This window comes from Solea senegalensis, linkage group LG11 (genome assembly GCF_019176455.1).
Source record: "Solea senegalensis isolate Sse05_10M linkage group LG11, IFAPA_SoseM_1, whole genome shotgun sequence".
Taxonomy (NCBI): domain Eukaryota; kingdom Metazoa; phylum Chordata; class Actinopteri; order Pleuronectiformes; family Soleidae; genus Solea; species Solea senegalensis.
In genome coordinates, this window is record NC_058031.1 from 10,157,383 (window position 1) to 10,301,561 (window position 144,179).

The 144,179-nt window shown below is 41.0% G+C and overlaps 10 protein-coding genes across 14 annotated transcripts; all 10 read right to left on the reverse strand.

Moving 5' to 3' along the window:
• Window positions 1-17,432: 17,432 nt before the first annotated feature.
• hoxc1a (homeobox C1a) lies at window positions 17,433-29,619 on the reverse strand. Of its 2 annotated transcripts, XM_044038504.1 has the most exons (6): window positions 29,549-29,615; window positions 27,521-27,815; window positions 27,194-27,282; window positions 24,857-24,974; window positions 21,716-22,490; window positions 17,433-18,187 (listed from the first exon to the last, which is right to left on the reverse strand). In XM_044038504.1, exons 5-6 carry the CDS (start codon window positions 22,332-22,334, stop codon window positions 17,760-17,762), a joined length of 1,047 nt encoding a protein of 348 aa, XP_043894439.1. In that variant the 5' UTR covers window positions 22,335-22,490; window positions 24,857-24,974; window positions 27,194-27,282; window positions 27,521-27,815; window positions 29,549-29,615; the 3' UTR covers window positions 17,433-17,759. The 2 variants fall into 2 exon arrangements, with proteins under 2 accessions (XP_043894439.1, XP_043894440.1); XM_044038505.1 differs by lacking the exon at window positions 27,521-27,815 and having other exon boundaries at window positions 29,549-29,619.
• A 2,958-nt stretch (window positions 29,620-32,577) lies between these two features.
• Window positions 32,578-87,702, reverse strand: LOC122777343 (homeobox protein Hox-C4a). 3 transcript variants are annotated; one of them, XM_044038506.1, is made up of 5 exons: window positions 86,663-87,702; window positions 51,632-51,677; window positions 35,512-35,651; window positions 35,016-35,188; window positions 32,578-33,694 (listed from the first exon to the last, which is right to left on the reverse strand). In XM_044038506.1, exons 1-5 carry the CDS (start codon window positions 86,698-86,700, stop codon window positions 33,150-33,152), a joined length of 942 nt encoding a protein of 313 aa, XP_043894441.1. In that variant the 5' UTR covers window positions 86,701-87,702; the 3' UTR covers window positions 32,578-33,149. The 3 variants fall into 3 exon arrangements, with proteins under 3 accessions (XP_043894441.1, XP_043894443.1, XP_043894444.1); XM_044038508.1 differs by lacking the exon at window positions 51,632-51,677 and adding an exon at window positions 66,758-67,038; XM_044038509.1 differs by lacking the exons at window positions 51,632-51,677; window positions 86,663-87,702 and adding exons at window positions 45,559-45,913; window positions 46,427-49,723 and having other exon boundaries at window positions 33,464-33,694.
• On the reverse strand, window positions 55,463-58,862 carry hoxc5a (homeobox C5a). The gene is made up of 2 exons (XM_044038514.1): window positions 57,977-58,862; window positions 55,463-56,669 (listed from the first exon to the last, which is right to left on the reverse strand). The coding sequence occupies exons 1-2, from the start codon at window positions 58,452-58,454 to the stop codon at window positions 56,461-56,463; spliced, it is 687 nt and encodes a 228-aa protein (XP_043894449.1). The 5' UTR covers window positions 58,455-58,862; the 3' UTR covers window positions 55,463-56,460.
• hoxc6a (homeobox C6a) lies at window positions 59,382-62,025 on the reverse strand. Of its 2 annotated transcripts, none has more exons than XM_044038513.1 (2): window positions 60,977-62,025; window positions 59,382-60,563 (listed from the first exon to the last, which is right to left on the reverse strand). In XM_044038513.1, the coding sequence occupies exons 1-2, from the start codon at window positions 61,371-61,373 to the stop codon at window positions 60,250-60,252; spliced, it is 711 nt and encodes a 236-aa protein (XP_043894448.1). In that variant the 5' UTR covers window positions 61,374-62,025; the 3' UTR covers window positions 59,382-60,249. The 2 variants fall into 2 exon arrangements, with proteins under 2 accessions (XP_043894448.1, XP_043894447.1); XM_044038512.1 differs by having other exon boundaries at window positions 59,382-60,566.
• On the reverse strand, window positions 71,376-74,223 carry hoxc8a (homeobox C8a). The gene is made up of 2 exons (XM_044038511.1): window positions 73,470-74,223; window positions 71,376-72,124 (listed from the first exon to the last, which is right to left on the reverse strand). Exons 1-2 carry the CDS (start codon window positions 73,903-73,905, stop codon window positions 71,808-71,810), a joined length of 753 nt encoding a protein of 250 aa, XP_043894446.1. The 5' UTR covers window positions 73,906-74,223; the 3' UTR covers window positions 71,376-71,807.
• On the reverse strand, window positions 77,908-80,533 carry hoxc9a (homeobox C9a). Its single transcript, XM_044038510.1, has 2 exons — window positions 79,441-80,533; window positions 77,908-78,395 (listed from the first exon to the last, which is right to left on the reverse strand). Exons 1-2 carry the CDS (start codon window positions 79,982-79,984, stop codon window positions 78,151-78,153), a joined length of 789 nt encoding a protein of 262 aa, XP_043894445.1. The 5' UTR covers window positions 79,985-80,533; the 3' UTR covers window positions 77,908-78,150.
• A 3-nt stretch (window positions 87,703-87,705) lies between the features above and the next one.
• Window positions 87,706-90,610, reverse strand: hoxc10a (homeobox C10a). Its single transcript, XM_044038503.1, has 2 exons — window positions 89,887-90,610; window positions 87,706-88,011 (listed from the first exon to the last, which is right to left on the reverse strand). The coding sequence occupies exons 1-2, from the start codon at window positions 90,593-90,595 to the stop codon at window positions 87,749-87,751; spliced, it is 972 nt and encodes a 323-aa protein (XP_043894438.1). The 5' UTR covers window positions 90,596-90,610; the 3' UTR covers window positions 87,706-87,748.
• Window positions 90,611-97,963: 7,353 nt separating this feature from the next.
• On the reverse strand, window positions 97,964-101,566 carry hoxc11a (homeobox C11a). Its single transcript, XM_044037399.1, has 2 exons — window positions 100,406-101,566; window positions 97,964-98,994 (listed from the first exon to the last, which is right to left on the reverse strand). The coding sequence occupies exons 1-2, from the start codon at window positions 101,151-101,153 to the stop codon at window positions 98,762-98,764; spliced, it is 981 nt and encodes a 326-aa protein (XP_043893334.1). The 5' UTR covers window positions 101,154-101,566; the 3' UTR covers window positions 97,964-98,761.
• An 8,959-nt stretch (window positions 101,567-110,525) lies between these two features.
• Window positions 110,526-114,539, reverse strand: hoxc12a (homeobox C12a). The gene is made up of 2 exons (XM_044037415.1): window positions 113,853-114,539; window positions 110,526-112,749 (listed from the first exon to the last, which is right to left on the reverse strand). The coding sequence occupies exons 1-2, from the start codon at window positions 114,439-114,441 to the stop codon at window positions 112,511-112,513; spliced, it is 828 nt and encodes a 275-aa protein (XP_043893350.1). The 5' UTR covers window positions 114,442-114,539; the 3' UTR covers window positions 110,526-112,510.
• A 6,906-nt stretch (window positions 114,540-121,445) lies between these two features.
• On the reverse strand, window positions 121,446-125,355 carry hoxc13a (homeobox C13a). The gene is made up of 2 exons (XM_044038825.1): window positions 124,549-125,355; window positions 121,446-122,507 (listed from the first exon to the last, which is right to left on the reverse strand). The coding sequence occupies exons 1-2, from the start codon at window positions 125,210-125,212 to the stop codon at window positions 122,251-122,253; spliced, it is 921 nt and encodes a 306-aa protein (XP_043894760.1). The 5' UTR covers window positions 125,213-125,355; the 3' UTR covers window positions 121,446-122,250.
• Between the last annotated feature and the right edge of the window lie 18,824 nt (window positions 125,356-144,179).

The following is a 144,179-nucleotide window of genomic DNA, read 5'->3' on the forward strand; positions in this document are numbered from 1 at the left end:
TGCAGGGTTCTGCAAAATGTATGAGGCCAAGAATGTGTTTATAGTTACTGTATTTAAATATGGGCTGACATTCAAGTTTCAACTTCTGTGCATTATTTTTTAATCTTAGTGTGTATATATGTATATATTTGATAGAATTGGCAGAATTTTTCAGACACACACACACACACACACCACCAACAGTGTCTTTACCCTCCACGTCTCAAACGCCCCGTTGCTGTACCTTGTTCTTTGTTCCTTAATTTATACGCATGCAAGTGTTATGTGTTATATTATATATAAAATGTGAAACAAGATTTTTCAACAGGAGCCGCATTCCACCTCCATTTTAAAATTGCCGGGCAAAACAGCAGCCATTTTCTAAAATGCAGAATTGCCACCGACACCCCCGTCTCTTAATAATAATCAAATTTAGTCTCATCTTTTGATTTTCTCATCTCTCCTCCCCATCTGTGTGGTGTAACTCCTCTCTTTCTCATTCTCTCCCTCATCATCCCTCACTGTCGCTCGGCAGCTCTGAGCCATTGACCTCCGACCCCCAGGCAGGTTCACCAGCGGGTCAGGAGCCTGGCGGGGGGAGACAGGGAGAGGGGATGGGTGGGAGGTCTGTTATTGGGGGATGCCAGCTTCCTCCTTTGGCCATGGATACAGCCTTCACTACTGCTGCCATAGCAACTGGACGAGACGGCAGAGAGCAGACTGCGGAGAGAGAGCTGCTGGGATGGAGCTCTCTCTTCTGTGATCTGGCTGTAACCTCCACTGGTACACACACACACACACGTATCCACACACACACACACACACTGTGCCATACGTGCTTGCAAAATCTAATCAAATTTCTTATTTGCACTGCCAGGCTGTGCTGGAAAAGATTTTTTCAAGTTACAAGATTGATGGCCATTCCATGTTGGCTGCAATTAATTGCTGCATAATTAGACTTACAAGTTATTTATTGAAGCAATTTGGAGAATACAAGAGCCTGGGGATGTATAAAAACCATTTGATCACGAGCCGCGTAAACTTTAAAGATGTCCTTTTACAAGCATCATAGAAATTAGCAACACAGGCTCACCCTAAAATGTTTCCCATGTTGATAAAATGATAAATAATAATAAATTTGGACTGAGTGATGTGGTGGAACTCTCATGAGGTCAAATTAAGGTGAGGACAGGCAGTGGAGATAATAAAAATAATGTGGTGGAGGTGGTGGAGGGAGCGATAGTGTTCAGTGCATGCAGGTGTGTGAAGCTCTGAAGCAGCTTGTTTAACTCTGAGAGCCTCGGGGGTTAGGACCCAGTCCAGGTGGTGTCCCACTACAAACAGAGTTGTTAAAAAAACACCGTTCCCACTTGCTATTAATAATCTCTTATTTGGCACAGTACCCATTCATTTTCACCTTTTACTTCCTGTCTGTTTTTGCTGCCTTTTTTGTTCTCATCCTTGTTGTATCACATATTCCACTCTATTAATTTTTTCCATTTTCCCTCCATTAACTTTAATTCCCTTTACTTTTCCGTGACTTTTACTCTCAGCGCACTCTTCTCTCTCTCTCTCTTGTCTTGCCTCACTCTGCCTTTCATTGCTCAAACAAATATGATGGATGGGGCCATTGGTGTCTCCCTCAAGAATGAGCTGTGATCTGAGAGGCTTTGAACTTTGACAGCTTTAATGATGTATCTTGATGAATCGGTGTACAGTGATTTTCACTTCGTGTGACACACTGTTTTTGCTATTGAGTGCATTCTTGTGCGGGGCTGTGAATAAAACTGCTATTGCAGCACACGTGTGTGTTTGTTTTTTTGGCTCATTTCTCTTGACTTGCATTCCTCCGCCTTTCATGTTTGGTGACAATGTCAGTGCACTTGAGGCAGTGAGCTTATCTCAAGTGTTTCAAGAGGCTCCTCTCATCAGTTCTCATTGTAATAACGGGCCAAACTACTTTTAGTGGAACGTGCTGAATGCACTTACACACAGACAACACAATAGCTCACCCATCTCTGCATCGGAAATCTTTGGACACTTGTTTATGATCTCGGTCACACACACACACACACACACACACGTGCTGCTTCTGCATTCTCAGTGTGGTCACACACATAATGCATTCCCCAGCCGCTTACCCTAACCTTAACCATGACAAATAAATGCCGAACCATAACCTATAAATTTATAATTCTAACCCAACCTCTTAAACCACGTCTAAATCCTCCTGCACATCTGGAGCATGAGAATGAATAAACATCAAAAAGCATAAAATGGAGACAAAAATTAAATGCATTTGAATGTTTTCCAAATGCATTACGTAGGCTTCCTCCTGCAGAGATGATCCCATATCATTAAAGGGTTTAGCTGTGTTGTGGAGCCATGGCCTTGCTTGTTAAATATTCTTGGAATTGACCCAGTGGCTCATTTCCAGAACACAAAATGTGAGTGAGCCTGAGAACCCAGGTTTATTCTGGTCAGTAAGCTGTTCCCCGCATTCACCAATAGGTGGAGCTATGTACATAAAACAGGCGATGATGTGGCTCTGGTCAAGTGCCCTCAAGCAGCAGGAAGAGCTAATCAAATTGCCAGTGTGTCTGTGTCAATTACAGAGGGTCAACTTCATAAGAGGAATACAGAGGAATAGGCCCAAATCACATTTGCACCTGTATTCTCCCAGCAGTGCCTGGACCAGAAGCAAAGAATAGAAACAGAGAGCCGGCAGAAGCCTGTTAGTATGGCAGTCAGACACTCACGTTGATAATGATATGGAAATAATGGGTTTCATAAGCACACACACTTATGAGATATTAGACCTTTTTTTTTTTGAATTCTATAGATAAAGGTTCAGTGCGGCTGCTTTGAGTGATGAGCTTTGCCATTTGTAGATGTTGGTGAGATGAATGAGTAAGGCTGATACTCTTACAGTGCCGAGCCACTATCTTATCGCTTCCTTTTATCGGACTGATAAAGTAAATGACTTTGCTATAGGTGTGCAACTCTTCAAATTCATTATGAGCCTGCTCAGCCTGGCGACTATCGACATGGCTGGGAGTGTGTGATGAATGCCGCATGCTCTGTTCATGGGTGTGTGTGTGTGTGTGTGTGTGTGTGTGTGTGTTGTCCACGGTCATGACATTCTCCAGTGGGAGATGATGTAGACAATGTAGATGATTTTGGGAGTGTGAAGTGGAAAGTGGAATACAGACAGACCGGTGACTGGAGAATCTCCGAGCCTCATCCTCACAACAAACGAAAATGCAGATTTCCAAGGTTGTTTGGTTTAATGTAAATCTCGGTGAAGCTGGAATCTTAAACCCAGTCATTTACATGTTTTTAATCAAGAAACTTAGAGGGGAAACATGTATGAAGGAGCAACAGGAAATATTTTTACAACATCTCACGAGACAGACCATCACTTATACTTTACAGTTAGTGGAAGTAAAGACTGGTTGGAGGCCTTTACCGTTCTCTACCGGCTGTTAACAGTCCCCCGTGAGTATGTTATACAAGTGGCAAATGAATGGAAAGTGTGGTCACTTTTTGGCTTAAAACAAATGCACAAAACACTCGTGTCCTCCACTTTAAGGCCGCGCACACTCACCTCAGTGTTGTGTTCAAAGGTAGTTAGATCAGCAAAACAAATTAGTCAATGAAGGAGGTTTGAAATAGTCCCAGGAGGAGCATCCATCTTTGTGGTGAGTGGCAGCTCTGTCAATGAGCGCCTGGACAGTAATGCACTGGTATTTGGAGGGCAGTCAGTGTGTGTGTGTGTGTGTAGACAATATCCAGCATCCTGTTGTTATGTTGTTATTGAGAATGCTGTTAAGTATGGCGGAATGGGACTGCCTTGTCTCCTGTATTAACATTATATGGAGCCTGGTTGCATTCCTCTCTCCACTTTGCTCTGCATGTGGTAGAGATGGTATCTTTGTCTCTGTCTGCACTCTGCTCATAACCGCCCATAATCCCCACTGAGCCGACCAGGCGGTATTGTAGAATCTACAGTAATAATGACGACTAATGGTAGAAATATCCATCTGTTTGACCACTAAATCAGAAATTTCGCTGAGGTGGGCGATGCATGTAATGCCCTCCAAATTTTCTGATTCATAAACGACAAAGCTTTAAGTGCGTGTCCATGTGGAATCCCCTTTGAAATGAATAAATACAGCAAGTCCCACAGTTTACCTCACACATCTTGCAGTTGATGCTGATGCTGTAAAGTAATGCAACTTTTAAGCCCTAATAGCAGAGGAAGATACTATCCGGCTTCATCACTGACAGTTAAGAGGTGATAATGACAATAGAAATAAGACATTTCTTAAGTCAGCATGCGGTCACATAGTTGCGTCCCTGGCAATTACTTTGTCACTACTGATTAATTATTTGGTCTATAAAGTCTTGTGAAAAGGGTCCAGGCTACCAGTTCTGGACATTTTTTTGGGATATTTAAATGTGATTCTTTATATTTCAGGTGCGCTTACTTGTGACTGCATATTACGACTGATTATTATATATATAATTTCACGATGAGCTCTTCCTTAAGCTAGTGAAATTCTGCTTTCATTTTCATTCACTGTGAATGCAAAGTCAATTAATAAAATATATACAATAACTAAATAAATAAATAAGTAGCATAGAGGCAATTCAATTCATGATACATGATCATTACTTTTGATAGATTGATAAATCCCTGCTGTGTTACTTCTCAAGGGCCAACAATCCTGGATTCAGGCAAAACCTGTGTTTGTAAAAAAAAACATCCCATAATGGATGCATGGGAGACTTTTGTAAAACTCTGCAGGAAAGTCTCTCTTGCTGATTACTGTCTTGGCCAGCACTCAGACAGCAGAAGCCCCATGCCTGCAGCAGAGTGTGCCCTGCAGAGTGGATGTCCTAGCCAGTCTCCTGCATTAGTGATGCCCCTCTGGCCTGCGGCTCCACTCAGGGAGGAGGAGGAGGAGACATACGTGGCCGTAGCCTCTGCGCGACTGTCTGCAGGCTGCAGCCACATGGTCGCACTGTAGACACTGATGCTTCCCAATAAGTGAGTGATCAGGAGACATTAGTGTACAGGCAGACACATAAATGGTACCAATATGAGATCAATTAGACAGAGGGGAAGGTCGTTAAAGCCCTGTGTGGTCAGTGGTCAAAGTGCAATGCTTGTATGTGTCGTGTCAGCTATCAACTTTCTCTGCCTGTTTGTTTGTTTGTGTGTGTCTCTGTCATTTTGTCCATGTGAACAACTAATAAATCTTGGCTGTTTGAGAGTATACATACTTGAACTACAAAGGAACAGTCAAGCAACATCTCCTTAGGGTGAGTGTAAACTCAGCAGGGTCAAACCTGCTTATATACCACGTAGTGTTTGAGTCCCAGGGGCTGTGATGCTGGGTTGTGAGTAATCGGGCTGTGTCTGTGCATGCGTTGCCATTGATTTTGTCTCGGCTCCTAGCTCTCCCAATTACCTCCTACTCCAGGCTGCCAGTCCCTTTGCTGTCAGGGGGGAGGCTGGAGACTGGGGCCTCTGCTAGCTGTTTGTTTACACTGCTAATTGCTCCTGTTGTTTCCTTTCATTAGCCCAGGCTGAGCTATTGGGTTGCCTCACACAACTAAGTGCTCTTAGCCTTCTGGTCCCCTAGCCTATAGTAAATATTGGCGATGTATACAGCACCTCCTAACATATGGCTGCAGACTGGAAATGATAGGCTCTGTTGGTGCAGTGGAGTGGTTTATACAGAGCCCCATGGAGCACTGTGCAGCTCTGGTTGTGTCTGAGTTACAGTGTGGTCTAAGTGGAGTAACACACAGAGTTGTCTTGAAGAGGAAGGGAAACCTTGCTCAGCTGCACTCCGTTTGATCCTTGAATAATTTCATCTGAGTGTACTTGAAGTTCCACTACAGTAAATTATGTTAACTCTATATGTGTGGGTAAAGGGCATTCATTTATACCTATGCCCTACGTGTGTAATGTGCATGTGCGCCTGACTGCATAATAGTGCGCTGCTTCCATGTTTGTGTGGCCTGTGTGAATTATGAATCAAAGGGTTGCATGGCAGAGTGAGTCCCTGTGTCTGCAGTGCCCCCTCCCCACTCATACGCTCCCTTTTACACACACACACACACACACACACTGCAAACTCTCATGCAGAAGCCCTCAGCATCTCCGCACACACAGCCGTGGCTGCTTAATGACTGCCATCCCTCTCTGTGCCATGTTATTAATTAGCTCAATGATCCTTGCCGATGGGACCTGCACCACGGATTAGAGCCCTCAGCACCCACACCCCTGGCTGCTGCTGCTGCTGCTGTCTGGCCAGAATAGGTGAAACAAGGCTTTTTGGGGGGTGCGGTTTAAAAAGGAAAAGTACATATTTGCCAGTAAATATGGAATACTTTTGCTAACTCCTTTTTAATGTGCACATGCGTGCCCCACAGGGCCTTGATATTCATCCCTCTGTAATTGCACTTCTGTGTTTGTGTGTGAGCAGAAGTGGTCACAAGACCTGGGACTATAGATTGTACAAGATGGGATAAATCATATGACAGGAAGAAGGGTGGTACTTGGCCCAGCGCAGTGTGCACCATGTTCAAATCCCCACAGGAGCACATCTCCCAGCACCACTTCACTCAGCTGCATCTCAAGATTCATAGACTGGACACGGGTGCCGGCTCCCGGTGCCACTGATTTTCTCCATGTTATGGGGACCACACACACTGTAATCTATCTAAAAACAGTGGACTCCATTTTACTCGTCAGTCTTCCTGCCATGTGTAATTGCAGAGGTGTTTTTCCACCGTGTGCTCCCCAAAAATCCAACTGTTCATCAAGGGCTTACTCACTGTGGCATGCAAATCTGCATTAATATTTTTGTCAGGAGAGAAGAAAAAAAAAAGAGGAAAGAGGTAAGGGAGGAGAGAAGAGGGGAAACGGCCACTCCAGATGCCTCTAAATTGCGCAGAGCAAATGAACATAAATGTCACTGTCAAGCTGAAATGAAGAAAAAATGTGTCACAGCAGTTAACTGTGCCAGAGTCAGAGGACAACAGGACATGTTTTGCATATGAAGAGGTGAATGCTCAACCCAAAGAGACAGAGGGACAGGCTGCACCTGTAACAAATGACTGTGACCACCCTCCCTCCACACACCTTTCCCTCCAGAACAAAAGTATAGATTTGACAGACTTGCTTCCGAGTTGAAAGAATGAATACTCCGGGGGTCATGTGCTCGTTACGACATTGCAGAGCTGGAAATATACAACTTGGCTTAATGGACCAGACTCCTCTGAGTCCACAGTCACATATTTGGATCATCAGTGGAGCAACATTAACACTTCCTCTGCTCTGCGTGTCTGTGAGCAGTTAAGTCACTGAGGGGTCTGGGCATGTGTGAGGATAGATATGCAGGGCATGCAGTCGCTCCAAGGTGACAGTGAGGTGTGTTGTGATTATTGACTGTGTGACCTCTCACTGACCCCAGCTGTGAGCGAGTAAAGGGCAGGGAGTTAGTGTGTGCCGCACCGCCTGTCATGCCCGTCAATACACTGATGAATGGAGCTGGCGGTTATTAAAGCAGAATTAGAGCGGGGAGGGGGGAGCGGGATAAATGATGGCGCAAATGGTTGTGCAGTGGAGACTGTGGAGCCGGATGGCACAGCATCAGTGTCATCAGTCTTTATTACCCTCCAGGGAACAGAGGGGGAGAGACAGGGAGCGGTCAGCGCCACGCACCCCTCCATCCTCCACCAACACCTTGGTTGCACCTCCTCATCCACCTGCTGGCCACACATTCAACTAATCCTGACACATACGTACCTGCATGCTGACTCACAGTTTATCTTCATTCATTCCCCCAAACACACTGCACGTCAGTGTTGTCTATTCCATGCATACCAACAGATGGGGACACATACATGTGGGCATACACGCACAAACCCAAACACTCCCCCTGTTTCATTTTTACCCACCATAGGCTTTCTCTCCAGGCTTCTCTGCTTTGCCCATTCCCCTCTCTCCTGTTATCCCTCCTCCATTTTCTCTCTCACCGAGGGAGTGAAGGACCCATACCACAATCAATCATGGTGAAGTCACAGAGCACAGCGGCACACTCAGGGCACTGTGCAGATAAGCTTGAGAAGAGAGGAGGAGAGAAGAGAAGAGAGGAGAAGGTGGAGAAACTGGGGGCTGCACTTGGATGTTGGAAGGGCAGGGAGGGTTTGCTTTGGGTGAACAGTCAAAGAGTGGGCAAACTCTCCACCAAAGCAGGTCTGGAATGGATGGGTGAGCCATTGATGAAGCCCCCATGAGGCACAGCCCCATCACCAGAGAGCTGTGCCTGCATACAGATGTGAACATGCCATTGATATTCTCCCCATGTACTGCTGCCCTTGCTCCGCTTCGCTTCTTTTTTCCTAATTAGAGGTTTATTTATTGATACCCCAGTTAATGTCTCTCCTAATTTTGCAATAGTTCTGTCTCCATTACTCGGGAGATTCATTTGCCGCAATGTTCAGAGCGGTGACTCCACTGGTTTGTGGGAACCTCCTCACTCACCTGCCCCTTAAATCTGGCCCCTGCCCCAACACACTCTTGGATCCACCTCCCCTTTTGGTACAGCACCTGCCAAGGATGAAGTCTGTGGCATGAGGTTTCTAGGTAATCATAATAGGTCATTAAATGGTTGCTCACTCTGCCGCCATTTTTTTTTTACCAAATTCTTCACCCAATTTTTCATTTTAGGTGAAATATGAGTTGGTGGATTTGAGTTTCAGTTTCACTACAAAGGTTTCTGTGGCTTTTGTTTAAGTTTATTTAACAGCCATTATTTTCTATCAAAGTAACAATATTCTACACGAATTGTACAAAATCCACAAATCACAAGAACCTACACAGACATTGCAAAAACACATTTAGTGTTTTTGGACTGAAGCAAATATTGATAAATGAAGTCCAGCATGAGCAGTGCATGACAGTGATGCTTTTGTACAGATGATGGGAATATTCCTTTTAAGTGCATTACTCAACATTGGATGAAATAAGTTTATTGTATTACTTACCCAGAGTCAGACAAACTCATCTGTAATGATCCCATCTCTTTGTATTCTGTTGACAAATAGCTGTTTTGCTGCTGCTAATGCTCTAGCATATTAAGAGGGGAGCTACGCTAAAAGCAACTAGCATCTCTAGTAAGCAGAGCGGGTAGCTCTTCCCACAACTTCAAGGTTGGGTGGCCACTCATTAATCTGTATTACTCTGCCGTACTTGTTGTGCATAAATTATGATTTAATTAATTTTTTTTTTCTGGATAGTGATTCTTAACATGGTCTTGCTGTGTTTGTTTTTTTGGCTCCTTTGTGAATTGGTCATTAAAGAGAATTCCATGATAAATTAAAGAAACTAGAGCATACCAGAATACATTCATTACCAAAGTAAAAATACATAATAGGATATATTTTGTTTTGTTCTTGTGAGAAACTTTTTTTCCGTCAATATGTTAATTTAATTTGTGGATTTGGTGAATGGCTCGACATGGGTCCACATTTTTTATGTGAATGCCACTGGAATTTAGAAAATTAAAGGTCAAAACTGTATTCTATTTTTATTTATCTGCATTAACAAGTAACATTGAAAGAGGAAAGTTCTTTAAATTCTATTTCAGACCTCCTTGTAGCTTCACCTTGCACGACAACTTTGAATTCTTCTGTCACAGACAATCTTATTTATATATTTATTCGGTGACAATGAAAGGTAAAAATCTAAGATGAACAAAAGTCTGCCAGGTGACAAATCAATATTCAGAGGATGTCACAATTTCACCATCCTAAAGGTTTTCTGCTCCCCTCTGTAAATTGCCAAATCTTTCGTCTGGGCTGAGCCGAGCCTGACAAAATGTGTGCAGATTAACGCTCATATCACAACCCATCCAGTGACTGTTCCCCACCAAGTATGTCAATATGAGCCGATTGGATCATCCCTCTTATTTTGAACCCAGTCGGTGTCGTCCTGCCCATCTCTTCCAGCTGCTGCTCCAAGCCCAGGTGCTGCAGCACATACTAACTCATGGATCACAATCAGCCCCCTCGTTCAACACCGCAACATCCCTGTCAGTCTCTTCTGTCTCCCCAGGGCTCAGTCTGATCCCATTTCAGCCATCACACCGACTACAGCTGCCCCTGGCGCCGCACTGGAATTGGATGGTCTGATGACTAGTGCCAATGGTCGATAACTGTCCCTTCAATGTGAACAAAACAATGAAACTCACATCCCTGGGTATAATTCTGTGGCAGCGGCGCATGGTTGTTGTTGCAAATGTATCAATAGATTAAGAAAAGATAGGAAATGAGAACAAGATATAAAAGCAGTTCATTGGGGAATCTCTTTATCATAATGCACTAATGCCCTTCAGATAGGGAGGATGAGCTTTTGTGCAGCAGACATCAACACCAATGGGTTAACTAATGATGGCGTCTGTGTGAGTGTGGGTGTGTGTGAGAGCGAGAGAGACAGTGTGTATGTGCATATATACCTTTGTGCGTTAGAGTCTGTGTTGTGTGTAAATGTGTGTATGTGCCTTTCACAGGTGATCAGTCAAGGCTATCCACTCAGCCCTTCTCTTGCAGCCCCCTCATTACAACCCACTATCTCCTCTAAACACCTGCAGCCCCACAGCCCACCTTCAGCTTCTGGGCCCACACGCTGCCTTTTTTGTCCCAGTGTGGAAAGAGCCTGCCCATCACATCAATCTACTGCATTGTTTATGTTTATGTACAGGAGAGAGGCTAAAAAAGGCCCCTCTTACTGTGGGCTTTATTGACTAAGCATTAAGCGGACATTATCAGGCGATAGCCTAGTTATTTATGAGCTGGTGATAAAGGCTGCAGGACTGAGTTATGTGAGAACCAGGAGCAGGATGAAAGCTGCTCATACAGTAGCACTGATACCCGACACTTGCCTCTCTCCGTCTGGGTAGAGCGGCACGGCAAACGCGCCAACCAGAGTTGAAACACTCAAGGATTTATGAGCAGTGAATTTATGCTCCCCCATAGGTCAAACAAGGGACTGTTTATCTAGGTTTCATTGTCACTGTTCTCGTGGCACTGCGCTGCAGGTACTGAAATTTTCATATTTGCCTTAGGAGTGTAGCCAAAGAAGGGGGGGTGGGGGGGCGGGATTACTTCCACTGACCTTCTGAACTTAGTTCAGAATTTTCAGAGCAACTCTGCACATGTGGTTTTGAGATGTTGACATAAATTATTCATGACTGAACAGGCCCCTCCTCAACCGTGCGGTTAAATTCTTGTACAGTATTTCAGAGGTATGTTGCGCAAGAGGTCGACGGCAGCCTCTGACCTTGTGTCCCGGTGTTTCCTGATTGACACAATGGAGCTAAAGACATTTATAAGACACGTATATGCAGCATGTGCTCCTGGGAGCCTCTCCGTTCTGCGTGCACACTGATGCTAAGACACTTATTTCCTTATTCATTGTTTTATAGCTGATGCTGATGTCACATTTTAAACATACGTTCATGCTCACCTCTGTATACTGTACATTGCACCATCTAATCCAGCCAAAGCCATCTTTCTCCTCAATAAACCAGGTCAACAAACAAAAAGCAATTATGTTGGGCAGCTGCCGCCTGGGAGTGGGTAATTACAGTGCAGTGTGGACAGCTTCATTCTAAACAGGTACTAAAAGCATCATTAATCATCCTCCCTCTGACACCTCACCCTGGTCATGTGACACAGGCTGCTGATGAGCTGGGGAGGGGGATCCGCCTTAGGGTGGAAGGAGCAAGACCTGATTGGCTCCTTCCAGAAGTCCTTTTAAAGGTCAGCCAGTAAGCAGAGATGACCTGCCAATGACCTTGTATCACTTGACCCCTGAGGGCCTACTGGGTCACTCTCTCATATCAGTTGGAGAGCAGGCTGTGGAGAGGCAGGAGGAAAGACGAATGACATTGGCAGAGGGAAGAGGAGGAGAAGAAAGGTGCAAGTTAGAGGGAAGAGCACACAGAAGGTTTTAGTGGAGAAGCGTTGGGAGGGGTGAAGATGAAATATAAAACAGTAGGCGTGAGGTTTGATTGAGCACCTGCTCTCTCTCATTTTGCATAAAATGGCTGATAAAAAGGTGTTTTTTTTTAACAGCAAGGCCAGTCCTGATGGTCGCTCATCCCTACCCTCTTTCCCCCCTCCCCTCTCTCTCTCTCCCTCACCCGTCTCCACTCTCCCTTTCTTCATGTTCATTGTCAAGCTGTCCTCGTGTTGGCTCAAAGGGTTATCATATGAATCTAATTCAAGAACATCTGTATGAGGAGCAAAAACATCTGTGTTTGTTGTGCTATTGCTGTTAGTCATTAGTGTCGACAACTAAGTGGAAAGTATTTGCAAAAAAGCTGAACACAGCCTTCAGTATTACACACAGAGTTACTTTCCAGTGCCGCCACTGCAGATATCAAATTTTTTGGGCCGTGAACACGAGAATCAATCGTTCCTGGGATGAAATACAGTCAAGATGGCGCCCGACAGAGACTTGATTGAGAAAAGTTCATGAACTGTTCACTCACTGAGCAGACTGACACGGATGGCTGACTGACAGATGAAACGCACAGACGAATCTGAAAGACAGAGCGCCAACGTCCTAAAAACGATACCCATCCCTTTCTCCTCTGCCCCCCACCTCAGCCCCACCCTTTCAACCCAGCTCCTCTTCTCTCTCCATATGTCTTTGAATCTGTCACTATGGCAACCTCACCCCAGGGGCAGAGGAGGGGGGGGGGATCTGCCTCCGTTCAGACAAACAAGCATCAGAAGGTTCATTTATGAAGGTTTGTTTAGGGATTGTACGACACTGATGAGAGGTCAAAATGTGCATTACTGCACACGTGTTCGGACATTAGAGTGTGTGTTTGAGTCTATTTACAAAAGACTGCGAGCGACATCTTGACAACCACACGTGGTTAAAGATGAACTGTAAACACCTTCAAAGGAAGGACTAACATGTCTTCATTTATGTCTGTGGAACATTATCACTATTATTTTGACCCTATCAATTATTAGATTAACTCTTCACGTCACAGTTTAGTACCGAGTAGTAGTAAATGTGTGTGGGACGTAAGGAAGGGTGCATTTTGTAAGCAATATGATATTAATATAATGTTATCTCCACATTAAGTCATTGTTATCATTACAAAGCTGGAAATGGAGAATGAAGTTGGTATGGTATTAAAATACCTCCCCATTGGTGAGTTACTACCATCCTATTACCATATTGTTACCCTACTATAGTACCATAAGTGTAACCATAATTACTAATTTAATGACTTTTAGGCCACTGGTAAATTTCCATTGATATTTTTAAAAGTACCATTATCACAAAATGTAGAGCGCACTGGCAGCAGCACAGGACCGGTGACATTAAATCAGTAAATTATATTTATGACATCATTAGCATAGCTGGTCCTAGGTTAAAACTGATGCCTCAGATGCTGTATCAGCATATTGTAAAGGCTCATTGCGTTGTTTTTTTTCTCCCCTTTTCCTTTCACTTTGTGCTTGTCTGCAACTTTTGAAAGGGCAACCCAAACTAGTGAGTGGAGGGAGCGGCACAGGGGAGGTCAGGGACAATCAGATATGGAGTGGGGCCACCTTGGTTGATTGTACTGATGCTGCATGATGCCAGGGTAGGTGATACGGACGGAGCTATCCTTGCACCACTCTCTCTGACACACTGCACCAGATGTCTCCAGAAACGGGTAGTTTTCCAATGCAACAGATTCACAACCTTGACACACTTTCACCTCTGCATGCACCCCTTTTCTCGCGTTTCCCTTTGCAGCCAGAAGTGCTGAGTGCTGCTGTTTGTTTTGTACACACAAATTCGCTGAGGCTGTAAGCTGTCCCCAAACATCTGCTCCCTGGAGTGGAGCAGGAGAGGAAAGGCAAGGACTGGATTGGTGTGCACGTTGTTCACTGCAGCTCTGTCAGAATGTGTTATGTACGAGTGTGTGTGCCCGTGAATGTGTGTGTACATGCGTGAACAATTATTCAAATAGGTGCTTTGTATCTTTCTTATAGCACTTAATTTGTAGCACATACAGGAACAAAACAAATATTTGTGTAATTGTACTCACAACCGATACACACACACTCACTCGCTCCAGTGCACACAGGTGCACACTTTTCTTGAAATGACCACAATTGTTTGATAGTCAAATTGTGTGAATGAGAGTGAATAGTGGAGGAGCAAGAACAACTAAAAAAATGGGAGAGAAAATTCAAATGAATAACAACAACAACTGAGCTTCATATATTAGACACAGCTTATGTTAAGTATCAATTGATTTCATTCCCCTGAGCTCTGGAAAGGATATTACATGCATATTATGCATAAAGTTAATTTTAGGGCAACTAGGCATTCATTACAAGGAGCTCAAAAGGAACCCACTTGAATGTGTTCATTTGAAAAGATATTCTGTAAGCTGCATGTTAAACCGTTGCTCATGCCACACACACACACACACACACCACTCCTCATGAGAAATAACAGAAACTGTCAATAGACCAATTCACTGTAAACTGATACAACACTTGTTTCACTTTAATATCTCAGTTGAGGTGTTTTTTAACAAAAATTATAAACTTTCTTTTATAATGATTGAATGGATTCATTATAACTGAAATGTATATAATCAATAATCAATATAAACAAATGCATGCCTTTAAAGGAGGTAACGATACAAAATAACCCTCAACATGTTCAGTTTTGAGATGACTCCATTGTGCAATAGATCTGAAATATTGTCATTATTTCTCACATTTACCATGTGTTTTGTGGTGCATGAGCACTGCACAGCTGTCACTCTCATCAGCCCATAGTGTGTCTTCAGGAGGGATTTACAGAAGAGCACAGATTCATCAGAGTGGAGTCACACTCAAACGCTCTCAAACTAAATGTCAGGTCTGAACAAACAATATGGTTTCATCAATTGAGAGGCAAATGCAGAAGCTGCCACAGAGTGAAATTAAAGTCATAGTTCACTAAAAACAAAAAATATAAATTCAACTTTAGTTTCACCCTCATCCCATGCATAAAATGCACACTTAAACACTCCCATCCATTCTTGTTCTGTGTCCATGACTGAATCTATTGTTTTGTAGAAACTGTGATTAAGTCATTTTGGATTTATAAAAAAAAAAAAAGAAAAAAAAAGTGCACACCTGCTGCAAGCATCCGCTGAGCTCACTACAACCTGTAACTCCAAGTATACCTTGTGGCAAGGGAACATATTTGCACGAGATGATAAAAGAGTTTCTAACAAGGTCAACTGAACACACTTCTCAGCAGGAAATCTGGACATGAGAGATTATTTTTGTATTCACAAGGTTTTGGATAATTTGTTTGTTACATTGATTGTTTGCTTTGTTTAATCGTCGTCGTGTGTGCACATTATTTGCATTGAAACACAGCCACGTTTGATTGTCACACTTTGTTCAGCATATACCAATTTGTTCTGTTTTGCTTAGAGAAGGCAGCCTTAATGGTGTGTGTGTCTCTCTGTGTGTGTGTGAGTGTGTGCTGTAGTTAAATGTAAATTTAAAATAAACGAGGTTCAACACATTATTCAAGCTTGCATGTGAAATCACTCTCATATAAAACTTTTAAATGTTTGTACTGTCAGACGCTGCAATGTTATATTTCTGTTAATATTAACGATTTAAAAAAAAAACATTATAAAAGATATTGTTTGGGATGGATTAATGTCTGAAGTTCTAAATAAATATCCAAGCAGATATGTATGAAAGATGTAAGGGGGCATATAATGAATAGTTCTATTTTTTGTTTACACTGACTCAGGCATGGAATCATATTAAGTGTTAAGTAACTTTAATATTTCAACTTTTTCTATTAAAAATAGCTCTGAAGTTTATGTCTAAAAAAAAAACAAAAAAAACAATTGGGTGAAAGGAGTTTATAAAGTGAGCCAGTGGCATGTTTTTCGCTTATTAAAATAAGAGATGGGGCAAAAATTGGGTTAGCTCGAACAAAAAAATTCATTATATAGCCTGGTATGGAATTATAATATGAGCAATTATCATATGGCCTGGTCGCTCTCCTATTCAGCTCGATGAAATATTATTTTGTGGACACACCACCGAGAACAAAAGCGCTTGTTGAAAGAAAAGAAAAGACAAAAAATAATACTAAAATAAAACAAGGAAAGCTCAGAGTTCGAGGTCACCCACATGAATGGTGCGTCTATCTGCTTGTGAGCCGCTGACCGGGTCATCGTTGTCCTGAGGCAAGACACGGGTCAAGAGGTGAGGGGTGAACTCTGGTGTAAGTGCATATATTAGCTTGGCCTTGCAACTCCTCCATATTTTATCTACGCTCACGTTCCATAAAGGATATGCTGCACGTTCTAAATGATACATTGTGATTGTATTTATAAATTATATATATATACTTTCTTTTTTTATTTTCTAAGCTATAACCACCCACGTGCTTAAAGTTAAACGCCTTGTTATCATTAATATCCCCTTTGGCATCAGCAGCCTTCACATCCCGTGCAAACACCGCTAATTGAAAGCTAAATAAAAATATTCCCACACATGAAATGAATGTGTCTGATGGAGCGTGTCTTGATATTAAAAGAGACATTAACATGATAGAAGCACCGTGTGATGGCGGGAACAGAGCAGTGTTTAAGGGCCGAGCTTTATAATCATTTACTTTCTATGAGATGAGATGGGAATCTGGAAGGAATATTTAGCTGCTCCAACTGCAGGGGCCGCACTTTTTTATTGGTTGCTGTGCAAAAACAGCGCAGGCAGCGTTTTATTGTCTGCTCTCCCGCATGAGTGTTCAAGCTAAATTATCTTTTTTTTTTTTTTCCTGACGCACATACAGGAGTAATAAAAGACGCAACAACTCCCGATTGTGATATTCCTCCATTCCATTTACGCGCAGTTACAGATTCGCGCAAATGCTCCCAGATTTGTGCCTCAAATAGATGGATCACCACGGATCAATAGTCTTAATACGAGCGGCCAATAAATCCATGAGTCAATTATGGCATTTTAGTCCTTCCTTATAGACTGAGGATAATGAAAACCTCAATATAGGAGGGAATAAGTTGCACACAGCGTCAGAGCAGCGTTTGAGCTCCTCCACACTGGCCTGATAATCATCTGCTAACATACCAGGTAATAAATGTGCATTGTGTCAAACAAATTAATAAATAAAAATAAATTTAAAAAAACAGGAAAAGACATTTCCAGAAGTTAACTAAGGAGATTTAGTGGAATATCTGTTTTTAACACGTGCAATAATCTTCATATGTCGACAAAATAAATATATATATATGTGTATACCATAAACAAAACATGTTTGTTTTTTAAACAAATCAAAGAGACACACCATGTCCTGTTAAATAAATATATTCACGGTCTGTTCCTGTATAATTGTACAAAATAAATAAACACTGCATCGCTTCACAATCAATATAAAGTTTGTATGTCGTCGTTTACATTGTGTAGAAGATGGGATCGCGAAATGTAATGACTTGAATTTTAATATTCAAATCAGAGCGCCAGTCTGAGGCCGGCGAGGATGACTGATTGTTTTGACCCGTTGTTGCATGAAGAAGTTTCGCCATTGCTCGCTTCTTGTAATAATCATCCATCGTGGTGTAAGCAAATAGAGGTGAAGCCTCAGTGAAACCGATGCAAACGCGGATGAAAAAGGTGCAGGCTGATGCTGCTCCAGCGGCTCAGGAGTTCAGGGGCAGGTGTTTCGGTGAGGTCGGTCCCAGGGAGGAGAGGCAGGTGTCCGGGGTGTCTGAGTGCAGAGCCGCGGGCCCCGACTCTGAGAAAAAGCCGTGCCTCTGTAATTTCTTCTGCTTCATGCGTCTGTTCTGAAACCACACTTTCACCTGCGTCTCGCTGAGCTGCAGGGCGCAGGAGACCTCCACCCGCCTGGCCCGCGTCAGGTACTTGTTGAAGTGGAACTCCTTCTCCAGCTCGGTCAGCTGCCTGGTGCTGAAGCTGGTCCTCGGGGTCCCGGTCACCGTGCTGGGATGACCCAACGCGCAGACTGTGCTGCTGCTGCTGCTGCTGCTGCCGCTGCTTCTTACTCCAGCCTTCATAGCTTCGACACCCGAGCCAACAACACTGAACCCGCAGGTCATGTGGACTCCTGCTGCAACACAGGACATGGAAACAGTGAGGTTAAAAAGAAGCACAAGCCCCATCCAAATAAAATGACTTACATCCATCCAATAGTTACTGAAATGAAAACAGCATTATGTTATAATAAAGTCTGGTCACTTATGACTTTCTTGTGAACATTTGTGACTTCTGTATAAATTAAACTCCTCACTGTAGATGCAGCTGATTGCATATATAGGTCATTTGATGATATAATAAAAATGTAATAAACGTCACAGGTTTGGCAGCATGGATACGATGGATGGATGAAATACGAATATTTAAACTCATTCATATATATGTATATATATATATATATATATATATATATATATATATATATATATATATATATATATATATATATATATATATATATATATATATATATATATATATATATATCAAACCTTTAAAATATGAATTTATATAAAAGTTATATATATAATAGTTACATATATATATATACATATATATAACTTATTGGTATATAACAAATGCAGTCAACTTTTTCTGTTTCTGCAACATCTACTTCAATTTCAGCACCAGCCTAAAGGCACATTGCAAAATGTTTTTTTTTGGTGCAATAAAACAGGTGCATATGCAGGGAAGACATGGACTTATAGGACAAGAACATCTGTGTAACAACAACAACACAAACTATAAAGCCAGAAAAACAAAAACACCTCACACATCACATCACTGCAGGGACGTTGTACCCATGCATGATAAGGTCTGAGACACAGGAGAGAAAAAAAACAGTCGGTGCTGTATTTTACAGATATGTGTGATAGTATAGTCAGGGAAATATTTAGCCATTTAAAACAACTTTGCAGCTTTACAGTCCATTAACTGTATTCATCAGAATCGTTAATAATTTCCCTTTAAGCCCTTCATTGCCAGTGACAGTTTAACAGTTTACAAATCCTTTCAAACACTGTATCAATGACAAATGCCTCCCTTTTTTCCCTCTGAGGTTGCAGGGTTACACATTAAAGTATCATCTGTGCTACTTATGTGCAATGAATGACAGGAACCGCAGCTACAGCTTGATTTTTCATCGCTGACATTGTGAGTGGTCGCCAGTGTGTCTTTGCCTCTGAGAAAATGTGCCGCTGCTACAGCATAATGGAGTCAGTGTGCCAGGTGTAGTCCAATGTGTCCTACCACAACTCATAGAGAGGAAGGTTAACAGGCCTCTAGCCACTTGGAAAAGCACAGCAGATGGAAAGGTCAGTTATAGGATAAATGTCGACATCTGTGTTTTAAGAAAATGAATGTCAAGGTAACCAAGGCTGGGAATTAGAGGGCAGAGAATATGAAGAACCAATGCAAGGGGGAAGCTGTGTGTAATTAAGAACTTCAGCTTTCAGGAGTGCAAATCACATGCACATTCTGATTAATGGCTCTAAAGATAATAGAATTGATGCCAGCCAGAAGGCATAAAAGAATCAAACTAAATATTTGAGGAATGACTTGCACGTTTAAAAATAGCCAGCCAGCACAGGGAATCGAGGGGCCTTCCAAGCCAAGGAGAGGGAAGAAGAAAGGGGATAGATCAATACACATTGCCTCAGTCATCTGGGCATCCAGCCCACAGTAATTCAGGTGCTGTCAAAGCATAATTGAAGAATGACGCACTGGGAATATACACAGTGAGCCAGGAGATCAGGTTACAGCAGGTCTGTGAAGACCTTTCAACATGGAAGAATACGCGAGACTTTGTATTGTGCCAAAACCGATACAGCCTCCAGAAGAAAGCGTACTTTCACTAATGACTCTTCTCTGAGTTACACTGTAGTGCTAATGAGTTACTCCTACAGATGATCCCCCTTCGGAGAGATACAGAGAGAGGTTACAAAGATACTCAGAGTTCTGCGAGGAGACATCTCTGCATGTGCATGTGTGTGTGTGTGGAGGGGGGGAGAGGGGTGTGTGTGTGAGCAAATGGCTTCCTCAAGTGCACGGGTTCGGATCAGATGGGAGGCTAATGTGTTTTATGAATAAAACGACTCAAGACCAGACGAAGGTTGTTGTTGTTGTTGTTTTCACCTTTTGCCTCCCTCACTGGGGCATCATCAGGGAAAGTTTACCAACTCATCTGCATTCTGAGCAGGCATTAAGCCATAAGCTGGGAAAAAGTTATTTTTGTTGCATCCGAGAGTCACTGATCTGATGTTATTTTCTGATTTTCTCACAATGGCATCGTCGGGAAAATGTTTATGGAGGTGTAATGTGTTACAGTTTGTCAAGTGCACATTAAATCCCCTTCTAGTCTGGGTGTGTGTGTGCAGTTTTAGGGTTTGTTGCGTCACACACAGCAATGCAGTCAAATTACAGGTGTTGGTGTGACCTTTTGTTTGCAATGCAATGCAATAACATCATTTTCCATAGGAATTTGAATTTAGCAGTCGTGTGGCGTGTTGTGAATCTCCGGCCTTTTACCACAGTCTGTGATAATGGTCAACATGCATCTGTGGTCACTAAACATTTGGGCCAGCAACAGCCACCTTTACAGCAAACACAGATGCTCTGTGGGGAAAACCAACAAACAAACAAACCAACAAGCAAAAAGACCAGACCTCTGTACTTGCAAATCTTAAATCTTAAAACTTATGAGACGCCAGCGTGTCCAGTCACCCCTCTGACACTATTGATCAAATGGAGGATCCATATAACTCATATAAAATTGGAAATTGATAGGCATTTCTCACATTAGTGGGCTATTGGTATCTTTTATAATATCATCTGGGATGTGTATCCTTCTGTGGGCTCTCTGCCCAGGACTCATCAGTCAGGGAAATGATGATCTGTGACAGCAATTATGTTAAAAAGGTGGACACATGTAAAGGTGCTGCAAACTGAAATCAATACACAAGGGCTTTCATTACAAACAGACAACTAATCAATAGTCAGGGAGCTCTCCAGCCTCACAAGAGTAAGTTTTACTCAACTTCCTGTGAGTCTCGACAGGCAGTGGTCTGCTGCATTATTCAAAAGCTAATGGTAAGTAAGGGCAGGGGTAAATAATTGATCATTTTCTGGGTTTACACGCTGAGGCTGAACGGGCCTTTTACTGTACCTCACCCTGCTTCTGAGCACGGACTCTGACTGTAACAGGAGGTGGAGCAAAGATGTTAAACAACCTGAGAGATTTACATTAACATTGAACAGTTGTGTATTCAAATCTGGCGCCGTGTAAACAGCTAGAGATGCGTCTGCTCTGCTGTAAAAAGAAAATGGACTTTATGTATTTGTATTTTTTTAAATATTCAGCTTATTTGACAGAGGAAACTGTGCACCATGACGCGCAGCACACGTCAGCATTCTCGCTCTCTCTCTCTCTCTTGCAGCTTTGGGTGAAAACTTCGACCTAACTTTGGCAACTATGAAAAGAAGTTACTCACTCCTTTCTTTCATCAAACGTTAATAATTTAGACCATCAAATGCACATCTCGAGTTAAACGTTTCAGTCTCCCTTCACAAACAAACAACAACAAACAAACAAAAAAAAACTTACCCGCCCTGTGCAGACTCCTCTTTATTCTCATCCACTCAAAAGTTTCATCCGTATCAGCCATGATGTTAGAGTCTGATCTGAGCGAACTTCGGACGGCGACGTCAGTGTTGAGGCCACTGTAAGAGTGGATTTGAATAGTTTGGTCTGAAAGTGACATAAAATCGCCAGGTCCCGTCTCGCCGTCCTTTGACTCACAGTGTCCGCGTCTTGGAGAGTTCTGCCCCTGCGCCCTGCACCGCCAGGGGACACGGGACGAGTGGGGGCAGGCCGGTGTGGAGGAGCCCCCGAGAGTCTCAAACACAAACACTGGAGGAGGAGTAGGAGGAGGAGGAGGAGGAGGAGGAGGAGAAGGAGGCAGAGGGGGGCTGACAGAGGAGGTGCACAGAGTTAAACTGTTGTTGAGAGTTAAGTAGTGAGGATGCGGAGAATTAAATCTTGAAGCCACTTCCAGTTTTCTCCCCTCATCACGGCTGCAGAGTTCAGGATGAGTCCTGGCGCACAGGTCCCGCTTTATGACCTCTTTTGCTCGGCAGCAGCCGGTGAACAGTGGGCTTCTTCTCTCCCCTTCGGCCGTTAACTCTTGATAGGAAGTCATTATCACCTCTCCCTGCATACTCATTGGACGCGGGTGCACTTCATGCCCGGCCTCTCATGCATTCACAAACGCATGGTCAGGCGGCTGGACGACCGTGGGGACCTTCCTCAGAGGAGAAACAGCAGGTCCCTGATTGATGGAGATGACGTGCCCTGCTGATGTTGGCCAATAGCTGGACATCTGTGTCATCAGGGAGCACAGCGCTGATTAAAGCGAGCAGGCAAATGCGAGACTGTCTTCACAGGTCATCATTTTAATGGTGTCCGAATGAGTGAAGCATCGTGTTAGGCCTCAACAAAAACACAGGCAGAACTGGGCGACAGAGCCAAGAGCATGATCACGTTATTGGTCGATAATGATCTCGATTTACTATAAGATAGATAAAGATTAAGTTTTGTTCTTGGAAGATTTAACATTTTTTTTAATAAGAAGGAAAAAAAAATATTTTTATTTAAGTTTTGTGAGCAACATACAATACAAAATAACGAATACAAGACTGAAAAGTCGTCACAAAAGGGGGGGGAAGACAAAAGAGAAATTAACACCTTGTTAGGAAAATTATTATTATTATTATTATTATAATAATAATAATAATAATAATATGTATTATATGTATATATATATATATGACGTCATACTTGTGTCCTCACTTCTGAATGTTCTCACTTCTGCACAGTTTGTGATTAAGTCTCATAAATTGCAGTTCTAACCAAAACCTTAATTATATTATTGCCCCTAAAAACATCATCACAATCATCATCATCATCATCATTATAGTGAGAGTTTCTATTTGTTTCTCACTTGTTCATGTAGGCCATGACGTCAAAATACACAAGGAAGTATATATTTTAGGTCATATAAAATAATATTTTTTATCTAAAAAAAAAAAAGACCCCCAGCAGTTTGGCCTACACTGATGTAGCTAATGGATTATGCAAATATGAGGAGGCTTCTTGAAAAACCCAAAGCCCTCTTCAGCAGAGGCCATAGGTCATGAGAAAGGCACACTTAATGGGGTCAGAGGTCGTGACAGCAAGTATTTAGAAGTTCAGCGGCAGCAGATTTGTAATTAGTCTCGAACAAATACAAAAAAATGGTTCGGCGAGCATGAGATCAAGAAGTTGTAAGTGACAGAGAAGATGTGATTCTCGTTCAGTAACGTTCCAAAAATCACTTTTCAGGATTGTGCTCCTCTCAACAATTTTTTTTGTTCACTCAGGACTTGATCAAGTGGCCTAATTTTCATAAATGACGCTAAATGATGTCATTTAAACTTGCAGGAGTGACAAAATAAACACATGTGCACGGGACACAAAATGCAAACAACTTAATTTGCCTGCCCGACAAACCAGAGGCAGTGCAGAGGTGAACCTGTCACTGGGTTAAACACCTGCTCACATTTTAAATTACAGATAAAGAGCTAAATGATGCTGATGAGCCAAACACATTCAGTGATTTTTTTATTCTCCATCTGTATTAAAAATGATGGTATTTTACATTTACATAGAAATCCACGTTTGAAGTTGTGGAATATTGAAGACACGTGAAACGTCAAAACATCAAAATCTTGATTTTTGTTTTGTTTTTTGTCACGTGACTGTCTCTCACGGGATTATAAACTATCACTGAAGCATCCACTTAATCAACTTTAAGCAACGATGTTACATTCAATTGTGTACGTCTTAAATTTAAGCCTTACATGGTTACATTTTCCCGAAATCTATAATATAATTTAATTTAATATAATATAATTTAATAAACGTATACAATTATTGTTATTCACAAATGAACATTTCATTAATAAACTCAATTTATTTAATTTATTGCACGTTTCTGCTCTTATCCTTTTTTTTATTTTATTTTTAAATAACGTTCGCCGCGTCTTTTAAGTCTGCAGTAATTACAATATAATTCAGCGTAATGAACAACTTCTAACTGCATTCATACAACACAGAAATATGGTCCCAGCTGTGTGAGTTAATGGGATTCTACAGGCAGCGATGTGCTGAATGACTGAGTGCAATATATCCCTTCTCTCCGTGCATTTGCATGGCGCACTGATCCATCTTCATGTCAGCTCGGAGGTTACTCAGGGTTCACGCGCTAGCTTGTTTCTCTCCTCCACACTCAATAAATAAATCTCTGCAGCTTTCTGTTTACCGCCTGAATATAAATTTGTTTGCAGTCGATCGAAGACCTGTGCGGAGGTATTAGAAATTGTATTTCTGTAATGGCTTTCAACAGAGTGTGGGCGAGAGAGAGAGAGAGAGGAGGGAGGAGGAGGAGGAAGAGGAAGAGGAAGAAGAAAAGGAGGAGGGAAAAAAAACAGGTGTGAGCAATCTCTGCTTTCTCGTATGCAAACGAATTAGGAAAAAAAATGAAACAGCCTCAGCCCATTATAGCTCTCGGACGCATTCAAATCACATTTAAAACCAAGTAACCTTTTTATCTTGTAGGACAAGAACGGTAATCCTTGTTTGTTCCTTGAAGTGCCATATGTTTGATTAGCATATGTGAGGTGTTGTTCCACATCACTGCACACGCACCTTTATGCAGCAGAAGTTATATGATCACATTTAGCACACAAACAAAAAAGAAAGAAGGTGATGTTCAGCTGAGGCTCCGCTTCTCTGGACAGCTTGCATCACCGAGAACACATTTCACCTGAAATAACAAAGAGAAATAAATCTGAATTCAGGTGATATATAGATGTCACAAGTAACAATTTAAATCGTAGGCTTGAAATGCTTTTCTCAGCCCCCCCAAAACTCCACCCTTAAACATATCCTCTTTAATGTGTGCAGGCATTTCCATCATGTTCACTATTGTGTCTATTGTTCTGACTGGAGGTGAAGCAAACATGGCAGCACTCATGGTGGCGGCTGTGTCAGGAGGCAGGAGGAGGGAGAGGATATTGACTGATGCTAATTTGTTTTGCGTCCATGCTTGGATGTGTGTCAATGGGAAGTGGAGGCCCAGGGATCAGCTCGGCCGCAGCTCAGATTACCTCCATGGTTTGAATTGAACCCTCATCCTGCTGCTGCTGATGCTGTTACTGACATGATGCTGCGGCCACTGTTGACACCAGACCCCTGTCTGGCCCTCCAACACTGTCAGGCTTCATTATGTGTCATCTCTTGACCCAAACAGGACTGGGAATTAACCAGCGCTGACAGACGACTGTCACCGCCAGTCAGAGAGGTCACTGCCTTTAATGCAGCTCTGAGAGGGGAGGGTGACAGCCATGTATGCTGTGTTTATGGAGCTCAAGCTCATCAATGTGGCATCAGGACAGAGCTGTAAAATAGCTGAGGAACACAATAAAAGTAAAAGAAGAAATGGGGACAGAGCAGAGCTACAGAAGAAGAAGAAGAAGCAGAAACAGATATTCAAGTGTGGCACATTGACCAGTTGAAAGATGGCTATCTGTATGATTGATGGAGCATGTCAGTGTTTTTCAAATATTGACGTTTTTTTTTGAAAAATAGTGATGTTAGAAGTAAGATCTACCTGGGTGTATACCCAGCCCACACACAATCCAGGGAAATCCCACTTGACAACAAAAGATCCATCTACTCACTGTGTGAAAGTCTAATGATTGGTCTTACTTTTATTGTTGAATGGTATGAAATCTGTCACAGTGCATGATCCATAATCATCAATCCAACGCTACTACTGTGCAAATGGCCGAGGACATTACAGGCGACTGCCTTCCGCACAGTCTCAACACTGTGACAATGAAGCAATGCCTCGCTAATATGAGGACTTTTCAACAATGGCCTGTAGTATGTACTGCAGCGCTTTCACAGCTTCACTGAGCCAAGAGGCTTCGAGTCGGCAGAATCCCAAACATCATGACAACAAGCCATCAGTCATCTTCCCCCCAAGCTGCTGTGCACACTTGTGTGTTTCCGGAGTTCTTACTGTGGGAAATGAGCAGGGTTAAACATGAAACAGGAGGAAATGTTCATCACTGCAGCACACTCTCTAATATTCTCCCACATACAGCACTTTTCGCTGCAGGGAAAGAGAGGGAGTGTTTTTTTTTTTTTTCTTTCTGCTTAAACATCCCCTGCTTGTTCACAGTGGAGATCAGTAATCTACTGTGCATGTTAATCATGGTTAATAGCAAAACACTGCTAGGAAAATGAAACCATATTAATAAAGGACTAGTTTTCCTTTGAGGTGCAGAAAGTATTATTTTTTGGAGCTGTTAAAGAAGGAAAATCCTCCTGAATTTAGACCTGTTGGATGTTAACAACACATTTACAATATCAGTAAACATTTCAAAATATTCTTTTTACTGAGAAGATAAATCACTTTATTTTTCATTGCCTTGACTAACACACACACACACACACACACACACACACACACACACATTTGAATTCTGTGTCAGCTTGTTCCTGCTTTAATGTTATACATGATATTCAAAGCTATTTTTATTGTGGCACCATTCGATCAAATCACAGTATGCAAGACGTTATGTTTATACGAGTTTTAACTTAAAATGGAGTTACCTGCCTTAGGGCGTCTGAACATGAGTGTGCAACGAGCAAACGACTGTTGAATACCAACAGAAAAGTGACACTGGTGCAATATGAGTTGTTTTTTTTTCTTAGTTATTAATTCAGGTTTATTGAGGTTCAGGGAGGATTACAAACAATAACAGAAAAGGGCATGTCTGGAATCAAATGTCACAGTTCCAACTCTTTCTTGGAAAATTTCTTTAATTCCTTGTGGTTTGGGGACCTGCTGCTGCATGTGCTAAGATAAAATCACATTGTTTAATTAAAACAATAACAAAAAGGTGATCTTGAATATTATTACACACAGAAGAGACAATATTATATACTATGTTGCACACAGAGATGCACACTTACATGTTTGTGTGATTTATTGCACGGCAGTTGTCTTCGACTGTCCTAACATGAGGGTGTCCAATAAACCGGTGATTTCCATGCAGCTTTTTCTATGACAGAACAAACGAAAAGACAGTGTGCATTGATTAGACTGTGTAATAAAGCCATTGGGTGTTAAATAATTCCAGGGTAATCGATGACGGTCAACATGTGACATTTAGCAGGGTTACTCTTGTGATTACAAGTTCATTCATTTCAGCTCCTCAGAGAGAAGCAGCAAACTGTACACACACATACACACACGCACACACACACAGTGCAGCTAAGGCACCTTCATCACCAACACACCTTTTTATTATCACCGATCATCCTTAACTGGGAAACATTTAAAATGCCATCGATCTTGATAATGCTGTGCACTTATGTGACAGTAACAGTTGTATGAGATTCCGGAAGTCAAATATCCAAAATTGATGAGTCCAAGCAGTTGAGTTATAATCCATCTATCTGAGCGATGCCCGGGCTTGGTTCCACGTGAAGGAGCAGACAAATAAATAAAACCCATAAAAGGTGACACAGGAAATTGATACTTAACAATCACAGCGAGCAACAAGCACCCAGACAGACTGGTGGGCAGCAGTTACTACAGTGGAGGGAAAAGAGTTGGAAGGTCAATAGGTCGTAAAAAGAGTATAAACCTCCTAAAGACTGGACATAAATGTTTGGCTTTTTACCCAACAAATAGAACAAAGTATTGCATGCATTGGTAAATCAATACATTTACAAAAGTCAGCCAGCATAGTAACACATTTCAAGGTGGTTGAACCTAAATTTGAACTAAAAATATGGGTATATGATAGGTACAGATTAAACACAGAGGGTTAAGTTGTTTAACATGATCAGTTGCTGTTTAAAACGTGTTAAAGCTGGTCAAGATTTGTTTTTAGATACTACTTTGATGTTTTCCCCCCATTCATTAAGTTTGCCAGCTGCCTTTAACATCACACAAAATCAAATAATTTGTCTAAAATAACTTCACTTGTAACACTTAGTTTCCTCTGTTTATCAGACAGATAATTTGTCAGCACTGGACCACACTTTTAGTATGATTACAACTTAATGGTGGTAACTTTATGTTATTTGAAGGGACACCCCTCCTATTTTTTTCCCCCCTTCAAAACGTGCCGACATGAGTAAAATAAATGTCGACCACCTCAAAACAAATCACAATTGGTCAAGACATCAGATAATTAATGAAAATGTAACAACTTGTGTGTAATGATCAAGAATTGTGATGATAAATGATGTTACAGATGAGAATTTATTGATGGTGATGTCACATACTACAGTGTGAAGTTGCTCATAATTTACTGATGAGGCTTGAGAGGCTTGAACACGGCCATGTGGGCCTCATCAAAACAGACAGTATCAGCTCCCAAACATCTTTGATTTAAAGCACTGTTATTGTCAGTGACCCGAACAGGCCGGGGTCAGACGATTTCTATCATAGTCCTGTTTTTTTCTCTGAAACTCTGAGGTGAGGAGCAGCTCCAACATGTCCAGCCAACTTCTTCACAGTGCTATAAGTTGTCCTTTAAAGAGTCCACTTACAGGAATCACTATATGACTTTTAAATCATTAGGAAAAACAAAACGTTACATTTAAGTGCTTTAAAGAAATACAAAGAAAACATCAAATGTTTCTAACAGCGGTTACAGAAATTTGCAAGTTAGAGTTTATGCACAGAAATAGTTTTATTGCAGCAAATCCCAGAGTCATTTGATGCCATGCTGAAACACAATCTTTGTTACGTTCTCTACACAGTGCAACGTTTTTTTCTTAATCACGACTAAATGAGAAGGACATCTCTCATCTTGTGTTTTGGTGAAGCTGTCTTTACCAAAATGGGAGCGCAATAAATATTAAAATTGTAAATAAAGACATGACAAGGATTATGTACTGTTGTGCTTTGTTTATCGCACGTGGTACCCCCCAGTACCGGGGGCAAAAAAACTCACTGCAACGCACATTAATCAAAGGCACATTTTACCTCTGATCAATATCAACATGCTGCATACCCACATAAAGCTCAGAAACTCAGCTAAAAGCTAAAAACAGTCCTATGTTCACCAAACACAGACTAAAGGCCAAGTAATCAAACCAACACAAGCCGAAAACAACATAACAGCATAAACATTTAAAAGCGGCACCAGAGAATCAGCATCCTCATGTTGAAAAAAACATGTCTGCCCGACTTCTCACATTACAATGGTACCATTTATATCACTCTACGACAAAAACTCACGGGTCCAGTCACAAAATAAGAGCAAAACAACAACTCACTTTCAAGAAATACAACCAGAAATGTTGTCTTACCTGTGTTGTTGAGCAAAACAAGCGGTTTTCACCGGAACAAAACCGCTTCTAACTGGTAACTAGACTTCCCAGCATGCTCTGGGGCTTCTTCCTGGTCTGATTGGTCATTCCAGACGGCCATTAGCTTGTTTTGATTGGAGAAGCGCGAATGTCCGTCAAACTATGTCAGACGTATTTGCGCAGCCTGATTGTGCTGGCTTTGATGATTAAAACGAGCTGTCAATCACCCAGATTGGCCAATCACAGCCGGAGCTATGGCCCTGAACCCGCTGAGGCTGAGACGTCTCTGACGCTCCAGAGAAAGATGACCCAAATATATTGATTTTTAATCATTTTTTAATTTTTTAATTCAAAACAAGTTTTTATTAGACCCATAGTGACATTAAAATAAAATTATATGGGGTTAATCATTTTTTATTTTTTTAATTCAAAACAAGTTTTTATTAGACCAATAGTGACATGTAAGTAAAATGAAATGGGTTTAATTATTTTTTTTTACCAATAGTAATCTGAAATGGCATTGATAGTGTTTTAGATAGTCGCCTATAGGCATCTCTTCACTAAAACCTCTGTAACATCAGACTTTGCACAGCTAATGTCCACATGTTGTTACACAACTTCCATGAGGTTTTAAGCTCCTAATGCGCACTTTTAAAGGTGATATTTATTTTAAAATGCAATATTTCTTTGGGCGAGGGTCCCATCTGTGCTTTTACTTTGGCCCAGTGGTATCTACAGTGAAACTTACACTTCTGGTGGCATCTCACAAATGTTATCTTTATTGTGAGACCAAGATAATTCACATAGAGCTTGTAATTGCAGAGATATACTCTATTTAGTTGGGGCATGCCATTTTCGAACAGGGATACCAAAAACAGGGTTAGGGGGGATAAAGATAAAGAACAAACAAATCCTGTGCAACAGTGTGTAATCTGTGGAGGGACACAACCAACAAACAGCCATATAATCTAGTGTAAAAAATACATTTGTTGTCATTATTAGCATGTATATCCTCTCATAGTGGTCCCCATATAATGTAGAGATTGACCAATAAATAACGTAAGACTGCAGCAGATTATTGTGAAGTAACAAGATGAGGTCCAGGGTCTGTGTTTGTTCAGTGCAGGGGGAAAGTGTTACGAGAGGAACTTACAGCACGTCTTTGTTAAGCACACAGCAGTTCTGTCTTCATGGCAGCTTAAGAAAAGTCTTCATGCACGGAGCATTTTTCAATTCTATCCACAAAACCAGTTTCACAACAGCTGCAAATGGGACAGTTAAACATCAGTCACTGTAAAGGACACAACGCAAAAATGCTGAAATTAATGATGGACCGTAACCAAAGCTAGTTTCATGGCAGCTCGGCTGCTGTCATTTATCACTTCAAAGATCCACTTAATACATGGCTCAGTTCTGATCAAAGCACCGAATTAAACTCAAAAACATGTCAGGATTTTTGGGCTTTGCAGATCATGCCCCAGACGAACAGGAAAAAGGAAATGGTGACCGAAGATGCTAAAGAGAAGCAGCCCAGTGTGTGAACAAGTGACTAACGTAATGTTGAAATGGAAGCAGACATCTCATCCTTTCAGTGGGGCCCCAAGGAGGGTGGTTTGTGTGTGTCTGTGTGTGTGGGGGGGGTTCCTTGACCCCTGGGGATACCCCTTGACCCCTTCAACAGAATTACTGCACTCCAGTGTGTGGATCCTCTTGGCTTTTAGTCTCTGGAGGGAGAATGTGGCAAGAAACCAGAGGTAAAGGTCTCATTGAGTCTCGGCACCATTAACACCATAAATCACCCGGCATATGCAAGAATCTCAGGAATCCAACCCTGTCTGGATCTTCTTCCTCAATCTGCCTGCTCTCTTTCTCTGAGCAAACAGATCTGTTGGAGAGAACTTTTCCTTGCTCTCTCTCATTTTGTCTCTCTTGTCCTTTACTACACTTTTTTTTTAAAATGCCCCTGCTGTCAACAGCTCCTTTATGCAGGTGTGGTATAGACCTGGTTCTACTCTATACAACATTCCCTCACACGTCTAACTCCAGTGACACTCAAAGAGACCTGCTGCGAATGGTGTCAAATATTTACCAAATGACAGCTGATCCAGAGACTCATTAGGCAATGAATGAGGAGCGGGAAGTCATTCTATCCGAGATCACATGGAGATGAGCTTGTTCAGTACCTCTCTCGTTTCCAAACAGTCAGTGACAACTCAGTTACAGCGAGGCTACTGATACAAACATATCAGCCCGTCCAAAACTTTAAGAACATTGACACGGTGGCTCATTAAGTGTAAAAGGTTTGCTCCTTCACCATGAGAGTTGCTGTCTATCTCAGTGTGGAAAACTGTTGAGACCCAAGAGAACCTGTGACCCACTTCTGTCAACTAAATGCATAATGCCCCATGTGGGCAATTTAGCTCTGTGATTCACAAATTTGAAATCCAAAAATGCCAGGAAAGGGGAAAAAAAGGATAACAACATTTCCATGATGTGATGTGCATGTGATAACATCACACACACTCTTTGTTATCCTTTAAGATAACATGCTGTCATTGGTGAGGGAACCTCGTCGGTCTGTTGTTGCCTATTGGCTGCAAGTCGTGCTTTTAAACTACACAACTAACATGCCCCCTGAGAGGGAGGCCAGCCCCGACTTGCAGCCCTACAATTTGGCTATTGAAAAGGCAGGGGTTGGGAAGGAGGAGGCAGGAGATCTTGTCATGGTGCCCACTGGGTTCAGAGCTTGTGGTTGGAGTACTGGAAAGACTGCCTTGTCTCTGTGATTAATGGTGGCGAACTTGGAGGCAGGAGCGAGGGAGCGGCTTATGTGGCAACACTGTGCAACTTGAATGCACAATACTGTAGAGTTTTCAATGAATCTAAAGCATGACTTAATGTAATTACACAATCTTTCTCGTTTCTTCCATTTGGGACCTCATCCAAGGATTTCTTAATAATGAAGTATTGCTGGGGAAAGAAATAGATGCTGTTATCAGGGCTGAACAGGGTAAACATTGCACAAGAACTACCGTTTTTCCCAAATGCATTTATTAAGCATGTACAGTATGTGACACCTTAATTAATCAAAAACAGTATCAAAAACTTGCCACATCATTTAATGGCTTTAACAAAAATAGAAAATCATTCAATATGAACATTATTTTGTCCATTTCACAGTTAAAATGTGTTTTTACACAAATGACCTGCTATTTACAGTACATAAATAATACAAAGAGGCCTAATGTGACGATAACAAAGTATGACAACCATTTAGCCACTATCTGCTTACAGAGGGAATTAAGAACTCATCCATAGTCCTGCATGCATTAAACATGAAAAACACAACACAATTGTAGCTTCCCCAAAAAAACAGTATTTTTAATTGATGTACATGCAATGTGAGCAGCAAAGGCTGAAGCAGTCACTTTGCCATTTGACATGTTCTTAGAGTGTAATTTAAATACTTCATGAAGGGAGTGTAGAGTGGATTTTAGTGCTGCAATGTGAACCAGACATCCTTCAGTCATTCATCACTAAGTGAGAGTGGATGTAACATTGAGACTGTGATGAGCACTAAAGGGACAGACATCATGGGGCCCTAGGGCCAGTTAGAAATGCCAGCATTAGGAAAACTGTTTATGGCCATACAGGAGGACTGTGACCCAGTAGTAACAGACGAATATATACAACTGAGTTGGGTCAGGTCTGCAGGGTGAGTAGACTGACCACTGCTGCTGTGACTAAAAACAGAGGAGGACATAGGAGAACAATCCATGAAGTGCAGATCTGATGAGGAGGAGGTTCTGGCAACACATCCACCTGCAGGGAACCTCGGGTGATCTGTGCACGAGCTGGAGCTGGAGGAGTGGCAGGGGGACTGCTGTGACACATCTAATACCTGTCCATACTTGTGCTCCTTCTTGTACCTCATCCTGCGGTTCTGAAACCAGATCTTGACCTGGCGGTCAGTGAGCTGCAGCCCGGCGGCCATCTCCAGCCTCCGAGGGCGACGCAGGTAAGGGCTGAAGTGGAACTCCTTCTCCAGCTCCAGCAGCTGGCTGCTGGTGAAAGCTGTTCTCTCTCTCCTCGCCCCTTTGCCATGTCGACCGCCTGGCACACCACCACCACCACCACCACCGCTCACTAATGTGAAAGAAAGCACATATGGAAAAGAGAGCGTGATAAGAGCAGGTGCCATATATCTGACAAGACTGTCCCGAGACATATAACTTCCACATCACCAAGGACTCAGAGGCCCATGTTAATCCTCAGCAAATCAACTTGAGACCAAGGAGGGCCCGGAGCTCTTCCCGCGTATTCACTCATGCTTGAGACACTATACAAGACTGGCTGTCTACAGTGTCATGTGTTCAGGGAAAGTTACCTCCCGAAGAAATAGTCTGGGGGAAACATCTGACGCCACTACGGCTTCCTGACAGGCCACATTAATCACAGCTACACACGGAAGCAGACCTGTCAAATCCCCATCTCAGTCACTTAAAGGGTACCTTGGGACTACCACTGAAAATAACCACCATTAGAGATTCCATTTGACATGTATATCAGCAAGAACAGGCCCCTGTTCATATCAATGTAACGCACAGGGGTTAATGGCTACTTAATAAGGCCTAGAGTGACCTCAGAGAGCAAACGGCACTACTTAACAACACTCCTGCAGACTGCAAGACTCATGGCTCCCTTGTTACCCGCGTGTTTGTAGCATCTAGCGATGTTTACATATTATTTATATGTTAATGTGAATGATAAGACGCAAGATTAGCAAACAACGCAAAAGAAAGAATTTAGATCTTTGTATGTTTAAGATTATTTCCCATTCCTGCCAGTGTTTCATCTCCAGAACACACTTAACTTACTCACTTTGTACATACCGTACAGAATACTTGATAAACTGCTTTCATAAAATGACTGAAACCACAGAATATGAAGTGCTCTTTGCTGACTGAGATGTATACAATCAGAAGAAAATGCTCAAACGCTTTTGAGCAGCTTTCTAACTGAAGCAGCTCTGTTCCTACTTTGCCTGAAAGGGTGAAAAAACAAACAACTGTGAGTATGACACAGGCATGAGATGAACTGTGCTGCAACATTTACCTATATATATATACAGTATACACACAAATACATATATATACTGTATATATACATACATATACACTCCAGGATCATTTAACCACCCTTCACATTCAGTGCAGAGGACACTTACACGTATAATGAGTCAATAATGTGTGATGCTGTTGCTGAGTGTGGAGTGGTTATTATTCAGTGTTGTCATGCATCAAAAAGTTTGACTTAGACCATACATGCTGCATGCACAATATATTCCATAAACTCACAGAATGTGGATTTTATGGATTCACCCCCATCAGTCAACAATGTTTTGCACACCCGGTTTATAGCTTTATGAAGTAAAAGATTAGTCCGTAATAAATAAAGCCAGAGTTACCAGATTGTTCAGAGTCAGTTGTCCGTGAATTCATCCAGGGAAAAATAACTCCAGAGTGGCAGATGGTGAGTAGACTGCAGCTCCTGCTCTTGATGTCCAGCTTACCCTTGGCATGGCAGTGAACCAGAGGCTCCAGTGGCCTCTCAAACTGTTCATCTGGGCTCAACCTGGAACTGACATGAGCAGAGGAGGTCATGTTTTGCTGATTAAATTCTGCATCTTGGCCTCCTCCATTGTATCCCGGACATAGGTTTGGCACTTGTCCAGAGCTCATAGCAAAACTGTTGCCATGCAGCTGCAGTGGGAGGGCAGACTGTTGGGGGTCCATGGACCCAGCTCATCAAAGTGTCTCAAATAAAACTGCAGAAATCCCTCAATGGCAGTAAAGGCAGGATTTGTGTCTGTCTAATAACCGATCACAATTAACCTGACTGTATAAAGCCATAGAGGGAAGAGCACTTGGAGGAACCATGTGGAATATTTGAATCATATTTACCAGAAGGGTGCCAGTGTCACGTGTGGCCGTCCTCCAATGACTGAGCTCTGGAGTTGCAAAGTAATCCACTGGCGAGCACGAAGAAGCTTCCTCGGTGTTTCTTCAGACAACATTTCAAAGAGCAGTCTGCCTTTCTGTGCCTGTGGGGATTGACAAAAAAAATCACATAACGGAATATGAATAGATGCCAACACCTGTGTAATCAATGAGAAGGAAGGAGAAGTGTTTATAGTGCGGAGACAGAGAGGGGAGAGGGGAGATGGCAGGGAGGAGGAGGAGAGGGGGGACAGACAAACAGAGATTACATGTGAGGTGAGGAACGTCTCATCGGAAACGTTGATTTCTGGTAATATTGTAAATCTTTTGCCAGGACGCGTTTATTATACGGAGCTGCTGCTGTTCGCGTCTGCACACCCTCTCCTTTTTTTGTTAGTAGTTTTTAGTTTGTTTTTTATTTAATGAGGAGGCGACGCTGGGAGCTGCAGTCTGCTTTACTGCGTCTCTGAGCTGGAATCAAACACAGCGGATCATTACAACAAATCGACCGCAGTTCATTATTTGGCTCGAGCTTTCCAGATGTAAAATGCCAAATATATGTTGGGTATTTTTTTTTTTTTTACCCGGTTAAATACAATTTGCAAATATAAAAAGTTGTTCGTGTATTCGTGTTGTGCCATAACACGTCGCCTGCTTTAAAAACAACCGATTATTTTTGAACAACGTGCAAATGATTTAACAGCTCGTTTAAACATAATTATAATAACAATAATAATGATGATGATTAAAAAAAAAAAAAATCGGCGGGCTTTTCCTTTAAATAGCAGCATATGCGTATAACTGTCGGAGTGGAAGTGCAGCTTTAATAGGATTCACTGGGAGTGGTCAAACAAAGGCTTTGACAGTCATTGCCACACAAAGACAAAGGAGGCAATCATTAGAGATTTTTTTCCTATCAGACGATTCAACGAATTTGCATTAATCAGGCATCACTGTACAGTATCAAGTGTCATTGAGAGTGTGGCTGTGTGGAGGTAATACTCTGCACAACCCTGCCCACGTTTCATGGTAAAACATCGGCTGCATGGACAAAGAGGAGGGGGACATGTTCAGTGCAGCTTCCCTGTGTGCGCATGTTTGCGGGTTGCACACGAAACATTGCTGGATATATAGATATGAACAAAATAAATTATTGCAACTTCATTTTAAATGATCACAATACAAAGCTGAATCCATTGTGGCCTTTATAGCTGAGCTTCACGGAGAAAACATTAATATAGTGGTATAATGGTGTAGATGATGAACGGAAAGATTGAAGCCTTGACATTTTCTAAATCATTCAACCAAAAGCATCTTCCATTATGAAAACGACTGCGTGGATGCTGTGGTGTTTGCATATCTCGTGCCTGTTTCCATCAGTTGAACCAGGCTTTAGATTTAAGTTCTTTCTCGTGTTTCACTACAACAAAGCTGTCGAGAAAACCCTCTTTAAATGTCTCTCAGAGGTGATGGATTATGCACTCAGGGTTGCAAGAGCTTGGAAGGAGAAGAGCCTTCCCCCTTTTTTCCGTTTCACCCCTGCTGCTGCTGCTGCTGCTGCTGCTGCTGCTGCTGCTGACACCAGAACTGAGCTTTCACCTGAACCTCGCAGCCACGTCCTATGATTTTCCTCTAACGCAGGCTTCATATATTATTTTACGTTCGAACAGTTCATTGATATAAAATGCACATAATACAGTTACATTTATAAGATGGCTTTTTGGTAATTAGTTTTATTGTAATTCTCTTGATTAAAATTTTAATTTTAATCAGAGAATGAACACGAGGTAATGACTGAAGCCAGCTCCAGCCTGTCCATTAAACTGACTCTACATCTCCAGTCACTAGAGACGCACAGAATGTGCGGAGTGAAATAAATAGGAATTGAATCATAATGACGTGAGCCTGCGCCCATCCTTCTTGTTATTATTGTTATAAACAGGTGAATTGGGCGGCAAGCATCAGGCTGCAGTGAAATGGCTGAAAGTAATTAAATTCGTTTTGTTTTCCTTACCTCACACCCTTGAACACACTCTCTGAATTGGAGATAGAATCTATGATATACTGGCTCAGCAAGACCATAATTTAGCTCCTCCGCGCCTCCACCACAATTCTCCGTGAACTCTGGTTGAACCGCCTCAGTGGCAATAAATCATTTTTCTCTCTTGCACAAAAGCGCGCCGGTCGCTCTGGGTGTCAACCCTTTTACAATTCCTCCTTACCTTCTGCGCTCTCTCGCCTGCTGACACAAACAACCAAGGAAATTGTCGATAAACTTTTATTTTTCCTACCAATAATCTCACCGGCAGGGGGAAAAACAAAGGGGGAAGGGGCAATATTTGCACCCAGGTTGAGAAACCGTGCAACACGAATTCTCTTCATATTTTTTTTTATACTATCCCCCCCCCAAAAAAAAATATATAAACTATCTCCTCTCACAGAGCTCAGTGAAAGCACGGATCAGTTAATGTATTTCCAAAGGACAGAGCAGAGCAGATAAGAGGAGACTGAGGCAGAGCTGGAGAGGAGACGTTAATGGGCAGAGGATGCTGTCGGTTAAAACGGTGCATACAAATGGCGCTGTCTTGGCAGAGCAAGGGGAAGATTTATGGGCCCGGTGCCCTATATTGCTGTAAACAATGCAGAGTGAAATGAAAGGACTGGAGTTTGCAGACTGCTCTTCATAAGTGAGGAAAAGACACACATTGTCAATCCCCACCCCCCCAAAAAAAAAAAAAACAGAAAAAAAAAACAAGCCCTGACTTTTGCATAAGCATGTGCATTAATTTGGGCCTGTTGTTTCCCCCACAGTCCACAGTAAATCCTGACCCGTCAGTGGAGAAGAGAGTGCTCACGAGAATAAATCCTGCACCCTAGAGCCAATGAAGTGCAGCCAGAAAATCCAAAATCTGGTACATTTTATGTTCCACCCCCCTTTCTATTCAGGAGAAATATAATTTAATGGAATAATTAAGTGCTGCAGCAGAACATTCATGTTCTGTGAAAAGTGTTATAGCCTACAGGGTGTGAGAACTTGTACACCAGCTCTTCAACATCTAATTTAGCATGTTCCTCCGTTGTTAAGATTTGAAATAAAAACGTTAATGATGTAAACGGCTGTAATTTAAAGCCTTGTCAGTGAATTTGAGGATGGTTTCAGTTGTATATGTTACATGTTTGACAGCCTGTTAACACTTTTGGGGCTTTTTTGGATTTTGATATCTTTAAAATGTATTAAAGATGTTTTTTTAAATTCCATCCAACTTCGTTACACATTATGAATATGCAGTGACTGGAAACATATTACATTCTATTATTCTATCAGTGTATGACAGTCAGTCAGCTGTATTTAAATGTAACCTAACAGCTCAGACCCTGATGCTGCAGCTGCAGCAGCTGCTGCTCTCACGTTTATGGCGAAATGCAACTGGTGTCCAGCAGATCCATGCGAGGATCATTTTCAGAGAGCAAATCAAATGAAAGGAGCATTTTCACTTAACCTACACATAATTGTCTGTCTATAGTCTCGGCGACGCATATTCAGATCATTTTGGCTAATGAAAAGTGAATAACATCATCATAACTCAGTCCAGTGACTGGGCCCCCGGTGACACCTTGAATGCAGGCAAATGAGAGTAATTTCGAAGGTCCTCAACGATGCAGCAAATAGACTCGTGAAATGTTCCTCACGCAAGGCCATGCGACGACTTTTACTGGCCATCATTCCCTGCGTCATGTGATGCTGAAGACCATGGTGGGACATGAGAGTGTTGATTTATTTTATACATCCACACTGTCATCTTGTTTTTTTTTTTTTTTTAATTTGCAGCAGTGACAGTTTATCTTTTTAAGCAGTGCCGGCCCAAACCTTTCTGGGGCCGTAACTAGAGTTTGATTTGGGGCCCCCCTTTCCCATGAGTAGCTTGTGCTACTGACTATTATTGATACAAGGTAAAACCATACATTAAATTGATTATAGTTGTGCAATTTACATCAATTTACATCAAACCAGTGCCAGACTAGTAGTAAAATACTATATATTTATATTTATATAGTATTAATTTGCACTTTTGTATTCAAAATGAAACACTGCTGATGTGTGGTTTTACTCAACTTGAATACCAACTTTGACCCCCTAACAGACGATTCAGAATCACCACATTTAAACAGAATAAATTGAAAAATTAAATTATCCTGCTACTGAACCAGAATCAGTGAAGGGTTAAACAATATCAAACCATTATTATGCACACTATCACTGTCCAGACTGTTGTGTGTGTGTGTGTGTGTGTGTACTTTATGACTCACCTGTATCTGTATGTTTTGTATTTCTATTTTGTAACAGAGCGTCTTATGAACTGCAAAATGAATTACAGTGAAAACTGATAACAACGTTGCTTGAGCTGCAACTAGTGATTATTTTCATGATCGATTAACCTGTCGATTATTTTCATGATTAATCGAGTAACTGCTTGGTCCATAAAATTTCAGAAAACATTAAGAAATGTAATTTTTATCTTTTAGTGTTTCTTAGACCTGGGAATTACAATGTTCTACAATGTCATGTTTTGTCCATAAACCAAAATAATTGAGTTTTAATGATTAATTTGTTATATGGAGCAAAGAAAAATATTCACAATGAAGAAGCTGAAACAATCAGAAATCTTGTTGTAATCATGGAAAACGCTTCAAACCGATTAATTGATTATCAAAATAGTTGACGATTAATTTCTTAATAGATTAATAATCGATTCATCAAGTAATTGTTTCAGCTCTAAGAGTTGCATTGTATCGCAATTAAACAGGTAAACCAGTTTAAATGGCTTTGGTTTTTAAAACTTAACACAGATGTGCAAATGTGCAACTACAAAATGAAACCAAATTACTTCAGATAAACAATGTTTTACATAGTAAATAGTGATTAGATGATTATTGAAGATGTCATGTAAGGGTCCATTCTGAAAGACATTTATATGTATTTTTTCTTCTAATAAAAATGCATCAGAGTTGTGATTTAAAAGTAGGCCTATTAAACATGAAGTATGTGTAAGTAAGGATAAGTTGTGCCACTGAAACATTATTTTATTAATAATCATGGGGGGGGTGCCCTTTTTGTTTGTTTTTTTTACTTTTTTACAGTTTAAATATCTGTGCACGCCACTGTGTCTGATAGAGTTTAAAAATCTAGTTTTATGTAAATCACTTCACAGCTAACACACACACACACACACAGAAGAGACATGGTGCATCTGCTCCCTTGAATGAACGGGAGAGAAAGATTTACGGATTTATGACACACCCACTGCTGGTCAATGCGAGAGAGTCACTCTGTCCCTGGAAAATAGCAGCGTGACCCCCGTTTCAACTCGCAGCCTTTATGCAGCTGCCATGACTGCCGTTTAAACACACTGCACCATAACAATACACCGGGCCCGGACCTTCCATTACAAACTTAAGTGGCTGAAGGAGACACTCACCTGAGACGAGTGAGGGGAAAGGAAAAAAAATAAAACAACCTTGCACTTTATCCGGTGTAAAGACAATAAACGCAGGTCATAAAGCACGCGGCACCATCAAAACAGCTGATCATTTGTGTTTCAAACATCGCCACGACTGTTTGTGTAAAGTTTGTACATCTGAGAGAGAGTGAGGAACACAGAGAGAGAGGGGGAGAGAGAGAGAGAGACTCCTCGCCTGAGGTGCTCGTAAATCACCGGCAGCCTGCAGCGGTGCAATGTGAGCTGAAAATCATGTGTGATTCAACAGTGTCAAGTCAGAGAAGAAACCAGTTAGAGCTGAGTAAGTGCTGAGGAATTTAAACACTCAACCTCACACGCATTAAACACGCGACATTCCTGCAAACCGGTGGCGTTCATGTCAACAACACAGTCTGACTCTCAGAGCTGCTGCTGCTGCTGCTGCTGATCATCCAGCTCCGAGCAAAACGCTGCTCCAAGACATGGGCGAACATTAAAATCATCAATAACTTATTTATTTAACACAGTGAAGCCAGTGTTGACGGATGATGTGTGTGTTTGTTTTTTCATTCATGTTGATCTTCTGTCAGGTAAGTTAAAGTTTATAGATTTAATGATTGATTCGCCGGTTTAGATGATGTGAGAGCAGGAAGTTTACAAAGTTTGTTTTTGCGCTTAAAAGCCACACAGTTAAATAGCACATGTTTTTTAAACCACACATTTTGTCTAGTCCCATAATAAATCCATCAGTGTTGTGTTCTCACGTCAACGAAAAGTCAAGAAAGGAAATCTGTGTAAATTACGCGTCATGTATTTCCACTGTACACAAATCCTCAATTACAAGTGTCAAAAAGCAACAAAAGGGACATTCCCCTCAATGATCACAGTGTAATCCGAGCTACACCTGAAACCGCGGACACACGAGGAGGAGGAGGAGGAGAATGAATTATTACATACACATGACAGACACTAGGATTAGTTGTTTGGCTTTCAGTGCCAGCAGTTTATGTTGGAGGACATGATGTCTAATATTTCTCCATCAATGCTGAATATTCCTGCCCCAGGCCACAGAAGGAAGAGCAGACTTGTTGCATCAAAAGTAAGACTATCATTATAAATCCGAGGTTGTTTTGCAACATGAACACCGAGTCTGAAGATTTTCCAAAACATACAAAACAACAGTGATGGATCAGCGAGGCAGTATCTCAGGGGCTGTCAACATTCTGTGTTTTTGTCATGATCACAGGTTAAATCTCAATTTATCTGGTGAATTTCTATACTGGTTAATTCCTGTCTCCTCCTGGGGAAAATTAGCATCCTGGATAAAAATAAATAACGTGGTGTTGGAGTCTCTGCAGAAAGTTTTCAAGGTTTGTGCGACCACAAGCTTGAAGGTCCCTGTCCATAAACTAATCACTGCAGTGACCAGCTGCCCCAGTACTGTCAGCCACACCTGGATAGAATTGGCAGCTCAGTTTTGAATGCAAGTGCTGACCCGAGACTAGTTGCTCTCTTAAGTCACTCAGGAGTCACAGAACTATTTTTACTACCTCCTGGGTTTTTTCGGAGTTTTGTTTTCTTTCCTCCCTGTAAAAATGCGTCTGCCAATATTTCTAGTTTCCCTAGACAGACTCGGAAAATCAGATTCATACTCGTCATTCACTGAGAATATTGCAACCATGTGTATAACTTCTGCTCTGTTAAAGCATTCCCTCCACACATCTTTGCCATCTCGGTTTAAAAAGGAAATTGTCGACATATTTGATTTCTTTTTATTCTTGAGTCTTGTATTATCTGTGCAGCAGTTCACCACTGGCCTGCGTCTATGTGACAACACAGTCAGCCCATCAAAACGAACAACAACAAAATATCCACCAAGCAAACCGCGACCATGAAGGAGCAGCGAGTGCGCACAACATACAGAGCATGTGGTGGGTCACAGGGTTGGAGAGGTCGGCTATCCAGACTGAAATGAGCCTAATGGGACAGAAAATGTGTCCTCGAGGTGAACTCGGCCTTCTCCCACTTCGCCCCCAAACTTCAATAAAGTACCTTTTCAGCCTCGCGACATGGAGGCGACAGGGCCGAGAAAAAGGGGAGCTGGAGGGATGCTGCGACTGTGGCGAGAACATTAATTTCTCTAATCTGTCCAGCAACATAAAGGCTTCTGGATTCATTTTTCAGCGCCGTCTCTCCGCCATTCTACTGCGTTTTCCCAAAGGCCACGTCCAAAAAAGAGCAGATTTTTACCCACTGAGGTCCGCTTAAAATGGCTCTTTTCTTTAATAGTCCAGTTCCACTTTCACGGTAAAGTAAGACAGTGGGTATGAAGGATGCGGCATTTCTGAGTAATATTTGGTTGGATCAAAACAGACTGTTGTTGTGGCTGTAGCTGTTTTTGCAGAACATCACACAAAGCTCTGTGCTGGAAAGATTGATGATGGAGAATACCTCTTCCTTTTGTGCCCCTTTGCCCCCCACTACGTTAGGCATTTTATAAGGCCCTATTCATGTCACAATTTCAATAATCTATCAAATTCGTGCGCGTCTTTGGGTTTCAGTCATGTTTAAACTGAAATCCTGCCACAAAGCTCCATCCCAACAAAAAGAAAAAAGAAAAAAAGAAAGAAAATACAATGCATCTGCTTGACAAAATAAAACCCTCATCACATTTCATCCTTAGCCAGTGAGTTGTTGTGACTCCTGCAGGAGTAAACAGTGTAAACAGTCCTGTTATGTTGTTGATCCTCGTGCCAGATGAAAAACACACGATGACGTTGCAGGGAGACGCGTTTTAGCGCTGTCTTAAAAAAAAAAAAGAAAAAGAAAACTGTAGATATGTGCATTCTCGCGAGCTGCTGCACACTCTGGAGGCAAATGCTCACAGGAGGGGGAGAGAAGGGGAGAGAAGAAGGGGAGTCATGTAAATGTGGCAAAAATGTTTACACAAGCAAAAGTCAAAGAGTGAAGACAGAAGAAAACATGAGCATCGCTTCTCACAGACAGGGAGGGTAAAACTCCACAGCCTGGCAGACTAACAAAGGTCAGCTGCAGTTTACATCCTCACCTGTGCTGGGGCTTTTTTTTTTAACGAAGACCACATGACGCTTTAGATTGAATCTATGCGCAATTCACGACTTTATTTTATTTATTTATTTATTTATTTTTTAAATGTTTACATTTGAAAACTCAGTCGCATGGCGCACTGGATTATAGAAAAAAAGCAGGGAAACTACTTATATATAGAGAGAGATATATAGAGAGAGGTTACAAAATGAGTCAGAATATTCACAACAACCTAGAATCAACCTAACACATTGCAAATGTCCTCTAAATTAACCGCATGCAGCTTTGTTTTCAAGTCGAAGGAAGCAGAGGGCTTCAGTCGTGGCAGAGTCAGTGCAGTGTGGCTTTGGACTGGACTGGACTGAAGTGGAGTGGACTGGAGTGGGCCTCAGTGGCTCGTCTGGAGCTTTAATTGAATGCCCTTCAGACTGATGAGGTTGCACATAATGTACAGCGCAAACTATTCCATTTTCAAATTTTAGAAACAACTTCAGTCCATTATGAGTGAGGCTTTCAGTCTGACTCTCTCTCTCACACACACACACACACACACACACACTCTCTCTCTCACATACACACACACACACACACACACGCTCTCTCTCACACACACACAGCCTGTACACATTGCTAATTCAAAAAATGCAAAATCGAGCTGCATGGTTGATAAACACAGTTTGAAAAACACAGTGATCCCTGTTTCCCCTCGTGAAATGTCCAAATATCCTCAGATCTGTTTCCAGGAAAAAAAAAAATCTCCCCTTCATGTCCAAACAATAATAATAATAATTATAAATCCTCATTTTGCCCTAAAATGAAGCTCGGTCAAACGTATATAAAACTAGTAGACACTCACTGTTTTATTGACCAATATGATTAGCACAAGAACACTAAACTCCGTTTATTGCATTTCACAATAATCTGCTTGTTAACGGTCTAAACACAACATCAACACCACGAAACTAAACTGTAAACCAAAAATCCTGTTTCTGAAATACACGAGGTAATTCACACATTGTTATCATCCTAAACATACAAGTTCAAGATCAATGGTGTGTTCCAGCTTTTTTATATACCAAAAATAACTATTATTATATTGATTTCCTTCCAGTGTTGCTTGAAATAAATAGATTGTGCATTTCACCTTGGGCAGCAGGGCAAAAAAGAATGGCCCACAATATCATTTTTGATAAAATGTATATTTTTTTTCTACTTTTTTTTCCTTCATTCAAAACATTTTTTTAATAAAAAACATCATTTTAATTGAGCTTTAAATAAATTAAACCCTGTGTCACGTAAAAATAATTCATCGGTATTCGCAGTAATCCATGCTATATAACATGCATTTTATATAACTTTGGACTTAAAGGAAACCGCACAAGATAGCTACGAAAACAAAATATATAATTGTTCTATAAATAACCAGTTCTTTTTTCTAGCCACAATAGTGGTTGTTGGTTTTTATAACCTGGTAATATCCTCGCCATGCTGTGCTCCGGAGAGTTCGTCGGGGGCCCCAGTGGTGGTGGCCGAGGAAGCGGCAACAGCGCCGGCTGCTGTGCCTGTGTTGGACCCGGAGGAGGAGGAGGTGGATCTCACTTTGGTGTTCGGCAGCCTGTGGTCCTTTTTCCATTTCATCCTGCGGTTCTGAAACCAGATTTTAATCTGTCGCTCGGAGAGAACCAGGGTGTGTGCAATCTCGATGCGCCTCCGCCGAGTCAAATACCGGTTATAGTGGAATTCCTTCTCCAATTCTAAGACCTGCTGCCGGGTGTATGCTGTCCTAGACCGCTTGGGCTCCGTCCCATTGTAACCAGAGTTCACTGGAAAGAGGGAGAAGTGGAGAGAAAGGGAGACAGAGAAGGGAGGAAAGGAGGGGTAAACAACAAGAATGGCCTCAACTGAGATATGGCTGGAAAGATTTATTGGATATGAATGTTTGTCTGTTTGAGGAATTTTAATGGGAAGTTTAAGACATCGCTGCTGTAATGAGAGGACACTCACATCCAACTATGGGGCTAAATTATTAATGAAAGATTACAAAACTCAATTTTTTTGTCTTATTCCTTTCTCCCCCTCTCTCTCCCTCTCTATCGCGCAATACATAACAGCAGAAGCCACATGGTGATACGGCTGCCCTGAGTATACCTCGGCTATAAAATTTATGGTGGGTGTAATTACCAATGCCGAGTCGTAAATCCGCCTCAATTGTGCCATTTCAAAGGCTTCCCTGCTATCGGAGCAGGGGCTGGCAACGAGAGGGGAGTCAGAGGGACTGATAAAGGGAGGGAAAGGGAGAGAGGAGTGCAGGGAACATAAACACACAAGTTGCCTACCAGTGCTGACGTGAATTTTCTTCATCCACGGGTAGACCACGGGCTGTTTGGAGGAGGCTGTGCTGTTTGGATGCTCCGGGGTGGCTTGGTTGCAGGCGGAGGCTGCGGCCGGTGGGGTGGCGGGGGACATGGACAACTGTGGGGTTTCACATGAAGCAGGCTGCCCTTTCCCTGTCAGCAGGTGCGCAGAGTGGGATATTCCATGTCCCCGTGGCGTGTCAGGTTCGGGGATGCTTGCACAGTTATACTGGCGCTCTTGGTAGCTCGCCCGCGGAGGATATAACTCCTGGTGGTGATGCTGGTAGCCAGGGTCCCTTGCGCGGCTGTAATATTCTGGACTGTGCTCGGGGATGTAGTTATTTTGCGAATATTCCTCGCATGGAGGAAATTTCGGATCAATGTAGTTAGACTCCATCAAATACGAGCTCATGATCATTAATTTCTGGAGTGGAAAATAATTTTTCTAGCTTTGTCGTTTTTCTGCTCCATAAAGCCCTCCTACTTGCGAGCAGCCCTGTAAAGTTACTTTTACCACGTGACTCAATGGCCCAATAGCAGAGGAAGAGGTAGTTCCCGGATAAGGAACCAGAGGTATTTAGCATACCTACAGTCGCCATTGTGGGTACCAACCTCTCTCTCTCTCCCTTTCCCTCTCCCTCTCTCTCCCTTTCCTCTCTCTCTCTCGCTCGCTCTCTCTCACACCCCCTCTCTCTGGTTGTGTTACCAAAGCAATTGATCTTGGGGACAAAACTAGTAGCTAGTTGCTGACCAAGGAAAAAATAAAAACAGGCAAGATGTGCTAGTCTCAATTATTCAAAGGGGACAATAGGTGATTCGCCAAGGATAAGGTACAACAATAGCAAACCAATCATTTTGTTAGCTGCACGCTTTATATAAAGGTTATCTACTAATTAATGAAGGTGCAGTCTTTACCAGCAGCAGTGCCTCGGCTGTGGAACACATTACGCTTCATTCATACACTTAACAATGAGAGCTGCATCACTTCTGCAAGTTTCTGTCCCTAACAGGATTGCAGCTCTGTTATTTAATAGGTTTTACTGTGTTACTAAATAGGACTGGAGTTGTGAGAGGCTCTGGAGGTGTGGTTGATTTCTGAAAATAGGCCTGATCATTTATTACGTCCACGAGAGGTGATCAGGAAGAGTCAGACTGCAAAAAATAAAAACTGGAAATTTAATTATGAGACCTTTGATTTGTTTAGTTGTTCTATATTCTTTCAGCAAAGGGGTCTACATGTATATATACATATATATATATATATATGCACATATATATATTGTTTAAAAGGTTAACTGACAAGGGCACAAATAAAAGCTCAAGTTAAAGTGAATGTTTATTTATTTTAAAAGCTGTTTTGAATGTCACATATGCATAAAAAAGACATTTGTACATGTTTGAAAAACATGTGTAAAAGATGGAATGATATTGATTTGTACACATCTTAAACTAAAATGCCACTTATTCTAAAAGATGCACAGCAAAGACAATGAACAGATAAGGACTCAAATAAACATGATGGTCTTCATCTGTAAGTGTCAGTGTGAACATGTATGTGTACATAAATGTATAACATATAATAACATAATAACATATTATTGACACTCTTTGTCATTCAAAGACCTGCTCTGGCTTCTTGATTTTCTAAAATAATAAACATTTGATAACAAAAATGATGGTCATCATAAATGGTAAAAAGGAAACCATGAATTGAACTTCTCTAATTCAGAGAGATGCAACTAAATCACATGAAAACCCTCCTACATGTGCTCGGTAATATATGAGCTCTGTGACGTTGCCAACCAAAACAGTGGAGAACTCACAGAGAGACAACACAGAGCAGCTGATGTCACACACCAAACAAGAAGAGCTCCTGCCAACAGACCAGGCTAACACCGAGCCACCGACGTGACATCAAGCCACAGCCACAGAACAGCACCACCACTGTGGTGTCACTAATCTGACAACCGGGCAGAGCCGCACCATCATGGTGTCACATAGCAGAGAGCAGCAGCACATTATCATCTGCTGACTGAACTGCAGTGGGCCAGGACTGTGTCACTGTGAAGTTACAGGGCTGGTTTCTGTGTTGCATTTTGAAGCAGCTGTCCACCCTCAACACTGAGTTACACAGTCCTGCCAAAGAAGACTCCATGTCTATGCTTGTGCATAGAGAGAAATAATGAAATAAATAAACTCAGTCAAACCAAACCAGTGTTTGTATTTTTCTAACACAATCAAAGCTTTTCAGACTAAACATTGGGGTCCAGACTGTTTACAGTTGTCAAAATCCTCATATTTTACTTGGAAGACGTGCTTTTGTGCTTTTGTGCTTTGTTACAGCCCAAACAAAAGCACATGAAAAATGAAAGTAGTGAAGAAACTTATCACAATCTGCCTGTGGACTGTCACAACAGATAAGAGAGACACCTCTAAAGGGCATCTATGATCAAACTCATACAGATGTGCAGAAATAAACTCATTTGTGTAAATGACGTTTAGAAAACATGAGCAAAACTACAGGCACTTTAGAGCGAAAAAAAAAATCAGAAGCCTCCAAATATTATATGCTGATCCTGACTATTGTTTGTAAAGTATTAATGTATTCATTTGGCATGTGCTCTATGTTCTTCATTCCTAGCTTTGGTCAAAGAGAGAGAAGTTAACTCTGTAGCAGCGAAACAGAAACATTAAGACTTCATATCACTCATCTTTCATAGAAACATAAAGTCCTTATGCAGTTGTAGGATTGTAAAGATCCGTATTAACTTAAGAACAGTCACAATAATCGTCCAGCAGTAGCAGCAGCAGCAGCCGCACATTGCAAGTTAGGGGGTGTGTCTATTTTCACAGTGACAATTACATAATATGGGTTTTAAAAACAGGTGAATAGCATAGTTTCTGGCACTGCTGTTTGTACAGAATGCGCGCCGACATTTCTATTACCTCTAGCGAGGATGTTAGAGGCGTTTTATAGAGCAATAAAACCCGTAAATCAGTCACTTTTAAACGACCCCTGGTTCCTAACGTGTTTTACAGGGTCTGACACAGAAGAAGCCGCAGACTGCACACATGGGTTTCCTCTCTGTGGCCTACGCCGACTCAGTCTGTGGCTGCATGTATTCTGTGACAATGTAATTGCACGGGTGGTTGTCTGCATACTATATTACCGATGTTTGTGTGTGTGTGTGTGTAGCAGGGGGAAATGCAGAGAGAGCGAGAGAGACGTGTGCAGGGGGGAGCAGGAACAAAAGGATCGTGGTTGTCGTGGTATTTCAGTTGCCCATGTATTCCTGTAGATACGTATTTGCGATTGTTGTTACTGCACACAAATTCGGTTCTACAGGGTACATATAGACAACTAACTTGGTTTAGGTCACAAGCTGCAGACGTTTTCCAGGCCAGGATCAGAGCAAGTGGATCAGCATGTGCATGTGGGACGAGTGGCATGAAAACCAACCCCAAAAAAGAGGCTGAAATAGATGAACAAAACGTGCGTATAAAAGGTGTCAGGATTTCTCTCATTCACAAATAAATTCTGCTCTGATCTTATTGTGATTATACACATTACGTGATGCATTGTTTAGTATTTATTTCCAACAAATATATAGACACCCCCCCCTCCTCTTTCCCCCAAAACACACACACAAGTCGTGTGCAGAGAACAAGAGGGTCTCTTTTCTCAACATTCACCCTCTGCCTTTGAGGTGGCTTCTATATGAATATTCGGTCACAAACACGGTGCATACAAAGGGACGGCGTGACAGCGCAGATGAAAAATAAGTTTCTATTGTTCCTCGCCATTTCTTCTGCTCGCCATTACCATACTGACCGCTCGGTAACCTTTCTTCCTGCCACTCTGGAAGCTAATGAGAAAAGCCTCGGATGAAAAATGAAATATCAGACATGTGACCTGTTCCGGGGGTTATTAAAAACAGCAAACATGCTCAGATTGTGAATCAATGGCATTGATTACAGTGGAGAGGTGCACGCGGGACTTCAGACACTGTCAGAATATATCTCAATCCACATATTTCTCCTCGTTGCACTCCAATAGATTTTTTTTGCCTTCTTTTTTTTTTCAAAATCGAAGAACAAAGCATCCTAACACAAGGAGCAGTGAACTAACAGGAGCACGGTGCTAAAACAAAACCCACCACGGCCTGTCATATACACATATGCTCATCTGAATATATGATGTTTGTTGTGCACCCAGTCAGTGTGCACGAGCTGCTCATACTCCCTCTCGCCCCACGCGCTCTGGCGGACGCATTTTAATATTAGTTAGACAGCGTGACCCGCGTTTCACCCCTCGCGTTTGACTGGTTCCAATAGTTCACTGCCACGGATTATTGATGGAGAGACAGCAATGAATTCTTTCTCCCCACAAATGGCTTTCAGATCTTGCACCTAGTTCAATAACTAGTTATAATGCAGAAGTAGAAAAAATGAGGCCCTCAGGCAGACTAATTTGATGTTTCATTTGTTCATTTGAGAAATAGGTAAAGCTCTCTCACCCCCTCCTCCTCCTTCTTCCCCCCCTGCAAAATAACAGCGGTACAAGCGTGTTCACACATGTACATATATGTAAGCAAAATAAATCTGTACCAAACTATGCAGGCGCGGTTGTTCTGTCCACGCGTGGCTGTTTTTAATTTGGTGGACCAGCAGCACCTGACAGTGCAGCAATATTCCTGTCCCTGATGAAAATGGTTACGATGCGCTTTTAATCAAACCCTTAACCTGATAGCCTTAATACGTTCGCCCTCCCCAGGTGCAATAACGTTAGGCCGGATCGTCCAGTTAAAATAAAAAAGTTTTAATGAAGTGCGCACAGACTGGAGACTAGTTAGATGTGAATACCCTCTAAAAAAAGCAGCCAGGGAGCAGAGATGGTTGTAGAAAGTGCAGATGCCCCCACAGAAACCATTGGTCGGGTTTGCAGTTCATTACAGCGATTGTGGTTCATTAGAGTCGAGCTGCAACTTTTCTTGCCCTTAACTAGACAACTGTACAAAGACAGTAGTCTGCTTTGATTTTTTTAAACAAATTAACAGATGTAATATTGTGACTCTCACTTGAACACTGTCAACCATGTCAACATCTGTATGGTTGGTGTGAGCCTAAATCCAAACAACAATGTGGACTCATAATCTCCTGTCTGGACGTGTGGAGGTGGACACTTACTGATAAATCCAGCCCAGATCCAACCCAGTGTGACACGATGAACTGTCTGGAAAAAAAAAAAGAAGAAACATAAATTAAATCGGGAATGACCCAAAAACATACAGGTATTTTAATTGTATATTATTGTTTTTGGCAAATGAGGAATTTCAGATCTTAATAAATAGAGCCAAATTCTGGATTATATGTGTTTTTACGTCCATTTAATTATCCACAAAATTATTAATTAATTATTAATATTTGCGAAGTCATGTGAATCAGAATTATTTTCTTAAAATGGAAAATACATGGTCTGAGCGTTTATGTACTATGAAATAATAATGCAATAATACAATTAACGAAATGAAAACATAAGCACAAAGAAAATGGATAATAATCAAAGGGTCGTTCACACACTGTATATTATGCAAAGAAACCCTATTTTTGTCATGTTTTCAGCAGGTAATCTTTCAAAGAAAACGGTGTTGCTGTGTTAAAAATGTCCCTTCACTGTGTCCCTCTGTCTGTCTCTGATCTCTGCTGTCTCCTATAATTGAAGGGACACTGTTCATGAAAAACAAAGTGGACACATGCAGATCTGGGACCGAGGACGGGTCATTTTCAGACAATAAAGCAGCATTGACAAGTATTTCGAGTATTTCCTTGGGCAAATGTTCCAAGAATAGAAATCCCTGGACTTCGATTGAAATATGGTGACCGCTGAATTAAAAAAAAAATGTCACGACTTTGTCTTCACATTGTAAATAAATTCTGGCCGCGTTTGAAAACGACGTAATGGCATTTTATGGTTCTTATTTGGGCTCAGACAAAGGGAAGTCTGCGCTCACCCGGAAATGACCTCGGCGGGTTGAATGATGACGGTGTCAGCGCCACAGGTCAAAGAAAGGGATGCACGAGCACAGAACGTGGCAGTGAAAACGGATGTTTAGACTCTTTCACTCTTTCTGCAGCGACATTAGATTGTTTGAACATCACCTTTTTTTATTCATCTTTATTTCAAAGATATTAGATTCAAAGTTTCTCCAAAAAGATCCAGTGGCAAAATAAATAATTTGGACTATAATTAACATGCCATATCACACGTTGTTTTTTTTACAATAAAAGCACTATTACATATTTTTGCATGGTTTCATTTTCTGTTGCGGCCTATCAGAAGGATTCCCTTCATCTGGCAACATTTAAACAGTGGAATAGCTCACATATTATGCAAAATAAATCAAAAATAGGTCGTGGAAAGAAAAGACCTCGAATTGAGACATGGCTTGGACACGTTGCCCCCCCACAGTCCACACATGGGATTGTGTTACACAGTGCCCCCTATTGAAAGTGCATCACTGATCATTTTACACACCCGAAATCACAACCTATGCACACACAGTAATCTGTAAATAATCTGTGTAATCCCGACGAAATGTTAAAAATGCACACAGGCTCGTGCACCACAGAGTGAGTGACATCACACAGTGACACAGAAATGCAGTTAGTGCTCGTCACCGAGTCTGCAGTCTGGAAATGTCACAATCTGGACAAGAAATGAATTAAAATAAATAAAACAACGTTTCCATTCCAGTCATTCTTTAATTCCTGTATTATAAACCATGCTGCTGCATCACTGTCAGTGTCAGCTGAGCCAAACTCACACAATATCAACATCATATCAAAACCAGCCATGTGTAGTTCCACACAATGATGAAGAAGACCGGGTATTTTTCTCCTAAACTGAGCTGAATTTGAAGACAAATGGGCAAATAAACGATGTGATGATCCCATTGTCTCATTAGCCTCTCAACTGATTTTGCTCCTGCAACGTGGAATAACAAGCAAAACGCACGCTGCAAGGGAAGTGTTCATGGAAACCAAAAAACTATACTAAACACTGCAAGTAATTATATTATAGTATTTATACAATATTAATTAACAGTCGCTTATTAAGGTTTCAATTTGGACAATGTCCCAGTTAAAGTGGATCATAAGACATGCATGTATGTCTTAGTCTGGAGGACATGACCTTTAAATAACATGAGGAGAGCAAACACGATCTTGTGTTAATTAAAGAAAATTAATGAGGTGAAGCATTTTTATTAGGATTATTTGTATTTTACTGATATTTCTATACAAACATTTGACTCTTTAACAGCGTTTAACGTTTCCATTCTATATTTAACTGTTTCCAAATAAATCCACAGGTCACTAAATTACACAAACAACCCTTTTAAAATGAATGAATGAAAACTTTCTCTTTCACATACAAGTGTGTGGACAAGTAAAATAGAGTGAGTACATGAGTGAGTAGAGACAGTGGAGAGAGAGAGAGGGTGTGGTATATGAAGTCCGACTTTGTAAAATTTCCCTCACGTCATTTTTTATTTTTTTTATCAAATATAAATATTTTTCGCTCACTAACATGGACGCACAACACAGTGTCAAGATAAAACGTCAACGTTTAGACCGAGAATCGTGCATCTTTAAATGTAATATAATTGGATTAAAACGTGGTGTAAACATGAGGATAGTGATGCGTAAAAACAAGTCTCATCACAACAACCTGTGACCACTTTTTCTCACACCACCTCGTTTCCGGTGCATGGGCTTAACACGCAGCATCAAGTGTATTAAACCTAACATTTTATCGTTTTTTGTTGTTTTTTTTCCAAAAACACAACTGATAAACAATCAGTAAAACACGCACATTTAAAAAACAACGTTTTGCCATTAATTTCGCAGTTACACCCGTTTGAAAATCATGCATTGAACGTCACAGTGATATAAATGTAAACAACAATATTAAACGCTGAAATAAGCGCACAGTCGCGGGCCTGTATGCAAAGTTATAAAGGCAACTTACTGCAGCAGCTCTCAGTCCCTCGCAACAGCCGACTACACAGTCCGGAGAAAGGTACTGCATCCTCACTGCCACAAAGCCCTTTCTTCCTCAGATAAGGGGAAGCCAGCAGCTGCGATTCCGGACAGTTAAGATTATATATGATGTGTATATATCGAAGGTTTGTCAGCTCTTCCAGGCCATAAAACCCACTTAAATGACACCACGTGCTTCCCATGCACCATTCACAGGCCCTGCTTGGGGCAATTGGCATATGTAACCTTGTAAACTTTAAAATACCCTAAAAGAAAGACATAGAAAAGGGGGATTCAATACATTGTCCACGTATATGTTAGGCCTAACAGGGCGCAGAGAAAGTGGACGCAGCGATGACCGGTTCTCATAACCGTCAAGGAAGTTGAATAGGAAGCTATTAGTATGAGAGGTGAGTTGATTTTTCTTTTTTCTTGAAGCAGTTGCTGTAGAGAGAGAGAAATTGCCTCACAACCTTGGGCTAGACTGCGTCACACGACTGCTTCTATAGTGAAAGCTGCCACTGCTGGTGCTGAGCACAGATTCACAGCAACTGCTACGGTTTTATGTCCATTATACGAGCAGACGGTGTTGTTTTAACTACAGTGTAATGATGCCAGGATTTAAGAGCAGGGCGACGTCATAAAGTGGCCATATGGCCTCAACAATGGTGGCGCGTAATATCAGAGTGCGGCCACAGGAAACCAGAGTTTTGCATCCATGTTGTGTTGTGTGCGAGTGTTGTCACCGGCTACAATATGTATGTGAGTGTGTGTGTGTGTGAGTGTGTGTCTTCCTTCCCTGACAAAACAGGAAGCGTAGTCTGGATGTGGTGCTGTGGTGGAAAAGGGGCAATAAAGTTTTATGGGGGGCCTTAAACTTCAGAGCGCGTTTGTCAGTCAGTGCACTTCTGTGGATTCCCGAGACAAATTTAAAGACACGAAACAGAAGCAAAGCGTATTAATAAGAAAAAAACTGTACCAATTCGTAGCAGTTTAATTCAGCAGACAGAATTATTTTAAAGACACAAAAATGTGTGTAATTCTAGCATTAACCTTTACAATCAGGGGAGAAAAATAATAACAGAAATGTGCTTTTGTTTGACAATAGGAAAACATTTTTTCCCACGTTTTAATGATGATAGTTTATTGGTTACAATCAACAAACGAGCACCTATATGAGTTGTTCTCGGCCTTGGGTAAACCAGACACCTGACGTTTACAAAGGAGGAGAGAAATCGCTTCATTGCACATCACAAATATCATCACATACAGTCGCTGAATTATTACAGAACGATTTCAAAAATTCACAGAGAGATGACAGACAACATGGAGAAGAAACGAAAACCACACATCCAACCAAGGGTTGCACTTCAACATGTTAGAGAGAAAATATTAGGGTTAATGAAGTAGCTTTTACTGGCGAGGACTTATGGGAAACATCTCCTTTAATCATTACGATTTCTCCCAGAGCAGTCAGTATTAATTTTGCCTTCATTTCAGGTTTTTGATTAGTTTTTTAATCATATGATGGGGATGTACAGTTGGAAATGATGCATGCATCCCCCAGCCTGCACCTCTCGTGTCCTAAGTGAAATAAACCATGGGTTATTAGTATATAGTTGTGCAGCCACTGCAGACCAGAGCCTTGCAGCGTGAAGGACCATGCAGCAGCAGCAGCAGCAGCAGCAGCAACTTCTCTCAACCTCATGTCCACTTCGTGCAGTCAAGTGAGGTTATCATCGCATGGGCACCAAATTAATTTAGAAATGTAAACCGATTGATCAAAGTGAGTGATATTCAATACATTAGGTCCCAAACTGCAGCAAGTGACACATAATTGGTGATAAAGCACACAGGGCGGTGTCATGATGTCATTGCTCCTAGCAGTTCATCCGGAGGTCAGGCGGCACTCCAGCACTGTGCAGTGTGGCGCTGAAAACGTGCAGCATGCACCCCCGTTTACTCCAACACTTCCTCTACTCCTTCACTTTGATCTTTGAGTCCTTCTTCCACTTCATTCGCCTGTTCTGGAACCAGATTTTGATCTGCCTCTCGTTTAGACACAGGGTGTGGGCGATCTCTATGCGCCTGCGGCGGCTCAGGTAGCGGTTGAAGTGAAACTCTTTCTCCAGCTCCAGAGTCTGGTAGCGGGTGTAACTGGTCCTGGACCGCTTACCCTCCGATTCTGAAGTGGTATTAAAATAAGTTAGCGTTCACCAGCATTAGAGTTGTGGAAAAAAATATATATAATAACAGTATGTTAAAGATATTACTATTATTAATATATATATGTATGTATATATATATATATATATATATATATATATATATATACCCTATACATATATATATATAGGGCTTGATTGAACATAAAAACACGCATTACAAGCAGAAAAATGATAATTTATGCTCCCGTTCACCCTCGTTTAAAAGATCAAATATCTTTATATAACCTAATTTAACCTGATATTACTTACTGTGGATTCGTGTAATAAAAATTTATGTGCGGCTGATAAGGATGGTTAACTAGATCCAATAAATATGCTCGGTTTTAAAGGAGGGGGGGGGCAGGCATCATTCCACATTAAAACATATAAAACAGAAACCGTATCTCGTTGTAATATGTAAAACGAGACGAACTCTAATAGTGTGTTGGCCTCATTGCCAACACTGCGGCCTGTACGGCTGCACAGGAGTTTAATGACATGGGAGGAAAAACAGATGAAGTGGGATTAGAAAATGGAAAGTGATGTTTTCCAGATAATATTTCTCCTATTTATAGACTGGCTGCTGAACATGCAGGCGCGCTGAGGAAAGCAACAGGCCTTTGCTGTTTGACTCTAATATTTTTCAACATTCCTGCTGTTTGCTCCGGGATGTTTGCATGTGGAGAAACACAGAAACAGGAGGAGTGTGGAATCTTCTTTTTTTCTTTTTTTTTCTTTTTTTTTTTGTCTGTGCTCACTGTCCATCTGCAGCCTAAATAATCAAGCAGCAGAAAAGCATGAGAAGGAGCAGCCCTATTCAGATCTTTGGAGGTGAAAAGTTCACGATTGGGTCAGGGCATTGGTGTTTCCCAGAGTTCAATTGAAGGCTAAAGCGTCTCTCACACACACACAGAAAGAGAGAAAGACTGTGTGATGATGTAAAACACACAGCTTCACTAAAAACTATAAACAAAGCGAGGTAGAATACAAAACTAACACACGGAGCTTGAATTTGTAATATTATTTCACATCACATTTTTGTTCTCTTATCCAATTATACAACCATAAATCACCGCGCAGATCACCTCTTCACCGTAACAGAGCAGGTTTACGAGCAATGGATGCCTTTGTCATAAAATTTATGACCGCGAGTTTTTATTATTTCCTGCGTTTGGCCTATAAAACTCAAGAGGGAAAGTGGAGCGGGCGAAAAGAAGTGTCGCAGCGCTAAGAGTGAATCAGAGAAAGCATCTTAGTCGCACTTTAGGAAATAGGCAAACTTTACCGTGGCTCATGTGCAGTTTTGTCATCCATGGATAAATCTGTGGTCTCGCCTCACTGTCCTGACGCTGGTTCGCGTTTGCGTTTCGTTTCACCGTTTGCGTGTTCTCCGCGTTCCTGTCGCCCTCCTGGCTCATGGTGCCGCCGGATTTCGCGCTCCTCTCCGGGTCTATGTCCGCCCCGCGCCCCAGCAGCGCGCTGCCGCTGTAGCTGAGCCCGCTTGCGTCCATGGACGAGCTACTGGAGACCATAGTTATCTGTGGTCCTGACGGCAGAGGAGTATCCGCACTGCCACGCAGGCTAGTTTTCATCCCCTCCTGTTCAACAGAGGTCGTGGGGACGGGACAAGTGAATATCCCGTTCACATTCACATCCTCAAAGCGGCTGGACGCGCGCCCAGATAGATCGAAATTAAACATACTGTTAGGAGAAGTTGTCTCGCTTGTTTGCCTGAAATTGGAGCTGTCAACATACGAGCTCATGTTGAACCAAGCCAGCGATACTTTTTTTTTAAACAAGACAGGGCTGCGGGGTGTGCTGTGTTGCGGTTATTTCCTTGTTTTTGTTGATCATTGCTCTTCTTTAGAGCCGCTTTTGCAAAATTCGGAGCTGCCTGCCTTAAAAAAATAATCCACGATTTATAGGTGGAGTAGGCTTTGCTATCTTTTTTTTATTCTTGATCCGACGTGTGCGCTGCCCAAATATGGTGTATTTGTATGGGATCACGTGCACATGTTGGCCAGTCATAAATTGGCTTTGATACTCAATGGGGATATTGATGAATAGGAGAAACGTGTCCGGTAAACTTTGAGCTGGTGGTTGCTCAGGACCAGGCAGGGATCCTTAGCGCAAAAAGGGCAGGACAGTAAGACAAGAGCGTCATCTGGTGTCTGGTATGGGGCAGGACGGTCAGCACCGGCCAGAACTCTCTGCCCCCAACGCACCCCGAGTCCGCCGCCAGTACCATTTATTAATATTATTAATAATAAATAATAAAATAATAATTATTAATATATAAATACATATTATTTGTGTATTTTAATGTGCTGACGCAGCACAGCACAAAAACATACTTCGCACGTCAGTCGCGTAAACTCATATTGGAACATCGTAGTTACGATACTGTCCTAATATCAAAGCGGTTTTGTATAATAGCTCATATCAGTGTTTCTACTGTCAATCAAGACGTCTAATAATTAATGCTTTATAGACAAGAATGTGTTTAAAAACTACGTCTCCCTCCTGTTTGTTTCCCTTTCGTCTCCTCGTATAATTAAATTGTGCAATCAGACCACACACTGAGTTTGGTGCTTATTTTCATCGGCCTTCATTTATACTGTCTGTGTATCAAAGTGCAGGAGGAGTTACTGTAGTTCTGTCGCCAACAAAACACGGAAACAAGCACAAAATGAAAGTTTTACAAATGTTTTTATTCCATGATACACAATTATGACAAAACATGAACGTTGTAACTCCCAAACCGGAGTGTACAAATCTCTATCTCACATTGAAATCCACATACTGAGTCAAATGATCCAAAGTGTATGTAACGCAGGGTCTATTAAGCGGATTAAATGCACAGACGTCCTCACAGGATTTACATAATATACTGGTAACTGGATTATATACAGGCATTTCAGTTGTGTGTGTGTGTGTAGATATTTTAACAGTTCGTGCAACTTTCACTTTGATGCAGAACACTTTTCAAGTACTACACTGTACTGTGGACAAATGAAGTGTCCGCTCGCTCCTTTCTTTCTTTCTTTCTTTCTTTGTTTCTTTCTTGCTTCCTTTCTTTCTTTCTTTCTTTCCGTGGAATGTTCATGTACAACACTGAGTTCAGACTTAAGTCGTGTTCAACATTGTATTTTGTAAGGTGATCAAATAGTTCACAGTGATTGATGGGGTGTGGGGGGCATAAATACACGTATTTTCAAGGGTGTGGAAGGGAAATAACACACAAATTAATACTTAGGTTTTTCATCATCACCATCCACATCGTCGTCATTATTATTATTATTATTATAATTACAATACAAGTGTGACGTTGCAATAAAAAAATCGGAGCTCCAAATGTCACTGGGGCCAAACTGTGGCTGAAATGGTTTGATTTCTAAGGCTCAAACACTCCATCGCAAGATGTGAGTGCGAGAGCGGCGGGGAAGCCATCATGCAGTGAAGCTGCTCTCAAGTCCATGTATGGTTTTTTTTAGGTAGTTATGTTGGGTTTTAATGGTCATTAAGGTGTTTTTTCTCTCCACTTCTTTTCCTTTCAAACTACTCTTTCTTCTTCTCCTCATCGTCATCCTTCGCTTCCTCTGTTGCGCCATTGCGTTCCTCCTCTGGCGTCCCTCCTGTCTGTTCACTTCCAGTCACCGTGGAGGTCAGGTTGCTCTCCTTCTTCCATTTCATGCGTCGGTTCTGGAACCAGATTTTGATCTGGCGCTCTGTTAAACAAAGCGCATTGGCGATTTCGATGCGTCTGCGCCGGGTCAAGTAGCGGTTGAAGTGAAACTCCTTCTCCAGCTCAAGTGTTTGGTAGCGAGAGTAAATCTGACGTCCTCTGCGTCTGTCTGTCCCGTACCCGACTCCTGCTGAGATGCAAAGTAAAGTCACTTGTTTATTTTTTCCACACACTTTTGGACATTTTTGGACATCAAAACCTTCTGTCTGAGATTCGACCTGAGCGTTAAGTTTCGTCTCGTCACAGTATTCTAAACCCACTTTAGCTGTAAAACGTATCCTCTCTCAAAGGGCATCTTTACTTGATTATCTAAAAATAAGCGATGCATCATGTTGTATCCTCTCAGTCTCACGCTACTGATTATTGCTACTATATCATTCTTAAAATGAAAGCTGTTTGTTTGCACATGCAAAGGCCCATCTACAAGTCGGGGGAATACAGTAATGTTTTATGGGCTCATAAAAAGTAACTTACTCTCTTGGTAAGACATATCGTAAAACTGACCCATTCGCTTAATTTATTTGTCGTAGTAAAACTCACCGCTGTGTGAGTTCATTCGCGTCATCCACGGGTAGATCGGGACGTTGCCTTTCTGCTCCTGCGCTCCTGCTCTTCCTTGATCCAAACTGTACTCTTGAGCAATGTGGCTTTGTGTACTGAGTCCCATGTTTGTTTGCCTGCAGCTGGGCAGCACGTCCTTGTCCTGGAGGAACACGTTTGATCCATACTCGTACTGAGCCCGACCCGAGCCAAAGACGACATTGTCTTGAGGAGAGTAGAAAGGTGTATATATCCGATTCTGGGTCACAGCGGCACCGTACGACGAAAAATGTCTGACTGTGTCATAGGTGGTGGAGTTCAGGGGAACGTTAGGCAAAACATCTTGACCACCGGATAAATGGCAGGAGAGCGACGGGTTTGCGAAATAAGAATTCATACCTTGCGTGTAACCCTCTCTCCAACTCTCCCCACTTCTTTATCGGTCTCTTTACAATCTCCTCCTGAGTAAATCTCCTTCCCGTCTCTGTCAATGCAACCACACCTTTCTCCCAGCTCTCCTTCTTTTTTCCTTGACTTTCTGCCTCTCCGCGTGGACGTGGGCTACTTTGAGGATTCAATATTATTAATTTCCAATCTCCGCTTAAGACGCACAAACCCGAGTGTTATAGCCGAGGCTTGGCTCGGTGAGAGACAATATGACAACGTCAGCTGACCATTCTCCACCAATTGAGAGGCAGGAGTTGAGGAGAAACTGTAGCTTTTAGCTCAGAGCTTGAACATTACTGCTAAATGCCGATAAACACAGCGTAGATTTGGAGTGACACACTGTGCAGCTTGGCTATTTGAGACATTTTGGATTCGAAGTTTGAGAGATGAGGTGTTTATGCAGGAAGTATATGATGCAGACCGTGGCCAACGTCATTCAGTGCAGTAATCACAGTCAAAGGAAGGCAGATAAATACACACCAACTCGTGTCTTAAAGGGCCATTTGGGGATTTCATTTACTTACTGAGCTATAACACCAAACATCATCTGTGATATTGAGTTTTTTTTTTGTTTTTTGTTTTTTTTACTTTGTGTGTGTGTGTGTGTATGTGTGTGTGTGTGTGTGTGTGTGTGTGTGTGTGTGTGTGTGTGTGTGTGTGTGCCAAAAAAACCTCACTTAATTCCACTGCTGCAGTGATCTACTATCTCGTCTACATGTTGTCATCCCGCAGGACGCGGCCAGCCTTTTGTATGAGGAACAAAATGAATATTGGCATGTGTTGTTTATCTCGGCCGTGTATCGACGAGTTTCCAGCATACTGTTAATGTTTCCATTGTGTATGAATTATCTGGCATGTGAGCAATTTCCATGCATTTGCAGTGAACTGAAGGGGGGAGGGTGTATGTAGGTAGTAAGAATGCGTTTATGGTCTCTCTTCAGTGAGGGCAATAAAACAAGTGACGTTCCCCAGCTCACCAACAACTATCTCTGCAGCAAAGCCATGCTGCAACAGCAGCAGCAGCAGCAGCAACAGCAACAGCAGCAACAGCAGCAGCAGCAGACTCCCAGCTCAGAAAGGAAAGCACTGCACAGCATGTGGAAAAGCGTGTATAAGTCCAGTCGACAGAAACAACTGCGTCTGAGGAAATTATTTCTGCCACACTCTCTTGAAAAATCTTTATGCGACTGTCCAGACCAAATCCTCCTCAGATCAAATCAGCTGTGTTCACTGTGAGCTCATGACTCTCAGGTACAGTCTTTTAAACTCTTTTAAACTCAAAGACTCTACCTCTGATATTTGTACGCACACAATTTAATTGCAGTTAAGGAAAAACGCAACGTGTTGAAAATGCTTATACAGATGTTGCACTTATTTTTCCTGATGTGATTATACACTCACACATTCTTCTATCTCACACACACAGAGGAAAGGGGAACTGATAATTATCCCAGCAAAACAATGATGGGTTTGAAAATTACTTTTAAAGCGTTTTTGGGAATAAAGTTAAGCAGGCAGGAGTGACGTACTGCAGCTTGGTGCGTAAAGATCTACATTTACTACATGACAAGGCAGCGCCTCTCTCGCTCACTTTTCTACTTTTCTTTAATAATTAAATAACTTTTTTACAGATGTTGTGAGTGTGTTTTACGCCACTACAATATTTTATTTTTCAAAAAATATGACGCGCTGAAAATTGAATGAAAACTACACTGCACACACTAATTTGTAACAATAAAATTCACATAGTCTTTTCGGAAAAGGCCATAATGGAAACCAATGAAATAATCGATACAGTTATTGAAAATGTCTGTTCAGACGCAGTCGTTGTGGTCACAGCAGCCCCATTGGTCCACCTCATTGATTTCTTCAATAGGCTGAATACTCGCAGACCTAAATGTGCAGCAGTGTTTGGTCTGCTGTTTGGGATCCTGAATAGCCCATAAAAGAGACAAGAACAAAGAGAAGGAAGTGGCTGGTGCAATAAAAGTTTCCCTTTAGCTTATTCGTGGCCATATGTGACTTCCGCGTCGCACACAGTACAGGCAAATAAAGCGCAAAAGTTGGAATCTGGAGTGAAACTCTGCTGCTGTCCTGGGATTATTATTTTTTCATCTCCACTCTGATATTAACCAAACTAAAAACGGATGACGCACAGTCACTTATTTATTTTTTATAGAAACGTATTTTCCACACACAGAGGGGACAAATGTCAAAAAATGACAGCAAATTAAAAAGTGAATTAGTGTTTAAAATGTATATTAAAACTCAAAAAATACAAATACATATGCGCACGTGGTATATTATCTATATATTTAGTGTGTGGTGATGTACTTTTTTTCAGAACACCATATGTAGAGGATTTTGTAAAAGCTTTTAGTTCATCAAAAAAAAACACCCTGCATTCTACTGAGTACATGAAAAAAATATATGCGTCCAAAATGTATAATTTCATAAATGTATTATTTTGCTTCCAAAACGCATATTATCCCACAGGCTAATTGTCATTCACAACTCTCCCTGCTTTCTCCCCCCGAAGAAACACGCCGCTCCATAAAGTCCAGCAGGTTGTAAATAAAGGCTGAACAGTAAAGCCAATGTGTGGACTGGAGAGGTTGGAATGCAGCAGCAGAGCTTGTGCTAGTGTGCAGAATTAGAAAGGTCATTCTTTCCCCCGTGTTTTAGTGTTTTATTGCGGCCCGTGAGGCAAATCACATGCGCGGCTTTTGACGCAGGAGGGAAACAAACCGTTTGGTCAACGTCTCCAGGACAGAGACATTGGAAGAGTACGTAAAGGACAGAACCGCGATGGTCCAAGACGAAAATAATGAATTGAAAATGAATGTGGCAACGAGCTATGCTGCAAGTCATCTTAATTTATGATTTTGAAATGAAGCATAATTAATTTGTGTTATAATTGTGTTTAAATTATTGTTATAATTATTAAATGCCGTCATATTATTATAAAATTCAAATGTACGCTTTCTGAAGGCCTGAGTGCAGCAGCCTGTTCCTCTGCAGCAGAGCGGGGCCCAGCAGCAGCAGCAGCAGCAGCAGATTCAGTGTGTCTCGCTTGTCTTTTGCAGTCACACAGGCTACAAATGCACATCAGCATCACAACATCACTCAGTATTAGTTCTATGGGACGTGTAAAATTTCGACATTATCAGCCATGATTAAAAACACAGCAAGGAAGGCGAAGTCTGGTCCGCCCGTGATGCTTTTAACTCTCCCCCGCCTCTAACCTCACTAATAAGGAGTAATTCACATACTAACAATGTAAAGCCCTCTATAGGCACTTTACCATCGCTGGCCGTCCAATTAATGTCCGGAAGTGTTCGACTTATGCTCGTTAAGCACTCAGGAAGCTGTTGCCCAATGAGCGCATGTTGATCCACACATCATAAATTATGACCATTAGTAGGCAAAATTCTCTGTGCTGTCGGGATTAGTGAGTGAGGTTTTAAATGTGGTGATGAGGACAGATTCACGATTTCAATGGGCTTTTATGGGAGTCTCGTCTCTGCTTTTAAAAAACACTGCAGGGTAAAAAACAATTCACTGTGGTTTTCGACTCTTATTTGGAACCTAAATTTACCAAACTACCCAAATGGCATGCATTAAATGGACTCGGTCTCGCTCTCTCTCTCCCTCTCTCTGCAGACATTGGGCAGCAGCAGCAGCAGTGGACACGATCCATTGCAACAACAATGTTTCATAAGGGAGAAGAAGCAAACAATGTATGTGACAGTAGGTTATGAGACTTTAAAGGCTGCTGCAATAACTGGGCTTTTACAAGATTGAGACGCGGGGCTGTGGAGCTCCCGCAGGACACAGAGGCACGTGACACCAGTGTGCAACCCGAACAACACATGTGTGTCTGTGCATGTGCATGTGTGTATATTCACTAGCGCAAAGCAGAGAGAGCACACTTCTTCTAACTACACGTATCTTCCAAAAGATGGTGTGTTTGAATGGGAAAAAAAGTCCTCACATTCTACTACAGACATGTGTGTGTGTACACACACACACACACACACACAAACACACACGAGGTGCTCTCGATATATATCACTTTGTTTTGAAATGCAATGCTGGCCCTGCATCATCCTGAATATATTTTCTTTGTTCCTTGTTCCACAAAGACACACACACACACACACACACATGCGCTCTCTCTCTCACACACACACACACACACACACACTGGTGGCTCCGGTTTCCCATGCTGATTAAATTCATGTACATATTTCTCAGGTTAAATGTTGCCATTCCATTCGATCATTTAACTTTATTTGACACCTTGGCACCTTCCACGTGCATTTAATCTTAGTTTAACGTCAATTCGCGGAGGTCTGTCCACTCAATGGCCATTGTGATTATTTGGTGATTATTTGTACACTTTGCTGATGGTGTTAAATAAAAATCACACGCACGCTTCCCACATTGTCGTCAGTGATTGTGTCACAGAGCAGCGTCTGTCTCGCAGCTGCACATCCTCGCATCTCATTACATCAGAGACAAAAACAATGAGACAAACAAATCTCTCTCTTCTCCAAAGTGACAACAACAAATCAGAGTCGCCGAAAACACTCCTACGTGTCAGCTCGTGCTGTTGCTCGCTGGCAGCACAATGTATCAAGCGGGTCAGCTGACATCCGCAGTAGAAAGCCAGCAGCCATAAACAACAAGCCTCAACACCCACCCACCTCCACAGGCTGCGCTTCAGGTCGCTAGGGGGCACTGCTGGGAGCTGTGCATGTCAGTGTGTACACAGTGCAGGTAGACGCGGTTTGTGCGTGCAGGTAGACACGCATGCGCGTGTGTGGGTGTGCATATTAATGTTAGCGAGTGTCTTGGCACAGATTGGAAAACAGCAAGTGACAACAAGCACGGGAACAAGACATGAGGGCTAATTGGAGCAGATCAGTCAGCGCACAGCGTCATTTGTCACTGGTTGGTCAGAAGGGCCTATGAGTGATGAGAAAGTTTACTATCAGAAGGCAATTCATTACAACAGAGTGGCCCAGCATCTCCACACCGCTCTGCTAATGCGGGTTAAGGCGGCCATTAGTACTCGCTGCAAGTGGGGGAAATCAAAACTACACCAAAACCACAGAGGTACAGTGAGCACCAGGAGCCTGCCAAGGCTACAGGTCAGGTCACACAGCTCCACAGAAAGGACGCCTCCGCCTTCTCTCATGATCTCACACACACACGCTGCATCACACACACACACACATCATTTCAACACAGAAATCAGCGGCTGGTTCCCAAGCACAGCAGAGAAAGCAGCGACAAAAAGGGACATACAGTGTAAATGTGTAGTCTTACCTCAGGAGAGTAGTCCGTAGTCTGTGGTCCAGCTGAGGGGTCACGATGGCGACAGGGAAATATCAGTAGGGCGCACATCTCCGTGTGCTGCTGCCTGTGTTCACGCCGCGGCGATGTGGGAGCTTATGGAAGCAGAGCGTCTGTTTACCAGGGAAAGTCCTTTTTCTAGCAGCCGTCATTGCTCCTTTTTTCTTCCTACCCAGTCGCGGCTTTATTGCCTCCGGGGGGAGGACAGACGCAGGCAGCGGATGGTAGAGGCGGCGACTGTCCCGGAGATCCCTCTGTCAGGAAGTCGGAGATCGGATGAATATCACACGAAAGCAGCGCCAGAAAAGCAATGCAGTGGTTTTCTCATGTGAGATTTAAGCCCAAAATAAGACGTTTCTACGCCCCAGCTTTTTGGTATGCTGCTGATACAAGGGAAGGACTAGAGAATAGACAACAGCATAAAGTTCATGTTCATAGAGTGTGTGCCACGTGGCTCGATGCAGCCAATCGCAGAAAGGATTCAGTCGTAAACTTTTATTACTCAGCTGTAAATTTCTCCCTTTAACAACCAGGAATGTTTGCACCCATCTTTCCCTTTTCTATTTTTCTCCCCGATGTCACGAAAAACAAAAATTGGCCACACGATATGGAGACGCTGAAATTGCACCACATGTTTCAAATAAAATCAAAAACAAAAATATGACAGGTCTCGTAATAGACGGGCTGTTTGCCATCATGTAGCCTGACTGCACCCAAGCCAACGGGAAATGGGAAATAAAAGAGGGTCAGTGAGGAGGAGGAGAAGGAGGGGAGGCCGGAAGAGAAAGAGAGAGAGAGAGATTAAACTTGAATCAGACTGACTTTGCCTCCATGCAGGGCCTCAGTCTCACTGTCTGGTTCTTATAGGACAGATTGTATCACAGTTATCAGATGTCAGGTTTGACTGCCGCACACATTCACATCAAAGAAATGTTCCAAGTGAAAACAGAATATTTCAAAATGATGTTAGATTTCACACCTTTGTCAAAAACGGTCTATATATATATACATTTTTTTTTTTTTTTTAAGAACCAGAAGAGCAGGTATGAGGCGGAACTGGAGCCTGCAGTTACAGCCAAGACCAAGACAACACATCAGCCATCAAAGTTTATGACAAGAAAAAAAACATGTCATCCACACTGTAAATCTGCTTCAGACTTTTAACAAGTTTTGGCAAACGAGCGACAAAGAGAGTGATGCCTCTTGGAAAACACGCACATCAATTTTTACATCTCAGATATATGGAGGAAAACGAGGCGAGCCGCCGATTCCACGAGATAATCATTTTGCCTTCTGCAAATATGCTGCAACGAAATCCATAAGAATGAAGACTGAAAATGAAAAGGAGTGAAGGGAAATCGTTTAATTCGAAGCCAGGAGACGCAGTTTTAAATCACACTGAGCAAAACATGTCAGTCTGTTTCGTAGAAAAATGACTTAGAATCCACGAATTAATTTCAAATAATTATACTCATGATAAACAAAATAAATAATCAAAAAAATGCATGTCACGTACTTGGATGAGCGGGTGCATCTTGTCCTTGCAGGCCGTGATCTCCACACTGAGCTCACTCCACACACACACACGGACAAAAGATGCAGACCCATGCGAGCTGAGGCTTTACACCACCAATAAAGTTTACAGCAGGTCCACTAAAGTTTATTGGTCAAGTCAACCCTATGGTAAAAGTACACAGCCCCGCACACACACACTGGGCCCATCCCTTCTGCAGGAAAGCTGTCACTTGGGGACACATCCGGAATTTTCTAAAGACGACACGCACGCAAAGAGCGACACTAAGAAGAGCCTTGCGACGCAATGGAAAAGGAAAGGATGCGCTTTTGGGACAGAATTGATTCAAAGACACAACTGAGGAGGAAACAACAGTGAACTGAACATCCGCTATAGACTCCAACCTACAGGACGCACTGGTATTATTCTCAGGTTCTTATATTAAAGAGGAATAGCATGCAGAATTAAAAAAAAAAAACTAATGCAATAAAAAGCCTGTAACCCCACAGTCAGAATTATTCGTTAGCATTCGCAATGTTCATTTTTAACAACAATGTTAAGGTTTGTAAATAAAACCTTTAATTGGAGAAAATACTACAACTTCTTCACTAACTTTCTTATGTCTATAAATGACAAATAGATCTCGATTTTCCGAAATATCTTCAATTTATCTCTTTTTTTTTTTAAATGGAATCCTTAGCTATAGGCCTTATCTACTCCAGTGAAGGTCCTGTGGCCTCCACGGTTTCACACACAAACACCTAGTAGATTATTTGAGGTTGTTTAAATAGGTTAGAATGATAATAGGCCCAATACATGAGCAGATAAAAAGCAGACAGACTGGACGCACCAGTGGGAGCTTTGAATAATTTAGAGACGTGACACTGACTCCAGCTACAGGGAAATACGACACTCTCCATTCGTTGAAAAGCATATAGCCTATAAGAATACATTAATTTAAAATAGAATTAAAGAAGGACAATGAAACCAAAAGGTGCATGGAAGCTGTGTTTGGGCCTCAAATTAAAAAAACAAGGTCAGCAGCTGTGAGTGTGTGAGTGAAATTCAGCTTCAAAGATGGGAAAAAATGGCTCATATTACATGTATTGGAAAAGAAAATGGGGTCAGGTTTTTATTAAGATTATTTTTCCCAAACGTAGAAAAATACACCATGTGACCTACATATGTGACGTGTTTGAGGAAAGTTGTGCTCCGTGGAATAAATAAATGAATAAATATCTTATGGTGACTGGTCATATGAGCGGTGACCGTAAATGCAGCAGCAGAGGATGAGACACAGGTTGTTGCCTGCACTTGGCCTCTCATCCGCTCTGATTTCAACACTCCGCTGCTTTTCACAGGTTTGCGTCTGAACATAAAACTTACACCTCGCGTGGTGTGGACACATAAAGCCTCCCCGATGCTTTGCCCATTATTTAGTCCGATTATTAACAAAACATGCCAGATGTTTGTTCATCTCCTCTCAAGCAGCCATCACTCATCCAAAGATTCATTAAGGAGAGCCTCGTGTCCTCCCTGAAGAGAGGATTTTTTTTTTATTTTATTAAGAGGATGAATCAAACACGACTCAGGCTTTGGAAAGTGCGCCTGCTGTGAAGGGATTCACCGCCCTCCTTTAAAACGGTATAAGGGAAACATCTGCAAACGCACGTCTGGCGTTTATTTCATGGATCAAGTTGCAAAAGTTTAAATGAAGCAAACTTCAGACAAGAGACGCCTCGACAGTCGTGTGCATCCTTTACCCCCTGCTGCCGCGACATGTCGTGGGCGCATATGGGCAGAAAATTAAAGCATCATCAAAACATCAGCTTTGCTGCGTATTTAGCCATTTCCTCGTCTAACTGTTGTTTACTCGGAGTAAACGACTCCTGTGTGAGTGTTCAGATGTGAAACTGTCTCACTAAAAGTCTAAGACTTTTTAGAGAAGCAGCGCAGTGGTGAAACAATGAAAGAAACTACACATATTACACTGTATTGTGATTTAGCTTTTCAGTTCACTTCTGTCTGCAGCTCATTTTTACGAGTGTGTTGGGGTGGAGGAAGGGAATACTTTGAGCAACAGAGGCTGTGATACCAATAAAAAGCAGAAATGATTGTGAGCCATCTTGTTTATTCGTGATTTTACATCAACAATGGCGAAGGGTGGGGTGGGGTGGTTTGGGGGGGGGCACACAATTCCGTCTTTCACAGGAGAAAACACCAGGAAACGAGCATATTGTTCACATCAATATATAACAAGACGTACATAAAGATTATATTCAGTGCAAAAACAACTACGCTATATCACCAGCACATTAAAATAAAAATTCCCTCACTTTAAAATTTCTTGTAATTGTAGCAGGTATTATCATACACAGTAAATGTGCGTTATAGGCAGTTTTAGTTGTTGGGGAAATAGCTTGCAATCAAATCAGAGCGATGCCATAAGTGTGGAATATAAATTCTGCAAAGGCAACGCTCTGAGTTTAGGTAGTGCCGTGGTACAATCTCTAACATGTTTGCTTGGCTTTGAGCTAATTGTCTTCCCAAGACTCACAAATTGTCTTCAACAAGTGTAATATTGTATATTGGGTAAATGCTACATACATAACTTAATAATATAAGGTTGATATAGAACAACTTTAAAATTAAAACCATATGAAATCTCTATATTCAGAAATCTCTATTGCAATTTCCCCAGGTTTTAGGTAGCATCAAAGGATTTCAAACGATTGCATTTCCCTGGTAATCCTAGAAAAAAGATGACTGAGGAGCTAATGGCGATCTTTGTCTAGGCCATTCACATGAAAACGAGTAAACAGTTACAGTAACAATTAGGATAATAATAAAACGTGTGGGTTTTTGCACATGGACTGACAGCCATGTAACTGCTGCAATGATGTTTTGAACACTAACTACTAAGTTATAGGCCTACACTTCACTGACAGTTTCGCAAAAGTTACTCTGAAATGATGGTGGGTTTTTTAAATGTAGGCTCTCATCTATTTACAACACAGGTCGACGTTGGTCATGATTTGATTTTGTTGTTGTTGTTGTTGGTGGTGGTGGTGTTATTATTTAAAAACAAATTTATAAAAAAAAAATAACAAGTAGAATAATAATGAAAAAATAAGAGCTATAAGCTTTTCTTTCCAGCTAACATGCGTTTTAATTCACCCCTTGTTTTTTTTTTGTGCAGGGCAACAATTCTATCAAAGAAATTATTTTTATTTATTTATTGCCACAAGCTTGTGTAGCATCTAGAGAAAAATGAAAAAAGAAAAATAGCAGTGCGAATCATGGATTAGGAAAATTGTGAGAAGGGAGAATTTTGTCTATTTATGACAACAATATTAGCGGGATTCCTGTTCCCTCTTGACAAAATGAAAGGGTGGTCATAAAGTTGACGCTCTCTGCCTCCTTATGTGACTCTTCGTCTGTTTATGGGACCTCTCTCTCTCCTTTTTTCTTCCTTTTTTCAGCCATATAACCATAAAAAGGACCATAAAATCACTCCTTGGTCTCTTCTTTCTCTTCCGCTTCTTTCTCTTCTGCCTCTTCCACTTCACCGTCCTCGTTGCCTTCCTCCTCGCCCTCGGCTTCAGCCTCTCCCCTCTGACCCGGAAACTTGTCTTTGTTGTTCTCTTTTTTCCACTTCATCCTCCTGTTCTGAAACCAGATCTTCACCTGTCGCTCGGTGAGGCTCAGGGCGTGGGACACCTCGATCCTTCTCTTACGGGTCAGGTAAGGGTTGAAGAGAAACTCCTTCTCCAGTTCAAGAGTTTGATAGCGACTGTAGGTTTGCCTCCCATTCCGTCTGCCTGGGGCTTGAATGAAATAAAGCCAGAGGTTAGCTCAGCACGGTCGACCATACAAAAAAAAAGTCCTCATAATCCTAATATCATTTTCTGCATTACACATTTTCCCATCAGAATGAAAACTAATCGTTCATCTCCATCTGAAGCGTTCACCTTTACTCTCAGGCGTGAGGGAGCCTTAAGGTGTGTGTTGTGTATTGGATTTTCTATAGCATTAGAAATTTAAATAATATATTATTTTCTCATATGCATATTTTTTGTTTTGTTTGTGTGTGTGCCATTTGCAGGAAGGAGTGATCAGCTGTCTGACACGACTTTTACCCCCACTTCACCCAAGAGTGAGTATGAGAAGACTGTTTAAATTATTAATCAGTTTAAAACCCCATTTACATGTATTCATGTCTGCATCGAACTCCTTATATTATGGTATATATTAAAATGGCTTTAAAAAGCCTGAAACACATACACATACACAAACTCACACACACACACACACACACACACACACACACACACACACACACACACACAGTGGGAAAATGTAAAAAAAAAAGGGGGACATAAGGAAAAGTAGAGAAAGACAGAGTCAGGATAAAGCTCACAGTGACAGCAGATGGGGGCAGGCTGATGTTAATATACCAGCAGCAGATAAAAATGAAGCTTACACCTGTGTGGAGTTAATGTAGTCTGATAGCCGGAACATGATGATCCGTGAATGGGAGAGGTAATATCCACAAAAGCCTTTATGATTATGGCTGTAAGAGTCTGAGCCGCATTGGGCCTGTGGGTCAAATTACCCCCCAAATCCTTAAAACCCGGATTGTGGATAATCGGAGGCACGCTGTGTTTCAGCTAACCCTCCTGTCACTCTGCATGCTCCTGGTTGGGGCGTGTGGTGTAGCATCACATTTTAAACTATGACTTATTCATCCTTCCCCCTCGTGCCTTCAGAGTTTGTGAAATATCTTATGTGAACGATAATTGACTTCAAAGAGCTGGTGTCATGAGCTGTGATCAGCAATCCAGTGTTTTAAAAGGCACTTTTGAAAGCAGCAGCAGCTCAGCCCTGTATGGACATGTGCTGCTGCTGCTGCTGCTGCTGCTGCTGCTGCTGCAGAGGAACAGCAGCCTGCACTACAGCTTCTATGTGCCCCATCATGTTCACTCTCTTATTTCGTTTTATGGTTTAGAGAAACACTCATATATGTACACACACACACACACACAGGAATTACAGAGCAGCACACGCGTACACAAACACACAGGCAGACTCACACTGACGCACGTATACACACACGCGCGCGCGCGCACCGATCAACACAGAAAGAATAGGAAATAATTGTACGATTCTGACCGTGGGGTCTCATCCAGGGAAACATAAGACTGGGAGAAGAGTTTTGATTTAAGTGGCCTTGTCCTTCTCCGGGGTTAGAGCTGCTCGACGATTTACAGTCTGGGTATTGCGCTAGGCTTGCGTCTTGCTGGGTACCATAAAGCGTTTGCCTCGGAAGGGCTTCATATCCATAAAATTTCGTTGCGTCTCCGTGGCAAGCCAAAGCGCACGGGTTTTGCTGGTATCCTGGATTCGAGATCCCCGTGGTCCCGTGGTGGAAAAAGTCCTGCACATGATGGGACGGGTGCTGGAAGCCCGGTGCGGCTGCTCCGGGTCCGTAAACCAGCGTGTGGCTGCGGGCAACGCTTTGTGGAAACCTGCAGTCGTAGTAAGTTGGCTCCAGTGACTCGCCGCCTTTGTATTTAGAAAAAAGAGGGTTAACAAAATAAGAGCTCATGTTTAGTTAGCATCAAGCAGACGGGCTCTCGCAGTTGAATATCTCCTTTAGGATGATGGCAGCCTTTTGTTTAGGGTCCCAACTCGCGCAGCACACACAGGCAGACAAACCGGAACTGGGAGAAACGCTGCCCCTTTGGACAATCTACGGCAGCTCACTCTCTCTGAGCCGTTCCTCTCATCGGATTCCTCTCTCAGTCGTGAGTGGGGTTTTTTTCTAGGCTCTGCAGGCTCAGACCCGGCTCATGGCTTGTGCTTTGGATGTGCGTTAAGGTTAAAGCTGACTTGTGCTCGACCGGCACAGCCACAGACGCTGCTCTTTTCTTTCTTTTTCCTTTTTTTGAAGCTTCCCACCCAACCACCCCCACCACAGGCGCCCCCTCCACCCCGCCCCTTCATCTTTCCTGCGACCGTGGTCAGACGTGGGCCCTACGTATATATCCACCTTGAGAGGAGCTACACTAATCATAACCAACAACCCAAGAGGCTTTAAATGTGATCAGTGTTATATTTATAACAAAAGACTAAACTGATCCATGGAGTTTGGGGAAGTGGTTAAAATATAAGGAGTGTGAAGCATGATGCTGTTCCACTCCTCTCTGAATTTATAGTTCAGCTTGTTGTCTTTGCATGGAGGTTATGAGGTGTATAAAGCAGGAGAGGTTTCCCCTTTATGAACGGATAAAGCTGTTATGGGCATGCTGTTTGCCCTCACAGGCCAAATAGAAGGTTATACAGCGATTCCTCGAAAATAGTTGACCTATTATGGGCTGCAGTAGTTCAATATAGCATTTAGGAGGCCGTGAAGACCAAAACTGTGACACTAAAAACCAAAAAACACTGAAGCTGTCACATTCAGGCCGAAGCTCTGAGCTTAAAGACAAAACAACCTGGTCGTAATGTAGACGCGTAAAGAGCAGAGCGACACACTTGCACCATGCGCTGTAAAACACCGACACACGCAAATGTAAACACGACCTATGAATACTGCGTGCCACTTACTGACCCCGTAAAACCGACGAGGATACCCAGTAAATCTCCCAAGCGGAGGAGTTCATAAAATTTTACATTGCATATTTAGCCACAATCAGCGCGCGCACAATTCCCAGCTCAATACTTGCACGGGCTCTCTCTCTCCCTCTCCAAATATGCCACTGTGGTTTTTGTGGGGTTACTCACGTTTTATACGCATCATCGTAAAATATGAAAGGCGCACTGGGCGAATTTATGGACCTTTCACACTCTATAAATATGCAGATTGCCAATCACAGTTGCACATATCTTTGAAACGCTGATGCAAACGTTATAGCCGTTTAATATCTGCCTGTGCAAATGAACTAGTAGTTATTTAAAAATATAATAAAATAAAAATATACATTTGTATACATTATACAAAAACATTACATTATTATTATTGTTATTATTATTGTTGTTGTGAATTATACTATTATTAATAATAATAATGATAATAAAAACGAGATAAGAAAATAATAATAGTTATTATTTTTATTCTCCGTTATGATATAAGTTTATATAATTTTGTTGTTGTCATTATTGCTATTTGTTTTATTGATGGGATGTTACTGATATTTTTTTTGACCTGGCTGTTATTAAAGAAATCTCATTTAATATGATTCCCGGCTCTTTATTAACTGCTATTTCATTGTATTTGTGCGTTTTACCTTCTTACATTTTGTAAATTGTACTGGTGCATGGGGAATAAAAACAAAACAAAATTAATTAATTTAATAAAATAATATAAAAATGTGCAGACACTGTGACGCTGCATTACACCGAATATGCAGTTACATTGTTGTAGCTTTATCTATACTATTTGAGCTCAATTATTCGAGGGTCAAAGGACACAACATAGGTGGCAATTAAAGACAATTTCACAAGTCAAATAATAATAATAATAATGATAATAATTAATTCACGGAATTATTGTTTAGGCTGTATAGTTTTTTTTTAAAAAATGGCTAAAAGAGAAATACAAGTTTGCATCAAAAGATTAAAAAATGACAATGATAACACAAAATGAAATAATAATAATAATAATAATAACAATAAATTCAGCTGTGCAAGCCTCTGCTCTGTGGCCTGCTCCACAAAATGCGGTGGGTGACCATATCTGTCATTTTGTCATCGATGGGTTACTATTCATCCTCGAGCCAAGCCACAGAGCTGTAAAAAAAAAGAGCCATTCAACACACACAAACATGGAGCAACAGCGTCATCTAGTGTCCAAACGGCTCCTAAACATGAGCGAATCCACCAATCAGAAACAGCTGTGATGCAGAAAGGAAGCTCCACGTTTGTCCAAAAACCTTGTGTTTTTCTCACCATTCTCCTCAAATAAAGCAGCTGTTTATTATCACGTGATCTGAGCGTCGAAAAACATTGTCCGTCTCCGCTCTTTCTCTCTTTTTTTTACAGCAACATTTAAATTGTTGTGCTCTATCATTTAATGTCAAGGATGAGACTTGCTCTCTTACACGAGTGCAGTGCAGCGCCCATATTTATGAACAATAACTATTGACTTTTTCCCCCATAATTGTAGGCTATTCGAGCACTCTTGTGATGAAGTGCAGAGCGGCTGCAGGAGGCCCCCATCAGGCAAAACGTCCTCTCAACAGTGCGCATGACTCTCCTTTGAAGGAGTCCACCACCACCGTCCATTAAAACCATAAAGTAATTTAGCCCAGACGTCTAGCCAGTTAGTCGAGTTTGCTTTGTTCGTCTGCATTTGAGACAAACAGCCAGAGTTCCAGCAGGGGCTGTAAAACGCATTTTTGTCCGAGCCGAGCGGAAATGTGTTGGATTGGGCTTTGAAATGACTGCATCCTGTCCGTATTGTTTGCCACCACAAAAAGGCAATTTAGGCCTATCCCAGGAAACAAACGCGAGACATGGGAAATTGTCTCTCACCTTAAAGTCAGCTGCCCAATTTCAGCCTGAGATTTCTTCTGAATGCCTGTGCTTCTGCCCGTGTAGCGGCCCACCACATGAATTTAAAAAAATAAATAAAATTTAAATAAACGTTCCATAGCATCATTTACAACAAAAATAAATAACTATTCGCCTTATGTTCTTGGAAATGTGACATTTGTATTTTAAAAATGCAACGTGGACCTATTAGATAAATAACATTATCAAAACTTATAGCTCTTTTACATTTCGTTCTAAGTACAAATGTAAACACAAGAGCAGAAAGGATTATCTGCGATCATTATTACTGTTTGTGAGGAAATGCACACACTCTCCACACGCGTTTGCTTTGTGTGCATAAATATATATAACTGTGCATATATAACTGTAAATGTAAGATGTGGAGAATCAAATTAGAACTAATACGCAGCTATTTGCAGATGTAACTGTGCGGATGTTTTTTCGGCTGCAGCAGCAAAGCTCGTGTGTAGGCCTCAGCTGTATTTACGGGCCAGATCATATCAGTTGCAGAGGTTAGTTGGGAAACATTGGTGTTTGTGATGTGGGAACTTTCACTTCCTCTACGGATTTTCAAATCCACAGAAGATTGTTCATGCAGAGGGGGTCAGGGAGTCAGGTCCTCTCTGTCCACGATCGAGTCACAATAAAAACAGAATACAAGCACTCAGTGATTATGTTTATATTTGCAGAGGTCTATAGCTACACTCTACAATTGAACTCGTAAACTACAGTCCAAGGGGAGAGAGAAAGATGCACAAATACAGCGACGACTATCACAAAAATACAAGACAAACGCGTCCGTTCGCAGATGCTCTGTTTCTGTACAAAATACAACACCTGCCCAACAACGTACAAAGGAAATAAAACATGAGTGAAAACATTCACGTCATAAATAAATGTGTTCGTGAAAGTCAAAAGAATTCAAGTATTTTCTTTCTTCGTACAGTTGTAATGTAACCAAACTGCGCTTTTTTATTTTATTTTTTCTCTTACAAGAAAAAAAAACATTTAAAAAAATTATACATATATAAAGTTATTACAAAGTGAAAAAAAAGGAATAGAATTATCTCATTTCTTTTTTTATTTCTCTCTTTTTCTTTTCTCTGACGCTGGACACATATTTGTGCACTGGGAAAAAAGAACATTATCAGCATCGAACAGTCTCGTAATTAAGGTTAATACAAAATCCAACAGGGATAAATATGCAGAGAGGGGAATCATCGTGTGTTTTGGTACATCTGTGCTGTCCATATTGATTAGAGTGGTTATTGTGGCGGTTTTCTGACTGCAGCCTCCATTATTGTTCTTTACTGTCGCTCTTTTCTTTGTTCATTTTCTTCATCTTCATTCGCCGGTTCTGGAACCAGATTTTGACCTGCCTCTCGGTCAGATTCAGCACCCTCGCCACCTCGTACCGACGGTCTCTTGTAAGGTACATATTGAACAAAAACTCTTTTTCCAGTTCCAGAGTCTGGTACTTTGTGTAAGGACATCGCTTCTTCCTTGTGGAGCGGGCGTGTATCCAATTTGCCACAGGGTTATCTGCGAATAAAAACCATACAAATAATAAAAACACAATAATAAATGGCAGAAAGGCAAGACATAATCAAAACCGAAACTATGACAAATGACTCTGCCCACATGAGAAAATGTGCCCCTGCAGTTTTTAGCTACTAAGTGGGCGTGAGAGAAGATGCCTCAACTAAAAACAGTGTCAGCCTGAGCTGAGTTTAAGCTGATAGTAAACATTTTCAGAAAGAATTCTCAGCGTCCGACTTTGCAGGCTTTTACACTGATTTGCTTCCTCGTCACTTTAACTTGTGAGTCACTCTGTCGTAAAATACTCAATGCGCTTATTCACTTTATTGGCCCATAAAATGGCTAGTAGTTCAAGCCGTTACAGGTCCCTGCTGATGAAAGTCCTCGAGTGTGTCCCTACATTCCTTAAGCTGGCTGCAGGAGTCATGAGAATTTGTTTTGGACTCATGAGAGAACATTACTATATATAAGATTATATTATATTCCCGTTCTCATGGGAATTATGTTAGAATAGGGAATCCCTTTTTATTTCCAAGATAGGCCTACGTGTAAGAAAATAAAAAAATAATAATTAAACAGGGCTGAGAGTCGGCTCATACTGAGCCCTAGTGTGCTGCATGAAATGGCACGAGGTCAAAAATATGGTCGTTAAAATGCTCAATAAAACATTTACTGATGAAGTCGTGTGTCTGTGGTTCACATTTAGAAGCACACCCTTTTTCTCCCTCATACCATGCAATATAATTCCAAATTCAACGTGTTCCTGTAGGTTTGAGTCCATGTTTACAGCCTCGTCTGGTTTTATAGCCCCAATATTAGCCTAATAGCGTTTGGCTTTTATAGTTCCTAACGCTTTCCTCCGTACAGCAGAGGAGACCCGGAGCTGAGCACGAAACAGGGAATCAATCTGCTTTAAATTTCCACTTTACTTATGATTTCACTTTTACGTGCGACGTTAAAATGCCTCTCGGCAAAAAGTAGTTTTACACAACCCTCAACTGAAAACTCCCACCCGGCTGTAAAAAGACCTGCAGGAGCTTGAACTTACTCGGATCTAGCTCCGGCTTCTCTTCTTTATGTTTCCCTGAAACAAGGAGCTCCGACTCCGGAGAGGAAACATTTTGATGCGTCTTGTCTCTCATGTCAGTGGATGAGCAGTACAGATAATCCGTGTAGTTCCGTCCGCTGGAGCCGAGGCACTCTCCGGCTCTGTGCTCCTGAAAGGCGTCGGGCTTCAGCCCGTAGTGCCTGTTGTTCCCCGGGTAGCCATGGAAAGTCACGGCGCCCGAAATCGGCTCCAGCCATGACCGCACGTACCGCGAGTCTGTGCCTATGTGCGGTTGGTGACTGTATGGATGATAAACCACTGATGACTGGGAGTGTACGGGGGCCCAGGAGGTGGAGAAGACCGGCGTCTTGGGTGCGAAGCTGCAGGAAGGATAGTCTGAACACTCCGGTACTAGGGACGTCGGACGAGGAGCGGCTGGGTGCGAACCGGGCGCCGAGAAGCGAGCAGCAGCAAGGACATCCTCGTTTTCATGGTTGATCAAGGAGTCCACATAGTAATTACTTATGGGACCCGTGGTCGACATGTCGAAGCTTCCCTGACTCTTTTACATGCATCCGATTATTATATGGAGTGTATGTGTACTTTTTTATCTGGCCATAGAACAATCAAGGCAGGTAATTATTTCTCAACGCTCCCTTGCCTGCCATTGGCTGCCTCGTGACCACGTGATTATATTTACCCCCACAAAAACTGTACAGTGGATCAATGCGCCACTTATCCTGGGATACCAGTGCACATAAATCGGATTAAAGAATGCACTGTTTTGCGCATTTTCTGGGACCTATTGGAGGTAACTTCAACAACCCATGTGTTTTTTAATGAATGAAACATGTTTGTGTGGTAGAGATAGTGGAGGGTGTTTGTAGTCGCAGAGCAGACCTGTGCACGTTAGGTCTATGACCGAGGAAGGCACTATTTGATGGTGTAATCAATCTCTGTCTGGCAAAATCCACCGCAGCACCGTGTTATTATAAGGAGTAGTATTACAGCCTTAAAGTGTTTATTGAATCGTTGGCGAGTTTGTTTTATATCTATCAAAGCAGCGGAGCATTTGATAAGGTGAAAGCTTTATAACTTCCTGCGGAATGTTGTTAATTTCTTCATAGGGATAGAAGCCTTCACAGTAGCCACATGTAGACAGGCGCGCGCGAGAGGGAATCAAAATAAGGGATGCAGAATATACTACGACAATAAAGTGTGTACCGTATTTAACGAGGGCGCAACAGAACAAACATTTCCTAAACGGGATCTGCGGAGATAGGAAAGGAGGGGATCCACATTCTTGACAAGCAGCCCACTACAGCGGGCTATATTCGGCTGGTGACCGTTCATGTTTTTATGCCCATCGATAAATTTTAACGAGGACCATTTGATTGTTCATAAACGTGTCGTTAATAAGACTACATCCGGGTTCCTCGTGAAACATAAAAAAAACAACTCCACAGCCACTGCATGTGCACGTGAAACAATTCATATCAGAGAAAAAAAAGAGGGGAGAGCAGAGCGGTGGAGGTAAAAGGGGGGTACGAGGGGATGAAAGCTCTCTTAATAAGTATAACGTTACTGTTGCATCCAATGGCACGAGTTTACTGGTTTGCCCTGTAATATACTAGTGTGGCTGTAAAACAAACCACCAAGTCCTCTGCAGGGCTGCAGCCACGCACACAGCAAATAAGACAACCCTGTTACACGGGGAAGTAACTGAAGAAGGCAACACTGTCACAGGGAACACAATTAGGCTAATTGTGCCATAAATAATGTAAGTTTAATGCATATATGTACAGAGTGTAAAGGGCGCAGAGCAGACAATAGTGGCTGGTGCATTAGTAACATGCTCCTAAAAGCAGCACATGTTGTGTTCCCGTGGTGCAGCAGGAGATTTGTGCAGTTTCAAAACTGACGATTTCATTGTCTGCAGTGGTGATGGTTTGTGTTACTAGGTTGATGTTTACTTTTTTTTTTACTCTGAGCAAGTGCTTAGTTAAATGAAAAGAAAAGGGATAGTTGAACATCATGGGGACAGACTTGGTGCAAACCACACAGACGTTATATGTGCAGAAAATTGAAGCCACTGTGCGGAAATTAACTCAAAATGGGCGCACTGTTTTCCATTAATTACCAAGCACAAAATGTCGGTTTAAAAGAAAGAGGCAGACACCAAAATTAATCCAACATTTACTCTCCAGTGCATGAAAAATTAAACAGTAAAGTGCTGATATTTAAAAACACATCTCCCTTTGTCTTTGTCATGGCCAGTCTGCACACGGGTCAGATGACGTCACCAATCAGTCAAATAAATTCCAATTGAGTCAAAAGACTGTGTCAGTGTGAACAATTTACTGACATCATATTCAATATATTTCATCTCCGTGGCTTTAAAAACAAAATAACCATGACCGGGATGTGTCGGCGTTACAGGACGCGGGGTGTTTTGTCATGGCTGCTGAGTTCAGATTCAACCATGAAATTTAAAAGGCCAGACGTCAGACCTTAACCCGGATAACAGCGTCCTGGAGTGTGCTGATCAATGCGCCAGCCACTGGTCAAGCAACTATTCCACCACATGTTTACAGGAGAAAAAATTCTGTTTGACTCATTTTCAAATGAGATCGTGTTCATTTCTGCAGGTTAAAGGGTCTGAGTGCGTTAATTCCTCTGCTGCCATTAACGCTGAATGAAATTGTGCTCAACGGCCATTTATTACAATAACACATGGTCATATCAATGCGTAATATCGTCAGTGTCCGTGTCAAGAGTAATACAATGATATCCTTTATAATGTTTTGGGCGTCAACGCAAATAAAATTGTGTGTTTCATTAATAAGGAGTGACGAATTCTTCCTCTTATTTTCTCACGGAGCTCTCACACTTGTCTTTCGCCATGTTTAATGTGCTTTAATAAAAGTCATCATTAAATATCACTTTGTTGTTTGCTTCTTTTATGTCTTAACATGTTCTAACAAAACTACAATCCGCAACTAGACCATTTAAAAGTACACCGCCAATAAAAAAGCCTATTTTGCGACACCACTATAACATTTTCTGACTTCATATCTTCATGTAACATCTAATATCATATCTTTCCACGTTTATCAAACTGTGGCGAACAACAACAGTAACACTAGGGTTGTTATTTAGTTTAGTTGAGACGTTTGTATCAATAATATGTTCCAGTATTGACAATACATGGAAAACAAACATTAGAAACACATGTCAGTATGTTAAATCAAAAATAATAAACGTCTGCTTTCGGGTGGATTTAATAACTTAAAACCAACTTTAGTAATTGTTTTTCAATATTTCTTTTCGCCCCGAAATCTGAACAGACTCGACGTTTCGTCATGTTAGTGCAAGTCAGGGATACACTTGATATTTCCAATAACTTAAAGGCACACAAGTACATTTTGCTTTTTATATAAGACTTGTTCTGGCACGAGAGCATCAGTATTTGAAAACTGCTGCCGTCATGAGTCTGACTGACATTTCTCCATTACACGATTACATTTTCCATTCTATTAAAACGGGGAAAAACGCATCTCTCTCTCTCACTCTCACACACACACACAGCTGGAATTCTACAATATACGTCAAAATACAGCACAAATGCACGCAGGTTCCCACAGTGGACAGTGTTGTTTTTGTCTTACATTGGGGACACTTATTCACACCGTATAATTATACGTCATTTGGACGCCAGCACAGAGAAATCTGTCCCAGTTTGGGTGTATCCGCGTGCTGCCGCAGTGTTCACTGACTGACGCGTTATAATAGCGTAGAAACGTATTGGCAGAAACCGCTGTTTCACCATCAAGTTGGCAACTTGAAGAAGAAAACGCCTAAATACATTGTGACAACACGGAGAACGGTTGAACCGTAGACCCAACAGTTTCAATTAACGTCATGTAAACAAGACAGCAAACTTGAGAATGGCCACAAAAAAAACGTGCAGATTAACACCAGCTGCGCAATTGTATCGTATTTGTTTCATGAGCATAAAGGGATTATCACATTATCTCCTGTGAGATAATGTGATAATGTCATCACATCTGTCTAAACTTTGTTTGGATTCACTTCCACCAGTAAAGCAGCACGTGCCTCATGGGCGGATGGACAGACATGAAATATATAATAATGAATGTACAGAGCGTGTGTTATAACACGAGTTTCATTAATTTGACAAGCACGGCCACACTTAATGGCTCATATAGGTACGTTATCTATTTCAATAACGCCACTGAGTGTAATTCTCTCCTAGAAATAGTCAAACATTAAAGCACAACACATTTTTCCCCTCCTCACACACACACACATGCATGGTGCAGCTTTATTTGTGGTTTATCTCCAGTTCACATTTGGGCCATCTTTAACCGCGCTGAAACTCTGCATATGGACATTTCAAAGTGTAAAGTTATTTATAAGGAAACATGTGCACAACAGATACCGCCGCGCATCGTCAGAGTCAGCTGAAAAGCCTCGAACCGCTGCTGCTGAAGACACTTCCAGACACACACACACACACACACACACACACACACACACATCCACTACTTCAAACCTGTTTATAATCAAAACACTTGATCAAATCCCTGTTTTACAGCAAAACAAAAATAATTGCTGATCAATGCACACACACACATATATATATATAAACATGATATGTTGTAAGGATAAGCTTAATTAAATAAATTGTTGCTGCGTCATAAAGAAGTCAATTAATTACAAATTACAAACCAATCAACCAACAATGCAAAAACATTTCCTAATGTCCTTTTGCCTTTTTAAAATAAATGTTCCACAAATAAAGTCCAAGGTGGCGGTAGTTACAAATATACTATATCTAATTAAATTATAATAATTAAAAAAAACAAGTGGAAACGGGAAAAGGAAAGTGGTGAGCCTAGTTTGCTGATTGCGCCAGTGGCAGTAACACTAACACCAACACTTCTCGTGCTGTCCTGAGGAAATGGCTGTGTAAAGGCTTCAGTTCCTGTGCCACTACAAAGTCAAATAAATTGTTTTATGTGTATATGGTTTTAGGGTGAATCTGTGCAGTTCTCGGGGCTGTTTCCTGCGCTGTAAAGTCTTTGTCAGTGATGCATTCCAACAGAGACACTCATTCACTGAGCTGAATGAAAGTGACTTTGGATTCCAGACTGTCTCCTCCAGTTGCAACCACCACCGCCACTAGGAGGGGGCTGAGAAAACAAGGGGAAATTTAACGGGGACTATAGTCTTCCTCGCAAAAATAAGATGCTGCTTGCGTTTCAGCACTTTCCAGAAATAAGTTCTCCATTGTCTTTCCTGGACATTTCCAGTTTCTCTTTGACCCGGTTCCCCTCTGCTCTGACGCTGTTATTGATCAGTGTTGTCAGTAATCACACGGTTTACTGTTCAAGGCAAAACAAAAATAAATGTACGACAATATACGCATGATGCCATGGTGCAATAGTTTTAGTGCAATGAATTATTCAAATTGTCCAGTGCGATTGGACGATGACATAATTTAATGCTACTTACAACTACTTAATACTGATTAATACTTAATACAAATATACTAATGCAGTCTCAATCCCAGCGAGGCAGAAAATAGCTGCATTTTACTCCTGCTCTTGCAAAGTGAGCGTAAAAATCATCTCCATGTGGTTCAAGGAAATAGATTAGTTTGAAAATCGCATGTTGCAAAACAACGAACAACGGCATGAACAAGTGGAGCTGTTTAAAACATTGTATCCAACAAATAGTCACAACATTTAAAGCAAAACTGTTACAAAGAGAATCCAAATCATGCAAATCTCTCTCTTTCTCTCCCTTCCTCCCTCCCTCGCTGTCACACACACACACACACACTCTCACACACAAGCGCGCGCGATGCAGCCTAATATCTAGTTATCTAGTTTAAATTGTGACTACGTTAACCGCGCTGAAATTCAAACCGTGGACAGTTATTTGCAGCTAAAGTTATTTATAAGGACACGTGCACTCAACACAAAGTAAAGCTGCTGAAATGTCACTAATTAAGAAAATAACAATCACTAATTAGGTCAATGTGGTGTGTAAGTGAATGATTGCGGCGACGTGGAATGTGGAAAACGCTCAATTTTCGCACAAAGCATTGTTTTAGACACAGATATATACTGTCATGTCATATCATCTCTGTCATATTATGAATGTTTATAACACGTGGAAACTGTGATATCAGACATGTTAGACAGTCACACAGGCGAGGACTGTTCACATGAGACAGTGGCATCAATTATCATTTGTATGATAAATATATCAGAATGAAATATCCATCCATCCATCTGTAGCACCTGAAGCCACTAAAACCCCAACACACACTGCCAGTGATGACAGATGCAATACAACACAGTCTAAAACTTTACCCCCATGTTGTTTACAATCTATTCTCCTCCTGAGAGCCTCAGGAGGTTTTACAGCCCGCCACAAAACAACAGCAAAGAAAGAAAACCCCTCTGTCCAAGGTATTGCAGCTCAGTTCATTTACAATGCCATTTGCGGGGACTTGGGTGACTAGAGGGGGTAATTCAGCGGAAATGGTGCCCTTGATGAAGACGAACTGACGTAATCAAGGCAGTTTCTTGTTGCCGAGCCAGGAAGCCAACCCCAACAACATGAAACTACCTAAACCACGCTTCAGCTTCGCGCAAAAAAGAGGGTTAAAATCCACGAACAAGGAAAATGCATTGCATGCATGCAAAAAAAAGCCAAGTGAGGACTACCCAGCACAAAGAGATAAGGCGAGTACCATCACAATAAAACACACCAGGCTGCAGTCAAGCTCGACAACTGTACACTGTAATGCATGTGTTCACCAATTTACTATTAACAACCCGTGTCATCTTTCTTTTTATGCCTCTTGCTCTGATTCCATAAATAGTAGCATCAGTTCACTGTTCAAACTTAGACATTCAGTCACAGTTGTTATCCAGAAGCACAGCGTCAAAACGAATCAGCAGTAAGCAGCAGCAAGGTGAAAAGAGAAGAAGAAAAATAGGATCATAATAATCATAAAGAAAATCAGCAGCACGCGTTTTAATATCAGCAATAATTCATGTGAGTTATCAGCGTGAGCAGTCATGCAGCGTGCATGCCACAGGAGCTGTCAAGCACGCTTTCCCTGACAGATGTGGCATGCTTTCCAAAACAGGACATGTAAATATTAAGGAAACATGTGTCCTACCTTCTCATGCCTCCTGCAGTCAGACGCTTTCCTGCCATGTTTAGTTATCCACGTGTTTACAGGGACGCTGTGTTGTTATTGTTGCTCCTGCAGCCGTCGCTGTTCCTTTATTCTCCATCTTTCCTTATCTCCTGCTCCAGTGAAGCTCCATTATCCTCCCGCGTGGAGGCGACCGCTCCTCGCAGCCCCGGCGACTCGGGCTGGATCCCGCACATTGCAGTCTGGAGTGTGGATTAGCCCTCCTCCACACACACACCTTTAAACGCATCTTTACTGCTGCAGCACATTATATTTGCAGATCATAAAATCCTCCCCCAACGCTTTCCAGGGCGAACCTGACATTAGAATTTTATGACCTTGACTTACTGTGGTCACCTGGATAATATTTAAATCAACGTTATGGTCTCTCACTTCTATTAAAACTGCCATGATCTCCTTCTCTCATCCGCAGTGTCTCTCCCTCCCTCACATTTCCACCACTATGCCAGTGGAAGGACAAAGTTGGTAATACCTCTTCTTTTTCCCCCCTCTATTTTTTTTATTGTTTTGGACTCGTTTGCCATGACATGGCTTTACTGTCATCATGTGCATTGCATGCACGTTACACAGAGCCTGGATGAGACACCAGGGAGGAAGCTGCACAAGTGATAGCAGAAAGTGATACTGTTTTCATGCCAGGTTGTTGTTTGTGGACAGCTTGAGATTGTCTCCTCCTTTTAGTTCGGATGTTACTGTACTTGTGGCCAGGTTACTATTGTTCCAATGCTGCTGCTGCTGCTGCTGCTGCTGTAGCTGCAAGTGTTCACCTGGAAACCGAGACTAGTCTGCAGGCTGCTGGGATTTACAGATCATTTAAGGAGGCACGCGGTGTGTGTGCGCGCGCGTGTGCGTGTATGTGTCAGATAGTGATAAAATTGATGAATGATAATTGAATGAGACATGTATGTCTGTCTGTATTTGTGCCTGCCATGTTTGTGCAAGTGTGCGCGCGCACTTGTGTGTGTGTGTGTGTGTGTATATATATATATATATATATGTGTGTGTGTGTGTGTGTGTGTGTGTGTGTGTGTGTGTGTGTAAATAATCTCAGGAGTAACTGTAAACTACACTCTTCTCCCTGTGGAGCTTCTTCTGCTTCATGCGTCTGTTCTGGAACCAGATCTTGACCTGTCTGTCGGTCAGGTTGATACTCCGGCTGATCTCCAGGCGGCGCTCCCGAGACAGATACATGTTGAACAAGAACTCCTTCTCCAGCTCTAGCGTCTGGTGCTTTGTGTAGGGACAGCGCTTCTTCCGTCCACTTTTGGCGTTTAACCAGTTTCCCGTTGTCTTGTCCGCCGTTAAATCATCTACACGAGGGCAAAAGAAACACAACGGTCACGTGTTTGCGCACACATCGTATATACGGCGCTTGATAAAACATCCTCTATAATAGATGCTACACATAAACACACACACACACCCATTTCTCAAAATCACACTAACTACAATTGAACAGGAATGAAGTGAGCAGCTAATAAGATATTTACCTGGATGCAGACCCGTCCATGACTCACTTGATCAAATGAACAACGCCAAACATCCCACCTCAAGCTACAGCGTCTACTGCTCGCAAATTGCTTTTGTATGACGTATGGCTATAATTAGATCAAATCAAACAGGGTGTGTAAGCACTTCTTTTGTCTATGTTGGACCTCAGACTCCCATTAATGTTTATTACTTTCACTCACCAGAGCCAAATAAAAAAAAATTTGGGGAGGTTCATCCCAAAACATTAGAAGTCTCTGAAGCTGAATGCGTGACACGGGAAAAACGTAAAGACAAAGAGACAGGGTTTGTCTCTGTGACGGCAGGGAGAAATCACACTGCTGCACATTCTGTTAATTCCATGATTAGGTTGAGGACTCTGGGGAGTAACGCCTCTTCTACACAAACACACACACACACACACACACACAATGCAGGTTACAGTAATAATTACCATAATGTGAAGACTCTGTGTGTCCCATATTCAATCATTTTCAAAACATTTAATTCAGTAATATGGGATTAACCTCTCTCTCTCACACACACACACACACACATAATAGTCGCTCCTGTTGCCTTCGTCTAATTTCCAATTAAATTAAAAGAAATTAAGAGGAGCTTGTTGATCATGTACGAAGCTTTTAGCTCAACCCATAAATAACAACAACCCGCAACTAGTTTTACGCGGCAACAAAAGAGGCAAAGGGATGAGCAGTGACCTATATGTTGCTTTAGCACCAATTTATTAAAGTCTTTGTTATTTATTTTTATCATCGTAATTACCATTGCGTTAATTTTAAAGTGCTGACCTTAAATATAACGCTTGTTTTCTCGCACACAAGGCAAACAGGAATACATATTTTTTTTTTTTATCTGAAATTTTCAACTTAAAGTAAGAGGCAAAAGAAACGTGTAAGTTCACATCTAAACTTTCATTTAAACAAATAATTAGGTTTTAAACATGGACTGGAATTGTCCTGAATTATCGATGCGTAGACGCACAAAAGTCAAAATCTACTATCTCTCTTATGGTCTGTGAAAAGTAGGCGACTGCAGAGAAATGTTCAGTGAGGGTTTTATATTAAACCAGAGCACAGAAGGTTTGCAAACAGTGGATAAAAAAACCAAAACAATTTCAATTTCATATTTGCTCCTGACAGATATGTAAAGCGCGTAATTGTGCTGTTAAAATGGCTGCGTCTCACAATGTAAATGATCCATGTAAGAGGGAGAGTGAAAGAGAAAGTGTGTGTGTGTGTGTGTGTGTGTGTAAGAGAGAGAGGGTGAGAGAGAGAGAGAGAGAGAGAGGGAGCGTGTTTATTTCAATGATAACTGCCCATCTCACATTCTCACATTAATGGAAAGGTGTTAAATGCCACGGGCACCATAAGCCCCGCAGGCGAGCCTGTCAATTGTAGCCCATTCGGTCCATATGACTGCTATCAGAATCAAACACAAGCTAGTGTGCGTGACTGAGCCGTGACCCAAACAGTGCACGCGCACACACACATACATATACACACAAAACTGACGGAATTAATGCACGAGTGGAATATATAAGTGCAGCTGTTCACATCATTTTTTTGTGTGTGTGTTTACGTGCATGAACGTGTTTGTGCACGCTGCATGCATGTGTGTTGGGGTGGGTGGGGGGATTGTAGTAGTAGTAGTAGTAGTAGTAGTAGTACTGGTTCTACCTTTTGATTCCCCGTCCGAGTTTTCTGAGCAGCTGTCACTCTTGGCCTTCTCCTCCTTCCTGCTCTGACTCTCATCTGCCTTTGAAACCCCTCGCGCCGATTTGCTGCAGCGCACTGTCGATTCTGGTGCTGATTCAACAGATGTCGCCAAATGAGTCAGAGAGAAGCCGGAGGGGAAGTGCTGCTGGTCATCCTGCTGTGGCCTCCCTCCGCTCAACACCTGGAAACAGCCGCTGGCCGGGGCGGCAGTTTGCTGAGGCCGGCAGCTATTGTTGTCCCCCAGCCGGATGTAAGTGGCCGACTCTGTTGTCTGTTTCCCCTTATTGCTGTCATCCTGATAGAGGCAACAAAACGCCTCCTCTTTGACGTTACCCGCTGGAAACGAGCAGGGTTGTAAACACTGGGCAACAGGTTGTTCGTCCCTGCTGCTTTTAGAGGCTGGCGTCCATGTGGCCAGCTGAGCTGACAGGTAGGGCCCATCCTGGAAGCCGCTGAGCGGAGCACCGCCCGCTGCTCCGTCGTCTCTTTTGGAGAGTGAAGATGGTCCAATCTTGCCAATGTTTCTCATCACTGAATATCCGTACTCTGCAGCTGTGTGGATGTACATCCCGGGGCTGCTGGAATAACCCTCACCCCTGAAGGAAGATGATCCTCCCATTAAGGAATCCATCAGGAAGTTACCGGGCGCTATGTTATTCGGACATGACATTTTTGGGCATTTGGCACCACCGCAGTGACCGTTTGGTGTGTGTTGCACCACTGGTCGAAACTACGGGATTTCTCTGGGAGAATCAGGACAGTAGGATGCTGACATCTTTTGGAGGAGGGGGGTGCAAAAATATCAGGAACATAATTATGGATGCTGGGAGACATGTCATGTGATTTTCAGACCAATCGCGGCGTGGAAATGGCCTTGATGCTCCAGACTGGCGTGACGTCAGCGCGGTCAAGTTGGGAGAGCAGAAGGGTTTTGGTGGAGCAAGAGCGCCACCTAGCGACCGCTCACCGGTCATAACATGCAGGCCCACAGCAGGAAGAACAAAGGAGGAGTACTGCAGCAGGGATTTTTTTAAGGGCACTTCCTACGTGGCTTATGAGAATTTGAATTCCGCTTAAGTTGACAAACTTCTGATTCGAAAATAACTTTAATAAAATAGCCCACATCAGATTCCTTTCTTCGCACCGGCGAAGCGCGCAGAGCCGAGCAGATGAAGCCATCGAGGATTTATCATGAAGTGCTTTTTGAGTGAGTTTGTTTTCATCGATTTGCTTTGTTGTTGCCTCCGATAAAGAAAGGTAAGCTGTGTACACAGGTGTGCGACGATTCAAAAGAAATCAGTGCATTTGTTAGTTTGTCTTCGTGATTTTAAAGTGAAAAATAAACATATGTGTGGATGCAAACAATAGATCTAACCTCGAGCGCTGTGTTATTCAGTCAAATGTAACATGTGGTAGTTACTGGAAAATACCTCTTATTTACACAATTACAAACACTAACACAGACACACGGTCTGCTTCTTTATTTTCACCCGCAGACTATTCATTTATTTATTTTTACCACTACACCCGCACTGCACCTGGATTCCTTAAAAAGACATATTTATTCGTCTTATTAGATCTACTAGTTAGCTTTAACTACATTTGGGCTAAGCCATGAAACCTCACTCGGCTGAATAATTACTATCCTTGAAATTACAAGGAGAGCTACAAAATGTTAACTAGACGGTGGAATTAGTTGGTTAGTGGACAGTGGGGCCTATAAGGATATTTTTTATTGTGCTGTAACAGGAGACTAAACACAAACAGGATTAACTCAAGCGTTGGGTTTATTTGTCTTTGTTTTTCTCTTCACTGTTGATGAGAAACTCACTGCATATGTACCTGAGCTAATCTGTGCAACACTATTCGTATTTCGTGTGTCACTTTCAGTGATATAGATTGTTATTTTTGTTTTTCGTAACGCTTCTCACAGGGTCAGATAATTAAATATGCATCTTTTAACAAATTAATGCACGTATTCATGCATTTTTTAAATGGCCTCGTTTCTTATTTTCCCCGCAACAAATTAAAAAAATATTCAGATGTTGTCAAAACGGCCATATTTTAAAACTAGCGCCGTAAAGGCTAAGCAAGTACACGTTTTATAGTGTTACTAATAACAACGTGAAATGTATGTAACAGTGTGAAAATGACACCAGCCAGTGTTATTGACATTATTTTATTTATAGACTAGTCCATTGTTTCAAAACATAAATACGGTCAATGTCACGAAATGTGAATACTACTTCATTTTAATCATTTCACAAAGTTTACTGTGATGCGACAGAGGCGGAGATAAAATATTGTTGATCAGCTAATTTTTTTTTTTAATCTGCTTTTTCTCTTTTTAATGTAAATCCCAATGTGTGCACGTGACGCATGTATGTGATTTGTGTTTGTTTGTTTCACGTGTGGATCATTTATTTACCTGCAGTCACAAAACAACAAAATCCCGCAGTTACGACGAAGAACACAAAGTCCAACACTCTGCTCTCATTCTCCTTAAAGTTTTATTTCTATTTTATTCTATTTAATACTTTTTCCAGATTCAACCGCGGGTGATTCGAGGATAATTAAACTGCATAGAGCAAAAAACACCAGCTGATTAAAATTTAATGAGACAAAACAAACAAACAAAAAACAGCTCACATTTTTATGTGCAATTTTTTAAATTGCACATTTTCAATTCAAAAAATAATGAAGTCAATGTAATGGAAATGTTATATAAAAATGTCCCAAGATAAAAAGGGTTCTTCTATCCCTTTTTGCATTTAAAGTATGTGTTTGTGTCGTCCACTTTGGTTTGTGGGTGACGTGCACGCACGCCTCTCTGTCTGTCTGTCTGTCTGTCTGTCTGTCTGTCTGTCTGTCTGTCTGCCTGCCTGCTCAGTTCAGAATCATTTTCAAATACAAGGGCAACGTGGTTTTATCTGTGTGGATCTTTGCCTGTGCACGAGCAAACGCCACCGTTTAATTTGTGCGATGTGAATTGAAATAAAAGTTCAATAACACATTAACACAATGTGTCCTTGTTTTTATTCTCCACTCCTCACATACACGAATAATAATAATAATAATAAAAATAATAATAAAATGTGTCCTGATACGACGTCCCTGTTAACTTCTCAAGTTGTTGTGATTTTGTTTCGTTTTGATGTGAAAACACCACTGACAATGACGATGCTAATGCGCTCTGCTTTTATGACAGTATAGAAAACACCTTTAGCTCAAGAAAACGTTAGAAAAGCTCGTGATATAAACACTGGCATGAGCCTCAGAGTTCCGTGTAGTGGAATACTTGAGAAATATGCTGGCATAAAGGATTATTACAGATATTATTTTCACACTCCAGCTCTCTCTTAACACACACACACACACACACACACACACACTAACCACACCTAATGTAAAGCTGAACTCAGCCCACTGACTGACTGACACAGACACACACACACACACAAACCTGCTTTACGACACATTCAAACACAGTCTGTCGGCTTCTGTCTACTCAGCCTCGCTATTAAAAGAAAAGAAAAAAGAAAATAAAGGAGGTAAGAAAAAAAAAAGTCATACACATAAAAATAAATTAGGCCATGCATGTACAACTTGTCAAGGGCCACTGAGCTCTAAATAATTATTTATTTATTTTTATGCAGAGAACATTGTGATACCTTGAGACAGTCTGGGTCAGATCTGTCATTATGACGTCACACATGTGGTTTTATACAGGACAATATGTGCAATGATGTCATCGAGGGGAAAAGAGTGAGGAGGCAGCAGCACAAAACAATTAAAGAAGCCTTGCCACAGTAGTTATGTATTAGAATGTAACAGGTGTGACTGTTGGTTATAATGACAGCAGCATTAGGTCTGAAACGTCTTCAAGGAGTGGATTGAAATCATTATTTCACAATAACATATACGCACTGTGTTGCAGAAGGGAAAATAAATGCATTTCTTTTATACTTCACACATATATAATAACTAGATTTGGCTTCTACATTTGTTTGTGAACGAATATTGAGGTCAACAAAGTTTTAAAATAACAATAATAATGAAACAAATGGAAAACTCACTTTCACCTAAAATAACGTGTGTTGCGCTTGTGTGTTTTCTTCTGGACACAAAAGGGGGAAGGTAACACTGTATCCCAGTAAAAACATTGCAACAAACACTGTGATTTACTTTCTACAGATGCTTTACATACTAGTTTTGTGCTTCAGCCAAACTTGTTCGAGAAGGTGGAGGAAGAAAGTTCACGGTGAGGATATAGTTTTTTCTTTTTTCTGTTGTGTGTGTGTGTGTGTGTGTGTGTGTGTGCTGTATTTTTGTGTGCGTTAAACCTTCAAGGATTTCTTTACACACAAGTGTGTAACCGACCCTGTATCACACACACACACACACGGAGTTGATTGCGACAGTATTTCACCACGGTCTTTACACTTGTCTAAACTACAGCCCAGACTTTCCGCCACTAAATTTTCGTCCAATTGATTCCAAACCTGGGGGCTGTTATTATATTACAAACAGGTATGAGTGCCGAATGCTGGGGGACAGGAGGCATGATAGCGGCCTTCCTTATTGTGCTAATCAGGATCCACTGGGGCGACACACACATAATTTGCTGCTGGCAACCACTTTGAAATATCTCTCCAGTTGGATGCGAGGTGGTTTCTGCTTCGTGTCGCCCTCTTTCATGCTGCGTGTCCACTCCATGCACAACTGCAAATTTATGGTGCCAGAATCATATAAGTTCTTAATTAAAAACCAAAGTGGCAACTGCCATCAAAGTGCAGCAGTGTTACATTATTACCAGTGACGACCACAGCGAATACACACATACACGCGCGCGCGCGCAGTGTTCATATTCAACTGAAAACTTTGTAAAGACAATAAATAAACAGCAGCCTTTCCATGCGTTAATGTAAACTGAAGTGTTTGGAGAGTTATTTTGTTGCAGCAATAGCAGGAGCTCTTTTTTTTTTTTTTTTACAGCGCCGAGCTGTTTTATAGCCCTGTAGAACAGGATAGGTGCTGAGATGTGAGTAGTACACTGTGGTATAAAACCATTCAATGGCCTATAACCCACTGATTAGCATTTGCAGGAGGCAAAAAAATGGAGAATAATGGTAGTTACATCACAGTTAAAGCTTTAAAAAACACACACACAACATCAAACAGAGAATAAGCTGATGAGTATTTCTTTTCTTAAAAGCGCAACTACATAGTTTCGTGTTGTGAAAATACAGAATGAAATATTTACTGACTTAAAATACTTTTATACACTCTGACTTGTATTCGTGTTCATGTTAAACATTATTTATAATAAATGTTAAATTTAAGGCAACGAAAAATGTGTTGATCTTCCCTCATGTTATTCAAATTGGGTTATCATGTAATTCCATGTAATTTTGTATATATGTATATATATACACATACATATATGTACATTTTTACTCTGAATCCATGAAAAAGTGATTTGTTTTGATCTGTCAAAATAAAATAAAATAATTCTTATTGGCAGTTTCACGTCATCAGATTTAAGGAAATATGAACACTTTCAAAATAATCTCAGAGAGACTACATTAACTTCCCCTTTTACACTATAAAGTCAATAAAGCCTGTATCCTCTGCCCCCTTTGCTTCGCCCCATCTGCATAAAAACACACCGCCATTTTCCCTCACCCACCATGCACAACACCCAAGTGCACAAGCCCCGGCTGAGACGTGACAGGACAGAGTGGACTGTCCTGACACACAAGCACATCACGAGAGAGAGAGAGAGAGAGAAAGAGAGGGAGAGGATGTCTCCGAGACTAATAATAGCCGACTACTCTGATGTCACCGGCGCATCCATGTCAGGAAACGTTTTCGAGATTCCGTTGAGGAAACAGAACAGAACAGGCCGGGGAGAGCACAAGCAGCCCCCGTGTGGCTGATACACAACATTTGCAGGAGCAGCCTCTGCAGCAGCAGCAGCAGCAGCAGCAGCTCTGTCAGTGACGTTCTGTGTTGGAGAAAACTACAAATTACCCACGTCACCGTCCCAGGGCCAAGGTTGGTGGGTGTGGCGAGAGAGAAGAGAGAGAGGAGCTCCTATAGCCTTGATCTCAGTGTGCATCGCCTTTCTTTTGTCAGAACGGCCCCCTGTCCTTCCCCATAATACACTAACATATGCAAATTCTGCCTGATTTCAGACACAGAAAACACAAGCACATCTGAATAAAAATAAATTGTACCACAAGGATACAACTTGATCGCTCCGCCCACGGTTTGTGTTCCACTCTTTTCTTTCCTGATATTAAAACACGATCAAAACGTTAACCTTCAGGTAAAACTGACATTTGATCCACGCACGTACACTTGAGCTGCGCGTGGAATCAGGAATCAAAGGATGAACTTATTCACACGGACTCACACCCAAGTACAAACCTTTGGTGTTTGCACTCAAACCATAAAACCACCCAATGCTAAACACACACGCCACCACAGCCACACGAACACACACACACACACATGCACACACACACCTCTGTTTTTTCCTGCAGAGAACACAAAACATAAGTTTATATCAACATGTTTTAAACCGTCTCATGCGTGAAAACGTACACATTTTACAAGGACAATAAAGTGTATTTACTGGGCGTGCTAAAGCCGGTGAAGTTACCTGCTGTAGTTTAATGCGAGAGGTCAAAGTTGATCTGTGTACACATTCCATTTTCTGTTCCCACTCACTCTCATTGGCCCATTCCTCTGCTGCACACATTTCCGGGCTGAGGGGGCTCCTTGATTCCACTTTATTGCAGTGGGTTAAAGGTGAAGGCCTTGACATTATTGAAGTTCAAAGACTACATTTAATTATGAATTGTAGTTAATGCACACGTGCAATCGTCATGCACATATGCTGAGAACACAATAGCGAGTATACACACACACACACGCTCACACAAGGCATGGGGTTTCACACACACACACACACACACACACACACACACACCGCATTCCAATTATGATTTGCTTACCCCTGCTACCTCCAGTTAAAATCCCTCACACGCCACAATTAGTCAACAAGTATTTATTCTAATCTGATGTGCTGAAACGTTCTGAGGTTTGGGGTCAACTCAAGACAAATAGACTGTTATAATAATCAAATACTTGGCTTTCACTGGCATGCAAAACATTAGAAATTTCACATCGGCCACAGATGCTAAAGGCTTAAAAAGTAAGAGGGTAAAAGTTTTTTTTAGAGAAAACACAGGGTGATCCTAACGAGAAGAGAAGAGTGCTGGACATGACAGTAGTGTGCAGAGGGGATGGGGTTTAGTTTGCAGGCTGCACAGGCCGAGTTCATGTCGAAACCTCTTGGAAAGTTTGTGTGTGTGTGTGTGTGTGTGTGTCTACGTGCTCGGACATCCAGTCTTGCTTGTTTACTATTTACTGCACAAGTGAACACCATTCCCCCCGAACAGACGGTGCAATTAAGAGAAAAAAAATAGCCATTTAGTGCCCCTGTCTTTATGGCAGTGTCTAGACGACAAGAGTGGCGATTCCGTTTAGTGGGCACTAAAAAAAAAAAAGAGGTTATCATTCCACTCTCTTTCTCCACATTTCTGACATCTATTTCTGCTGAAGCCTGTGCTGTTGCTAAAATTCAAAACCTGAAAACTCGCAGTGATCGAACCTGAAAATAGCCAACCTGGCAAGTGCGGACCCGCCGACAACCAACCATCAAAATCTACCACAGCAAATGTGTGTGTATCACCATGAAGTGGCCGCTCACACATTTTAAAAGTGTGCACACGTTCCGCAGGCTGTATGTAGGACAACAGTTATACCTCAATTACTATATATAAATATATACATATATACACACACACAAGTGAAATAAAAATAGCTGTTTTTAAAAGTTTTTAAAAGGTTCTGAGTGGAGACAAGCGGGAAATTAGCGGAATAACAACTGCATCGGTTCTGTTATTAAAAAAACAACAATAATGATAATAATAATACAAATAATAATAGCACAAAAAGCACAAAGTCGTTGAGGTTTGCCTATACGTTTGTGTTTATTTTATAGGTATTATATTAATGATACACAGGCCGACAGTCTGTTCTTCCTCTCTGGAATCCAAAGCACCAATGTTTTGAAGCAAATAATTTAACGAGTGTTAAAGCTGTTTAAGTCGTAGGGGCAACTGTATTGAAAATAAAAAAAAAAGCAGCATGGGTGGGTAAAAGGGTAATTCAACATACGCCTATTTACAATCACGAATGCACATTGCATAGGCTGCTCTGTACAGGAGGGTATACTTTCACAGATTGGACGTCACAGATCTCACTGGCGAAACAAATGCAGCCTTGGAGATTTACTATAACTTGCTCATATACTCTGGCCGAGAAATAATTAGATAAGGATTTGCTATATACAAAGACCAGAGGGGGGAAAGGGGAAGAGCGAAACGTTGTCTGCGCAAGGAGGATTCAAACTGGTACATTTGATATTATCAACAAATATGTCTATAGGAACAATAGAATAAACACAATTGGGACTCGTGATAAATAGAGGGGACATATTCAAGAAGGGCATATAAATGATTATTCTAACCATGTGGGCCTTTCTGGGAATCAGTTACAAACTCATAGCCGCCTTTTTGGTAACAAGAAAATGGCGACTTCATCCCATGCTGGCCTGCTACTCCCACTGTCCACTTTAACATTGCACTGTTGGTGATATGGGCTCCTTTAGAAAATGGTTATGCCCAAGAATACAATTCAATGAGATTGGAGTAGGCCTTTCCTTAAAGTCACTGACCAAGACTGTGACACTCTCTGCTCCAGCTCACAGTAGGGGGTTTCCAGAGAAGTACTGCAGGCGATCTCTGCTCAGCTTCTTCTCTTTCATTCTTCTATTCTGAAACCAGATTTTAACCTGGCGGTCGGTGAGGTTTAACATTCGGGACAGCTGAAGCCTCTTTTCTTTGTTGATGTAAACGTTAAAGAAGAATTCCCGCTCCAGCTCTCGAATCTGAAACTTGGAGTATGGACACCGCTTCTTCCTTGTGCGAGGGGTGCCTGGAAATCAGATGTAAACAAAAACACACACATAAACAGATGAGAGTGTCACTAAAAATAGCAATAACGTCAGATGGATTAACACGAGGAATTTTGCGCAAAGGACAAAAAAAGCAGGGTTTTTTTTTTTTTTAAAGCTGCGATGGCGAATGGTTTGCCAGATGCTGAGAGAAGCGGTTTCAGTGGCATTAGTAATGACAACATTTCAGTCAACATTCATCAAGCAGAGTAGCCTAACTGGGGCTATCAGATAAACCGGCCATAAAGAGTGTTAAATATCCGAATCACTTGGAGTAAATAATATCAACTTACAGCGTCTAAGTACGTGTTTATCTGTTACAAATACACAACAACAAAACTATTTCATCGCATTATGTGCGTCACATTCTTCTGGAGCTAAACTAACAATTTACACAATCTTTTGGCAGTGGCTTGAAAAGCATTGCCCATGTTTGCAGTGGCCCTGTCACTGCTTATCAGACAGGTGATTAATATTAATATTAATATTATTATTGTTTATTTTCTAAGTGGTGGTCATCAGCTTCAGCTAGCTTGCTTATCTCTGCCTGCAGGACTGTGACAATGTCCAGGAAGCTAAACACATAAATATAGACCTATATACTGTATGTCCTGCACCTATATGACCATCACAGCATACGCGCACAAAACAAGCTGCATTTTTATTGCATGCTGGTACTTCAAAATAAAATTGTAACAGTTTCGCATGCAAATCACGAGTGGACAGGTGGAACGTTAAAGGCAGCACACTGAGATTTACATTACATCTGTTTGTCCTGCGGTTATGTATTAAAAATAAAAAAGCTATACGCGTTCTCCCTATACAAGGACTGTAAAGCACAGCACGAGATTCTAAAACACTAGATAGATAGATAGATAGATAGATAGATAGATAGATAGATAGATAGATAGATAGATAGATAGACAGACAGACAGACAGACAGACAGATAGATAGATAGATAGAGACGCATTTAACCGTAAAGTGTGTAATACTCAGTGCAGCATGACTTTTGCGGGCAAACCCAGTACTAAGCGAAAATTCACAAGACGCCAAAAGCAATGTTCTGCCCAATTGGTTTTTACTTTCGACAGCCCAACGAGAAAATCCCTTAAAATTCCCAACGCAAGTTCACGATCAAAGTTAACATTTGTCACAATAGCTCTCTCTTAAAAATTTCACAGACTCTCACCATAGAGGCGTCTGTGTATAACATCCCCTTTTTTTCCAAAGCGCTTTCCCATCGTAAAAATTCTTCTCGTTGCAAGAAAGAGCTTTGTAGGGTTATAATAAAATCCTTTGAATGCTTATAAAACTCCACATAAAATCTGACCGACAAAACACCGGGCTAGTCCCCTTAACCTTCCCCCATTTTACTGCTTCGGTATACCTACTCGTGTGGCTGCTCTTGTTGGCGTTCCCGTCCTTGGTTGTTGCGGAGGAAGAAGTGCATGAGCCTGAATTTGTATGTTCCTCCTCATCCTCTGGGTCTTTTTCCTGCTCCGGAGCTCCGGGTACGGAGGCTGTCGGCGGCTGCTGCTGCTGCTGCTGCTGCTGCTGTGCAGACTGCTGCTGCTGGGAGTCGCTTTCCAGTTTTCCCCCCTCGCCCTTTTGTAAACAATTGTCTGACTGATTGTCCGTGCTGCTGCAGTATGCGGTCTCGAAAAAGCGGTCGAAACCTTGCGGGAGGACGTTGTTTTTCCCCACGCCGGAGTAAAAACCTGTGGAGGGGTGATTGGAGCCCGGATGGGTGTGATGGTGATGGTGGTGGCTGTACACGCTCTCGTTCTTCATAAGCATTTCTGTCATGGTGGATGGAGGAAGACAGTCCCTATGCACCAGATCCTCTCCCGAGTAGCACGATGCATAATTGCTTCTGTGGTGCCATTTACTAGCAGGGTCTAAGCCGTAAGAAACTTCCCGTACCGGCTGCACTTGAGACAGATTTGTGGAATAAGGGTAGCTGATTTGCCGGGACGGGGCCTGCGGAAGAAACGAGGAGACGGCAGAAAACTCGGGGACGTAGTAGGTGCAGCTGGGGAGGTAGATGTTGGACGCGCAGCCCGTCCTGTCCCCAAACTCGGATGTCCGGTCTTTGCGCGTCTGGGAGCAGAAGTTGCCCAGATTCACAGAGTTAAACATCTTTCTCTCTCTCGTACTCCGTGCTATAGATAGATGTTTTGGATACGAGCTGCAGCAGAAGGGAAAAATTTGGGAAGGCGAGATGACGCGCAATCCGTCTAAGTCGCCCCGCAGACACGTGATCGAAAGTAGATATTGTCATATATCAATTTGGAAGAGTTGGATGTGTAGGAGTGGTTGGCTTTAGGTAAGATCGAGGAGGTTCAAACGAATATTTTTCAAACACCACAGGCGCACTACGAAAACCAGTAACAGAATCCTGTTTGCTGGCTTATGACAATTATGTGCAGTGTGTGTTTATGTTTATGGGCTGGTGGTAGCCTAGCTAAACAGCTCCAGCTCCTTAAACAGGCACAGCACAAACTGCAGAGTGCACTAAGTGGCATGGATTTTATAGTATTATTGAGTGTTTCAGGTACGATTATTAATACAATTATTAATTATTATTATTGTTGTTGTTATTATGCTAGTACTAATACTCCTCATGTCATTTCAATGACAGAATGAGGATTTGTTTCCTTTTTTAAAAAAAACCCCACTGATGCATAAAGTAAATAAATCTGCATTAGGTATGGGAGGAGACGCCCTTATGAAACGCAAACCAATGAGCTCATTCATTCTTTCTCTATTTGCAAAAAAGTTAAAGAGTGAATGATTCGTGCTCTCCTCTGAGACTCCCCAATACATCTTCACTCCTTAACTATGCAGGAGATCTTTTCATAAGGATTATATTAGTTCTTTTGATCCCCTTTCCATTCTTTAATAGTGGTCACATAAATCTGCTGAACACATGATTGTAGAACGGAGTTGTGGATGAGTCGGGCTCATCTACTTTAACTTATGCAACATATTCATTTATCCATTTCATTTAGGGGTTGTTGTTGGTTTTTTTTGTTTGTTTGTTTTTTTTACCCTCTTTCCCTTTCTCTCTTTCACCAGATGAAAAACATTGCTACACTGGATCCGTGGTGGACGACTATAATTATGTTGTAAAGTGGAGTTGAACGAACGGTTAGACAGTGTAGAATACACATGTTGACCGAACAAGCTGAAGTAATCGTCCTACTCTGATTATTCCCTTTGACTTTGGATCATGACAGAGTCCATGAAGGACAACTGCGCATTCAAAGCCCAAGATCCTGGACTTTCTGCTGGATTACTACCACTGAAGCCCTGGAACCGTGCCTCTCATCCAAATGTTCCCTTATTACATAAACACAAAATCAGAAGAAAAAACAAACAAACAATAATTACCCCCTCCCCTTTTACAATTCCAGTTGTCAGCTGTTATTGACAACACCGGTTAGGAATATATCCCTACAAAGTATGAGCATCTGTGTTAAACAATCAAACTGAGATATAATAATTTCTATCTGGAATCACTCGTATGAAATCACATGTGTTGTGTTGTCTCTAACCTTCAATGCAGAGCAACAATTAGTCCTCTTGTAAACGGCTACTTACAGGCCACTCAGACTGGGCACACTGACCAAGCAGCATGAATATCCGACATTTCCCTCTAAAAATTAAATAAGTCCCAGCTGATGCTCCAAGCTGCTGTGATCATTTTATTTTCCACCAGAATGTCGACATTTATCTGTGAATGACTGTTAAAAAGAGAAACGTGTCGGAGTTTTTTTTTTTTCCTCTTCTTTTTAAATATAATGCAATAAAATGAATGGTTTGGAGAAAAGATGCGCCTGCGTGTTCTTTCCTGCGTCATTGTAAACTTTTAATTGTTCTGTTGAGGGCCATATTTGACTCTTTATAGACTAACTGATACTATCACAAGGTGAAATTAATATGATGGCCCATTGTTTATGATTATAGGCTGCTTCCTAAATGTTGCAATAGACTCTTGAATTATTATCCAATATTCCAATAACACTATCGCTCCATTACAAATAGACATACTCACGGGACACCTGTGTTGTTTAAAAATAATGGAAAACAAAGTTAGTGTTTTCTTTGGTGCGCCCAAACCGCAAAAGGAAGAACAAGCACCATCATCAGACTTCAGTGGTGGAGAGAGTCCATAGCGTCCAGGCGTGTTTGTGGAAAAAGGTGGCATTGGCATTAGCTTGTTTATTACGCCACAGACAAAAGGTTGTCTCACATGATGCATCCCGCATCCAAGTACAAAGAAAGCAGACAGCTGTCCAGACACAGCACTTGAATTTGACCACTAAAATTCTCTCTCCGTCCACCATAAAACTCCGAATGGCTGTAGTAACGTTAAATTCCTTTGTTCTATAGAAAAACCATAAACGTTGAGAATGAGAGGAATTTCAGCAACAAGATATTCTGCACCATGCAGTGCGCCGAATGCTCACGCAGCACACCATAACGCAGAATGTGCACAAATCACAGTGGGACAAATATAGCATTCGAGGCTAGTAAGAAAAAAAAATGTGATTAGTCAGATTATTCACAGCAGAGATACTGAATAACTCCACAAATACACAAGAGTCTCTAAGTACGATTGTGTCTCGTGACGCACAGCTGCGGATGCAATGATCAACCACAGCTATGGAGATATTTGTGTAAACATCTTGGCCTGTAGCCTGTGGACACATGCTCGACACATGCTGCAGCATTAAGCGTGTTAAGCAGTCGCATAAGAATAATAATATTTCGCACATCAAAATGTCATAGCTCATTTTAGCAGTTTGAAATACTCGATACACTGCTATCAAAGAGTGAAACACCGGGATTGCATTTGAAGATGATTTTCTAAAAGTGACAAGCAGCCATTCTAATTACTTCTACTGTTGTTTTTGAATTGCGTCATTTAAAACGAATGTCAACATAAATCTGATCTCGATTTAATGTGCAGAAAAAAATCACAACAACAACAATAACAATAATAATAATTAAAAAAGGATACGAAACTTATTTTAACGGGCAATAATAGAAACTAGACAGGCAGCGCCAAACAACACTGTCAAATCATCTCGTCCTCATTTCAATGATGCATATTAGCGCGGTATAAATAAGTAATGCGTGTGTGTGTGTATGAATAAATGATACACTAATAAAATGTTAAAGTTAGGACTCCTTATCAAGACAAGTGAAAATGCAAAAGAGGAGCTGGGTTTAAACGAGTGCACAATACACAGGAAGAGCTGAGGCGTTTAAGGGAGTAGGAAATAATAATTCCGGCTGCGTTTGAGTATGCAGTATTTTTCATAATGTGGCAAAATATGAGCAGCCAGCGTCCATCAATAAATTTTACGCCTTCCGAGGATTTAAACACTGAATACTGTTGCCTTGGAGCGCACAGATCACCAGTCAAAGAATACGGTTTACCATGTGTTTATTTTTTCTGGATGGACGACTCACAGCAGCAGATATATCCCGCTAGCAGTAGGACCCAGCAAGGTTTGATTTGGTTGCACCAAATGAGCAGGCTAAGCATATGCAGAGTTTGCACGCAAAGGGCTTTGTATGAGTTATTATCCTGTGTTTATTCTGTATTATAAGAAGCCATACAATGACAAACAATAGTGTTAATGCAGGTTCCAATAATCTATAACAATTAAAAATGTGTTGGGCTCCAAAGTAAAGGTGGTGGTAAATATTTAACATTTTACTCTTAAATATCACTGTTGCAGCACTAACTTTACAACTGTGTCTGAAGAATTTCAGCTATGCATTGCTACCCAGGACCATAATTACAATGGTTAACATAGGTGTCGCCTTCTTGTTAAGAGGAACTCTGAGTTCAAAAAATGGCACACCTAAATATTACACTGTTCTGGCTCTGTGTGTGTGTGTGTGTGTGTGTGTGTGTGTGGGTGTCGGTAAATCAACATTCACCACACAGACAGACACTGGGACAAACAATTGGCTGAGTACAAGAGGACGCTACTGCACAGTGAGCTGGTGTCAAGGCTAAATGTGGGACGCCTGCAATCATATTACTGTCCCCTCATGGCCTAGATAGGTTTAATTGGATGTAAGTCGGGCAGTTAAACTTGGTTGTATGAGTTGCGAACAGTTTCAAGCAACACTAAAGAGCCTTGTGTCTTGTTTCCTTCTTTGCTTTTTTTCTTTTTTTTTCCCCTCCTTACTGAGGTCTGAGTGAATGCACACAGCGTGGAGTGTTTGTGGTGACAACAATAGCTTACAAGATAAGGATGTGTGTTACTGTTACATTTAGAGCAATCTCCAGAGTCCATTTCTCTTTCAACCACCAGGACATAAAGCTTTCACAACAATGTGTTAACTTTTTTATTAGAAGCATTAAATGATATCACATCACAAGAAAACGTCCAATGGTGACTGCTGGCTCCAGCTCCTGTGGTGTTATTTAGATGGCCTGGAAAAATCCGGAAGTGTTTTTGAGCAAGGGGGACAGTTTACACTGAAGTGGATCTGTCTTCGAATAAATTCGAGATGGTTATAATTAAGCTTGGGCTAGATATTTAGCTTCATATTGTTAGTAAATAGTATTATGTACAAGTAAAAAGTAATAGGCATTTGAGTGAAGAATGGTGTGCCGACTGTGGCCGTCACATTCTTGTATATTTAAAAATATCTGTAGTCGCGGCCTGTGCCGCGGACTGCAAATAATACAACAGTTAATATGAATCGCTTTTCAAAATCTGTGGGGTTTTAAATGTGTACAGTGTTTGGACACAATTTAGTGCTGACCAACTGTCACAAATAGATTGTTCCTGGTTTGGGAAATTACGCACAAAATTACGCACACAACCTGCGAACCATTACACAGCTGATTGGTTTAGATTATGACCAATTGTAAGTAGTTTGGCGACGAGGACACGTTGATAACAAAAACACACATTTTGACACACACATGCACTTATAATAATACATATTTAATTAGTCCGCATTAGTGCGTTTGTCACGTGGTGCTATTTCTTTAACTATGTGGTCAAAATCTCGTCAGTTCTGTCCAAAGTCGTGTAAACGTCTTTGTATACAAACACGTTTATAATGTGTGTCTAGAACTACAATTAAATACAAATTTTAAAATGCAAATCAATCAAGACAATGCGCACAGTTTGTTATTTTCGAACAAGATGCATTGTCAAGATGCATTATTTTATTCTGCGTATTATTTTAGTTTGCACTGGCCTTGCACGGGAGTCGCTCAGTATGTGGACCAAAAATAGCAGCTCTGAGCTTAACGCTATACAGACTCGGATATCTCTGAAATGCCTGCTCAAACACTTAGTGCTCATGTTTGCTTTGCCGTTTGAGCTGCAGATTTTCCAAGGCTTTTTGCTACAGATCCCAGACGTTTCTAAACACGCAAAGGAACTGCACATAAAACTATTGCTATCCATATAGGAAAACAACGTACAGTTTGGCCTGCACTGCGTGTGCACTGGACCGATACTGGACAAACTTGAACAGGTGACAGAATTTTCCATCTGAAATCACAGGGGCTTGAAGCAGGAGCAGCAGGCACCGTCGGATGTGCAGCTCTGTGCTGCTGCTGCATACTTGACCTTCAGTGAGTCCGTTAGGATCTCAACAGTCACAGTCACAAAATACTACACAAGCAAGAAAACACACACACACGTATATATCTAAAAGAGAGAGATTAACAAAGTGAGGACGAGCAGGGATTAAATAACAGCGAGGAAAGATTACTTGAAGAAAACAAAACACTGCAGGTGATCAAATGTACACACTCTTTCTATGTTCATTCTACTGCGTCAAGAATTCATAGAAAAATGTCAAATAGTAAAGATTATATAATGGGTCGAACAATGTCAACAAAACAACAACAATAATAATATTAAAAATAGTAATAATAAAAAATGTGGCTACTGATTTGCAATCGTTTGGTCCATCAATTTAAGACCGTTTTCTTTTTTCCCATCAGGGAAAATGGTCTGAGAGGAATTCGCCACTTTCAAAAGGCAGCAATGAAAATTTCACCCTGTATATTAAAGGCTGCTGGACGTGCTACGTTATTGAAAAACAAATTGATAAAAAAAGGTAGGTTTCAGGAAAAAACAGAGCAGCTCATAGAGAAGTCATTTCAATTCATGTGAAAATCAATATGTAAGCGTTGTGAGGGGACTGAAACGATATGGATCGTCCACGAAAAGATTTCTATATATCCCCCTGATTTTCGCCCGTCACATCAGCACTCTCCTTCAAAATTCACGCACGTACGTACACACACACACACACGCACACACGCACACACACTCCACGCGCACTTCAGTAGGAATAACATGGCTTTCCATTTCTCTAGTCAGCTTCGTACCATAAACGGTAGAGGGGTGGCGGGGGCGTAGACCACATGCCACACAAGTTCTCTGCGAAGGGCACTGTGAAGCTCACTGACCTTTGGGACGCGGAGACAGGCCGCCATAAACAGATTTAGCCAGTCTCAAAGTCAAAAGTGTCCAAGAGCAGTGAAAGACCTATTGTAAAGACCTGCAAAGCCAACTGAGATTTCGTCCTGTTTTACAATTCAAATATCTGGAGGTTGCCCGCAAATGGCTGCAGATTTGTTTTGAATATTTTGTATTTCCCTTTTAAATCCTGCACCAAGCAAATTACACCAAACCCGCACGGAGACGAATCATGAACGTGCAAACTAACACGGGCCACTGTGTAGAGAGAATACTTAGATTCTAATAGACAGCAACGGACGACAGGTAACAGAAAAAACGCAGGGACATTTTAGTTAACTTTGCTGGACGTGGATACATAGAGTTAATTGTCACATATTGTAAAATGACAGAACTGCCTGAATAAACAGGCGACACAGACAAAAAAATGGCCCATGACATCAACAGATAGTCTACGCCCGGTTTGAAGTTCAAGTTAAAACTGCATGTTCATATCCGTTTGGCACAGGCCAAAGACCAGACTGTGATATCAATCAGTGCAAACAATACCAACGTTTTACACAAGAATCATGTCACCAGCCTGCAAACACAAACTACAGTAATAGTTGAGCCAGCGCTGATGTTCTCTCTTACCATGTTCCACTTGTCAAAACACATTTTCTTAACAAAACCAAATACGAATTGTCACTACTGTTAATATATAACGCAATATTTTTTTTCTCAATTATCTAAAAACAGATGTGCTTCTTTTCCTTTAACAGTGATTTTCTCCCACTCCCTTTTCACAAGCGCATGCCTGTTTGGCGCATTTTTACAAGCTGAAACGCAAGTAAAAGCAGAAAAATACTCAGCGTAATTAAGATATTGCAATTACCGCCGTTTACATTTCAACAGCGCACATGGAGAATATTTCCAGAAGCCATTTAGTTGTTTTAGAAAAGATCTGTTGCATGTGTGACCTTGAAGATATTTTTTTTTTCAAATAGCGGTTGAGAAACTCCAGAACACTCAAAACACCATCATGGTGCGTTTTACTTCTATTATTCTCCACTTAGCCATTTCACAACAAACACAATGCATTCGTTTAACTCCTTTCGTGCCTATCAAACGCGCTGTGTGATAGGCAAAAGAAAATATTAGAATTATGATGAATGATGTCATGTGCATGATCAAGCTCAACATTCAAAATTTAAGATGATTTCATAGTCTATTATATCGACATGTGACATGAAATACTGGGTGTGCGTACTGGGTATACTTCGCATCAGCCATCCCAACAAATGTAGTCTGAAACAACCATGGGCGCATGGATGATTTGTGTGCGTAAAAAGGATTCATGTATATATATACATTGTAAAGTGTATACAACAGGCGTGCATTTCTCTTATTATACAGACAAAACACTTCAGACTCAGTGTCAGAGCTATAGTGTCAGTGATGGACATGAAAAAGATTCTGGGGACTCACACGTGTACAAGGATTCTCGAAACCTTATTTCATCAAATGCGTAAACGTACATGGAGATCTCTTTTCCCGAAAACATAAAACCAGCGGACGCCATTCATTTATATCTCGTCTCATTCCGAAACGACTTGAGCTGGCTCCTTGATTTCTTTTACATATTTACAGGCCAGTAGTCTACAGTTATTTCCATTCCGATGACCAAATTCGTGCGTAATTTATCCGATCAAATAGCGGCGCGTTATAACGGCTCTTGGCATGATGTCATATTATTTGTACACACTGTGCATGACACACACAAAGAATTACACATTATGTGAATGGATGTGTACGTTTGATGTGTTAGGATATAGTCAACATGATAGAAAGAGACACACACACATCACAGTACTGCAGCATTGGAAAACACAGAATTAGAGAGTACTGCAGCAGGTTAAAAAAAACAAAAACTCTGCTGTCACTGCTCCACTGAATCTACAATAAAGTACCATAACTGAGAGATGGACAGGCAGACAGTTCGTCAAATACCAAGATGATTGTGTAAGTTGTGAGCACATGTGTGCATGTATGCGTTTTGGTCCCGGACACACTAACTCAGGAAGGCCTTTCCTCGGGGTTGGCTGCAGTTGAGACTGCTGCACACAGTCCACTGACAAAAGCAACATCTGATGTCAACACTGAGACAGCACAACAGTTTCCAGTGAACAAACTTCACCGAAATGAGTGAGAGCTGCTGAGGACAAACGCATCAATGCCTGGTCAGTGAGCGGACAGGAAGACGCTGCACAGCCCTGCATTGCTTTACACTTCTTTGCCAGTAGGGAGAGCCTCATGGTTGTGTTTATTGTACACACATCTGTGTGGTTTTGTGAAGATGTACGCCGTTAGAGAGGGATTTCTCTCTCTCTCTCTCTCTGATGTGTGTGAGTGTGTGTGTTCATATCCATATAATGCAAACCAGAAACCTGGATGAACAGCCAGTCCAAAGAGGCCTGCCTATATGGAGCACTGGGGTGTAACCCTATTACTGCTTTACAGAGCTATTGCATGTTTAGCTGCGTTGTTATAGGCTTGTAGCATCGCAGTGACACTGATTAGGTCGAACTTCAAGTAAAACCACAAAACGTAAGACAGAAAACTAGTAATGTATTCCTTCGCTGTTGCATATTGTTGCAGCGTTCCAGACTATAAAGAGGAGTAATATTCAACGCCAGATGGGGTTTGGGATATGTACGTGGCCGCCATTTTGCACTGAAAGCTACCATGGCTATATCTACTTTATATCTGGATGACCACAATAAAACAAGGCCAACCTGTGTGGGCTCCTATTGCTTATAGTTCACAGCATGTACAATTATGTGCCAACAAAACTCTCAAATGCAACCAAATGCCCCATTAATGTTCAGACCTTTATTTCACTGCTGTGGACACATGTATTCCTAAACTGTGTTAGCCCACAGGTCAAGTCTAATAAAATAATCCCACCAGTCAGCACTGACAAACAAGCTATGTTAGAAAATAATAATAAAAACATTCAGAGACGCGAACAGATGACAGACTGAGGGACCACCAATAAACATTTCAATATTCTGTTTATTGAATACCTTACGCATATACATTCATATCATTATTACTTTTACAAGACAATGTAGCAATCCTTACAAGCGCAAAGAAGGGAATGCAGTGAGGGACGAAATAAAAGAACCGTAACAAACAACGACTACACTGAGTTTCTTTAAATGTCATGTATGGAAAAAAACATTTCTTGCATACAATTTCTTGTATCCATTCATGGCAATATCATATAATATTAGGCCTACGTTTCCACACCCTCACTTCCACAAATAGGCTATGGAATGCGGTATTGTAACAAGACGATTAATAACATAACGCACTATTACATATCGATAAGGGATCCTAAAATAGGACGCAAATAGTAACATGTGTAATTTCATTTTACAAAGATATACACGAGTACAAGGTAAGGAAAGGGACGACACTAAGGACTTCGCAAAGTACATTTAAAACAGGCCTGATAGGCCCTCTGTCCTTTTATCATCACCATAATAATAGTATTATTAATAATAATAACAATAATAATAACAATAATTATAATATATTCTTTGTAGACGTTTGTGTCGAAGACAAGTTTAGTTCGTATTCGTTCACTAGTGTAAGAAAAAATGTATATAAAAAAAGTAACTTAAAGAAAAAAGTGGCCGCAGAACATCATTTATAATAATTTCACATTAATAACATGCTGCAAATACTTTTCACTGCTATAGCTTACTCATTATACATAACATATAATTGCATTCGCCCCCCGCACCGAACGACGGGAGCACACATATAGGCCTTATGTATGTGTTCGAAATCTTCTACATTTTTGTTTTCCATTCTGAGCTCCAAGTTTGAAAAACTGTTTTTTTCAGGCCTTAAAACATTATTCTCTCCGCAGCCGCAGCTTTACGCTGCGTGCTTGTTTAAACAAGTGGGGCTTAAATTGTACATATATACCTTTGGAATATTTTCATTCCAGATCTTTGCCAGTTTAGTTTAGTAGAATATACTATTTGTTCACAATCAGGTCGTGGTACTTTATTCTTTATTTTATTTTGTTTTTAATAGCAGCTCAAACCCGTATTCAAACGGTGATCTCACTCAAATAAAGAAATGCTACACATGCAGGATTCTGTGGTGGATGTAAAACACAAAAAGGGTTGATGAGAGTATGAAATTATATTTAGAAACGTGTAAGCACATGAACAAAGTCATGACAGTTAATGTGCAGTCATAAATATATAGATATGGGTTTAGTCCTCCCTCTCCTGACGCAGACTCCCATGACTTCCTGCCCGTGACCGTGAACGTGCCCACAACATGTGACGATAACTATGGGAGAGGGACATAAGGAAGGTGCTCTTCTTACTAAACAAAGTCTGGCTCTAGAGACAATACTCCACTGAGAGGAAGACTCTTCTTCTACAACATCACTTCATAACAGAGAAATTATTGCGCGGATGTGGCTCCAGCCTGCAGACAGGCTTCTCTGTGTCTCCTGACTTCACTGGTTTTTGTTTTTTGTTTATTTGTTTGGGCCCATTTGTGATTAACAAAGTGGTCCCGCTGCCTCTTCATTTTCTCTGACTAAATAGGGGGAGATTAAGACATCCCGTCATTTTGTGTTTTCCCAAACTGAGCATATTAAATGTATTAAACTAAGTAGGGGATTGGGTAATCTGGTAACAGAAAAGGATTTAAAAAAAAAAGGGAAAAAAAAGAAGAAGATGCAACCTGCACTGAAAAAGACATTCTCACAGCTTCTGTGCGATTATACCAAACATGATGGCAGTCTCGCTGAGAATAGTTCTGGGTACATTATAACAGTTTGTTTGCTTATGTAGCCCGCAACTTGAACAAAAAATATCAGAAAATGTTGCAACATTTGCCTGCAATTTAAAAGATGGATAAATGAGCGCATGCACTGAAAGAAGACCTAAGGGAGCAAAGAAGGTTTTTTGGCTTTTACTGCCTATCGATTCACCTTCTGCCGCATCTCTAAAAGTAGGCCAAGGCTTGCTCCCTCAGCATGAGTCTCTTCTTCTTCATCCTGCGGTTCTGGAACCAGATCTTGACTTGTTGGTCGCTGAGGTTCAGACGGTCGGAGAGCTCCCTCCGCCGCTGCCTGGTGATGAACTCGTTCAGCATGAATTCACCTTCTAGCTCAGCCAGCTGGAGTTTGGAGTAGGGTTTGCGCTTCTTTCTAGTCCGAGTGTGCATCGGGTACCATGGGGCACCTGGAGGAGTGGGAGGGGGAGGAAGGTTGGGGGTGGGGGTGGGGTGGAGGGGCACACCACGGATTAGACACCACAGTTGCAAAATCACGGTCACCTCCAAGGTTATGAAGAGCCTACAGGGGCGTCACTTATCCTGGAAAAGCCTGGGCGTACTTGTCTCAGTGAATTTAACATTTAATTAAGCATTTTACTGGAGAACAATCAGAACATCTAGAGGAGAAATTGCATGAACGTGATACAGCCGAGCACTGGGCTCCAGTTAAAGTAGCTGCAGTCGTGCAAATGTAGGCAGTATTTCATTAGGCTATATAGAACATTTATGTGCTTTACATAGTAACCCAGATGCAGGGGTCCTCCTTTATATAAGGATCCATCGATCTGACGCCCCTGGAAGCTGTCATTTCCTTCCACACACACAAGCAAACCGGATTTGTTTTGGTCTCCCCCTAGGCTGCCCAGTCAGTTCTCAAATCTAATTTCCAGACATGCAATCCAGTTTTGCACAAATTCTGATCATGAGTGGTTTACCTTTTATTTTGCAGGCTCTGAGACCACAACTAAGTTTTATTGTTGCAGTTAAAAGTTTCATTAACGTGATAATTAAGACGTGCTTGCAAATACCCCCGCTTATGTGCGAGTTTCGGAGCATATTAAATGACTCTCGAGTACACAGCTACAGATATTAATTCCGTTTACGAGTCATTAAAAAAAAGAAAACTCCCTATATTCGAAGCAGTCGAGCAAAGCACAACAGGACAAAATCAGACACTCGGTGACTGCATGACAGAGGTTTAAATACACTATGGCAATGTGATGACAAGACTGACTGATCATTCAAAAGCTGCTATATAGGGTTATATGTAAGTGTGCACAGCCACATGGCGTGCTGGAGTATTTTAGGGCAACCCCTAGCGGCGTTTTCACGACACGCAGGTATCCTGCAGGCTAATCTGGGCTGCAAACTGTGCATCAACACACCGAGATCTAAAAATGACGGTTTTATACTGCGACTGCATCATGTGCAGATTACACTCACCCACTGTAGACATGCGTTAAAACAGTTAGGATTTTAAAAAAAAGAATACATAAATAAGAGCACCAACCTCCGCCTGCGGCTATGTTGCTTGCATGGCTTCCCGGTGACACCAGGGTCTGTGTGTCGCTGGATGAAGGCTTGCTGCCCTCGTTGAGCAGAGAGGAGCTGGAGTCGGACTCCATTGACTGACAGGATGGCGGATCTTGCGTTAGCTGCTCGCTCCCATAATCATATTTGGAAAAGGCGGCAGTGTTGCCAATCCCACTGTGCATCCCGTGGTCAGATGTTAGGGATGATGTGTCTCTCGCCCTGTCCTCTCGTTTGAGGCTGCTGCCACCTGAGCAGGTCTCTCTGTTCCCGTTGCCATTGTTATAATAACATTTACCGTCATCTGGTCTGGTGATTTCACACGACCGATTGAAAGAAGGGTTAATAGACACGGGGCTGCTAAAGTAGGATTGAGAGTATCCATTGCACGGCTCCGAAGGATTCCACGGGAGGGAGCAAACATTGTCCCTTCTCGGGTAGGAGAGAGACGGTAGCCCCGCCAGTTGTCCCCCTGAGGCTCTAAAATTCGGAAAGTAAAACGTGTCTCCAGTGTGGATGTTAACCAAAGGTCCAACAAACCCTGGATTAAGGAGATTATGCTCGCCCATTTCCGCGGGCCCGACCAACAGCTTCTAGTTTATTGCAATCTGACATTTAACATAGTTAAACCTGGAGGGGCGCCTGATTGGTCGCCTTCAAACCACGTGGCCAGGCTAACTTGTGTTACACATGGTACCACCCACTTGGTCCATCTCAGACAAAACAAAACAAAACATTAACTTCTGTATAACAGAGGTTTATATGCTTTTTAAAAATACTATAAACCTTTTTATTAAAAATGTAGAATCTTGTTTTTTCTTCACTTGAGCCATACTGTGTCTAAAAAAGGAGCCCAGGCTGCTTCTCCTTTTACTTGCGCGGAACTGTCCATGGTCTCGTTTAATTTCTTTATACGCTGGCAAAAGTTTTTAGAATGCCGTGTGTTATGAAAACTATTTTTCTTGCAGGAGAGGCTGCGTATGGTCATCTTGTTTTCGAGCAAATTATGTTTGAATCCCACGTCACATAAAGATGTGATGTCCCAATTTTACAAGCTTGTTTTAAGAAAAGACTGATGCTCATTGCCGCACTCTACTCATATTTACAGTAACGGGGTCAGCAGGTTGAAGCCACTGGCTCTGTAAAAGAGGACGATATTCTACAAGGTTACTTTAAGAGGGTATATTTCACATAATGCTCTCTAGCACACCTCACATGAAAAACTTTAACAGATACCTCCAATAAACGCTCGCAGCCAAACTCTGGTGGGATTGTTATACCTCTCACAATTCCTTTTATATGAATTTAACAAGATATCAGAGGGCACTTAACTGATTCAATCAGCCGAGAGCCTCTCTGCTTTGTATCTCGCTAATTAGTTGATTTGTAGACGCCGAATAAATAGAAATGTGACACTGTATTCATTCTCTGTTATGCCAAAAAAAAGGCCTTCCCTAAAAAAAAAAAAAAAAAACTTTTCAAACTTTACTTTGCACTTATTCCGCAGAAAACAGCACCGTAATGTGAGCATGATTCAGGCATTCTGCCAACAGACGGAGCAAGAATTTCTAATGTGGTCTATGGTCATCAAACTGGCCAACCATCATCCTCATATTCTTATGACTGACCTATACTTTTTTGCATTCCTCTCCCAAGTCCACAGACGACTCATTAATTGAAAAATACATCCAGGAGGCCTTTCCAAGCGTTTATGGCTTTCTCTAGTATAATCAGTCCAGCAACAAATTTTGCAATTCCACTTTCCCCACCTTATAAATTCCATAATTTACCACCGCCCACTACAGACTACACATAAGGAAGGCAAAAATCAATTTATGGATCTCAAAAGTTGTCATAACTCAGCAGAGGGAAGCTGCCCATGTCTCAAATTATGGCACTTAAGAAAAAGTAAGATTACATCAAGGACAATAGTTCAGACTCAGCAATGACGCGGAATTAGACTTGAGGAGGAGAAGAAAAAAAACAACACTATTCCATGAAGCACGCGCACTGATGTCGCCATCAATCTACTCAAGTTCACGACACAGACACGTTGAACTTGATATTGAACTCAAATACTCATCTTAAATAAAAGAAAAAAGTGAAATAAGTTGTTATAATAAAACGGATTAAATATGTAATGGACTTTTAGCATGTGGCAGCTTAAAGTGAGGGATAGCATCGCAGCTACTAAAAAATAATATATGCATATGCATATATATACATAGCTGCTTCTACATGCACATCTGACGCCCTGAAAACAAAATAATTGAGTGTAGGGTAAAAAAGTGTGATTTTATGAACTGATAACTAGTAAATAAGAAGCTGTGGATTAACAGGAGTGTGTGTGTGTGTGTGTGTGTGTGTGTGTGTGTGTGTGTGTGTGTGTGTGTGTGTGCGCGTGTGTGTGCTGAATGGCGTTAGTTGTGTGCAACAAAAATTGCCGATGAAGTGTTATGTGAGAACATGGACATTCATTTAAATATTGGTTTGGGAACAGTTTGCAAGTCAGACGATATCTGATAGCTGTATCCGTCACTTGTCACCAGATATCCCATCTAAACCAAAGGCTCCAGGCCTGGCTCTCGCCCTAAATAGAAAGAAAAAATATCAAATGTTTAAACTGGAGAAGCCCTCTTGGATCCATTGCGGTTTCATTTTGTGCTCTGGCCAGACTCACTGCACATTCTCGCATCTGGTTAATCAGTCACTAGCAATGCAGCATCCCTTATATAGAGTTTAAAAAATAAATAAAACACCATGTCCCTCAGTCTGATGAGGAGCGTGGAGCGTCGTGGTGTCACTCCACGGCTTCTCATTTACCAGCGAGCGGGTGAGTAACGTGCAGGCTGAAGTCGCCACTTTACCTCGGAGAAATGAGGCCATGTGTTGCGCCTCCTTGCCTCGTCTCTCCACGCCTCCGATCCTCTCTGCTCAAACAGATTCGCATTTCACATTCAAACAACTGCTGGTCTGTTCAGTGCATCTCTGGCTCAGCGATGATGTCATGTATAAGCTGCTGCAGGCCTTCAACTCTCATTTAGCATAAAAAACCCAAAACCTTCCTTTAAAGAAGAACTTTAGTAACAGAGCATATAGCACTGTCAAGGTCACTGTCTAGTACACTGTCTGCTCGATATTGAAATTGCCCTCCTGGAATCCACTGGTCCTGTCCAGACAGGGTAATAGCCTAAACAAAGGGCTTTTCTTCTTTCTTCTTTCTCTTTCTCTCTTTGATTCTGTGCAGGCAGGTTGCCACAGTTATAGCCTTGCCGTGTAGCCCTTTTAAAGCTTCCTTCGTGGAAAAAAAAATCCACCAGGGGAAGCCTGCAAAAACCACACCAGTGCTAAGGCTTACTTGAAAGGATTGGCTGATCTTTGTTTACAATAAAACACAATAGCTGATGCGGATTTGCTACAAACACAAATACCATCATCTATTAAAACTATAACCCTGAGATAAACAAAAAACAAAAACAGAACATTTACTTTCACTTCAACTTGTTAAGGGCCATTCATATCATGTTAAAAAATAGAGCTGCATATTTATATTTTAATTTATACATGGATATAGCCTATATACAACACATATATAATTAGTCATTCTTGTGAAGTAATGTGCAATTTAAATAGCGCAAACTAGCACTGAAACTAAACGGTTAGTATTTGCGTCATGGAAACAAACATTTGAACTTGACCATCACTTTGTTTGAAGTTAAAACAAAAAAGTAAGCCACAGCGGGTTTTCTCAAATAAGAAAATACTATTTTTGTTTTATTTATTTACTCATTGATTATTGTCATTTTAAAATGCAGAAGGAACAAGTGTGTGCGCGCGCGTGTGTGTGTGGGTGTGTGAGTGATGAAGAAATGCAAATATAAACCCCTCATCCACTGCAGCACTATGCACCTATGATTAATAAATTATTAACATTAAAACCAAAACTTAATTCACGTCCTCTCTCTTTGTAATTCGACAAAGATTTTCTATTTATATTCTCATTTTTAACGCGCGTTAACAAGGGCGACATTTCTATTCTTTTGAACGTGTTAAACGTGTTAAAATGTGCGTATATTCGCAATGCCGTGTAAGCAGAAATGTCAAAGAAAAATTGTATAAATAAATAAAACAAACGAGTGCAGAAACCCGGCATGTTTTGGTTTCCTTTTATTATTTTTTGCCTTTGCTGCGATACGTCGTTTGTGAGAATTCAGAACAAAATCCAAAGAGCGGCATTAAATCACAAAACATTTAAAGTAAAAAAGTACTGCAAACAGCAAACACATGAAACAGATTTGGGACAGATATGACTCCAGGTGTAACATCTGTATTCGCTGCGCCGTCCATTTTAAGCCGGCATGTATCAGCCACTAGTTTAAACAACAACTTTTTTCCAAACTTTATCAATAACAAATGTCATGCCAATGGTTGACAAATATTGCCAAGTGCACAGAAAAAAAAACAAGCAAACACTGAGCCAAAACAATGTCTGTGAAAATCAAAGTGAGCCAAACTGCACTGCTGCTACGTGACAGCAGCAGCAGCAGCAGCAGCAGCAGCACTTCCTGATATTTTCCTCTGGTCACCAGCAGAGGTTATCAGCCCCCTGTCTCATGCCTCTGCAGCAGAACAGCGGCCTGCAGCTGCAGTGACGCCTCCACACACCAACACCACCACAAGCAAACGCAGCTCATTCGTCACTTTTCATTTTCATTGTTAAATCTGTGGCAGCAGTTTAAAAAACAAAAGTTTCCTTCATTCTGATTTGAGTTTGAATAGATGCAGAGTCAGCACTAAGTTTACTCCGGTACTCTCGTGGTTCAGCACAGTGAATGGTAATCCCGGGTGTGCCGACTGTTTGATTAGGTGACAAGTTTAGCCAGTAAAAAATTAACTTTCAGGAAACGCTGTATATGGCAGCTCCAGACTCACGCGAACTTTCAAGTTTTATTTTACATGTGTACATAAAACTAAGAGGAATTTGCCTGCTTCGTTACCTCTACGTGTAGTCATTGTGATATTTTATTCACACCAAATATTCATTCAAAAAAAAAATAAAACTTCCATATTAAATGTTAAAACGTATTTGTATTGCCGTATAGGCTCTTAACACGTTGTTTGACAATTCTATTCAAATAATAACCACAAAGAGATCAAATTAACAACATTGACCTTTTTGTCATTATGGTCTAAAAAAAACTACTAGGGGTTTAAAAACATAAATCAAATCCATATTCATATACATAAAACAACTTTATTACTAATCCGCCTCCAACAGCATATTACTCAATAGATTTCAAAAAAGTTTAGACAAACTTTTCACAAAGCAAAACCCGTGTAGACCTTCAGTCGTGTGTAAGAAGAAAATGGCCATACCTTTAATCGTTATATTGTGGGCGACGTCGTGTTATTATTTCCCCTCGCTGTGCAGACAGTGTGACTGTTTGCTGCGGATTACTGGTGTTGGTGTGAGACGTCAAAAGTCCTATACCTGTCCCTTCGTGGTCAATAAGACAAAAACCTCAGGGTGAGTGCATGGAACCATTAGTGGTTTCCAGAGGCATGGCCAAAGAACAACTGCATTTATGCAGCAACATCTGCAAAAACACATACGAATATCGAGCCCAAATGTCGACGCAAAGCTCAAGAGATGGTCAGAAATGCAGGTCAGAGGATATCGCTGCACTTCCCCTTTTTTATGTATTTATGGCACGTCATTAAGTCCGGCTGTCTAGACGGGGAAATAACACCTTGTTTGCCTACAAACAAACCGCCAGCATTGGTGTCCAGCCCCCTATTTATTATTCACAATCTGCTGTGATGTCAAGGTCAAAGTGACTGCATAGTCATGGTCAAGGGTAAATCAGGAGACCCAGAACTTTCGACCGGCAAGGATTGAAAATCCAGAGGCAGACCAAAAACAAACTTCAAAAGTCACGGCTTGGTTTCTAATAAACCCCCTAAAAAAGACGCGAGGATGGAAACAGTGACACGCCCCGCCCAAGACCTGCATATATAGACATTTAAATTAAATAAATAAGCAAAACTTAAATTCGAATTATTATGTTGCACCAGTATGACATTATACACTATATTATTTTCTGAAAAAGCAACAATGTTCATTACGATTATTACACAGTTTTAGGGGCCACACTTTAATGCAGTATATGGGACGGGGAAAAGATAAAGAGGCCGTACTTCCATTTATGTCTAACATGGAGACTCATATGCGTCAAAACGTACATTCATTTACTGCTTTAATCTGTCTCAGGACAGACAGAACTTAATGTTCAATTTTCAAACTGTCAATAAAGGGAAATAATCCAACTTTTGAAACACTGTGGCCTTCATACTTCATAACACTGTCTGCGCGTTTGATACGAAATGTGCGCGGCCCCACGAAACTTCACAGATTTGATTTCAGTGCAGCTTTAGAATGAGATTCACGCTTATAATGTGTGTGAGCGCACACTTGTTATACATACGCGTATTGAGTATTGCTGTATAATTTGAGTTCATGTGTGAAACAAAATTGAGCGCAATTATGCGCAATGACGACGCAGAACTCATCTATGTTTGTTTGTTTTGTTTAAAAAAAAAACTAAACCTAGATAATCCTGACCGTACGGCGCACCAACTGCTGCAAAATTATATAAGCGGATGGTTTAGATTGTTACCCTATTCTCATTCTCCTATGTCGCCTGTTATTAATATCTATAATCAATCATCAGCCATATATAAGCAAATATCTTAAATTCGTGAGATGCATGGAAGAAAGAAATTATTTCATCGCATTTCTTGGAATATTTGGCTTGTTTGGATATACATATGTATATTATGTATACACACGTATACACACATATATTATCAGACACAACGAAGTTGTACCTGCAGCATGGGAAAATAATCGGTGGTGAAAGTGAGTGTTGAGGCAAACGTTGGCATAGATTGTGCCACACCGGTTCCATCTCTGACATTAACTCTGATTCGAAATGCTGTGGCGTTGTGTGGGGAGGACAGGGTGGGGTCCATGTGGGCACAAGGAGCGTTTTTTTTTCCACACACAAAACTGTGTCTGTCAATTATGTGCAGAAACAGGAATAAGGCCAGACACCATGATTCATGTCTGCAAGTGTCACAGAATGTTGCCTTGCTGCTAAGTGAACACGAGTAATGACTGCATTATCCCTTGATGCCATTAACTCCAGGAACTTCAATGTGTCTTCATCAACATAAAAGTGTGCACTCGTTCATCCGCTGCTGATGTTACAGTCTCACCACTGCAGAGGCAAACACACGACTCATGGAGCTTCTGCTATTGAATAACCGCCGCTGTAATTTGAAACGAGAGGAAATCCCGCTGCAAGCACGGGCAGCTGATAGACTTCAATATTTGATCATTTTCATAATCATCATTTATTTATGAAACACGGTACCGGTACGCAATTCAACAGCACAAAACAGTTCCACATACTGCACGCATAAGTAAAAAAGTACAGGCTTCGTACAAGGCGTGTGATCAGCTCCAATAACTACACTAACAAAGACAGAACAAAAATAAAACCATTGTGCATTCATGTGTAATACTCACTGACTTTTTAATGGTTTACAATCATTCCAGTTGCATGACAGAATCCTTCACTGATAAAAGGAAAACACATACTGGTCTTGGGATATTCCAGTTTACAGGTCTGCCATACTAGATAATATGAATTAAATAATAAAAGGCGCATTGCACTATACAGATTAACAACATAGCAGCCTTTGTTTTTACCCCAGGCTTAAAAGGACATATACTCCATACAGAGGAAAATAACTTGAAACTCAGAGGGAATTAACAAAAAAAACAAACATCATCCTCTCCCCGGAAAGTTCTCTCTGCACGTGAGCTTTGTGTTGTTCAGCGTGTCATTTACACCACCACAATTCTTGTCCATATGGCGATAAGCTTTTTAAAAAACAAAATGACACCAAGAGAGTCATTTCTTCTGATCTGATCTTTGAAATGTCATCAGTCCTTTAGAGATTTGGTTTGTAGAAAAAAAGAGGAAGAAAACAAAAACACTCAATGCTTGTCTTAGAAATACAGATATTTTAAATATTATATATTTATATATGTACATTCATATAAAACAAATGTGAACGGTGTTGTCAATATTTTCACAGTTCTTCTCTAACTTGAAAGGGGGGGCGTGGTGGCATGGTCGATGGAGAAGATGGAACTTAAATTACACCCCAAACAAATATTGAAGAAATTAAAAAAAAATAAAAATACAACCACTCAGCCTAGATGTTCTTCAGCCACGACTTTAGACGCAAGAGGTAAAATTATGGCATGATGTTCTGGAAGGTATGAGTTGTGTAGGTCGCTGATCTCATCAAGTGGTGTGCATGTGACTGCTCTTGGATTTACTGACAAATTTCTTTTCCTTGACTCGCCGGTTCTGGAACCAGATGGTGACTTGACGCTCCGACAGGTTGGTGCCGGCTGAGATGCGCCTTCTCTTGTCTTTGGTGATGAATTTGCTGGCTGCATACTCTTTCTCCAGCTCCTTCAGCTGGATCTTGGTGTACGGAACCCGCTTTTTGCGCCCGCGACGGTAGCTACTGACTTCGGGCTGCAGCGGAACCACATCTGCAAGTAAAGGGAGGAAAATTGAGAGGACGATATCAGACTTTGTGTATTAAAAAACAAACAGACAAACCGCAATGTTCCACGAATTCAGCGGCACTACTATAGCTGACAGAGTGCGTGGGTGTGGGTGTGGGTGTGTGTGTGTACAATAGAAATCCTGCTGCAGTCAGGATCTCAGGTGTACTGCACCTGACATGTAGGAATACAAATATTAAAAACATTTCAGTACAATAATGTGTCACTACATGTTGCTAGAACACGATGCATCAGTTTTATGTCAGGTTACAACAATAAAAACTGTATAATGTGGCTATAATGATCGTCATTTCCTCTGTCGCCTGTTATATCTGTTAGCCGATTCGAGCACTTATATTATTATTATCACTGTTAATATTATGCTGAACACGTTTGAACAATAATAATAATAACAATACATTCATAAAGTTGAAAACTATATTGTATAAATATATCACAACTATTTGATCAGAAAGTAGAATGCCAAAAAAAAATTTGAAAACCTTCGAATTTGAATCATCATAAGTTACGGATGGACAACATGATCTTTTCCCCCCGCCAGATCACAATTTTCCTGTCTTTCCAATTTAAATATGAAATGTACACTTTTGCGTGTGTTTTTTAGTTTGTTTGTTTGGTTTTTTTGACAGTGGATCCACAGCCTTATTTGCACAGGTAAGCAAAGTTGTGGTATTGCACCTTTCTGCCAAGCCTGGAGCTGAGTGCAGCACACAGCCAATGGGAAACATGACAGGACAAGTAAGGCAATACTTTCACAAATGGTGGCAAGCAGCAGCTATTTACTCCCGTAGAATATTAATGTCAGGGTTTTAGAATATTCATTCAGACTTCATTTTGGTCTCTTTATGAAGAGCAAAGGATATTCAAACATTAACTTCACCATATCCTTGTTATTTAGGCACTGTATACACACAGACTGAGGATAAAGCTGAGGGGCGTTCACCATTTGTGCAGTTTTCATATTAAAGCAAAAATAATTCACTGTGTGCGCGCGTCAGCTCGACTTTAAGGCAGTGTAGTGGGACAGGAAATATGGACAATGCGCGCTCGTGTTTTGCGCATGTGTGCGCGCGCCTTTGACTGCGCGCCCGTGCTTGCGTGGCTTGCATGTGTATTTTCAATATAGCGGGGTGGGCGGGTGCTGTGTGGGGAAGTTCAGACCAGGTCTGCCTATATGTGATGATTTAAATACTTTGAGATTTCACGAAATCAAACACGTGATTAAAAAAAAGAGAAAAAAAAGCACAGTAAAACACACTGTAAACTGAACTCATGTTCTAAGCCCTGTCCACAATCACATAACAAGCATAATAGAACGTGAGAGGGTGATCCTGTTATATACAGTGGACTGATAATTGGTTGTGGGCAAGTTGTGTAACATGATGCCAAGGTCTGAATGGAGTGTTTATGATAGACAAATGAACCCTTACATATATGCAAAAGGCTGTGTTCACATGTCATTAACGCACAGAGATTGACAAAACCAAACAGTAAACAATCTCAGTAAATGTAATCTCGTGGAGTGGGCAAAGGTTTGTGCTGGTGTCACTCTCTACACTGTGACTCAAACTTACTAATTGACTTCAGTGAAGAAAAGAAAACTGCAGATAACTTCCACTGCATGTGTTCCTTTTCTGAACTTTCATTAAGAGGCAGTATTCAGGCCACGATTGGGATTAGTAGTCTTGTGCACACTTCTATGAAAATACTGACTGTGTTAAATGTCAAACTGCAGAATATTAGGCATATTATTTACAAAAGGAATGAATGTTATATGTATATAAAGCACAATTTATGTTTCCTGTAACTTCTTACAGTTGATTTTGGCACTTCAACATAATTAAAAATGAATGAATTAGCAAATAACACCTGAGCCTAAACAAAGTTGTGGGACTTTATTAAAATAGCTGTATAAATGTAATAATAAACAGGGTATCACAAGACTAATATATGCATTTCAGAAGTATTAAGACATCTTAAAAATATGTATAAAAATATATCTTACCTGGGAAAGGTGATTTCCACAGATGAGAAGACTGTGTTTGCTCTTTGGAGCAGTACACCTGCCCATCCCAGCCATTGGAGAGAGCCCAGTGCTGGTAGCCCTCCATGGGGATCAGGGCGTCGTGCCGCGGTTCGGGGTGGGCACTGATACTAGGCACCACTGACACGTCGAGATATCCAGGAACAGCCTGGTAGGAGCTGGCGAAGCTCGGGTAGAAGGCAAACTCTTTGGCCCTGGTAGACAGTTCTTCCGTGGGCAGCGCTGTGCTGGGCTCGGCATATTTTTCTGCGGGGTGGTATGAGCAAGGCTTCTGCTGCAAGTTCACGTTGTGCGAATGGGATAAGCGACAGCCGTAATATGGGTTTCCAAATGGGTAACCGTAGCTCAAAGACGCGCTGGATGATGTTTGCGGAGCGGGACACTGACGGCCGGTGTCTGGAGAGGAAATATCCGAGTAGACGGAGCCTTGGTGGGTCGCTATGGTGCCAGAATGTCGTCCCAGCGCGGGGTGCGACATCAGATCCCTGCAGTGGGTCGCAGGGCAATTACCGCTTAGTCCCTCCATTGTTTGGCTTTTATTCTGGTTGTTGTCATTCGGGCTTTTTTCATAAACGTACATCAAGGTGTCCGCCCAGCGTGGATGCAGAACCAGCGAAGTCGTCATATCAGGGGCTGCCGATGCTTTTTAAAAGTCGACTACTCCAAGACGGACACCTCATTTCCAACTACATTTTACACCACGCGCATGCGCACAGCAGGCCCTCGTGTGTCCACTTCATTAAGAATCTGGCACGTGATACGCTAACGAGTCCTATGAGATTGGGTTTGTGAGTCGGAGCTGAGCAGCCCTTTAAAGACCCACTGCCTCACATGTCAGGTTTTTTTTCCGCAGAAGACCGAAGCATATCATTGGCTTAAATCACATAGACCCGCACCCTTAAAGGGATACTTTAGACTGGGGCAAACGAAAACAGCCTGTGAAATTTGGCCGACTCTGACCAGAGAATATAATCGCATATGATACATGTCACAGTTTGTACACGGAAAATAAAACATATACACGTTTTACCAAATAAAGCTGTTAAACTAATGTCTACACCCTAATCGGTTTGGAGCGCACAGCAGTTTGTGTCCGACCTGTTTTACTGCTTCCTGGGAGCAATTTCTTTTTGCAGCTGAATGTTAGTTTGATGACTAAAAGTAATAATAAACAAGTGGAGGTTTAATCTGGGATCCCTGCTCTGTGGTAAATTCAATATCAGTAATGTAAAACGAGAACAGAGAGTTGTCAAAGCAAACATGAATATGTAAAGCGTGCAGTTTTATCAAGATATGCTGTTGTTCGGGAGGAAGCACTGGGTCACCTATTCACATGCTGAGGTGAGATCCTGTGACTAAACCTGGGTGTGGAATATTCCTTTTCAGCATGAATGTAATAATCACACATGCTGCCTTTTGAGGAAGTCACAGTTTAGTGTGGAGCTACGAATTATAGCACATATTTTTGGTATGGGATGCTTATTTTGTTGTTAATCAATCAGATGTAAAAAGGATCATTTGGCAAAGTGTGTGTGTGTGTTGGGGTGGGGGGGTATGCAGTGAATGAGAAGATGCAGAACTAGGAGTTTTATATTAGTCAAGAGTGTCGTGATAGCTCTGCAGTGAGAGCCACAAGACGAGGTGAGAGCCATTTCAGGTAAGATACCAAGTACACAGTCTACTTTTATATAATTGCAGTTATTACCAACGACGAATGACGATTTAATTTTTATTCCTATACAACACATTCTGTCGTGCGTTTGGGCAAAACTATGAGCCGTCACAACGTCCCCCAGAAACGTTTGAACCCATACAAAACGAGCATTAAACGACTTGGCGAGATGTGATTCATTCATATATATAGGTGGATGATGACGGTTTCCAGGCGAAAATGAGAAACATGGGTAGCATAAATCTGTGCATATGAATTGTGTACAGGCTACAAACCTTACAGTGTGTATGTATGTATGATACATCATGGCTGCAATGCGGACCATTTTCTCTCAAGAACATTCGCTTTCTTTATTTAACTTTAGCTCTCCTTCAAATGTAAAGCTCATCAAACTCCTTTAAAAAAAATCTATTAACAGCATATTTTGTGCTCATGTCGTCTCCAGGTCCCATAATCACAGCAGTTGCGGAAATACTCTCCTATATGAAGCATGCGCTTTCTTTAAAAAAAAAAAAAATGAATGAAGACCTCTGTGTTAGTATTTTAAACTAAAAGACTGTATATTTAGTTTTAACTATAAGCGATGAGGATAGACCCACAGGCATTTTGTGATGCCTATCCCATGAGTCACTCATAAAGCAGGACACAAGCTGCCCCACGAAAGAGAGCCTGAGTTTATCAACATTTTTTGCACTGCTGAGTCGCCTTGAGAATATTCTCAGGCCACCGTGGTGCATTTGTATACTGAGGAAGTCAGACCCTTGCCCTTCCTCGGACAGAGGCTATAGTTCTTTTGTCTCAAGTAAATTACAACTACGACGGGCTCATCCAAACGGCAGCTGCACGGAAGTCCAAGGTCAAGGTAAAAAAAAAAAAAAAAGAAGTAGACAAACAGGGTCGTAATCAGAGTCTAGACAGACAAGAATGAACTTCACACTAGAGTATGCATGCAAACTAGCTGTTATTTAGAGACCCCTCGGTCTAAAATGTTAGCTGTGTGTGAAGAACTGCTCACAGGCCTAATCCCCTGTGTTTTATTTGAAGCATCAGGAATTTGACAGCTTTTCCTCTGCAGGACACCAACTCCTTCCAAACTAGCATTTCGCATGAACGTTTACTACATAGGAAATCATGTCCCTTTTTCCATTGCATATTTGCAATATATTATCAACTGTCACTATTAGCTCAATTGATGTTTAATTTTACATCATCCTAATCCCACATTATCTGTAGACGCACGTATATATGAGGCCATAATCAGAGTTTCTCTGTGTGGGGAAATTGAGACGATGTTGGGCGGCGAGGTTTTCAGATACAAGACGTTTGATTGTTAATTCATTTTATTTATTTATTTTTTTTAAGTTATACATTTACAACTCATGGTGCAATATTATTTAATCAAAAGTGAAGCCCGTGTGTGGCCCGTGAGTGACTGTCGTCAAAACAAATCAATATTACAATAATGTGTGGAAAACAGATTTCGAAAATAATTTATGATTTGTTTTTAACCTTTGGAATAACTAATACACGTGTAATACTTCAGAACATGTGAATAATTATCTTAATATTACGGCGTCTGGTGCTTTTCTTAAATGCGCAATACCAGCGACACTTCAGCCTGCACACCACGCCCTGAAAATACTAACTGATAATGAAATATAAACTATGATGATATTCAAATAAATACATAAAACTACAAAGTGTTATTACCTTATATTAGTGGAGTATTAGGGAATGAAATGTGGGGTTTAAAAGTTTACGAATATCCACGTCTCTACCTGCAGGGCTGTTATAAGTTACCAATGTGATATTTATAAATAAATAAGTTAACCACCAGCACACTTTAAGACTGATAAAGTCCACGAACCCGTTTATATCGTGTGGCAAAGAGTCAAAGGTTTAATACCTGTGGGCATTTGCGGGATAGTCGTGTGGCTGTCACTGCTCATTTGTCCAAATTCACTATCTTTAATTGATTCAAATGTCGTATAGTAATATGTGCTACAAAATAAAAAAACATGTGCCAACAGAGACTACCTTTTTTAAATGAACACCCATAAAAGGTTTCGTGCAGTGGTTAGGTTTAGGTTTTTTTGTTTCTTATCAGCAAACATTTTTTAAGATATCCATTTTTCCAAGTTCATTTAAAAAAAGCACATTTGCAGAAATAAAAAAAAAAGTCTAAAACAATGTGCCAGGTTGCGTGAAATTCTCCTGCGCAGGGAATTCACTTAACCCAGGAACTGGTAATAGAAACGACTATAAGCATCCACAACAACACGCCATGATGTGTTGCTGTAAATATCTTGACAACCAGACATGTCCTTCCAGACAAGCACCGTCTGACAGAGACGAGCCCGCCTGATGCGGATGTTTGTGGGGGAGGGGGAAAGTGCATCCATACCTATACAAATGCTGCCTATATACCTGCGTCTTTCACCCTCAACAACACAGTGCGTGTGCACATGACTGAGCCGATGAGTCTAAAGCGAGCAGAATAGTGCGTCACATTTGCTGGTTTTGATATTGCAGTAATAGTTATAAGCTACTATTCTATCAATACCACATAATTCAAAATCATACATCCCACATTTCAAATAATGACGCAGCATATATCAAACCCATGGAAACAATGATCACATGTGCCAGCTCACTTTGTCTCGATGATCAGCCAAGCTACTGGTCACACAACTTAATGACAGAAATGACTTTCAATGACAAATATTTTTCCCTTCACAGCACATTTCTCTTGGATGCATGCCACACACACACACACACTCATACATAATCTCACCGGTGTTGGGAATGATGCGAATCCCTTGCTTATAAAAAAGGACTTGAAGAGGCGAAATGGCGATCCAACAATGTGTTGACAGTTTGCAGGTATAGAGTCTGCAGCCATGGATGCAGAAATCAGGTTAGCTTCATGTTTATGAGTTTACAGCCATGCTGCAGGCTGAGGTTTGAGCCCAGTAAAGTAAAACAACCGGTAATTTTACTAAAGCCCTGGACTATATCAACCAAATAGATTTTGCTCGCTGCGACGGTCGAGTCAAGTTTAGTCAAAGTATATTTAAAAAGCACATTTAAAACATTTAATATACAAGAAAACTGCACACACATATACATATATACATATATATATATATATATATACACACACACACACACACATATATATATATATATAATAGGAATAAAGTTGTATTAATGCAGTTTAGTTTTTCCTGATGCAATTCGAAAAAAGGAGGAGTCAAATGTTTTATTATTATTGTCGACCATGCGCTTGTCAAACTCAGTAGAAAACTGATTAGATCATCAGTTTTGGACTAGTTGTAGGACAACAATCTGATTAGCGTGGATCTTACGTCTTATACGTCCCACAGAAAATCAAGACTGGTGTTCATCTGCAAGTTGTGCGCAGGAAAATCACAAGCTTTGGAAAAATACACTCTGATTTTCACTGTCTGTGTGTGTGTGTGTGTGAGAGAGAGAGAGTGTGTGTGTAAAGCAGAGCAGTCCACTACTGTCATGAAAAACATTCCTACAAAACTAAAACAGGACCTCAGTCTGGTATTTTCCGTCCCGACTGTCTTTAATTTACGATCAAAAATGTTCATAACCGTAAAGGCCAACACCACTGGACCTCAGTGCCAACTGTGAGGCCGCTGGCGGGCACGTGATTCGGACTAGAAAATCCTAATCCGTCATTTAAAAATGCACGACTGCAGCAGTGCGGCGTTAGTGCGTGATAAACAGAACGAAGGGACCATGAGCTAAGAGACATGAGACATTTAAAAACACACCCGTTCATTTGCGTAAATAGACACTGTGTATACTGTCCCACCTCGCAACAACGGTCGCACATGTTCACACCACAAGACTTTGCTGCAAATGCGTAAGCACATTTAAAAATGTCCAACACCAACATGTTAGATTTCTGTGTCTAATATAATAAAACAAAAAAGCACGAGTTTAAACAAAAACAAATCCACGACACATGACCAACTGTCTGCCGAAATGAGCTTAAGCGTTCGTGAAACGACATACAGTGAATGAAGGACACAAAAAGTGTCAAGTTTCGAGCTAGAATTATCTCTGAAATCCAGCACATTTCTGTTCTGGTTATTATTATTAATCATCATCAATAGGTTTGCACATCATTTCTTTCACCACGGATCATATGAAGCAACCTACTGTAATGTCAGTGCGTCATATGCGGAGGAAACCCATTGTACCAAATACAGTAGAGTGCACTGGAGGCCTAACGTGCCTCAGATCTGACTCATGTACAGCAGGTACAGACTGGAAGAGGAAATAAAGCAGGCCGTGCAGAGCCTCGCCCAGCAGAGGACAAGCAGGCTGGCAAACCCGTGCTCCATCCAGGCCAGGGAGGATTTACAAAATACTGAGATTTACAGCGTTTTTATTTACTGTAGTTATCTTATCGTTAACAAAAATCAGTCAGTGGTTCTCTACTCTGCTGACGGAGAGGTCTCTCAGCTCTCAGCGTCATTTATGAATCACAAATCGGTAGTGTGCAATTGGGAGTAAATAAAAAAAACAACTTTAAAATAGAAATGTTCGCAGGATATCTAATATTTTAGAAAAGGGGCAAAATCTGCATAATGTATCATTTAAAAAAAATCAAAAACACAGCTTCGTGTATTTATCATTTATAAACAAACAACAAGTTACAACTGCAGTCTTAATATGAACGAGGTTGGGAACGCACATTATGCGCATATGTTACGCAGTTTGCTATAGATAAATATATCTTTAGTAATTATTCAAAGTTTCTGAAAGAACTGCAACAAGGCTATTTACTAGAATAAGGGCATCAGCAGCAGTGATATCTCATTTGTATTGTGGGCCAAACTGTCATGTCTTATCCTAATGTCATACATCAACAAATATGCTCTTGAAATGTGCTCAAACTTTGCTTCGTCTTTGTCTAAAAATTGGTCCAGCAGCAGGAGAGAATTCTCGTCGTTTCTCCTGCTGCAGTGCAGAGAGGGTGAAGCAGAGAGACACAGCAGACTAAATAAATCCACAGTTTGACGCGTCGCGTCGGAAGTCCAAGTTCAAGTTAAGAGAGGCGGTCGCTCCATCCGTCCAGACAGCAAAACAAAAGACACACACGTTCATCATTAATCATCTCACTTCTTCTCCCTGAGAGCAAAGCGCCACAAACGTCCATGTTCACACCGACTGAACATGTGTGCAGGTGCATTTTGTGACATATTGTACCAACATATGTGCAGAAATGTTTTATAAGTGAGAAGATCAGTGATGACTTCAAAAAGGAATTTGAAAGAGGAACGTCCTTACAGGATTAAGGTATATTTAAAAATGGAATTATCAGGCAGTTTGACAAAAACGTTAAGTAAAGGTAATGTGACTTATTTGTTTTTAAGTCGCCCCCATTTTAAGTTCCTCGTGTAGCTGCCTAGACAAAGTTGGTCGATCAGGAAACTGGAAATAACAATCTGACTAAAAACAATGCATATATTCACAAGTTTCCAGGCTTCTGTTACGCGCAATATTTCCAAGCTATAGTTGCATCCAAACTGTGCACAACGTGCAGTTCCAACGATATTCACAGGCAGATTGTGCGTAAAATGGTGATCCGAACACAGACTATTTGAATGCCTGTTAGTATACTTCACAACGATATGGTATACATAGAAAATATTTTACTAGTTTGCACCAGTATTAATTAAAACAAAAACCTGTTCCTGAACGCGTCCGAGAAATAAAGGGATAATAATAAAGTTATTGTTCAAAGCTTCATGAGAGTTGGTTCTGCAGATTTAAACTTTTACTATATTTTACTATATTTAAAATCATAAAAAAACTAAATCCACACTTCGTTCGTCAAATCATCTTACACACACATGCATATCTATCCATTCTGAAACATACTTTCATTTTATTCAGAGTTAAATCACTTCCTACATTCGCGTTATCACAAGACGAATGCAATAAACTAAAGCATACATCACTTTATAAACACAACATATTCACTATACTGTGCTGTACCTAATGTTAAACACTATGTCCACATAAATGGTTTATTTATATAGCCCACTGCGTGAAGCCCACTTTGTTTTAAGACTCCAAATAAAAATCCGGAAAATTTACAGGACGCGACTTTAAGGACAACAACTTCCTCGTCCAGTAGCCTCTGTTAGTCTGTTTGCAGCAGCAGCAGCAGTCGTGGTCACAGTGACTGCATGAAAAGGCTGAAGTCAGTGTGGACGAGCAGAGGACTGGACAGTGACGTCTGCACCTGCTGGTTGTTGGTTAAACCCGGTGAGATGGAGAAGAAGTGAAGCCATGTTCTGAATTATATGAGCATTAAGGTAAAAGTACAAGGCGCCTCGTGTTTGGGTGTGAGTTGTTTGTGAAAAGTAGTCCGCAGAGGAACTGTGCTACATGTTTCCATCGTTCATCACAAAGTCAACAACAACAGCAGCAGCCATGTTGTGTTTGGCGTCTTCTAGCATTTCGTCATAAGTGATCATATATATTCAAGTAGAAAGACGTGGCAGTGGATTTTCGTTGTTATATCTCGACTATAACTCAACAACAAAAGGTAGATTTAGGTGGAAATGATATATAGTGAGAAATATGAAAGTGACATTTCATCCTAAATTTTAAAAGATATAATTAAAACAATCTAATCTGCTTGATTCACTCAGAAAAAAAAAACATACAGCTCTGTTTGTGAAGGTGACCTTGATTTAACAAAAGTTATTTAGCGTGCTGAAATGTTCACAAAGCCTATACGCGCCATATGGATGAGTATAACACATAATAACTGCCTTACTGATTCTGGAATGTTGTTGCGCGATGTGATCATCGCCCTAAATCTGCCTTCACCTGCAATCACACACGCAACTGCTGCTTGCGCAACTACTGATTTGTGCTCATCTGCACACACTTTTCTCACGACATACGTTGATATTTTTCGATTCAAAACGAGCAAGATATTCAGTGACTGCTGTTATCACGTGCAGTTTTTAAATATGGATTTATACAGAACATATTGACATTAAATAGGATTGTTAAATACATCAAAATCAAATGGATTTAAATTCGCAAGTTTTCACAGAAATGGCAGACTCAAATGTTCAAATTATAAATGAAATCATACTTTTTGAGGGGCGTTAAAGTGAGTCACTGCATATGTCACATCTTCACAGATCCCTCTATTTTTATTTCATTTCACTATTTGACAGGTGATGAACACAAAAAATGGCTGGCTGTCCTAAAGCCTCAAAGTGCTTTGGCTTAAAAAAAAAAAGCCTTTAATTGAATGAGAGCCAGCAGCAGTACTATATCCATATGTCCCAGTTAAAACTTCCTTCAGACCACTACAGTTTTCAGCAGAAAAAAAAGAAGGAAAATGCATAAGTCTGGGTTAAATTAGAGGCAGATTGTTGAATCAAAGTGTTATTATACGACGGAGTTTGTACCGTCGCCTGATGTCATGGTCGAGTAGCAACAGTGACTGGCACTTCACTTTGCTCCTCATCATTTGCGCTCCACTGATGCTGATTGATCGATCGTGAGAGCAGCGAGCCCATAATGAATTAAAGCCAAGGGCCCCAATTAGTGCAGGTTCACTTGTGCTGATGTGCGGCGCACATTATGAAGATGAGCAAAACGAAGTTCAAGGTCAAAGTCAGTGTGCTCAGACAGAGCAGAGAGCAGAGGAGGGCAGAACAGAGCAGAGCGCAGCTCAGGAGAAGACAGCCTCACCTCTCACCTCAATCATAAACCATCAAAGTCGCTGCTCAAGTCCAAATCAGACCCAAACGAAAAAAAGGAAAAAACCACAATCATCCGAGACATGAACTATGAGCCAAAACAGAAACAAAACAAAAGCATGGGAATACTATTTATCACCAGCTCCAGCAGAGCGGGTTCCAATTACAGACAAACGCCGCAGCTTTTATTCGCTTTAACCCGAATGTTCATAGACTTACTTTAATCTTATCTGTTAAAGCAGCTGGCCGAGAAAGACTGGTCCCACTTTTATAGAGATGTTTTTCTGTCTCAAGTCTGAGTGACAGCACTTTCAGAGGCGCGCAAAGTGACAAAATTCAATCCGATTATTAATGAATTGGTTTCTTCTCATTCGAACTCTGAGGAAAACCTGACGCCAAGCAGGACAGGAAAAACAAAGAGACTAACACAGTCGAAACTATAACAATTATTGACACACTATTCTTATTCATTTGAATTCATTAAAAAGACATTTGAATGCGAACAAGAAATCGCATCTTCAACGCAATATATGAATTAGGAAAAAATTATTCTAAGGCGTATTGAGTGTGTTCGTTTAAAGTCGTCATTTGTAAAAAGAAATCGGCATCGACTTGTCTGTGAATGATTTAATTTAAAACCACCTCAACATAACCCGAATATGATAGAAACAGGTCTAATGATCACATTAAGAGGAATATTATACGCCGATGAAAACTCACATTTTCTCCCTGCTTGGGGTTTTATGGAAAGGCCAAAAAATAAACAAAAACAAAAAACTTCGGACCTTCAATTGCGTTACACCAGAAAAGTATCTCGGCGCTTAGGATCTTCAACTATTTTATTTATTTATTTATTTATTTACTTAACTGCATAATTAACGATTAAAGACGTTGTAAAATAGTCCACATCGGCGAGATATTAAATGCATGGGAGGGTTTTACATGTTGTTGTATGGCAATAATATCGAGGCTAAGATACAAGGATCAAATGAATGTGTGACACGAGGCCAATCTGACTAATTATAAGCCAGCCTGACCTAACGCGACTAACGCACAGACCAACAAAAAAACAATTAAAAGCTCGTGTGTGATCTAAAATTAGACCAGATTGACCACAGAATGTTCTGTAAGTGAGAGGAACAATTTCTAATATAATAGTTAAATAATAAAACACAAGAAATATTAATATTTTTTCATTCAAAAAATAATTAAACAACAGATATGTAAATTGTATATGTAAAGTTGCATCATTAAGAACCGTAAAATGCAAACCGTTTTGACAGGCTAAAGTGTATATATATATATATATATATATATATATATATATTAAATGTGTAAAAAAAAAAAATTTTCTCTATGAAAAGTATGACTCGGTCTACAAAACTGTGGACAATCTTTGTAGGTGTGTCAGTCTAGCTCAAACGGCACGATCAGTACAGTGACAGTGTGAAAACAGTCACACACTGAACAGATACAAGCTTAAAACAGAATGTTCTAATACTGTGTGTGTTTCCCACCACAATGAATACTGGTGGCGTTTTAAAACACCTCCCTGTTCTCTTGAGTCTGTTTTGACTGTTTCTGAGTCCTGGAAATAACCAAAAATAGAAATGTGTAATTGTGTCCTTGCTTAAGGTCAGAGTATAAGCACAAAAAGTCAATTTATTTTGGTGTAATCAGGCCCAAGAATCTGGGGAAATCCACTCCAATATCTAGTAGAGGTGCACACACTATTACACGCTAATCACTAACCTTATGTGTGATGAAATGACTTTCTTCAAACAACACATTCAGCGAAACAGTGGCTGAATAAGAAAAGTGATCAAGATGTTATTTTGAAGTTGGAGCCAGATGTGACCTGTGGGCTGCTTAATGAAAGCTCCATTTCAGTGCAGTCATGTCACAACTAAATGTTGCTTGTACATTTAAATGTATTCATGCAACTCTGTAAAGGTTGATCTGAGAACACAAGGAACTTCCTGTATTTGACATCACAGGGAAGATAAGACAGTTTACTCTTTTTTTTACAAATTCAGTTGCTAACAGTAATAATAGTTATTACTGTTACTATTATACATAATAGTTAGTTTTTTTTTGATTGACAATTATACAATATGCCGCAATAGCTGGACAAGAGTTTCCAGGGTAGATAAGATATGTCCGTTTTTTTAAGTGGGGAAAAAAACTCTCAAACTGTAGTCTGCAAACTACACAAAGACTGGTTATTGTTTAATATTCATGAACTCTAACTACTTTCTTTGAAAGCCGTTAGGCATCGAGGTGAACATTTGCGTTTTGGGTTTGGGAAGCAGCCAAGGACATTAGGAACGTTGCTAACGGGTCATGTTGGGTAAACATTGGTGACAATAATGATAAGCAAATTTGAGATTTAAATATCCTGGAGCTGTCCAGAACCTGAAAATGCAAAAAAAATAAATAATTGCTTCTACAAAGAGCAAGCAAATCAAAACACATGGACTTTAACTACATGTCAAAAAACAAGCAGGACCTTTTGGAATGAGCATGAACATCATGTTTGTTTTTAAACCAGCTCCGTGTATCTCCAAATAGAAAGTGTTGCTCGGCAAAAGTGGCTGAAAATTCTTAAACCTATGACCTTTTTTTTGGTCTACGTCTAGTTTATAGTTACTGATACAGAAAAGGGAACATAGTACAATTACAAAGTTAAAAAGAAGAGTTTTTACTGGTGCATTAGCATTTGCCTTGATTTTTTTCTTCTTAAAAAAAAACCATCTTGTTTTGTTTTTAGTCTCTTGGAAGTTCCCCCTTGTTATTTCATGTTGACTACAGTGACAGGAGATGACATTATCATAAAAAGTTCAGCAGAATTACTTGAGTTATTGCATTCAATCCAATAGTGCCTCCATATTGTGTCTTTTGTGTTGCAGATAAAAGACGTGTACTCACAAACAAGTGGAACAAATATTTGTAAAATGATCAGCAGAGTGTTAAGAACAATTTTTCCAGCCACACAGTGACACCTAATTTCTCTAAATACGTATATGTATTGCCCATACCAGACTAAACATTCATAAACACCATAATCGGTGAGGATGTCAATTGCTAAAGACTGCATTGACCTTTAAAACGCAGGCTTAGAGCAGTAATTGCAAAGCACCATACAAGCAAACAGTTGGTGTTGTTATTTATATTATTTATAATAGTTGCTGATGTTTATTTTGCCACGGAAACCTTATGATTAGATTGCATCAAAAATAAATTCAGATCAACAGGACAGAAAAGTGAGAGTCAAGGGCTCAAAAGGAAAACATGTGCTGATTTCTGAGCTAAAACACAGAATGATTATTGTCAGGAGCGACATTTGCTGCACAGTGTGGCAAAAAAACAAATGTCTGACTTTAACTATTTGATGAATGTCTCCCTCTTGTGATGTGCTACACTAACATTAGACACAGCAGCAGCACATCATGACAACACAAGTCATCATTTAGAAAGACATGAAACCAGCAGAGATTCTCTCACAGCTGTCTCTTTTTTCCACACACGGCTCAATCCTCACTCACACAAACACAGACTTCCCCGAGTCTGCACTTTTAAACTAGAGTGATGGATCCTCGGCGGGTGGATACATTTTGTTTGTGTTTATTTATGCATAGACCAAGTCAACCGAGCAAGGAAAATGTCATTTTTTTACAACTCGTTCACATGCTTGTGTGGGTAAAATAACCACAAGAGAGGAGGTTTTTTTTCCATTTGGAAGAAAATCTAAAGACTTTTTAGCGCGATTGGTGGCACGAGACGAAAAAAAAAAACCTACACAACTATACAATTTTCAACGCGGTCAAATCATTTGCATCAAAATATTTTAGAAGCAAACACTAAGTCTTCAAAACAATCAGCATATATGTCCTCACACGCAATAAGCTTTTGGTGCGACCTCCATTTTCTGCCTTACAGCAGCAACACAGCAAACGTCTCAGTGTTCAGATATGCACATTTGAATCTGTATGTATGTCCAGTTTATACTGTACATGGTATTTAATTATTCATATTCTGACTTCATTTTTCTACATACAGCATAACCCACTTTCATGAAGCTCAGTCATGTGCCATTTCTCTTAAAAGATAGATATTCTTTAAGAGAGATTTTCATTTCGAAGGATAATAATTGAAGTTCTACTTCAGTAGAAAATGTGCACACAACGTAAAGGTCCTCCGTGTCCAGCTGAGTCAGCCTCACTGACAACTTCCAAGTGACTACAGCAGATTTTACATCCATTTTATGGCTCGTAGGCAAATAAATCCCGACTCCCGCACGCCCCAAACTTACCTTACCACTTCTTCTGCTGCTGCTGCTGCTTGTGGTTTTACTCCTGCCGTTTCTGCCGCTGACGTCCTCGCCTGTGAGATTAAACAAAGAGCAGATTTATATAAAGCAAACTTTAAAATACGTCTTGATAATTATAATTAAGTTTTTATTCACGTTCAGGACTCGGGTTATAGTTTTTATGTCTGCACAGAAACCTTTGATGAATATTTAGGCAAAAAATATCTCCAATACACTAGAAAGTCAGCTTCTAATTAACTGTGATTAGAGAAATTCTTTACAGCGTTTTCATTACAGGAAAGACATGAACACGTAGAAATAAACACACAACAGTATGAGATCATGTAAACAACTCCCATAAACAAAAACAAAATACTTGGACAGACATTTCCACTTGAGCACATTGTGTTTAATAGGAGGCTTTCTGTGGAGTTAGACTAAGATCACAGAACACTGAATTACTGGTGACGTCTTCTGTTTATTTGAAAGTTTAATAAATACATGACGTTTTAAGACCATTATGATGACTTCACCTTGCCGAGTGTTGATCAGTGGAATGTAGAAGATCTGTGGCCATTTGGAACTCATTATCAGCCGAGGCCTTGGGCGACGACACCAGTGGCTAAGAAACAAAATCACAAAACATTTCAGATAAATGGACTGTTTTAGGAAATCGCTTTCAAGAAGTTACCGCTGAAGTGAAACCAAAAAGGTGGGGCAAAGTATAAAATACAGCATATTCAGCTTCACAGACAAACGGCAGGCAGAACTGCAGGGTGAATTGTGAATCATGTGACATAAAACACTGTCAATAATGTATTAAGTGAAGTACATGGTTACAGAAACACACATTTGTTTCCACAAGAGAAAAAATGGCAGCATTTTTACAGAGAGAAATGGGGATTCCTCCATCCATTTTATGGCACACTACAGCTTCATTGCGTGGCATGCTCATGTGCATTTCTACTGCGCCTCACTGCATGGTGGAGCCATGTTAACAATAATATGGCTCTATTTGACAGCAGAGCTCTCTGTCTGCAACCAAACTACGCCGCTGTCGAGGGAAAACGAACGACTCGACATAAACTAGAGCCAGCTTTAAACCGTTTGCTCTATTTTGTTTGCAGAAGTTTTGCAACTTCTCCATAAAAGGTGTGTGTCTGTTTTATGGACGTCACTCTGGAGTTTCTGTGCTGATGTCTACCCATGCGTTTCAGTAACAATCAGGAAATCTATCCTCCTCTAAACCTTTTTTTTTTTGTCACTGTGCAAGCAGAGCAGTTGAAATTGCCCCATGCTTTTGTCCAGCTATTGATCAGGAGCACTTTTATGGTGAGGCACCTATGGAAACGCCGTCTTGGCAACTGACTACATTTTTTTCAGGTTTGAAACACATTGCAACACAGTCACTCGTCCACTTTGTCCAAATGCAAAAGAAATGAGGATGAAGCCTACTGATGATAAAGATCCTCTAAGTCGAGCGTTTTTACATGAGGACCCACTTTCTAAAGACAAGAAAACTGTTGCCACACACAGTTCATAATATAAAATGTGACAGGAGCAAATATGACAATTTCCCCTAGAGATCTGTTTGATGCATTAATTACAAGTTCATTTTATGCATGTGATGATTCATCAATCTTTAAAAAAAGATAGAGGATTAATGTAAGTAGTTTCTATTGCACAAATTGCCATGAAATATGGTGTAGATCCCTGGAGGATGAAGCCCAATTATTATCATTTCATGACCTTTCATCTTGTTCCACCTGCAAGTCAAATATTTAATTTAGCCAGTACAACCTAACAAACTCTACTAAAATTATCTGGAATATTTTTGGACTGATTTTTGAAATAGTAATTCCTGGATATTTTTCAGTTACATCAGTCACTGCCAAAAAACTGTAAAAAATGTAAAGAAGCATTCCCAGTGGCACTAAGCATAAACTGTAATAACGGCATCATAATCAAGTCCTTAGAAACTCATTTACTTTGGGTGAATGTTTCATTATTTCAAAGCTAAATCACAAGGTGAAACAACACAGCAAATTGTGAACAATTTCAAGGTAATGTATTTGTTTATTTATCGTTTATTGAACACAGTCGAAACTTCACTTCAAAAAAGTGCAATTGATTACGATTTATTTAAATGATCACAAGCACCAGCTTCACCTCCAAGTCAGTGCTAATTAGTAACTGTTTGCCAACAACACACTGCAAGTGCCAAATATGGTAAATGTCACCTGGTAAACATCAAGATGTCTTTATTATTTTCAGTAACCAACATTTCATCATTTAGCTCAAAGTATAACTGTGCAGCAAGGTAACGGAAAACTTACTGTGGTCTAAAAAAAAAAGTCTTCTTAACTGATGAAATGTTTATTAAATGGTTGGTTGTTTGGGCTGGGATGGTGTTTAGTGGCATTAGTAAAGATATTTTAAGAATTTAGAATTATTCTTTATAACTAGACTAATCATGTTTTTTTCCCAGTGTTAAATGCAGCAATTGAAAAATGTTTTTTAAAAAAGCCTGATAATATGGTCATGTCCAGGATCATTTAGTGTGCATATTTCAAACCATGGGCAGTTGTCCAGCAGGAAAATCTGATATAAGCACACTCCCAGTGATGATGATGTAGTCTATATTGGGTCATTCTGCCCAAAACATCCACATGCAGCTTTCCACAAACCGAGAGAAGCTTATAGACTTACATATGTGAGAGTCTGCCATGCTTCATTATTACATTTTCCATTTATAACTGTGTATGCTGTAGTTGCACAATAGTTTGTCTTACTAGTTTGCAAGAGAAGTGCTAAAAAAAAAAAACTACTTTGGTTTCAGCATCTGCCCTATAACATTAATCAAACATTAATTTCATAGAAGATAATTCTTTATGTTCCCATCCCAGAACCACTAAAAGGCTTTATTGTTGCACATTGAACACCAACCACTTTCCATTTTTCCATACACCTTTTCCTCATTTATCACCTGCGACGTTACTGTACATGAAATAATGTTAAATGTGTTTATACGAGTCAGCCACACATCTGAGCAGAGAGAACAGCGCCGCCCGCCACATACCGACTAATCAGGTCGATGTGTTTTATATACAGTATGAAAACATGTATACAAGTAGTCAGCTGTTCTATGTGGCTTTGCAGATTGCTTTGCTGAAGGAGTAAACGCACAAAGGAGAAAGGAAGAGAGGACGTTGCAAAAAAAGCAATTCAACTATTCATTTTTCAACAGAAAATCTGTTCATTTAGATAACTTTCACTGAACAATTCTGAGCTCTTTTCTACTTTTAAAAATGTGAGGATTCACCCCTTTTCTTCCAAGTATATACAGTATTAGAATTATCACTGTGTTTGGAAACAACTTCACCGCATCAGTATAGGAAGATAAATCTTATCTCTATATAGCTAGAGATGAAACAGCAATAGCAAAAATGATCATGGTTGTTAAAATGTGCTGATTTTACCACACACACACACACACACACACACACACACCTTCTGTCTACTTGTCTGGGTTGCATCTGTGTGTATATGCAGGGTCCCCTCCCTAGGCACAACTATTATAACACAAACGTAAGATAGATAAGATAAGGACAACAACTAAACACACATGGACTTCTGCATTTCTCCTGCTGGAACACTTTTACAACTAATTTCACAACAATTGGATTTTAAATAAACAAAATGTGTCGGCAAGGTGACTGAATGTAAAGTAATACTGTGTGCAATGTGTGGATTGAGTCTGCGGACACACACACTGCACAGCAGCATGGTAACGTTGTGTTATTTACACCGAAAGCTTCAGTTTACGCCGCTGACGAGCAAGTGCACAAACAACAGGAAATGACATCCTGCATTGAGCTCAGGTTTACTGGCGTTGCCCCATATAGCCGCGGTTTTCTTTCTGCACGTCCTGCTGACAAGGTGACGATCATTGATCAAAGTTTCCCTCAGCGCGCTTATAAAACCAGAGTACGGCCACACCTTCAACTCAAATCCTTTCAGGAGGGCCAGAAAACCTCTGCCATGTTTTTACTCTTAGAAAATATAGCTTTGCATTCTACAGCTGTGCACGGACGATGGTGTCTCAGTTTATTTGATGTGGGAGATTATTTTATGCGAGTACAGTTGTAGCCATTTCATCCATGAGCAGTGTGGTGAGTCTGGCTGCAACTGACAACTATTTTACTAATCAATTATTTTGTAAATAATTTATCTTGATTAATGGGTGATATTCTCAAATATTGTCCATGAACCAAATTGATCTGTTACATGGAGCAGAGAAGACCAGAAAATATTTAGATTTAAGAGCTGTTTTAATATATAAAAAAACAGATGAATAAATTATCAAAATAGTCTTTGAAATCAATTAATAACAGTGTAATTGATTACTTGTTGCAGCCATAGTTTCCTTTTACAATCCTTAAACATAAGAGCAGTACTGTTTTGCTTTGGGTTTTCTTTTTAAGATTCTGTTGCACATACGTTTTTTCACTTGGAGATACTCAGTATGTTTTAACCTCATGCATGACAGTGTGATTTGGCAGTGAAATCAAATCCGTCAGACCACAACTAATAATATGGAAGTCAAACTGTCCTTATGCAGCCCCAGTAAAAAAACATTTTCTCCACAGTGTTGTCTCAAGTGATAACGGCAAACAGCCTTTTGTATTGAATTCTGCAGCAAAGGCGAGAGCCCCGCTGTCCAAGTAATACTTTGTAATGGTATTAGGAGGGCTATAAAAGTGCCAGAGCCCTTTAAACAGGCAATCAGATAGTGAGCCACGGTCTGTTGCTTTTGTGGGCATCAATCACCAAGTAATATATATGAAGTCTGCTAGCCTTTTGAAATAATGTGATAGATCTACTTTGTTTGGTGTTACTTGATACTTGAGTACGACAGAAGGAATATTATGGTAATCAGCTAATGTTGCAGATCACTTTTTTGATTAGTGAATGAACATTTTATTACCTCTCTGCTCCTATGCTGAGCTACAGTGTATATGTTTTTTCCTCACCTGCTCATGCCTGCACACACGTGAAAGTAACCCTGCCTTAATGTAGCATAAGGAGTTCCCACTGCAAATTAAAATAATGACCCATAAAACATATGCATATTAGGGACGGGAATCCAGAATCGGACCCAAAGTAAAATTGAATACCATGTACCATAAACACAATGGAAATGAGGAAAAAGCCCAATCTCAATTCTGTGTAAAAAGGTGTCTTTTTATTTATTTATTGACTTAATACGTCTAAGGACAGGACGTGGCTATCTGCCAGGACCTGTCTTGTCAGCGTCACACATCGCCACAGCGCCTTTGTTGAGATACAAGCTGATGCTATAAGCAGGCGTGGTCAACATATGAGAGGCAGAGTTAAAATAGAACACAGACAATGGTCAAAAAAGGCTGAAAAGTTAATTTTTCATTTCAGAAGATCGTTTAGTTTGGTTTTTAACTTGACAAAAAATATATGGTTTTCATCGTCTTATATCTTACCTTTTTTTGTTTCACACACTACAATCAAGAATCTAAATTGATAGGCGCTAGCAGAAGCAGAACCTGAACTGGAGCCGGAATTGATCAAATGTAAATGGTACTTTAATTCACTCAACCCTGTTTGTTTCAGTGAGTCACAGAGTAGAAAAAAGGGAGCGTATGTTCTTCAATGTGGAAAATAAAAAGTGCCATTCTCCACTACAAAGACACCTCAACTGTTTATTGTTAACACCAGTGGCCTCCCCAACTGGCTTCAGATCTAGAGGTTGGAGCCATTATCAGCCAGAACAAATGCATGTATTAATTATTTTTGATTGACT

Coding starts and splice junctions, on each gene's coding strand:
- hoxc1a (XM_044038505.1), bottom strand. CDS start 22,334: ATGAGTATGCAGGGAGAGGTGATAATGACTTCCTATCAAGAGTTAACG. Junction 18,188..21,715: donor GAGGAGTCTGCACAGGGCGG/GTAAGTTTTTTT, acceptor CCTGTGTTGCAG/CAGGAGTCCACATGACCTGC.
- hoxc5a (XM_044038514.1), bottom strand. CDS start 58,454: ATGAGCTCGTATGTTGACAGCTCCAATTTCAGGCAAACAAGCGAGACA. Junction 56,670..57,976: donor AAAACTGCACATGAGCCACG/GTAAAGTTTGCC, acceptor ATACCACTTCAG/AATCGGAGGGTAAGCGGTCC.
- hoxc6a (XM_044038512.1), bottom strand. CDS start 61,373: ATGAATTCTTATTTCGCAAACCCGTCGCTCTCCTGCCATTTATCCGGT. Junction 60,567..60,976: donor GCGAATGAACTCACACAGCG/GTGAGTTTTACT, acceptor TTTGCATCTCAG/CAGGAGTCGGGTACGGGACA.
- hoxc8a (XM_044038511.1), bottom strand. CDS start 73,905: ATGAGCTCTTATTTTGTTAACCCTCTTTTTTCTAAATACAAAGGCGGC. Junction 72,125..73,469: donor TCCCTGGATGAGACCCCACG/GTCAGAATCGTA, acceptor ATTTCATTCAAG/CCCCAGGCAGACGGAATGGG.
- hoxc9a (XM_044038510.1), bottom strand. CDS start 79,984: ATGTCGACCACGGGTCCCATAAGTAATTACTATGTGGACTCCTTGATC. Junction 78,396..79,440: donor GAAGCCGGAGCTAGATCCGA/GTAAGTTCAAGC, acceptor TTTTATTCGCAG/ATAACCCTGTGGCAAATTGG.
- LOC122777343 (XM_044038506.1), bottom strand. CDS start 86,700: ATGGCAGGAAAGCGTCTGACTGCAGGAGGCATGAGAAG. Junction 35,189..35,511: donor GTGACACTGGCACCCTTCTG/GTAAATATGATT, acceptor TGCTCATGTCAG/TTCCAGGTTGAGCCCAGATG. Junction 33,695..35,015: donor AACTGACTCTGAACAATCTG/GTAACTCTGGCT, acceptor CTTTCACATTAG/TGAGCGGTGGTGGTGGTGGT.
- hoxc10a (XM_044038503.1), bottom strand. CDS start 90,595: ATGTCATGTCCGAATAACATAGCGCCCGGTAACTTCCTGATGGATTCC. Junction 88,012..89,886: donor CTCGGACGGGGAATCAAAAG/GTAGAACCAGTA, acceptor GCCCTCGTGTAG/ATGATTTAACGGCGGACAAG.
- hoxc11a (XM_044037399.1), bottom strand. CDS start 101,153: ATGTTTAACTCTGTGAATCTGGGCAACTTCTGCTCCCAGACGCGCAAA. Junction 98,995..100,405: donor CAACAAGAGCAGCCACACGA/GTAGGTATACCG, acceptor TCTGATTTCCAG/GCACCCCTCGCACAAGGAAG.
- hoxc12a (XM_044037415.1), bottom strand. CDS start 114,441: ATGGGCGAGCATAATCTCCTTAATCCAGGGTTTGTTGGACCTTTGGTT. Junction 112,750..113,852: donor CAACATAGCCGCAGGCGGAG/GTTGGTGCTCTT, acceptor CCACTCCTCCAG/GTGCCCCATGGTACCCGATG.
- hoxc13a (XM_044038825.1), bottom strand. CDS start 125,212: ATGACGACTTCGCTGGTTCTGCATCCACGCTGGGCGGACACCTTGATG. Junction 122,508..124,548: donor GTGGAAATCACCTTTCCCAG/GTAAGATATATT, acceptor CTTTACTTGCAG/ATGTGGTTCCGCTGCAGCCC.